The sequence below is a fragment of the Salvelinus fontinalis genome, chromosome 17 (assembly GCF_029448725.1).
Source record: "Salvelinus fontinalis isolate EN_2023a chromosome 17, ASM2944872v1, whole genome shotgun sequence".
Classification (NCBI taxonomy): domain Eukaryota; kingdom Metazoa; phylum Chordata; class Actinopteri; order Salmoniformes; family Salmonidae; genus Salvelinus; species Salvelinus fontinalis.
Window position 1 is genome coordinate 18126172 of NC_074681.1, and position 137025 is coordinate 18263196.

At 41.9% G+C, this 137025-nt stretch overlaps 5 protein-coding genes, 2 long non-coding RNA genes, 1 other non-coding gene and 1 pseudogene across 13 annotated transcripts in view; 4 read left to right on the plus strand and 5 right to left on the minus strand.

The window, feature by feature from the left end:
• Positions 1-7360: 7360 nt before the first annotated feature.
• LOC129813886 (protein lifeguard 3-like) lies at positions 7361-19999 on the minus strand. 2 transcript variants are annotated; one of them, XM_055866482.1, is made up of 12 exons: positions 19721-19999; positions 15615-15925; positions 15356-15423; positions 15205-15269; positions 15058-15111; positions 14886-14936; positions 14736-14775; positions 13302-13339; positions 13131-13218; positions 12846-12941; positions 11013-11066; positions 7361-10764 (listed from the first exon to the last, which is right to left on the minus strand). In XM_055866482.1, the coding sequence occupies exons 2-12, from the start codon at positions 15922-15924 to the stop codon at positions 10615-10617; spliced, it is 1014 nt and encodes a 337-aa protein (XP_055722457.1). In that variant the 5' UTR covers position 15925; positions 19721-19999; the 3' UTR covers positions 7361-10614. The 2 variants fall into 2 exon arrangements, with proteins under 2 accessions (XP_055722457.1, XP_055722456.1); XM_055866481.1 differs by having other exon boundaries at positions 15615-15929; positions 19721-19998.
• A 2668-nt stretch (positions 20000-22667) lies between these two features.
• Positions 22668-27302, plus strand: catip (ciliogenesis associated TTC17 interacting protein). 2 transcript variants are annotated; one of them, XM_055866484.1, is made up of 10 exons: positions 22668-22764; positions 22947-23045; positions 23174-23359; positions 23472-23527; positions 23795-23881; positions 24022-24189; positions 24376-24500; positions 24815-24891; positions 25251-25339; positions 25658-27302. In XM_055866484.1, the coding sequence occupies exons 2-10, from the start codon at positions 22967-22969 to the stop codon at positions 25844-25846; spliced, it is 1056 nt and encodes a 351-aa protein (XP_055722459.1). In that variant the 5' UTR covers positions 22668-22764; positions 22947-22966; the 3' UTR covers positions 25847-27302. The 2 variants fall into 2 exon arrangements, with proteins under 2 accessions (XP_055722459.1, XP_055722458.1); XM_055866483.1 differs by having other exon boundaries at positions 22668-23045; positions 25658-27301.
• Positions 27303-37984: 10682 nt separating this feature from the next.
• Positions 37985-48287, plus strand: LOC129814540 (caspase-8-like; annotated as a pseudogene).
• A 1215-nt stretch (positions 48288-49502) lies between these two features.
• Positions 49503-65416, minus strand: LOC129813889 (caspase-7-like). Its single transcript, XM_055866485.1, has 6 exons — positions 65310-65416; positions 52510-52807; positions 51825-51901; positions 51196-51298; positions 50455-51037; positions 49503-50348 (listed from the first exon to the last, which is right to left on the minus strand). The coding sequence occupies exons 2-6, from the start codon at positions 52796-52798 to the stop codon at positions 50162-50164; spliced, it is 1239 nt and encodes a 412-aa protein (XP_055722460.1). The 5' UTR covers positions 52799-52807; positions 65310-65416; the 3' UTR covers positions 49503-50161.
• Positions 65417-65934: 518 nt separating this feature from the next.
• Positions 65935-81602, minus strand: LOC129813891 (uncharacterized). The gene is made up of 4 exons (XR_008753202.1): positions 81501-81602; positions 78544-78884; positions 69207-69283; positions 65935-66780 (listed from the first exon to the last, which is right to left on the minus strand). It is a non-coding gene; the product is annotated as an uncharacterized LOC129813891 (long non-coding RNA).
• Positions 80955-94488, plus strand: LOC129813890 (uncharacterized). 3 transcript variants are annotated; one of them, XM_055866488.1, is made up of 11 exons: positions 80955-81039; positions 86327-86404; positions 88629-88711; positions 88796-88962; positions 89146-89227; positions 89313-89412; positions 89633-89999; positions 90102-90240; positions 90461-90572; positions 92634-92709; positions 92821-94487. In XM_055866488.1, the coding sequence occupies exons 3-11, from the start codon at positions 88636-88638 to the stop codon at positions 92908-92910; spliced, it is 1209 nt and encodes a 402-aa protein (XP_055722463.1). In that variant the 5' UTR covers positions 80955-81039; positions 86327-86404; positions 88629-88635; the 3' UTR covers positions 92911-94487. The 3 variants fall into 3 exon arrangements, with proteins under 3 accessions (XP_055722463.1, XP_055722462.1, XP_055722464.1); XM_055866487.1 differs by lacking the exon at positions 80955-81039 and having other exon boundaries at positions 86256-86404; XM_055866489.1 differs by lacking the exons at positions 80955-81039; positions 86327-86404 and having other exon boundaries at positions 92821-94488.
• trnae-cuc (transfer RNA glutamic acid (anticodon CUC)) lies at positions 81560-81631 on the plus strand. The gene has a single exon. It is a non-coding gene; the product is annotated as a tRNA-Glu (tRNA).
• Positions 94489-117748: 23260 nt separating the features above from the next.
• On the minus strand, positions 117749-121434 carry LOC129814580 (SH2 domain-containing protein 1A-like). 2 transcript variants are annotated; one of them, XM_055867757.1, is made up of 4 exons: positions 121137-121429; positions 120299-120359; positions 118678-118822; positions 117751-118601 (listed from the first exon to the last, which is right to left on the minus strand). In XM_055867757.1, the coding sequence occupies exons 1-4, from the start codon at positions 121340-121342 to the stop codon at positions 118579-118581; spliced, it is 435 nt and encodes a 144-aa protein (XP_055723732.1). In that variant the 5' UTR covers positions 121343-121429; the 3' UTR covers positions 117751-118578. The 2 variants fall into 2 exon arrangements, with proteins under 2 accessions (XP_055723731.1, XP_055723732.1); XM_055867756.1 differs by having other exon boundaries at positions 117749-118822; positions 121137-121434.
• An 11638-nt stretch (positions 121435-133072) lies between these two features.
• Positions 133073-137025, minus strand: part of LOC129813892 (uncharacterized) — a 7210-nt gene continuing 3257 nt past the window's right edge. Inside the window, exons 9-14 of the long non-coding RNA XR_008753203.1 lie at positions 136985-137025; positions 136725-136828; positions 135933-136157; positions 135631-135725; positions 135345-135478; positions 133073-135252 (exon numbers count right to left, since the gene is read on the minus strand). The exon at positions 136985-137025 is cut by the window's right edge and continues 342 nt beyond it. This is a non-coding gene — a long non-coding RNA (uncharacterized LOC129813892). The remainder of the gene's footprint in view (positions 135253-135344; positions 135479-135630; positions 135726-135932; positions 136158-136724; positions 136829-136984) is intronic.

Here is a 137025-nt window from a genome sequence, read left to right on the forward strand (position 1 = left end):
TATTTCTATGTATAGAATGTCCCAGTTAAAATATGCCCCACATGATGTGTATGTTCTGTATATAAAAAACAGTTGCGTCCTCCTGGATATTTATAATCTTATCAAATGTGATTTGAACTGTTTTGATTTGCACACAGATTCAATTACACACGTGGCAATAAAATATTTTATTTGATATGAAAATCAATATAGATGTGTCCATATTTTTCTCATTAGCATGCTCCTATAGACTTTGGCAAACTGTCCTCCAAGCTAGCACCAAACATTCCATGGTAACCACATTCTAATTAGTGATCTCAGTGGACTGTAATGATTGTAATCGTTACTGTCTGGACAGCAAGTTGGCGCCATAGGTTTCAGACATACATCTCAAAATGAGTCTAGAGATGCCCCTAAACTCAGTTATAGAATTAGCTCAACACACCCAGTTCCAACATCAACCACTATAAAATTGACCTTAGGTCAGCACTTAGGGGCAGTCTACCTGCACTTCCCTCATTACTCAACTCAAGGGTGTCAGCTAAGTAAGTACACCCTTTGAGGCGTGTTCCCTTTTGATTTAGCTCAACAATCAATAATTTAATCTCAATATAAAGTGGCTTCCTTTCTTCTCATTATGTAGAAAAAGAACATCAGATGTTAATGCTTTGATGTGTACATTTTGGACTGTTCTCAGCATAGTCACACAGTGGTGATGGTTCCAATAGTTTTCCCACCATTCATTTTTCCCATAGGGGATTTTAGAATCCATGCGGGTTGTGTTTCGTATAGGCTTACCATGGTGTGATGTTTTGATAACCATGTAAATCTCTCTCGGACAAGGTGACTTTTATTAATATATTCGTCTTTATTTACTCTCAAATTCGAAAATTCGAATTAGCATCAAAGCAGACCATGCAAAACTACAAATCACTGTAAGTTCCTGCATGTCATCTCTAGCTGACTGACACATTTGCTAACAGGTATTGTGTCAATTGAAAAAAGTTCACAGAATTGTGAATTGTTCATCGAATTTGGCAGTTTCGTCTAGATCATCATGGCATTTGTAGTTCTTTATGATTGCCACAATAGCAGCTAACTACCATTTCATTTTTGGGGGGTAAATACATGCAAATATATTGACAAAAGTCACCTTGTCCTAAAGAGATTTACACAGTCATCAAAATGTCATGCCAGGGTAAACCTACAAGAAAGACAGCCCTTATTAAGTAGTGATATTGTTTAATAAACGTGTTGCAATGTATATAGTTTAGTATGTTTAGTTAAATGGAAAATGTAGGTTTGTATAGGTAATTGCTTAATTAATTAGTGTTAATTGTTCTGAGGGGAGGGGCTAGCCCTACAAAGGAGCCTCTGTCAGTTCATGGAAAGGCATTTTGGATAGAGCTGTGGATGGGGCAGCATTGTTTTTAGCTGTCCCATAAGGTAGATGGTTGATGGCAGTACTGTTTTTTTTTCCTTCCCGGAATCACTTTGTAAATAACACCCTTGCACAGAAGAAGTTTTGCGGCTCCCCCATCTTTTTATTTTGATAGAGGTTAAGTTTTCCAGTTTAGCCTTCTGGCCTACTCTACGTGACTCATTGCAAGAGCTACTGAAGATTGACATTTTAAATATATATTTTTTTAAATACAAAAGAAAGTATGGATTGTTCTCCATCTACCACTGATTCAGAATATGCCATCTTTATAGTCATGGCATGCTTGGTTCAATAGCTTTATGCGAGAAAATCGAATGTCCACTGAATATCTAAAATAAAACAAATTTTACCTCGGTCTATACAGCATGATGAGGATAATCAACTTCTTATTCAACAGTAATACAGCTTTTAACTGTTGTCATGGGCAAGAACTTCGAAAACTTTAAAAAGCAGACAAATCTTACCGTTTTGTCCGCATTTTCTACTACTGAAACCATGTAGTCAATAGATGAGACACCACTGAAAGAATAGACAACTTTATTAGGCAAACCTAGTCAATACATTCACACAAATGTCACGACCATTGAGGTATAGATCACAACAGTCAAATATTACCAGGCTTTGCATCGTCTTCCTCTGATAAAGCTACCCAAAACTGATACTGGCTGTCAATTGTCCGCTAGTTAGTAGCAGAGGGCTGTAGAAAGCATGAAGAGCCTTGCACATACCCAAACCGACCACTTTTACACAGCAAGGATGGTGGCGCCCTGTAGGAAGGTTGTGAGTTCTGTGATTGTGAAAGGTACTGTATGTTTACTCTGAACTGGTACAAGTAAGCATTTCACTGTAAGGTCTACACCTGTTGTATTCGGCGCATGTAACAAATAACATTTGATTTGAACCGTCTTTATTTCAATACAACACATAAACAGAGGGTGAGAGCAGTTTTTGGGGCACTTATTTAATGGGTGTTCCTCTCCTTGTCTGCTCTTCATCTGGTACACAAGTCTGAAAACACAGGTCAGGTGAAAACAATATGGTGGCTAGTAATTGCTTTGACCTGACATATACTCTCACTGTTTCAGGTTTGTGTCAGATCCCAGGCCAGTCACTATGGACACAGCAGTGCCCAGTCAAGTTACAGGCTCTGTCGCTGAGGTGTGTTCCTCTCTGGTGTCTCACCCAACTCTACTGGCCACTGATCAGCACCAAAACAGAACAGCAGAGAACCGCTGATCAGCAGAAAGTGACTGACATGCAGAAAGATCAGAAGAAAGCGACAGGAAGAGGATGAGCGACCAGAGTACATCCCACACGAAAAAGTCCAAGAACCCCATGACAAATATCGCATATACCTGGTGAGACCCTCCCCTCTGTGCACACTGGTTGAATCAACATTGTCTCTACATCATTTCAATGAAACTATGTTGAACCAACGTGGAATAAAACTTGAATTGTAGACTGTGCCCAGTGGGTCTGTTCTCTAACATGGTTAATATTCAGATTTCGGTTGTAAAGAAACGGCTGAACATTTGATATTGTATTCAGTTGAATAACCTTGGTAAGTTCCCATTCTCTCTCACTTCCCCCTCTTTCTCTCTGCAGGATGATAGGTCCCCTTACAGGTATAATAGGGTTCATCCTGACGAAGAGAGAGGTGGATGAGAACCGCCTGAAGCAGCTGAGGACTCATCAACGGATGAACAGATCCAACGAGGGAGAGTACGAGGGCAGTCGCTACCGCAACAACAGACTGGACTGATACCAACTGAACTGAGAAGTTGTGTGAGCTTGAGAAACTGAGTGAATGTGTGTCTGCAGCATGTGTGTGTGTATGCACTGCCTCTGCTGGACTGAAAGAGACTAACTGATCAAATGAAAACAGTTAGTTTGAGAGACACTTATGCTCGCACCCACAAGAGTTTATTTGAATCAACTCTCCTTAGTCCATGATGAGCACACGCTCAGCCTCAAGAAGTTATATCTGACTGGATCAGTATAGGGCCCAGTCTTTCCTGAACAGACTGATGTCATGGCTTGCTACAGTATGTCACCTCTTCATTCAACAGATCCCATCTATCCAGATTTTCCAGACTTGTCTGTGGTCTTACCATCTTATGTGTTGATGAAATAGCTTGACTATCTCTTTAAAAGTCCATAGTAGAATTATAGATATACCATTATGTTCTATTTCTATGTATAGAATGTCCCAGTTAAAATATGCCCCACATGATGTGTATGTTCTGTATATAAAAAACAGTTGCGTCCTCCTGGATATTTATAATCTTATCAAATGTGATTTGAACTGTTTTGATTTGCACACAGATTCAATTACACACGTGGCAATAAAATATTTTATTTGATATGAAAATCAATATAGATGTGTCCATATTTTTCTCATTAGCATGCTCCTATAGACTTTGGCAAACTGTCCTCCAAGCTAGCACCAAACATTCCATGGTAACCACATTCTAATTAGTGATCTCAGTGGACTGTAATGATTGTAATCGTTACTGTCTGGACAGCAAGTTGGCGCCATAGGTTTCAGACATACATCTCAAAATGAGTCTAGAGATGCCCCTAAACTCAGTTATAGAATTAGCTCAACACACCCAGTTCCAACATCAACCACTATAAAATTGACCTTAGGTCAGCACTTAGGGGCAGTCTACCTGCACTTCCCTCATTACTCAACTCAAGGGTGTCAGCTAAGTAAGTACACCCTTTGAGGCGTGTTCCCTTTTGATTTAGCTCAACAATCAATAATTTAATCTCAATATAAAGTGGCTTCCTTTCTTCTCATTATGTAGAAAAAGAACATCAGATGTTAATGCTTTGATGTGTACATTTTGGACTGTTCTCAGCATAGTCACACAGTGGTGATGGTTCCAATAGTTTTCCCACCATTCATTTTTCCCATAGGGGATTTTAGAATCCATGCGGGTTGTGTTTCGTATAGGCTTACCATGGTGTGATGTTTTGATAACCATGTAAATCTCTCTCGGACAAGGTGACTTTTATTAATATATTCGTCTTTATTTACTCTCAAATTCGAAAATTCGAATTAGCATCAAAGCAGACCATGCAAAACTACAAATCACTGTAAGTTCCTGCATGTCATCTCTAGCTGACTGACACATTTGCTAACAGGTATTGTGTCAATTGAAAAAAGTTCACAGAATTGTGAATTGTTCATCGAATTTGGCAGTTTCGTCTAGATCATCATGGCATTTGTAGTTCTTTATGATTGCCACAATAGCAGCTAACTACCATTTCATTTTTGGGGGGTAAATACATGCAAATATATTGACAAAAGTCACCTTGTCCTAAAGAGATTTACACAGTCATCAAAATGTCATGCCAGGGTAAACCTACAAGAAAGACAGCCCTTATTAAGTAGTGATATTGTTTAATAAACGTGTTGCAATGTATATAGTTTAGTATGTTTAGTTAAATGGAAAATGTAGGTTTGTATAGGTAATTGCTTAATTAATTAGTGTTAATTGTTCTGAGGGGAGGGGCTAGCCCTACAAAGGAGCCTCTGTCAGTTCATGGAAAGGCATTTTGGATAGAGCTGTGGATGGGGCAGCATTGTTTTTAGCTGTCCCATAAGGTAGATGGTTGATGGCAGTACTGTTTTTTTTTCCTTCCCGGAATCACTTTGTAAATAACACCCTTGCACAGAAGAAGTTTTGCGGCTCCCCCATCTTTTTATTTTGATAGAGGTTAAGTTTTCCAGTTTAGCCTTCTGGCCTACTCTACGTGACTCATTGCAAGAGCTACTGAAGATTGACATTTTAAATATATATTTTTTTAAATACAAAAGAAAGTATGGATTGTTCTCCATCTACCACTGATTCAGAATATGCCATCTTTATAGTCATGGCATGCTTGGTTCAATAGCTTTATGCGAGAAAATCGAATGTCCACTGAATATCTAAAATAAAACTAATTTTACCTCGGTCTATACAGCATGATGAGGATAATCAACTTCTTATTCAACAGTAATACAGCTTTTAACTGTTGTCATGGGCAAGAACTTCGAAAACTTTAAAAAGCAGACAAATCTTACCGTTTTGTCCGCATTTTCTACTACTGAAACCATGTAGTCAATAGATGAGACACCACTGAAAGAATAGACAACTTTATTAGGCAAACCTAGTCAATACATTCACACAAATGTCACGACCATTGAGGTATAGATCACAACAGTCAAATATTACCAGGCTTTGCATCGTCTTCCTCTGATAAAGCTACCCAAAACTGATACTGGCTGTCAATTGTCCGCTAGTTAGTAGCAGAGGGCTGTAGAAAGCATGAAGAGCCTTGCACATACCCAAACCGACCACTTTTACACAGCAAGGATGGTGGCGCCCTGTAGGAAGGTTGTGAGTTCTGTGATTGTGAAAGGTACTGTATGTTTACTCTGAACTGGTACAAGTAAGCATTTCACTGTAAGGTCTACACCTGTTGTATTCGGCGCATGTAACAAATAACATTTGATTTGAACCGTCTTTATTTCAATACAACACATAAACAGAGGGTGAGAGCAGTTTTTGGGGCACTTATTTAATGGGTGTTCCTCTCCTTGTCTGCTCTTCATCTGGTACACAAGTCTGAAAACACAGGTCAGGTGAAAACAATATGGTGGCTAGTAATTGCTTTAACCTGACATATACTCTCACTGTTTCAGGTTTGTGTCAGATCCCAGGCCAGTCACTATGGACACAGCAGTGCCCAGTCAAGTTACAGGCTCTGTCGCTGAGGTGTGTTCCTCTCTGGTGTCTCACCCAACTCTACTGGCCACTGATCAGCACCAAAACAGAACAGCAGAGAACCGCTGATCAGCAGAAAGTGACTGACATGCAGAAAGATCAGAAGAAAGCGACAGGAAGAGGATGAGCGACCAGAGTACATCCCACACGAAAAAGTCCAAGAACCCCATGACAAATATCGCATATACCTGGTGAGACCCTCCCCTCTGTGCACACTGGTTGAATCAACATTGTCTCTACATCATTTCAATGAAACTATGTTGAACCAACGTGGAATAAAACTTGAATTGTAGACTGTGCCCAGTGGGTCTGTTCTCTAACATGGTTAATATTCAGATTTCGGTTGTAAAGAAACGGCTGAAAATTTGATATTGTATTCAGTTGAATAACCTTGGTAAGTTCCCATTCTCTCTCACTTCCCCCTCTTTCTCTCTGCAGGATGATAGGTCCCCTTACAGGTATAATAGGGTTCATCCTGACGAAGAGAGAGGTGGATGAGAACCGCCTGAAGCAGCTGAGGACTCATCAACGGATGAACAGATCCAACGAGGGAGAGTACGAGGGCAGTCGCTACCGCAACAACAGACTGGACTGATACCAACTGAACTGAGAAGTTGTGTGAGCTTGAGAAACTGAGTGAATGTGTGTCTGCAGCATGTGTGTGTGTATGCACTGCCTCTGCTGGACTGAAAGAGACTAACTGATCAAATGAAAACAGTTAGAGAGACACTTATGCTCGCACCCACAAGAGTTTATTTGAATCAACTCTCCTTAGTCCATGATGAGCACACGCTCAGCCTCAAGAAGTTATATCTGACTGGATCAGTATAGGGCCCAGTCTTTCCTGAACAGACTGATGTCATGGCTTGCTACAGTATGTCACCTCTTCATTCAACAGATCCCATCTATCCAGATTTTCCAGACTTGTCTGTGGTCTTACCATCTTATGTGTTGATGAAATAGCTTGACTATCTCTTTAAAAGTCCATAGTAGAATTATAGATATACCATTATGTTCTATTTCTATGTATAGAATGTCCCAGTTAAAATATGCCCCACATGATGTGTATGTTCTGTTTATAAAAAACAGTTGCGTCCTCCTGGATATTTATAATCTTATCAAATGTGATTTGAACTGTTTTGATTTGCACACAGATTCAATTACACACGTGGCAATAAAATATTTTATTTGATATGAAAATCAATATAGATGTGTCCATATTTTTCTCATTAGCATGCTCCTATAGACTTTGGCAAACTGTCCTCCAAGCTAGCACCAAACATTCCATGGTAACCTCATTCTAATTAGTGATCTCAGTGGACTGTAATGATTGTAATCGTTACTGTCTGGACAGCAAGTTGGCGCCATAGGTTTCAGACATACATCTCAAAATGAGTCTAGAGATGCCCCTAAACTCAGTTATAGAATTAGCTCAACACACCCAGTTCCAACATCAACCACTATAAAATTGACCTTAGGTCAGCACTTAGGGGCAGTCTACCTGCACTTCCCTCATTACTCAACTCAAGGGTGTCAGCTAAGTAAGTACACCCTTTGAGGCGTGTTCCCTTTTGATTTAGCTCAACAATCAATAATTTAATCTCAATATAAAGTGGCTTCCTTTCTTCTCATTATGTAGAAAAAGAACATCAGATGTTAATGCTTTGATGTGTACATTTTGGACTGTTCTCAGCATAGTCACACAGTGGTGATGGTTCCAATAGTTTTCCCACCATTCATTTTTCCCATAGGGGATTTTAGAATCCATGCGGGTTGTGTTTCGTATAGGCTTACCATGGTGTGATGTTTTGATAACCATGTAAATCTCTCTCGGACAAGGTGACTTTTATTAATATATTCGTCTTTATTTACTCTCAAATTCGAAAATTCGAATTAGCATCAAAGCAGACCATGCAAAACTACAAATCACTGTAAGTTCCTGCATGTCATCTCTAGCTGACTGACACATTTGCTAACAGGTATTGTGTCAATTGAAAAAAAGTTCACAGAATTGTGAATTGTTCATCGAATTTGGCAGTTTCGTCTAGATCATCATGGCATTTGTAGTTCTTTATGATTGCCACAATAGCAGCTAACTACCATTTCATTTTTGGGGGGTAAATACATGCAAATATATTGACAAAAGTCACCTTGTCCTAAAGAGATTTACACAGTTATCAAAATGTCATGCCAGGGTAAACCTACAAGAAACACAGCCCTTATTAAGTATTTAAGTGTTTCTAAAATCCCCTGTGGGAAAAATGAATGGTGAAAAAATGATTGGAACCATTTCCTTGTTTGACCGCTAGGTTTCATGGGTATTATGACTCATACTGTGGTACTCTATAGCCACGGAAAGTAGGGGTGCTGCACCCCCTGAAGAATCTGAATGTTACAATAGAAATTCTCACAAAAGTAGTGCACTGTGCATTTACTAGTCCTGTATTAGCCGATATAGCAGGTCTGTAGCGCCACTACCCCACCCGTCGGTGGAACAAGCACAGCTCCCCAACCCCCAAACAGCTTCCTGCGGCTATGGTTCTCAGTGTTCTACTCTAATATTTGGAGTTGGCAGCAGTTTGCCAAGTAATCAATTGAATGTTCTGTTCTGAGGGTTCTAAACACACATTTGAGCCTGGTATGTTCAAACCAGTACATAACAATACAGCTAACAGAATTTCACAATACTATATTAGGTATACTCCTATATGTGTTAACAAGTACATCAGAAACAGACATTGCATTTACATAAAAGCATATCTTAAAAATGGCATCACTATTGCTGCGTTTAGACAGGCAGTCAATTCTGATCTTTTGTCCACTAATCAGATCTTTTTCAGAGTGAAAAAATATATTAGAATTGGGCTGCCAGTCTAAATGCAGCCTTAGGTGACACTCGTTACCAAAAAGTGCATAAAAATCAAGCCAATCAGCACTGAGCTTTCGCTCATGATTACCCAATTACAAATGTTACGATCATAGAAACGCATCAGACATACAGAGTAAAAAAAAACATTTCCTTCCTCTGTGTCTCAGAGGAATACTGATATTGGGGGGTGTATTTATTGGTGCAAACCGTAGTTAAACGTTTCGCATTGCAACAAAACAAGAGTTTCTAGTGAACAATTTTAGGAATATCCCTCCACGTTTGGTTCCTGTTGCTTTTGTTTGCCTCCGTTTGGCTCCTAGTGAATACAACTCAGGGTTGCCTTCAGCAGGCACAAACCTATTGGACTAGTTCAGAAAGTATCTTGCTGCTCCCAGCTCATAACACACATTTTTACCTTCAACAAAAAATAGTTTAAAAAAAAAATCTTCATATAAAGATAGCTAGATTAAAGTTACAGCTTTGTATTCAGTGTGTCTATCAGTGGTGGGAAAAGTACCCAGTTGTCATACGTTGGTAAAAGTCAAGATCCTGTACCTTAATAGCAAATGACTCAAGTGAAAGTCACCAGTAAAATACTACTTGATTAAAAGTGTAAAAGTGTTTGGTTTAAAATATACTTAACTATCCAAAGGGGCTCCCGAGTGGTGCAGCGGTCTAAGGCACTGCATCTCAATGTAAGAGATGTCACTACAGTCCCTGGTTCAAATCCAGGCTGTATCACATCCAACTGTGATTGGGAGTCCCATAGGGTAGTGCACAGTTGGCCAGGGAGGCTGTCATTGTAAATAACAATTTGTTCTTAATTGACTTGCCTAGTTAAAAAAAGGTATAGTAAATGCTATGAGTCATTTAAAATTCCTTATATTAAGCAAAAGCACTATTTTCTTTTTTTTTTTTTTTTTTTACAGATAGCTATGGGCACACTCAAACACTCCAACATAATTTACAAACGAAGCATTTGTGTTTAGTGAGTCCGCCATATAAGAGGCAGTAGGGATGACCACGTGTTCTCTTTATAAGTGTGTGAATTGGAACATTTTCCTGTCCTGCTAAGCATTCGAAATGTAACAAGTACTCTTAGGTGTCAGGGAAAATGTACGGGAGTAAAACTTATATATTTTCTTTAGGAGTGTAGTGGAGTAAAAGTGAATGTTGTCAAAAATAGAAAAAGTAAAGTACAGATACCCCAAAAACTACTTAGGTAGTGCTTCAAAGTATTTTTACTTAGTTACTTTACACCACTGGTGTCTATACTGATATATTACTACATATGTCTTTTCAAGCAGATGCATTTTAGCAGAAAAGTAGACTTCATGAAAATTGCTAAATATGTGTGTTAGCGAAGTCAAATCCATAGAATTAGAATTAGTAGAAAGAACGTTCCCATTCAAAACAACGTTCTGTGGTAGGTACACCAGTATTTCCATTCTACTCATTCTAATTCTATAGTGAGTGCAGTTGCACTCTGGTGAGCTGAGTCAGCCTGTCTCGGGGGGGAGGGGATGGGAAGGAACGTTGTTTCCGGGGATTCATCTGTTGGCTGCACCAATAAGCTGCAGCAGGCACAGGAAGATCTGGACGATGTCGACGTAGATGGAGAGCGCTGCGAACACATACTCCTCTGGACTGATAGAGTTCTTCCCCTTGCCGATCAACAGCTGTGTGTGGTACGCCAGAAACTACACACAGAAATACACCAGCAAAATGTCAGAAAATATATGAGCAATATATTAGTAATGTACCAGCAATAAGTCAATGCAGACAAGAAAACAGTACATAGATAACACTAGCAACACAACTACAAAATGTGTCAGAATATCATCACTACAAAGCACAATATATTATACATATATGTTGTAGGAAGAAACAAATGTATACAGTGAAAGTGGTTCTGTCTGTACTACATCTACTTGTGTATTGTACTCACCAGTGTGTAGACTATTGCGCCAACGGCCGCATACACCATGTGAAGCCAAGGAATCTGGCCAGGAGGAGACGACACCATTAGAAAACACTGAACCATTACTGTAATACAATAGACATGGAAAACAAACATGACTATGTATGGCTAAAGGTGTGTGTGTGTTAGTGATGCGTGGGTTATATCCGAGGGGCCGACGGGTTTAGGGTAATTCAATATTGTGTGGATGAAGGGCAAGGGGGGTGGCGGGCGGGTTGAATAAAGACAAAACAATACCTTTTAAAAAATCCATGAATGTTTTATTCTTGTGCAATTTATATCTATTGTCTACATTAAGGTTTTTCTTTCATTATTTTGGGCTATCTGGCATTAGTGCATAAGCCTAAACTTTAGGGTTCAAATGTATGTGCCTACACGCTAATCACCAAATGCTTTTGGGAACGGGCAACCAAATGCTTTTGGGAACGGGCAGAATAAGTTTATGTCAATCCACGGAGGCAAAAAGTACGATGCGAGTTTAATTCAATAAGAGCGAAAGGACAGTAGAAAATAAAGAAAAGGGAGAGCCAGAAAAGTCATATTTGGGAAAGATTTGAAGTTATTTTGCCACTTCACCAAATATTTCCCAAAAATTACTTTTCTATGTTATGCGTGATGATTCTGAGGCGCTACACAAATCGGCGACTTCAAACAGGCCTACGGCGCGTCAACGGAACTGTAGCCTACTGTTCAGATGGGTTAAATGGAAACTGAAATTAGGACAATGACTGTAGGTCTATAACCTCTCACAGTAAAATTATACACCAAACTGGCCAGATCTCCATTGAAAAAGAGACTCTGGGTCTCAATGGGCTTTTCCTGGTTAAAAAAAATAATAAAAACTGTAGGCAACATTTTGACTTGGGAACAGGAGGAGAAATATGATTTATTTCTTTCAGCATCTTGAGAGAATGTGAATGCTTAGTTAGATACCATCTGTAGAGTTGCTGTCTTTATCAGCATCATAAAAGCTGATAGTATTTCAAACACACAAAATTTGCATCCAAGCCAAACTGAAAACTTAAGAAACATGTTTTCACAGCTTTCTATTTCCTTACTTCTTACTTCCTTATTTCCTGAAATTTAGCACAGAAAATCATTTTGTTATAGCATTTTTTCCCGGTTCCTAAACATCTGTGCTCCGTGAAAGAAGATGACAGGTAAAGTTCTCTGTTAACTACATTGAAGCATTCATTCGATCGAATTATGACATTATTCTGTTGAGCAAGGGTTTACTTAGTCTTCTAGGGCAACATATAATGACAAAAGAGAAGCTGCATGAATCAAATTATAGACAAGTTGACTAACAAATAGCCTTCCAAAGTGTTTTAAATTATACGCAGAAACATATCTAAAATCAGGCAAAAAAAATTGCTTTTACCCCTGTCAAAAAAATCGTTCTGCCGTCTTTGACTCTAGCCTATAGCGCATTTTCTATATTTTGGGGCGGCAGGTAGCCTAATGGTTAGAGTGTTGGGCCAGCAACCGAAAGGTTGGTGGATAGAATCCCCGAGCTGACAAGGTAAAAATCTGTCGTTCTGCCCCTGAACAAGGCAGTTACCCCACTGTTCCTAGGCCATCATTGTAAATAAGAATTTGTTCTTAACTGACTTGCCTGGTTAAATAAAGAAAAAGTACTTGCGGTGTGGGCCCCAGATTTTAACTTCATCACATATAGTCTGAAGGTTGTGGGTGGGTTATTAGCAATTGCGGGCGGGTGCGGGTGAACAAACAGCTGACCCGCGCACCACTAGCGTGTGAGTGTTTGTGTATGTGTGCGTGCGTAATATGCCAACTCACATATTTGAAGGAGAGCACAATGGCTGTGATGATGCCTGCCACCATGACAACGATCCCCAGGACACAGAATAGGCCTGTGCATGAAGTGAGGTCCACCTGAAGAGATACATTATGAAGTTTCAAACACTTGCTCACACACACACACACACACACACACACACACACACACACACACACACACACACACACACACACACACACACACACACACACACACACACACACACACACACACACACACACACACACACACACACACACACACACACGTCAGGTGTCTCTTACCTTGGTCTGGAAGCAGAAGACAGTGGTGATGATACACACAATGACGGTGATGCCCAGAGCCAGAAACACTGCCTTAGTATCATAGTAACTACAGAGCAGAGATACACAGAGAGACAGACATTACTACCACGCTCAGGTGTGTGTGTTTGTGTGTGTGTGTCTCTCTCTCACCTGGATATGGTGCCCGTCATGTAGGACATGGCCAGTGTCTGTAGAACACAGAATACACCGATCAATATAGACCACTGCAGGCCAGCACCAACCAATAAAGTTCCTCATAGAGAATGTATGACAGACTAGCGTGGCCCAGTGCAGGGGTAAAAAAAGATCACGTCTGTGCACTGACTTTCCCCACAGTCCTGTTAGAGTGATTTCTCCCCTTCTCAGCTGTCTATCACAACCCCCTGGTTTCCACCAATCAGTGTGCCCGAATGGACATTTCGACTGACCCCTCCCACTCCAGGTCAGTGTTTTCAGTTGTAAGATGAAGAAGCAAGTTGTGTTTAGGAAGATTGTGCGTGCATCCAAGAAGTGAGTTGTGGGGTTTATTGTCAGGAGGGATAATGATACATTATGATGATTGACTGCAAGCAATTACATTTAGGCCTAATTACCTTGTTACATATGTAGCTGTATAGTACTGCTGCAGCTTATGTAGTTTATTTCAGATACTCCATCTCCATGTCATTTCTAAGTGTCTGTATTGGGTTTAATGCATGAGTGTTGCGCAGTAGACGTTATTGTTTCAAGAAGGTTAATTCCTATAGTCTGTATGCACACTTTACCGCTGCGCTTTCATAGTTCACGCTACTGTTAAGCCATGGTGAGAGATTCTAGAAGTTTCAGAGATTATCGTCAGCGCTCCCGTACGAGCAGTAAGATTTGGTACCGGACACAGATCAGATAAGATCTCCACTAGTCCAGAGAGGGCCATAAATCGTGCCTGTCTATGTAATTCATTCTCTCTCTCTTCTGCAAGATGTTTAAACATACACTGTTGTTAATATGTGCTGTTATGTGAATATCCCTGTATAGATGCTATGCCATTCTTTCCTGTGTAGATATTCCTATTGCATAGCTTACAACATTTTATATTTAAGCAATAAGGCACGAGGGGGTGTGGTATATGGCCAATATACCACAGCTAACGGCTGTTCTTATGCAAGACGCAACGAGGAGTGCCTGGATACAGCTCTTAGCCATGGTATATTGGCCATATACCACTAACACCCGAGGTGCCTTATTGCTATTATAAACTGGTTACCAATATAATTAGAAGAGTAAAAATAAATGTTTTGTCATACCCGTGGTATATGGCTTTCAGCATTCAGAGCTCGAACAAGACAGTTTATAATTGTTCTTACCTTTCAGGTAAATCAGTGAAAAGTTTGTGTGTTCATACTATGTGTGTTGGTGACAAAGATAAATACAACTCTGCGTATGGACACATCTGCCTTGTTCTTGCTGGACAGCCTGTAGTGAGTCAGAACCTTAACAATCAGCATTAAGTAGTAGCAAGTGAGGGCATTCACAGCCGACTGCTCTGACGAGCTCCAACTAGACATTTTTTCAACAGATCTGTACAGACTAGTAATAGTTACTTACAAAGATGGCCAGCAGGATGATATTCCATGGGAATTTCCTCCTAAAGACAGGGGAGTGGCCACATTAGGACAGCACTTCAATACAATAAAACATTGTTGTCAACTATATTGTCATCATTTTCTAAAGGAATTCTTTAAGAAAGAGACTCACCTGGGTCCTTTACAGCAGACCAGCACAATGTGAGTGACGAAATACACAGCGCTGCAAAGACATAGGTCAACACAGCTGTCAATCAAACAGGACATGCAAAACATAGGCCAGTATAGCTGTCAATCCAACAGTACTGTAAACCCATAGGTCAGTAGTAAGGAATAGTACTTACAATGACGCCCAGTAGACAGCTGGGTTTGCGATCACAAACTTCTTGACAGGGTCACTGCAAAGAAGAGAAACTCAGTTATACAAACACACATTTGTGCAGGAACACAAAACCACTAATACACAGTCATAGTAACACACACACACTCACACAAATGTGAAGACGGCCACGATTGCGACAGTGACAAGTAGTTGAGATGCCAGGATCATATACACCTAAGAGAAAAATGGAGAGAGAGTATATTATACACTTCTTGTGTGTTTGTGTGTTAACTGTGTGTGTGTGCGTGCTGTGTTCTCACCTTTCTTATGAAGGAGTGTCGCACTTTCAGACTATCAAAGCTGCCTGCCGCAAACCCCTCTCCATCGCCTGTGACATCAGCAGAGACATCATTAGAGTCATATGTCAGTTCACATCAGAACACATGCCTGGTAATCAACTACTAAAGTAGAACCTATAGTATCAAGTATTTATTTTAACTGTGTGAAGGAGCTTATTCAGTAGTAACAGAACACTCAGAGTAAGCCGCAGACAGGTGAGAGAGGAGGGTTCAGGCTTACCGCTCAGTGCACTGCTAGGCATCGTAGGGGGGATTATAGGTGGCATGGGTGGCATCATAGGCTGGTTGTTGTACCCTGGACCCCCGGGGTGAGGCTGGCCTGGGTAGGGCCCAGCAGGGTATCCGGCAGGCTGGCCGGGATATGGAGGTCCATGGGGACCAGAGGGGTAGAAGGACGAGGGCTGGCCTGATGGGGGGCCTCCATTGGCAGGGAAGCCATAGGCAGGGGGAGGGGGGTAGTTACCACCTTGGGGGCCATAGAGGGGGGAATGAGAGTCATCGTAACCTAGGGGGAAGTCAGACCGAGACATACTGTCTGAGAGAGAGAGGATGAGAAAAGAGAGAGGATGAGAAAAGAGAGAGAGGATGAGAAAAGAGAGAGAGAGGGGAGGAGGGAGAGCGATAAGTAGTTATGGCCCATTCTACCCAGAACTAAGACAGAAGTCTAAAGGTGTCAACATGCTTCCCACCCCAAACAGTTCAGAACAGTATGTGAATATATTAGTTTTGATCTTTGGCAAGTGTTTTTGGTCTGTTCGTGCACACACACAAAAATCCTCGTGGTCAGCCGCCCCTTCGTCAGTCATTCGTCAACAGTAGAGATTCTTCAATTAAGTGTTTGTTGTCATTCAACGATAGATGACTCATTTTCATGCAAATGTTTTAACTTGAGAAATACTGCACTAAACATCTGACGTAAAATTGCACGACTAAGATCTCCTCTGCAAAAATATCAAAATGAATGACAGATTTATTGAGTTATGATAAATTAATTCAGAAAAATTTGAGGAAGTATTACTGGCCACAGCGTCTCAAGATGGACAAACAGTACTATAGCCGCTTTTTCTCGTTTTTCAAGCGAAGATCTATTAAGGGTACACTATTTTGTTAGCCGAGTTTGGCTAAGCGCCAGCCAAAGCCAAAGCCTTTATGAGTTAGGCTACTTTCCCTCTCTAAAACAAGGAATATTAAGTATACAAGGAGTTTAAAAACATCTCATTGTAAATTCTGAAATATTTAGCCTTTACTCTCACTGATTATACGCACACACACACTGAAATTGCTCTTGTAGTCAAGGGCTCTTAGGGGTTTATATTAGTTGTATCTCTAGAGGCAGATTAAGTTGAAGTGGAGTTTTTCCATATGTTTCTGCTTACAGTACAAGTCAAACATTTCTACACACCTACTCATTCAAGAGTTTTTCTTCATTAGTACTATTTTCTACATTGTAGAATAATATTGAAGACATCAAAACTATGAAATAACACATGGAATCATGTAGTAACCAAAAAAGTGTTAAACAAATCAAAATATATTTTATATTTGAGATTCTTCAAAGTAGCCACCCTTTGCCTTGATGAAAGCTTTGCACACTCTTGGAATTCTCTCAACCAGCTTCATGAGGTAGTCATCTGGAATGCATTTCAATTAACAGGTGTGCCTTGTTAAAAGGTCATTTATTTCCTTCTTAATGCGTTTGAGCCAATCAGCTGTGTTGTGACAAGGTATGGGTGGTATACAGAAGATAGCCCTATTTTGGTAAAATACCAAGGCCATATTATGACAAGAACAGCTCAAATAAGCAAAGAGAAACGACAGTCCATCATTACTTTAAGACATGAAGGTCAGTCAGTCTGGAAAATTTCAAGAACATTAAAAGTTTCTTCAAGCGCAGTCGCAAAAACCATCAAGCGTTATGATGAAACTGTCTCTCATGAGGACCGCCACAGGAAAGGAAGACCCAGAGTTACCTCTGCTACAGAGGATATGATGAAACTGTCTCTCATGAGAACCGCCACAGGAAAGGAAGACCCAGAGTTACCTCTGTTGCAGAGGATACGTTCATTAGAGTTACCAGCCTCAGAAATTGCAGCACAAATAAATGCTTCACAGAGGTCAAGTAACAGACACATCTCAACATCAACTGTTCTAAGGAGACTGCATGAATCAGGCCTTCATGGTCAAATTGCTGCAAAGAAACCACTACTAAAGGACACGAATAATAAGAGACTTGCTTGGGCCAAGAAACACGAGCAATGGACATTAGACCGGTGGAAATCTTTCCCTTGGTCTGATGAGTCCAAATTTTAGATTTTTGGTTCCAATCGTGTGTCTTTGTGAGACGCAGAGTAGGTGAACGGATGATATCTGCATGTGTGGTTCCCATCGTGAAGCATGGAGGAGGTGTGATGGTGCTTTTCTGATGACACTGTCAGTGATTTATTTAAAATTCAAGGCAAACTTAACCAGCATGGCTACAACAGCATTCTGCAGCGATACGCCATCCAATCTGGTTTGCGCTTAGTGGGACTCTCATTTGTTTTTCAACAGGACAATGACCCAAAACACACCTCCAGGCTGTGTAAGGGCTATTTGACCAAGAAGGAGAGTGATGGAGTGCTGCATCAGATGACCTGGACTCCATAATCCCCCGACCTCAACCCAATTGAGATGGTTTGGGATGAGTTGGATCGCAGAGTGAAGGAAAAGCAGCCAACAAGTGCTCAGGATATGTGGGAACTCCTTCAAGACTGTTGGAAAACCATTCCAGGTGAAGCTGGTTGAGAGAATGCCAAGAGTGTGCAAAGCTTTCATCAAGGCAAAGGGTGGCTACTTTGAAGAATATAAAATATATTTTGATGGCCTCCCGGGTGGCGCAGTGGTCTAGAGCACTGAATCGCAGCGCTAGCTGTGCCACCGGAGATTCTGGGTTCGTGCCCAGGCTCTGTTGCAGCTGGCCGCAACCGGGAGGTCCGTGGGGCGACGCACAATTGGCCTAGCGTCGTCCGGGTTTGGCCGGTAGGAATATCCTTGTCTCATCGCACTCCTGTGGCGGGCCGGGCGCAGTGCGCGCTAACCAAGGTCGCCAGGTGCACGGTGTTTCCTCCGACACATTGGTGCGGCTGGCTTCCGGGTTGGATGCGCGTTGTGTTAAGCAGTGTGGCTTGGTTGGGTTGTGTTTCAGAGGACGCATGACTTTCGACCTTCGTCTCTCCCGAGCCCATACGGGAGTTGTAGTGATGAGACAAGATAGTAACTACTAACAATTGGATACCACGAAATTGGGGAAAAAAGGGGGTAAAATTCAACAACAAAAAAAATATATATATATTTTGATTTGTTTAACACATTTTTTGTTAATACATGATGCCAAATGTGTTATTTCATAGTTTATGTCTTCACTATTATTCTACAATGTAGAAAATAGTCAAAATAAAGAAAAACCCTTGACTGTGTTTACAAACTTTGGACTGGTACTGTATATCTGTAGTTCACACACACACTGCAGCACAACCACACATCACAACCATGCTCCTGACAGATATTTCAATTTCTAATAACCACTATTATACTATTACATACACCACACATTATCACATACACTGAACACGAGCTTAAAGACAGAGATAGAGAGTTTAGAGAGTAGAGTTTATATATACAATTTAACTTGGAGTGATCATTATGGGAGTTCCCAGTTAGGGATTACGCCTCTAAACTTCCATAAACAGGGATAGTTTGGGTGTAGGCCTCCACCTTTACAACATGCCAGCCATTACGTCACATCTCCAGTACTAAGCAACAGTGAAAAATATCAGCTGGAAAAAATGCTTCAGCTGCTTGCCGCCCATAAAACAATCCCTGCGTGTGTGTTGGGTGTGTAGGGACACACAGGCTTATGACTAAACACTGTGTAACTTCTTCAGCCGTAAGTCATGGGAGAGTTTGAAGTGAGAATGTGGTTGTGTAACATTAACTGGTTGGGTAGGTTTCTAACCCAAGCAATCGGCACGATTCAAAACCGCTTTAGCCCACTGATCTAAGGCCCGTGTCCGTACAGCCCTACCAAAGTATCCATGTTTGGCCATAGCCAACACAAGCAAACACACGTGTTTAAGTTAAGTCGCAGGCAAAAGGTAGAATGACCAACTCCCCTCGCTCAATGGTGGTTTAGACAACCGCCTCACAAGGTAACGTGTACAATGGGCCTATTCAGGTGTAACCCAATGACTATCAACTTCAGCTCATATTCAATTCATATGCTTTTTTCTTTAAAACGATCACCGTGAGTGTATGGTGTGCCGGAAGTATAAAAATAGTTTGACTCACCACGCAATGAATCCAGGAAAAACAAGAACGCAAACAATGACAACAAGACAAAAAAACGATATAAAGGAGACCAGTCTTATAACACGGCTATAACCACCCAATCTCTAAACGACAGATGATCAAATTATTGAAGTTTGAAACTCTAATTCCGTCGAGTTTTGAAACTGTTAGCTTCTCTCTCTCTCTCTGGTCCCTTTTCACTCTTTCTGACCCAGCCTTGTTTCCTCCCGCAGCAGGCAGACAGATGTCAGCTCGAGCCGTAGAACATTTCCTGGAATTTTAGAAGAGTTGTTACTTGTTAGTGGGTGGAGTCAATGGAACTCATGGAGGTAAAATAAAGACATAAGTGTGCAACCATGTAAAGTATGATTTGTACATGTAAAATATGAGTTGCACCTGTATAATCAGCTTTATAGTCGCACAAAATATTTTCTAACATGTAATTTATTTTTAGAAAAAATGCAACAACACACGTGATGTGTGAATAAATGCAACACTTGCAAACATCTAACTTGATATGTGAATAAATTAAATAAGATTTTCAAGCATGCAACTCAATTTAAAAATGAATGCAAATCCTTTACCATAGAACAATGAGACAGATATTTCACTGGATGTATACATGTGACGCATCTGGTTGAATAGCAGTGGGAGAAGATGGAGCGAGATGGAGCAACATTTCTCATCTATGAAATGTTCACCTTCCAACAGGACAACGACCCTAAGCACATAGCCAAGACAACACAGGAGTGGGTTCGGGACAAGTCTCTGAATGTCCCTTGACATGTCCCTTGACAGAGCCAGAGCCAGGATTTGAACCCAATTGAACATCTCTGGAAATAGCTGTGCAGCAATGGTCCCCATCCAACCTGACAGAGCTTGAGAGGATCTGCAGAGAAGAATGGGAGACACTCTCGAAATGAAAACCTCACTGGTCTTTGTGGTTGAATCTGTGTTAAATATGTCTCAGAATGTTTCTATATTTATTTTAGAAGATGCAACAATTATTCATGAAGCAAACATTGGATGACTTGGTGAAGGTGTGGTCAAGAGAAGCTGTCTGTTTTCCTCTCTTCATCCATGGTGCTCGTTCAATATAGCATTAGGAGAGTCCTGTGAACATCAACCAGTGAAGGCTGCTGAGGGGAGGACGCCTCATGATAATGGCTGGAACGGAGCGAATGGAATGGCATCAAACACAAGGAAACCACGTGTTTGATGTATTTGATACCACTCTAGCCGTTACCATGAGCCTGTCCTCCCAAATTAAGGTACCACCATCCTCCTGTGACCTCAACAGTCATAAACTTGTCATTCTGAACAGCACCATCTTCCTAATTGATAACTTTGACATATTTGCATATTATGAAATCTGATGGGAAACAGCATCACCCCTGTAACCACCATTAAGACTGAAGAAAATTTTAAATATTTTTTTCACTCAAGCATGTTGCCATTATGTGTAGAAGTTGTTATTGACAAAATGTAATATGAATCATAAATACATAGAACACGTTGTTGTTCCATGTACAATAGATTGAGGAGGAGTGTTCATTAGAAAAGTGGTGGTAGATTGGGTGTGGGTGGTAGTCATTAGGTGGTAGTCATTAATAATGATGGATCTTAGTCATCCAAGCGAATACAAACGTAGTCCACTCCAGATCAGCTAAACGTTCACATTTGCAAAATAAGGATATACAGCCCCAACACAACACTCACTGTTCTTGTTAAAAATGCATGACTATTGTCTCACATGAGTCAGCACAGCCCTGATCAACAGTGACAAAGTGCCTTACAGATACCTAGCACAGTGACTACCTGGGTGAACTTGACCAGCAGGGTTCAGGGACAAGGTAGAACGCCAGCTGCAGCTGCAGTCGGAACGACAGCACGACCAGGGCCTCAGACCAGGCCCACAGGTCCTCTGGGAGTGAAGACTTGTTTTTTAAAACATGTGTCGCCTCATTCCGTAGGCTACCCTGACATTAGGTCTACTATAACGAAGGCTGGTTCAACAGCAATGCATAGTCTTTTTTTGCTGGCGATTTAATGATATCATTACATTTTATATGTTGTTTTTTCAACTGTTGTGGAAAAAAACGAACAGATTGCTTGTTTTTCGTATTTAAAAAAAAACGAACTTATTAGAATGATTAATTGTCCTGGTTTTATGGTGAGAACGTCAGTGGCACGTTTTTAGAATTATTCGCTCTTTTTTTAGGCTTTATCAATAATCAATGTAATATTGCTTATTGACAACATTTGGCATGTCCATGATCAGGCATAATGCAATTTACAGTAGGCCTAGCCACTAACGTTATATCAGTGCGAACGCTATGTATATATATTTTTATTTTATTTAACTAGGCAAGTCAGTTAACTTCAACATTTCCATATTGAAGCCATGCAATTACCTAGAACAATGTGGACTGCAAACAAGTTCAAGTTAACATATTTAACAAAGATGGGATAGGTCTACATTTTGTTATTTTGTTTCTGTAAGCTGTTTAACAAACTATAACGGACTAATAGTTGATTCCAAGGCAATACATAAAATACCGTAAATACACAACTTGAAGCAACCAGATATTTAGCCGTGGGGCACGTTCGACACACCCATAACTTGTTTATTCATCAAAACCAGTATTGTGAAGTCATTAAAAATACTTTAGTCCTATTTAAGTAGTTTTTTGGGTAGCTGTACTTAACTTTAATATTCATATTTTTGACAAATTTTACTCCACTACATTCCTAAAGAAAATAATGAACTTTTTACTCCATACATTTACCCTGACACCAAAAAGTACTATTAACATGTTGAATGCTTAACAGGACAGGAACATTTTCCAATTCACGCACTTGTCAAGAGAACATCCCTGGTCATCCCTACGCAAGAACCACCACATATTTTCTGCGCGTTTACAAGATATTTTTGTTGCCATGACAACCCATATTGTGAGGGGTTTTTATGCTCTTGAGACAGACAGACAGCAACAGCGAAAAAAGATCGGTCTAGCCTTCTGTCAGACTTCTAGCTAAATAAGGTGCGAGCTCACTGAATGATTCTATCAACATTTTCTTTATAGAATGATTTGCAATCACATGAACTTCAGCCAGCAAGCTCAGCATTAGTTTGCCAACTCTAGTCTGTGGTGTTGTTGGTTGATGTTGTTGTAGTAAGCTGCTTTGGCAAACTGCCCATATTCATTTTTCCGTGTATCTGAAGCTACAAACTGAAAGTCTGATATGGAGGAGACTGCTACAACGGAGGAAGCCGAGGAGTTAAAAGCCTCTAGCGAGGCCATCGCCTTTCTGTCCAGCATAAGTGAGTTAAGTAGAGCTAACGTTAGCTGTGTTGGCACCTGCACTCTCAAGTTCCTCTTTCATCGTAGCCCTGCTATAGCTGTGGCTTGTTTTCATTGTGTGTGTGTGTGTGTGTGTGTGTGTGTGTAGGGGCTGCGGAGATGCAGCGTTGTCTGTTTGAAGACTCTCTGGTGACAATGTCCGAGGGGGGCAGAGAGCTGGGAGAGTTTAAGGTGACTTTGGAGAGGACCATTTGCAGGGAGCAGCCTTGCCTGCTGCTGCACGCACACAGCCATGGATCTATTGACAACACTCCCTGTGGTACAGCCATCACTGGTAAGACAGGGGGGAGGAAAAGAGGAGGGAGGAGAAAGTGTGAGGTGGGGAGAGTGTGAGTGTTGGTCTTTCTCAGTCTGCGATTACTATCTCTGTCTCTATTTCCAATCAGCCTACCTTTCTTTGAACCTGGAGACCCTGGAGCAAAACCACCACGAGTATGTCAAGGTAAAACTGCCTGAAACTGGTCTACACAGGCTAGACCCATCTAGACCATTTTACAAAACCTTATAAGACTAAAACATAAAACTCTGCAATATAACATTCCCACCAATTCTCTGCTAACCTAACGTGGCAGGTGTAGGAATACGCCTGAGCAAGTTCACACTTCAGTTTTTCATGGAAAACAGAAGTCAGGTTGAAAACACAGTATCCCTGAAAACCAGACGTTAGCGTTTTCTGGCGACTCCACATAGGCTAATTCTCTGCTCTTAGCTTCAAGACCACCGATTGGACAGGAGGTGTCACATGGTCCAGCATGATGGACAGCTGGTGGTGAACAAAATCACCACTGTGGGAGAGGTGAGAGAGAAAAGGGGAAGGAGGTGAATGTATGTGTGAGGTAGGAGGGCAGAGTGTGTGTTTTCCATTGTGCTCTTTGAGAAGGATTTCTATCTGAGATTTCTAACCTGTTGTGTGTGTGGGTGGGTGTGTGTGTGTAGGAGATAAGGAGGCAGACCTTGTCGTACCCTCTGTCCTCTGTGAAGGGGTTAGTGTCCGAGGGCTCTAACCTGCTGCTGCTGAGGGTATTCGCTCTGAGGAAGAACGTCCCGGAAAACATGACCTTCCTGTCCTTCGACCAGGACACACACATATCCACCTCCACATACGTGAGTGTGTCCGTGCATGTGTGTGTGTGAGCCTACTTATACAGTAGCAATGAGTGTCTTCTTTGTGGAAAGTGTGCATGAGTTTGTTTACAGTACTATAACTTTTTATTTGTGTTCTCATTTTTGTTTGATTTGACCTTGTATTGGCCACAGTTTTTGGTTAATGAGTGGTCTATTTGTGGTCAGAGGGAGCTGGGGTGCAGGCAGCAGACGGTGGGAGAGGAGGTGGTGGAGGTGTTTGGGATGGAGAGGACGGTCAACTCGGTGGAGGACATCCCAGCCATGTGGCACTGCTACTTCCTGCCTGACGGGTAAGATGGCATCACTTCCAGCAGACCAAAGAGACACAGGACATACAGGGCACCACCCCAAAGATGGTGGATAAATGAAAATAGTTCACTCAGACTGTTTACTATTGAAAAAAATGATCAGTTCCTGTCTACTTAGGGGAGTGGCTCTCCCATAGACTCCAATGTGATAGCAGCTGGGTCTGGTGTACTTAGTTAATTGACTTCCATTGAAACACAAAAAAGGAGGGAGTGGGTTGTGTCGCTTCCTCTTCCGTCTCTGACTGCCTCTCTCATCACTTTCTACCTGTGTGATGTCATATCCTGCACCTGTTTAGGCATCTGGCTAGCCGAGTGCAGGTGGGCTCTCCTGTGACCATGAGGCTCTTGCTACTCCCGCTCCAAACACACACAGGTACATAAACACCAAAACACACATATGCACACATACGAACACAGTATTAGGAGTGTTCCCCTATTTAAATATAATTATATTTCAATTACAACAATTTTTTATTGCAACAATAATAACAACAGTACACATCAATACAGGGACATTCCTGTGAATACAATGAAAAAATTAAATAATAGAACACCAGGCGATTTAAAACAAATTATAATAATTCAGGACATCATTTATATGTGACAAGGCAATGAGACATTAACAGACATTCAGAGACATGACTTCTAATAATTGCATTTTGTCAAATCTTTTGTGCAAGAAATCATTGTTCCCCTATTTACATGTGTTTATGTATCTGTGTTTTGTCTCAGAGGTGAGGGATGATAAGCCTGTGTTTGAGAAGAGGTCTCTGGTCTGGGAGGAGGACATGCAGATGCACTCCATGTTCCTGGACAGAAAGGTGACATATTAGTATTTTCCTACCCCCTATCCCTCACTCCTACTCTCACCCTAGCCCAGCGTTTCCCAAACTCGGTCCTGGGGACCCCAATGGGTGCTTATTTCGTTTTTTTCCCGTAACACTACACAGCTGATTCAAATAATCAACTCAGCATCAGGCTTTGATTATTTGAATCAGCTGTGTAGTGCTAGGGCAAAAACCAAAATATGCACCCCTCGGGGTCCCCAGGACTGAGCTAGGGAAACACTGCCCAAGCCCCTTACTCTTAAACCACTGACCCCTAAGTTTCCAACATGACCTGACGTGTGTGTGTTACAGGAGGAGTTGAAGGCGGAGCATGCCTCGTACCTGCGGCAGCACCCGGAGCTCCGCACTATGATGGCCGACTTCCTGCAGTTTTTGTTACTACGGAAACCGAGCGACGTATTTGTGTTTGCCCGCGAGTACTTCTCCCCATTCGCCTCCCTCCAACCCCCGGGGAGCACCTTCAACACCTCCTCACCCTGAGGATGCACAGTTCAGATGGAGGAAAGGGAATGAAGAGAAGAAGCCTCTTTTGAGATTCAGCCCAGTTCTCTTTAATAGGTTCTGTCTTTCATCTTTTTTTTCTCTTTTTTTTTGCCCTTTTTCTCCCCAATTGGTAGTTACAGTCTTGTCCCATCCCTGCAACTCCCGTACAGACTCGGGAGAGGCGAAGGTCGAGAGCCATGTGTCCTCCGAAACACAACCCCGCAAAGCCGTACTGCTTCATGACACAATGCCCGCTTAACCTGCAAGCCAGCCGCACCAATGTGTCGGAGGAAACCACGTACACCTGGCGACAGTGTCAACGTACATGCGCCCAACCCGCCACAGGAGTCACTAAAGCGCGATGGTGACGCGATTGTGCACAGCTTCAAAGCCTTAGACCGCTGGGAGGCCCTCCGTCTTTCATCTCGAGGGACAACTGAACTATTTATTAGTGTTTTTTGCAATAAGGCAGAGCAGTGGTTATGAAGTAAATAAGATGAGGAAAGGGAGCACTTGTAGATTATAGGGAAATAGATAAGGAATTCTAGGAGCTCATTATCAGCTTCAGTGTGTGTGTGTGTGTTGTCATTTTAAATTTCAATAAAGCGTAATGTTTTATTTAAGCAAAATGTGCGTTGCGTTAATTAAATTGAACATAAAAAAGGCCCTATATTCTTTGTACCCGGAAGAGAGATGACTTGACAATTTGAGAGTACATTTTTTTCAATGGGTCATGTTACTGTAGAACTAATGAGCGTGCATTATAATGACATACTGATACTCCAATCTTCAAACCGAAAGAAAACAGGACAGCCCATCCAAGGAGTCCGGTGGCAGCAATATTTCGCCCCCCCAAAAAATATATAGCCTACATACGGTATATTGCGACAGTTGTGTGAATTGTGTAATAAATACCATTTTAAATAACACAAGCATATTGCTATTACATTGTTATAACTAACTTCTTTCTAAAACAAGGTTTTCTCACATACTCATAAGCAGAAACTGAGACCCACACACACCAGAGACAGATGGCTGACACAGAACATTCATAAACACTGATAAGGCAGGAAAGGCCTTGAGCAAGAGTGCTTGGGTCTGCATTTCACGAAATAATGAGACACACACATAACCAAGGACAGAGGGCTGACATAAACCTTTCATAAACACCGATTAAATAGGAACATCTGCGCACACACCTAATCTCCTGTTTTAGCTGAACATTTGGTAACAAAGAACTTTTGATGCAAGACTCAGAAGGATGACGCACAGCTCATCCGGACCAATCTGAGAAGACAACAACCTGATCAGGACCAACCAGAAAACCAGATCTACCAGACTCAACCTACTTTCTGTGCTGTATAAAATGACTATGTATTTCTGTTATCTGGGCTCTGTCTGCAGGTTCCTTACGAGCTGAATGAACGAGTCCAAGCACGCTTGTATCAGATATCTTTACCTCTGAATAAAACTGCTTTTTATTATACGAATATCCACCCTGTCCAGAGTCTCTATTTCGTCTCAGTTCTCCAGTAAACTTGTGTCATCAACAATTGTTTTCTTATTAGGTATGTTCTGTCAGTGTCTCATCTACTGACTAACGTACGTGGTGGTTTGTACATTAGTAGAAATCGACCCAAGGTGAGTTTTGTCCGCTCTTTTAAAATGTTATTTTATGTCACTTCTCATGACAACAGTCATGAGTGTCTCCTACGTGTCTCCTACTGTTGAATGACACGTATATTTGATTAAACATGCTGTAAACATTCTTTACGAATTACGATGTTGTCACTAAAAGTACAGACAGAGAGGAAGAGGCGAAGCGAGAGGTTTCCCTCCACAAGATATGTCCAAAATAATCCCAATGCGTTTTTAGAGGTTTATTTTGGACCTAAATTTGCCGCCTGCCTTACCGCCTTTGGGACAACGACTCACATTTTTAGTGCGGAGACGAGCATATCGTCATTATATACATATCTGACAGACACCGTACTTTCCAAGTTTGCGCTTTCCCGGTGCGGTGTTTGTCACTTATGTCATCATGAAATGTTGCTGCTTTGTTTCTCTGACAAAGTGGCGGTTGGTGCGGTTTAAGATGAGGGAGGACGATATTTCTTTTAATGAACATGGCCTTATTTATATTACAGCATATTAGATGACAGTCATTCATATTCAATTCACCCAGCTCAATGTAACGGATGGGTTTGGGCTACTACATGATACTCATATGTTCCCTATACCCATCATGAAGTTGCTACAACCTAGCCTATGAATGAAAGTTTACAACCTAGTTCGAAAGAAATTTAAGTAATCAAGGTGACAGACATTGTGTTATGCTGGTGAATGAGGACCCAAAAGCGACTTAACAAAAACAGAGTCTTTATTCCAGTCTTAAACAAAACGGTACTCCAGGATATATCTTAGATGACACCTGCTCACACGCAGCATCTGTTGAAGGCAAAAACACGACAGGGCGGAACCAGGACACAGAACAGCAAACCTCAAACAAAGATCCGACAAGGACAGAAGCGGAAAACAGAGGGAGAAATAGGAACTCTAATCAGAGGGCAAAATAGGGGACAGGTGTGAAAGATTAAATGAGGTAGTTAGGAAAATGAGGAACAGCTGGGAGCAGGAACGGAACGATAGAGAGAGAGCGAGAGAGGAAGAGAGGGAGGGGAAGAGAGAGGAATAGAAAGAGGGAAAGAACCTACTAAGACCAGCAGAGGGAGACAAATGGAAGGGAAGCACAGGGACAAGACATGATAATCAAATGACAAAACATGACAGTACCCCCCCACTCACCGAGCGCCTCCTGGCGCACTCGAGGAGGAACCCTGGCGGCAACGGAGGAAATCATCAATCAACGAACGGTCCAGAACGTCCCGAGATGGAACCCAACTCCTCTCCTCAGGACCGTAACCCTCCCAATCCACTAAGTACTGGTGACCACGTCCCCGAGAACGCATGTCCATGATCTTCCGTACCTTGTAAATAGGTGCGCCCTCGACAAGGACGGGAGGGGGGGAGGGAAGACGAACGGGAGCGCGAAGAAAAGGCTTGACACAAGAGACATGGAAGACAGGGTGGACGCGACGAAGATGTCGCGGAAGAAGCAGTCGCACAGCGACAGGATTGACGACCTGAGAGACACGGAACGGACCAATGAACCGCGGAGTCAACTTGCGAGAAGCTGTCGTAAGGGGAAGGTTACGAGTGGAAAGCCACACTCTCTGACCGCGACAATACCTAGGACTCTTAATCCTACGTTTATTGGCGGCTCTCACAGTCTGCGCCCTGTAACGGCAAAGTGCAGACCTGACCCTCCTCCAAGTGCGCTCACAACGTTGGACAAAAGCCTGAGCGGAGGGAACGCTGGACTCGGCGAGCTGGGACGAGAACAGAGGAGGCTGGTAACCAAGACTACTCTGAAACGGAGATAGCCCAGTAGCAGACGAAGGAAGCGAGTTGTGAGCATACTCAGCCCAGGGGAGCTGTTCTGCCCAAGACGCAGGGTTTCGAAACGAAAGGCTGCGTAAAATGCGACCAATCGACTGATTGGCCCTTTCTGCTTGACCGTTAGACTGGGGATGAAACCCGGAAGAGAGACTGACGGAAGCACCGATCAAACGACAGAACTCCCTCCAAAACTGTGACGTGAATTGCGGACCTCTGTCTGAAACGGCGTCTAACGGGAGGCCATGAATTCTGAACACATTCTCAATGATGATTTGTGCCGTCTCCTTAGCGGAAGGAAGCTTAGCGAGGGGAATGAAATGTGCCGCCTTAGAGAACCTATCGATAACCGTAAGAATCACAGTCTTCCCCGCAGACGAAGGCAGACCGGTAATAAAGTCTAAGGCGATGTGAGACCATGGTCGAGAAGGAATGGGAAGCGGTCTGAGACGACCGGCAGGAGGAGAGTTACCTGACTTAGTCTGCGCGCAGTCCGAACAAGCAGCCACGAAACGACGCGTGTCCCGCTCCTGAGTAGGCCACCAAAACCGCTGGCGAATAGAAGCAAGCGTACCCCGAACACCGGGGTGGCCAGCTAACTTGGCAGAATGAGCCCACTGAAGAACAGCCAGACGAGTAGAGACAGGAACAAACAGAAGGTTACTAGGACAAGCGCGCGGCGACGCAGTGTGAGTGAGCGCTTGCTTTACCTGTCTCTCAATTCCCCAGACAGTCAACCCGACAACACGCCCTTCAGGGAGAATCCCCTCGGGGTCGGTAGAAACCACAGAAGAACTAAAGAGACGGGATAAGGCATCAGGCTTGGTGTTCTTATTTCCCGGGCGATAGGAAATCACGAACTCAAAACGAGCGAAAAACAACGCCCAACGAGCTTGACGTGCATTAAGTCGTTTGGCAGAACGGATGTACTCAAGGTTCTTATGGTCAGTCCAAACGACAAAAGGAACGGTCGCCCCCTCCAACCACTGTCGCCATTCGCCTATGGCTAAGCGGATAGCGAGCAGTTCGCGGTTACCCACATCATAGTTGCGTTCCGATGGCGACAGGCGATGAGAAAAGTAAGCGCAAGGATGAACCTTATCGTCAGACTGGAAGCGCTGGGACAGAATGGCTCCCACGCCCACCTCTGAAGCGTCAACCTCGACAATAAATTGTTTAGTGACGTCAGGAGTAACAAGGATAGGAGCGGATGTAAAACGCTTCTTGAGGAGATCAAAAGCTCCCTGGGCGGAACCGGACCACTTAAAGCAAGACTTGACAGAAGTCAGAGCTGTGAGAGGGGCAGCCACTTGACCGAAATTACGAATGAAACGCCGATAGAAATTAGCGAAACCGAGAAAACGCTGCAACTCGACACGTGACTTAGGAACGGGCCAATCGCTGACAGCCTGGACCTTAGCGGGATCCATCTGAATGCCTTCAGCGGAAATAACAGAACCAAGAAAAGTGACAGAGGAGACATGAAAGGCGCACTTCTCAGCCTTCACGTAGAGACAATTCTCTAAAAGGCGCTGGAGTACACGTCGAACGTGCTGAACATGAATCTCGAGTGACGATGAAAAAATCAGGATATCGTCAAGGTAAACGAAAACAAAGATGTTCAGCATGTCTCTCAGTACATCATTAACTAATGCCTGAAAGACAGCTGGAGCATTAGAGAGACCGAACGGCAGAACCCGGTATTCAAAATGCCCTAACGGAGTGTTAAACGCCGTTTTCCACTCGTCCCCCTCTCTGATGCGTACGAGATGGTAAGCGTTACGAAGGTCCAACTTAGTAAAGAACCTGGCTCCCTGCAGCATCTCAAAGGCTGACGACATAAGGGGAAGCGGATAACGATTCTTAACCGTTATGTCATTCAGCCCTCGATAATCCACGCAGGGGCGCAGAGTACCGTCCTTCTTCTTAACAAAGAAAAACCCCGCTCCGGCGGGAGAGGAAGAAGGCACCACGGTACCGGCGTCGAGAGAAACAGACAGATAATCCTCGAAAGCCTTACGTTCGGGAGCCGACAGAGAGTATAGTCTACCCCGAGGGGGAGTGGTCCCCGGAAGGAGATCAATACAACAATCATACGACCGGTGAGGAGGAAGAGAGTTGGCTCTGGACCGACTGAAGACCGTGCGTAGATCATGATATTCCTCCGGCACTCCTGTCAAATCCCCAGGTTCCTCCTGAGTAGAGGGGACACAAGAAACAGGAGGGATAGCAGACATTAAACACTTCACATGACAAGAAACGTTCCAGGATAGGATAGAATTACTAGACCAATTAATAGAAGGATTATGACATACTAGCCAGGGATGACCCAAAACAACAGGTGTAAAAGGTGAACGAAAAATCAAAAAGGAAATGGTCTCACTGTGGTTACCAGATACTGTGAGGGTTAAAGGTAGTGTCTCACATCTGATACTGGGGAGAGAACTACCATCTAAGGCGAACATGGGCGTGGGCCTCCCTAACTGTCTGAGAGGAATGTCATGTTTCCGAGCCCATGCTTCGTCCATAAAACAACCCTCAGCCCCAGAGTCTATCAAGGCACTGCAGGAAGCAGCCGAACCGGTCCAGCGTAGATGGACCGACAAGGTAGTACAGGATCTTGATGGAGAGACCTGAGTAGTAGCGCTCACCAGTAGCCCTCCGCTTACTGATGAGCTCTGGCTTTTACTGGACATGACATGACAAAATGTCCAGCAGAACCGCAATAGAGACAAAGGCGGTTGGTGATTCTCCGTTCCCTCTCCTTAGTCGAGATGCGAATACCTCCCAGCTGCATGGGCTCAGTCTCTGAGCTGATGGGAGAAGATGGTTGAGATGCGGAGAGGGGAAACACCGTTAACGCGAGCTCTCCTCCACGAGCTCGGTGACGAAGATCTACCCGTCGTTCTATGCGGATGGCGAGTGCAATCAAAGAGTCCACGCTGGAAGGAACCTCCCGAGAGAGAATCTCATCCTTAACCTCAGCGTGAAGTCCCTCCAGAAAACGAGCGAGCAACGCCGGCTCGTTCCAGTCACTGGATGCAGCAAGAGTGCGAAACTCTATAGAGTAATCCGTTATGGATCGATCACCTTGACATAGGGAAGCCAGGACCCTGGAAGCCTCCTTCCCAAAAACTGAACGATCAAAAACCCGTATCATCTCCTCTTTAAAGTTCTGATATTCGTTAGTACACTCAGCCCTTGCCTCCCAGATAGCTGTGCCCCACTCCCGAGCCCGACCAGTAAGGAGTGATATGACGTAGGCGATCCGAGCTCTCTCTCGTGAGTATGTGTTGGGCTGGAGAGAAAACACAATATCACACTGGGTGAGAAAGGAGCGGCACTCAGTGGGTTGCCCAGAGTAACATGGTGGGTTATTAACCCTAGGTTCCGAAGACTCGGAAGACCAGGAAGTAACAGGTGGCACGAGACGAAGACTCTGAAACTGTCCTGAGAGGTTGGAAACCTGAGCGGCCAGGGTCTCAACGGCATGACGAGCAGCAGACAATTCCTGCTCGTGTCTGCCGAGCATTGCTCCCTGGATCTCGATGGCAGTGTTGCGAGAATCCGTAGTCGCTGGGTCCATTGTGGTCGGATCTTTCTGTTATGCTGGTGAATGAGGACCCAAAAGCGACTTAACCTGTCTAGGATCAGCGTGGCGCTAGCGGCACACCCCCCCCCCCCCCACTGAAAAACCAGTGCCGCGAAATTCAAAAAAAATATTTTTTTAAAATATTTAACTTTCACACATTAAAGTCCAATACAGCTAATGAAAGACACAGATCTTATGAATCCAGTCAACATTTCCGATTTTTAAAATGTTTTACAGGGAAGACACAATATGTAAAGATGTACATCTATTACCTAAAAACACATTAGCATATTCCACCATCTTTTATTTGTCCACCAACACCAGTAGCCATCACCAATTCGGCTAAACTAAGATATTTATAGCCCCTAACCAACAAAAAAACTCATTAGATGACAGTCTGATAACATATTTATGGTATGGGATAGGTTTTGTTAGAAAAAAGTGCATATTTCAGGTATATGGCATAGTTTACAATTGCACCCACCATCACAAATGGACTAGAATAATTACAATGAGCAACGTGTTTACCTAACTACTAATCATCAAACATTTCGTAAAAATACACAGCATACACGAATCGAAAGACACAGATCCTGTGAATACAGACAATATTTCAGATTTTCTAAGTGTCTTACAGCGAAAACACAATAAATCGTTATATTAGCTTAGCACATAGCAATTAGCAGCCCAGCATTGATTCTAGCCAAAGTGAGCGATAAAAGTCAACATCGCCAAAAGATATTAATTTTTTCACTAACCTTCTCAGAATTCTTCCGATGACACTCCTGTAACATCACATTACAACATGCATATACAGTTTGATCGAAAATGTTTATATTTAGCCACCAAAATCATGGTTAGACAATGTGAAATGTAACTCAGCTGGTCAGAATTTGTCCTTGCGCCACTTAGACAGTGATCTACTCTTATACATAAATACTCATAAACGTGACTAAAAAATATAGGGTGGACAGGGATTGATAGACAATTTAATTCTTAATACAATTGCGTTATTACATTTTTTAATTTATCCTTACTTTTCAATACAGTTTGCGCCAAGCGAAGCTACGTCAAAAAACATGGCGTCCTAAGCCACTAAAATGTTTCGACAGAAACACGATTTATCATAATAAAAATGTCCTACCTTGAGCTGTTCTTCCATCAGTATCTTGGGCAAAGGATCCTTTCTTGGGAGAAATCGTCTTTTGGTGGAAAGCTGTCCTCTTGCCATGTGGAAATGTCAACTACGTTCGGGATGAACTGAAAAGCGTTCCCAACTTTTCACATCGTTGCAAAAATAAATGTCCCAAAATCGCACTAAACGGATATAAATTGCTATAAAACGCTTTAAATTAACTACTTTGTGATGTTTGTAACTCCTATAACGAGTGAAAAGATGACCGGAGAAATATAACAGGCTAAACTAATGCTTGGAACAGGAGAGGGTCGGTGTCTTCCACGCGCGTTACGCAGCAAGAAAAGACTTGCTAGCTAAAGGTTTTTTTCATTTGTAGTGCCTGTGAACGAGCAATCGAGCCCGTTGGAATCGTCATCACGTAAAGGCATCCAGGGGAAGACGTAAGAAGTGTCCGTATAGTCATAGCAACGACAGTGCCCGTTTAAATGACTTCAGAAAAGTGGCCAACGTTTCTCAAATCTGACTCCATGTCAGGGAAATTGCTGTAGAATGGGCTCTGTTCCACTTAGAGACAAAATTTCAACTCCTATAGAAACTATAGACTGTTTTCTATCCAATAATAATAATAATATGCATATTGTACGATCAAGGATTTTGTGGGAAGCCGTTTAAAAAATTAGCCACATTAGCATAAATAGTCTAAACAGCGCCCCCATCCCCAACAGGTTAACAAAAACAGAGTCTTTATTCCAGTCTTAAACAAAACGGTACTCCAGGATATATCTTAGATGACACCTGCTCACACGCAGCATCTGTTGAAGGCAAAAACACGACAGGGCGGAACCAGGACACAGAACAGCAAACCTCAAACAAAGATCCGACAAGGACAGAAGCGGAAAACAGAGGGAGAAATAGGAACTCTAATCAGAGGGCAAAATAGGGGACAGGTGTGAAAGATTAAATGAGGTAGTTAGGAAAATGAGGAACAGCTGGGAGCAGGAACGGAACGATAGAGAGAGAGCGAGAGAGGAAGAGAGGGAGGGGAAGAGAGAGGAATAGAAAGAGGGAAAGAACCTACTAAGACCAGCAGAGGGAGACAAATGGAAGGGAAGCACAGGGACAAGACATGATAATCAAATGACAAAACATGACACATTGACACATTCAATACCGCCTTGCACAATCTTGCCTGCATCTAGCTTATCTAGGGTGTAATCAGTCCAACAGTTGCAAACAAGTTTCTGTTGGACAAATTCAGGTATTTTTCTCCACATTTTGTTCCGTTTGCTTCCGTTTAAGAAAAGTTTTTCAACAGAATCGGCGGACTGAATACACCCCTGATCACACACAAACACAGTTCACTTTCATAACAGCCACATATAAACATCATGATCCTTTTGATTGTTGGATAATTCCTTCTTGCATTTACGCGCTCTCCTCCTCTACCCTTTTCCCTTCGCTTGTGGACTTTAGTGCACAACACATCAGCTGTCTGACAAGAAGAAAATACCTTTCCAACCCAAACCTTCATATCGTAACCGCTAACCGCTACATACAGCCTACATTGTTGTCACCATATTAGCTAACTTCAAGTCAACATAGCTACTACAACTAACTCATTAGTAAATCCGCTACAATCATGCAGTACAGTGTACAGTTAGTAAGAAGTTTAGCAGTCACACCTGTGGGCCCAGGTGGCAATAAATTAATAAAACCAGAAGCTTACCTTGACTTGGAAGAGTTCCAGTGTTGGATAGCCATAGCTAGCTAGGTAGCATAGCATCCCTCTATGTTTGAGCTGGGTGTTTGAGTAGGCTAAACTAGATATCTGCATTTACTAACTAAAAGAAAAGAAAAGTAAAAAAATATATAAAATCTGTGGACTGTCATGTCCTGTCATGCAGAAGAGGGTACCTACTTGTCATAGTCTTATAGCCAGTGCTTAATTTGAGACTGACCCTGCCGGAACAGGATCTGGCACCTCTCAGTTTTGGACTGTTTCGTTCCGGAAACCATTTGCCAGGATCCGGTACCTTTTCTTGGCATGACCTTTTTTCTCTCACAGTTTACTTTTATTAGAATTCTTTACATTGCAATCAGAGTTAATTCAAGTTGCCTCCTCTGTAATTCTCCAGCCCCCTAAAAAGTTAATGGGAAAACTTGCCTGATGTTCTATATTAAGAATTGATTAGAGTTGGACCGGCCCGTGTTTATGGTTTGTGCAACATTGTAGCGCCTATAGGCCAATGCATGGCCATTGCTGTGGTGAGAGAGAGAAGTGTGCCTGTTTCTCTCACAGAACTAGAATGACATTCATTTTCTATGATCTCGTTCTCTCTCTCTGCTCTGATAGACATGAGCCTGCAACTGTCATCTATCCAGCGTTGCACTTCATCATTTGTTTCCTTATAGAATCATAGTCGCAGGAAGGGTGCTGGAGGTGCCGCAGCACCCCTGATAAATGTACAGTTGAAGTCGGAAGTTTACATACACTTAGGTTGGTGTCATTAAAACTTGTTTTTCAACCACTCCACAAATTTCTTGTTAACCAAACTATAGTTTTGGCAAGTCGGTTAGGACATCTACTTTGTGCATGACACAAGTAATTTTTCCAACAATTGTTTACAGACAGATTATTTCACTTATAATTCACAGTATCACAATTCCAGTGGGCTAGAAGTGTACATACACTAAGTTGACTGTACCTTTAAACAGCTTGGAAAATTCCAGAAATTATGTCATGGCTTTAGAAGCATCTGAAAGGCTAATTGACATAATTTGAGTCAAGTGGATGTGTACCTGTGGATGTATTTCAAGGCCAACCTTCAAACTCAGTGCCTCTTTGCTTGACATAATGGGAAAATGAAAAGAAATCAGCCAAGACCTCAGAAAGAAAATTGTAGACCTCCATAAGTCTGGTTCATCCTTGGGAGCAATTTCCAAATGCCTGAAGGTACCACGTTCATCTGTACAAACAATTGTACACAAGTGTAAACACCATGGGACCACGCAGCCGTCATACCGCTCAGGAAGGAGACCCTTTCTGTCTCCTAGAGATGAACGTACTTTGGTGCGAAAAGTGCAAATCAATCCCAGAAAAACAGCAAAGGACCTTGTGAGGATACTGGAGGAAACAGGTACAAAAGTATCTCTATCCACAGTAAAATGAGTCCTATATCGACATAACCTGAAAGGCCACTCAGCAAGGAAGAAGCCACTGCCATAAAATAGCCAGACTATGGTTTGTAACTGCACATGGGGACAAATATTGTACTTTTTGGAGAAATGTCCTCTGGTCTGATGAAATAAAAATAGAACTGTTTGGCCTTAATGACCATCGTTACCTTTGGAGGAAAAAGGGGGATGCTTGCAAGCCAAAGAACACCATCCCAACCGTGAAGCACGGGGGTGGTAGCATCATGTTGTGGGGGTGCTTTGCTGCAGGAGGGACTGGTGCACTTCACAAAAATATGGCATCATAAGGAACAAAAAGTATGTGGATATATTGAAGCAACATCTCAAGATATCAGTCAGGAAGTTAAAGCTGGGTGGTTAAAATGTTAAAATGGGTCTTCCAAATGGACAAAGACCCCAAGCATACTTCCAAAGTTGTGGCAAAATGGCTTAAGAACAACAAAGTCAAGGTATTGGAGTGGCCATCACAAAGCCTTGAAAACATTGGATGCTAGGTTTGGTATTAGTAATGTGGTAATAACTCCACCCGGCCCTCAGACAGGTTAGGGGTGGAGTAAGTTAACACCATATTGATGACCAATCCTTTCAGATGAGCCGAATGGAAAGGGGTGTAAGCTTGGGCTATAGGGAGTTGGGAGTTTCTATCATGTTTCATATCAGTCCATTCTTTTATATCAGTGTAAGTGCACACTTCATGAAGAAGGGTAGAGAATTGGAACCTAGTCCCTATCTAATCCTTGTGGTCTGACTCCAGATGAAGGATGGCTGTGGCCTGTTCCTGAGGCTGCAAGAGAAAGGCCTGCTGGATGACCACTACTTCCTGTCCCAGCTTCTCAGTGTCATTGGTCGAATGGACCTGCTCCACCTCCTGTAGCCGGAGTGAACGGCCTACACCCAGGCTGACGCAAGCCCTGCCCTTTCACAGTACAGGTGAGCACAGAGCTCTGTGGGGGTGTGTGTGTTTGTGTATTGTCACAGCAATAGGCCACATAGAACAGCAACAGTGATTTTTCTAGAATATTTTGTAATTCACTGATTGCATTACATCTCTCTCTCTCTCTCTCTCTCTCTCGTTCTCTTAGGAGGATGTTGTATAAGGTCTCGGTAGATGTAACTCAGGAGAATGTCACTAAGATGAAGTTTCTGCTGAGTGATAAACTGCCCAGAGGACGACTGGATCTCTGCACTGTAAGAAGTTTAACACTGGTGTGTGTGTGTGTTTATTTTGGCACTCTATTTTTAGATTTAGTCTAGTCTTAGTAATTTTGACTAAAATATATTAAGTCACATTTTTGTCATTTAAATAATGATTTCGAATAGTTGTTGTCAAAATTATCTAAACAGTTGTCCATTTTAGTCAACTAAATGCCATATAATTTTAGCCACATCACATTTGTATTGCCTCATTAACCTATAGTAACATAAATCACTGACTTCCATGTAATCACCAGATGGTTCATCAAAGTAGTATGGGTTGCACCTCCATCACCCAGTCACATCATTTCCATTGTTATCAACGTTCCAGACGCCACAACCACATTTATGTCCAAAAGTAGAATGGGGGCTAATGACTTTGACAGGGAGCTAAAGACTGTTTCGCCCACTGACATTGTCGACTGACTAAACCTTGAGTCCAAATCGAGTCCCAAGTTTGGGGCGGCAGGTAGCCTAGTAGATAGAGCCAGTAACCGAAAGGTTGCTGGATCGAATCCCTGAGCTGACAAGGTCAAAATCTGTCGTTCTGCCCCTGAACAAGGCAGTTAACCCACTGTTTACCAGTAGGCCGTCATTGTAAATAAGAATTTGTTCTTAACTGACTTTCCTAGTAAAAATGTTTTTAAATGTAAAAGTTCCCTGTGCTCGAAGTCCAAGTTACCAATCGTCCAGTCACGAGTCATAAGTCCCTATGGCTGAAGTCAGAGTCCCAGTGCTCAAGTCCTCGTCCAAGCTCTCAAGTCTGAGTCACTGGGTCCACATTAACTCAATCTAAAGTTATTTACCCAGTCAGATATAGTGGCAAGAGGAATTTAATCAATAAATTGTTTCCTCTCCCTTTCTTTTTGTGACACCAAATGTTTGCATACAGGCTACTGGTAATGTTACCAGGGCCACGTTCAGTTGCAAAACGTTTTATAATGTTGCAGATAGAAATTCCATGAATAGAGCCGACGTTATTCCTTATTTAACATGTCAGAGAGGCATGTCTGTTCTACATAGCATATTTATATCTGAACGTTCCAAAACATTGCGTCCTGCTGAACGTGTCCCAGGTTGTTAGCTATAGCTGGCTAATGAGGTAACATGACTGAACAAGGTGTATCCTAAACAAATGGTTAACGGAAGGGGTCCGCAAGTAGCCAAGTTTTTCTATACTTTATGAATGTAAAATGCAGCCTGCCAATGCACGATAGAAGGAGAAAAAACATACCACCGGTATTATGGATCGTTTAGTTATAGTTTTTTCTGGGTCCATTTAGTCAGTTATAGTCTTGTCAATTGCCACTGAAGAATAGGTGCTTGACGAATATTTTAGTCACTATTTTTGTTGACACACACTTTAATATGTTGTGAAATCTGTTGTGAATGTATTGTAATGTTATTATTTTTTTTATAACTGCCTTCAATTCAATTTGCTGGATCCCAGAAAGAGTAGCTGCTGATAAATACAATCACTCACTCACTCACTCACTCACTCACTCACTCACTCTCTCTGTCCTTTGTACACAGCCCTGGAGGTGCTGTGTGAGATGGAGAGGTAGGGGCTTCTGACAGAGGACAGACTGGACGAGTTACAGAGGACACTGGAGCAGTGTGACACACCGCTGACCCACATAGTACGCCAGCACAGAAGAGGTACATATTGATACACACACACCTCGCCAGCAGGTGCAAACCCCTCTCACTCTCTTCTCTTCTTTCTCTTACACACACACACTCTTTCACTCTGATTCATATTTCAGTATTAATGCAGTATGTTAAATTATCAATTGTTATTTTTAAATGGTTGTTGTTTTTTAGCAAAGGGCAATCTGTCACGGCAGAAGTCTTCTGTTCAGTCAATCAGCAACCAGAAACAGCAGCCCCCCCCCCCCCCCCCCCCCCGGTTCAGCTTGAACCAGAGGGCCTTCAGCCCCCCTCAGTCACTACAGAGCATGGCTATATTAGAAACACAGCCCAGCCATGTCACACACTCACACACTCACAGACGTGTAGCTGAAGTGTGATCTTGCCCCTTGTCCATAGGTGAGGATGGGTAAAGCGTGAGTTTGTACTCAGATGCAGACACGGCACCTCAGACTGGGTCTCGGCCTGACCAGGTAACCACTTCTACATTGCGCCTCTGGAACACCTCTAGGGATAGACAGTAGGGTGGACTATAGACATCAAACATAACATTTGGCATTTATTTTATTGTTGTCCATGGGGTTAGAGGTAACTGTGTGTGTGTTTGCCCAACAGATGGAGCGCTATCCTATGACCCTTAATACTCGGGGGACGTGCTTCATCATCAATAACCACCACTTCCTAGCAACTTCAGATCTGAGGGACAGACCAGGGACTGAGCAGGACGAGAGTAGGCATCCTTGCTCACCTTATTGGTTGATATTATGGGCATGATCTCATTCAGTGAAGCCCATTGGCCAATCTGGATGTAAAATTCTGTCATCTCTCTTTCTTTCTCTCTCTAGGGGATCTTTTTAGTGTGTATATTGGTCTCAGGGACCCTAGCACAGCTTCCTGTACCTTGACCCATCTCCCATCAGAGAGAGTGTGACATAGAGATAGTGTCACGTTCCTGACCTGTTTTCTGTTGTTTGGTATGTGTTTAATTGGTCAGGGCGTGAGTTGGGGTGGGTAGTCTATGTTATGTGTTTTCTATGTTGGGTTAATGGGTTGCCTGGTATGGCTCTCAATTAGAGGCAGGTGTTTGACGTTTCCTCTGATTGAGAGCCATATTAAGGTAGGTTGTTCTCACTGTTTGTTTGTGGGTGATTGTTCCTGTGTCTGTGTAATCCACATGGGACTGTTTCGTTTGTTCGTTCGTTTTAGGTAGTCTGTTCCTGTTCTTGCGTCCTTCGTCTATATGTAAGTTTGTTTGTTTCAGGTCTGTTGCCTTCGTTTATTGTTTTGTAGTTTGTTCTAGTGTTTTGTCAGTGTTTCGTCTGTTTGAAATAAATCGTTATGTATTCATCACCCGCTGCGCCTTGGTCCGTTCATACACCACCAGACGAACGTTACAGATAGAAAGAGGACTCATCCTTATATCTTTGCCATTATAGTGCCTGTGACAGCATGGGCAGCGCCATTGAGGCTACAACCCATATAAATCCCCACCTAGTTGACTACTTTAAAATGGTGGAAGCCCTCAATGGCATGCCTGTGGAAAAATACAGTATTTCAAAGTATAGTGCATGTAATGTTTAGCTAAGAACAATGTAATTACTAGTTGTTACACAGGATTTAGCTCATTAAAATGAAGTGTATCTTGAGGGGTACTTACTTGTAATTAATGTTTACCTATAGAGTACATTACTCTTCCTGACAAATTGGCCCTCATTTGAAAGGTTCTGGAAGTTTTACTTAATTTTACAATAAGGTACAGAACTTAAGTGAAACTTCCAGAACCTTTCAAATGAGGGCCAATTACAACATGTAACTGGTGGTAATTTCAGTCTGTAATTACAGAGGTGTCACAATGAATGCTTGTTACCGTGCTTGTTACAAATGGGCAGCTTTCCACTAAATTCACAAATGTAATGTTTTGTTTCTTCTCAGCTGCATCAGATTCAGTAACTGTCACAAAGGTTGTGACCCCTCATGGATGCGCTAGGTGTCCGAGAGATTATATTCAATCGGCTCTAATTACTTACCCATGCATGTGCACTGTTGAAAATATATCTCCACTCAATGTTATTTCTAGTTCTTGCCACCAAAATAAAGCGTACTATCTGGGTTAATTTGGTAATCCCAGACGACAAAAAACACACAATTTCAAGCATTATACACAATGTTTGCCTAGGTACAATGTAATTGCCAAGTGTTACGATTCATTTGAACGAGCTAAATCCTGTGTATCTTGAGGGGTACTTACTTGTAATTAATGTTTACTTATACAGTACATTACTCTTCCTGACAACCTGGCCCTCATTTGAAAGGTTCTGTAAGTTTCACTTAATTTTACAATAAGGTACAGAACTTAAGTGAAACTTCCAGAACCTTTCAAATGAGGGCCAGTTTGTCAGGAAGAGTAATGTACTGTACACTAATTACAAGTAAGTACCCCTCAAGATACACTTCATTATAATGAGCTAAATCCTGTGTAACAACTAGTAATGACATTGTTCTTAGCCAAACATTACATGCACTATACTTTGAAATACTGTATTTTCCCACATATGCCACCGATATTAGATTCCAGTCAGTGAGGTTGACCTACTGATCTGTTTTTACCAGCTCAACCAAGTTAACCCAGATGGTACACTTTATTTTGGGGGCAAGTGCTAGCAACAACACTGAGTGGAGATATCGTTTGAACAGTGCCATTGAGCATAGGCTATAATCTCTCAGACAGTTGATCACAACCTTTGTGACTTTATGCAGCTGAGAAGAAGCGAAACACTAAGTTGGTGAAGTTAGCGGAAACCTGCCCATTCGTATCAAATTACTACCAGTAACATGTTGCAATTACACTGTAATTAGTGGTTACAGTTAACTATAATACTTGTTACAGTGTAATTATACATGTAGTTATAGTTATACTGTAATAAGTGGTTACATTTAACTATAATACTTGTTACAGTGTAATTATACATGTAGTTACACTGTAATAATGACCCCTTAAAATTAAGTGTTACCAAATAAACTCATTAAAGTAAAGTAAATCAAGACAAAAGATCTGACCCATATTACCCAACAAGTTTATCTTCCATTTGTATCTTCTTAAGAAAGCAAAAGGCATAGCTTCTTCAGGAGATGCATGATCATAGCAATAAATTAATGACATATCTCTTGCATGTCATCATCAAAACCCTGACGTCTTTAAAGAGACAGTATACCATGTTCAATGTAATGCATCTCAATAGGAATATATTGCTTTTACACAATATAGAACCTAATATTCCACAAATGGAATTAGCTTGTATAATAAACAAATATCCAGAGGTAGCTAGAATTCTTATAGGCCCAATATAGGCTGTATCTCAATAAAAATTTTAAATCTAATTTCTGGTGCTCCTACATTTCAGTCTATGGCTAATATACCCTTGGCTAAGGGCTGTATCCAGGCACTCCGCATTGCATCGTGCTTAAGATCAGCCCTTAGCCGTGGTATATTGGCCATGTACCACACCCCCTCCGGCCTTAATGCTTAATTATACCATGGCATTGTTGAATACTTGTTTCTGATTGGCTTGAAGGGCATTCTAGAGCGTGCAATCCTCTCTGTTTGGAGGATATATTGGCACAGGTGTTGTTAAGCACGAGAAGATGTCGAGGGCTGGCAAACCGTGCCAATGTATCCTCCAAACACCGGCTTCCAGGGCATTATCACTTTTATACAACGGGTTACCAACATACTCAAATAATGATTGACATATTTTCATTAAAAACGTTATTTTAATATATTCATACTAATTCATCCTTCCACAAGATATAGTCCTGACACAGATCTAGGGATGCTAGCCAAGCCGGCTGGTCGTTCGTTCTATCGGTTCGGTTGCCAGAGATGCGACCCAGTCGTTCAGTCTTTTTGTTCTGTATCAATGAATGTGACCCAGTCGTTCATTCTAAATGTTCCATTGCCATACTGGCTGGCAACGTTCTTAACCCTTGGTTGATAGCTAGCCAACTACTGCTAACTTAGTCACGTCAGAGTAACTACAAAGTAGCTGCAATTGTATTTGTTTTAGCTGTTTTCTAGTGACATTTATTTGGATACATCCACAACAATGAGCTAATGATGCACGATTTTGCCTTGCAAAGAAAATGTGCTCTCTCGGCAGAACACTGTTGTTCAGAGGAGCTAGCCAACAACACAACTAACACAATCACTTCAAACTGAAGCTGGAAAGACAGCAAACTAGCTGCACTTTTGTTTTCTATTGATAGTTCTTTGTATATATCCAGATAAATGATGCTGATTCATGATTTTCGAATGGCTGAGAAAAGCTGCCTGGCTGTCGGTTCATTCCGACTCCCGACATGTTCATTACTATGGGACAGTTGGAGATCGAATTTGAATATTGAAACAATGACAGCAAGTTTTATACATATCTCTACTGTTGAAAACTAAATGTTAGTCTAATTTCATTTTATTTATTTAACCCGGTAAGTCGACTGAGAACACATTCTCATTCATAGCAACAACCTGGGGAATAGTTACAGGGGAGAGGAGGGATGAATGAGCTAATTGTAAACTGGGGATGATTACAGTAGGTGGCCAGATTGGGAATTTAGCCTGTACACCGGGGTTAACGCCCCTACTCTTGTGATAAGTGCCATGGGATCTTTAGTGACCACAGAGAGTCATGACACCCGTTTAACATCCCATCCAAAAGACAACACCATACACAGGCTGCAGACAGATAGGGGAAAGGGCAGACAGAGGGGCCCACCCCACACTGCTGAGACCTTGAAGGTTGGGAGCAGAGAGATAGGAGTGACACAGACTGGGTCACGGTTACTGAGGGGAGACAAATAGGGAATGAAAACTTAGTTGGTTTCAGGAACTAAGGGGCAGCACAGATGACTCTTAAAGTAGATAAGACACTTGACAGAGAATTGTTAGATTTGCGCCAGTATTGATACAAGGGCGGAGCCATGTATCAAAAGGGGGATGGATTAGGGCACTTTGTGGCCTATTAGTTACTAATAATAATAAATTATATATATATATATATATATATATATATATATATATATATATATATATATATATATATATATATATATATATATATATATATATATATAGCGTTCCCAACTTACTTGGCGGACACGAGTATGGTAACTGAAATATTAGGTCAAGATATTATCCCTAGAGTTGGTTTACTAGGATAATAATGGAGGACATTCTAGCTAATCAGATAGAACACATGAGAAAATGTTTGTTAACCAAACCCGTATGTCCAAGGTTTTGTGTCCAACAGGTGAATGACAGGAGAAGGTGATTCACTCAATCCAACCAGGAGACTAGGGGGGGATCCAGTCCCTGAGGAGAATAGACGGGAAACAGCCCGTTGGGAAGACCCATACCAGGTTATGTTAAACCACCGCCTTTGCGATTAGAATAGCTGAGAGAGTCACTTGGGTCCACGTTACCTACTGCAAGAAGGTATGTACCCATATAAGCACTGCTGATCACACATAGAGTTAGGAGAAGAACCGAGAACCAATAAGGTCCAGGGGTTACCTCCTTAAACGAAGATTTCCTACCCCGACAGTTCCATACTATGTGTGCTCCTAGAGGTGTGAGTATGGGATTGTACCTAGCAGACCAACTAAGGGCAGGAGAGGGTTGGCGGTTTTTGGGAAGAGTAGGGGCTCTGAGCTGCATCCTAGTCTTTGAAACCTTTCTGATAGATCCAAATCAACCACCTGGAGGTACTAATTATATGACACCATTGTCATTGATAAGAAGTAAAAGATATACTATATAATTCACTGATGAGTGACTAACAAAATAAGGAGTCAAAGAGGATCAAGATGTAGGATTTAAGGTCAACATTAAACAATTCCCTAGGAAAGCAAATAACTGTACAGGGATTGGGATGGCCAGATTGAAGTACTTGGCCAACCCACCTCAGTTCACTTTAACTTCTGATGAGTGCCAGTGTTAAAGATACAAGAATGGCACCGAGAACTTAGATGATTTGAATGGCTGAAAGGTAATCGTTAATGTGACTGACTTGGGTTTGGAAGTACAGGAGACAATTCTTAACCTCACAGCACCTATAACTGATGTAGGGTGGGCTCATACCAGCAAAGGACGCATACGACAGAAACTACCAGAACGGGTGGTCAGGAAATTGCAACCAGGGGTTATTCCTCAAACCAGTTCGAGTTAGTCATCAGAGGCCAGTTCTAGGAGGCTAAAGTAGGCACAGGAGGAGTTCTGACCAGGATGGGAGTAGCCTTGTCTAGATGGATGTTATTGGCATCCAAAGTTACAGATTAATACAAAGCTATGGATCAAATAGGTGAAGACTTAACCACTACATTATATTGGTGGTTGACAATAAATAACAATGTTGATTGGATTAATGACATCTATTATAAGCACCAGAGATTGGTGAATGAGACTGGAGATGCAGTAAAGGGGTTCTCTGACCAATTATCCGACACCTCCATCATGGCCTGGTAAAATAGACTGACTCTATATATGTAAATTGGCAGAAAATTGCGGCGTATGTAGAATGATTGGGATTCATTGCTGTATGTTTATTTTTTAAATAACACAGCTCCAGACGGATCAGTGACCAAGGCTCTGGCTGGTTTAACCACATGAGCTCTCGAATTGGCAGAGAACTCTGGGATAGATAATACTCTAACAAATTGGTTTGATAGTGTGTTTGGGAAGTGGAAAAATGTCATGATCACTGTGTTGTGGGCAACCTTCACCTGTGTGACTGTGTTAGTTTTGTGCGGATGTTGCGTGAGAGGTCTCATTTCCAGGACTCTGGAGAAATCGATGACGCAACAGATGGTGAGATACGGACCGGCTCCTTCACTTATGAGGAGCCTATGTGACATGAGAGCATTTTAAGGTATAGCTTTGTTCTTGTGTTGATTCTTAGGCTGTTTTTGATAAAGATTATCACAAAAATCCTGATAAGAAGAGTTATGATTCTGATGTAGGCCTAGAACAGTCATTGTAAATACATATATTGGTTTTGGTGTGGTTGCCTGGTTGGTTGAGTGGTTCCGTAAATACACTGCATTGGTGGCTACTGGATTTCTGACCCTAATTATTATGTTTCTTATATTAATGTGTTGTGCTGCATGTATTATCCCCTGTTTGAGGAAATATTTTACAGATGTTGCGCACGCCGCGGTTATGATGCCACTGCTTGCTCCCGGGGGGGATGCTGAGACTGCCTTGGCAGAGGATGATCCATGGTTTGCTATATTGAAAATAAAAATGGCTTATTTTTAGTTTAATTCATTGCTTTTTGTTTCACAATATAATCTTGTAATCTTTTACCCTGTATGTTGTCCTACCTTATGTCAAGGTTTACATTTCCTGGGTGGGAGGTAGCCAACCTAGTACCTGTTAGGTGTAGCAGGGTGGACTAGAGGGTTTTTATTCTTTATACAATAAAGGTGTGTTTCTTTTAATCTTTGTATTCTGAGTGTGACACCCTAAAAGGGTGTCAAAAGGGGGAGTCGAAATGCAGCTTAGCGTATATCATTTGTTGATTTTTCTTTGTTGATTTAAAAAACAAATAATTAAAAAAATAATTTAATTAATTAATAATAAACTTTTTATTATTTTCATTAAATACTATTAACATATTACTATGCTGTGACCGCTGAAATAAAGGATAATGAGTGACACCCTAGGGGTGTCAAAAGGGGGACTCCTAAAAACACCTATGTTATCGAATATGTTACTATGGTACTGAGAACGTATTCTGAATGGTCATTAAAGGTTTAAAGTTCCTGGGTTTATCAACAACCTGGTATGTATGTATCGATCATTGAACTTGATGGTTTCTGTTTTAATTTACACCTAATTTACACCCCTTAAAAAGGGGGATTGTGAGGATTGAAAATATGCTTGGCCTATAATGGGGGTCTGTGTGTGTGCTGGAAGTAACATTTTTCCCCAGATAGTGTGCTGAGAAGCTGTGGTTAACCTTGAGCGGGAACAGTATGTTTTCTATGCAGGTGCAAATAGCTCAACAATGTTGCAGAACTGTCTGACCTCAGTTTCTAGGGTGTGGGCGCGTAATCTACACAGCAACAGTGCCGGACATCTGGAGCGCTGTGGGGCTGGGACCAGCCTGGGCGCCACCGATAGGCTAGTGAGTCTAGACCACGCTCAGCCTCTACTCTGACAGGCCAACTAAAGTTGGAACTATCTCTGTCCTAGTATAAAAAAAAAACTCTGTTAAATTCAAGTTAGTTCTCTGCTTTACCCTGCGTGGTGATACAGTGAACCCGTATGTACGAAAATTGCATTTACAATTTATCGCTTGTGTTAAATAAAAATACTTAAAGTATATTTGGTGACTCTGAATCACATTTTATCCTGATACCAGATTCGATTGACGCAACCCTTAACAGTGGAACACACCTTCCACGTCATTCATTCTCTTCCATAGAACGCTCGTTGATAATCCCTTCCTTAACATTCTATAAGTTAATAGTGTAACATTCTAGTGAAAAGTGTAACAGTAACATTCTAGTGTACCATTCTAAAAACAGATTCTAGTGTAACAGTCTAGAAATTAACCACCATGGCTGTGCCATATGCACTCCAGGCCTGTAGTTTTTACATCTGAAAAATGAACGCGTGCCTAAACTAATATCCTTCATTTTAAGACATTACATTAGAGGCTATTTAATTACTGTAATTCAACAGTAATTAAAGGGTTTGTTTTTCTGGAATACTTGTATTGTTTCTTATTTTCGATTAATGAAAGTCAAACTCCACTATAGTCATAATTGCCGGCGATATCACAACAAAATAACGTTTTTTCCCTCTTTTAGTCTACTCAGTTTAGCCCTCAGTTTAGCCTCACTTTCGTTTGTGTCTAATGTAACACCTATAGGATACACATGTGAGCATTCAATGGAGTCACGTTTAATAGGCCGTTCTTGACCAATCGTCGACGCATGGAGATGCCATGTTGTTAATGGACAATATATACCTTATTCTGAGTGTGTAAATTAAAGTCAGTTTACGAGCAAACCTTCCATTGCCATCCCGCGTATACTGGCATCTGTCAACACTACATTTCTGCAAAGACCCGGAAAGTATTTTAGAAATCGCAGTAACCGTCCATCGAGCCCACAAAAGATATTAGTCAAATTATGTTCAAAGCAAATCCTATATGGAGTATTTTTTATTCCTTTCTGTAGACTGTGTCCTATCCATTAATCACGAAAAATACATTTTTTTTAAACTTTGTCTACATAAATATATATTCTAAACACAGGAGGAGGTCAGTAACATATGTGTGTATATTTTCTATTACATGTTTATCAAGTTAAACAGGATTGCTGAATAATTCAGAGGAATATGATATAAAACACTTCTGCAATCCAACTGTTGGCAAAAGATAAACATTTATTTATAAATGTATAAAATATTGAAATGTGACAAGAAAGGCAGGTAAGAAAACGTTATGGTAACGTTTGTAGATGGGATAACGTTAAAACATGTAATAAAGTAAGCTTGAAACTATGGGTTGAGATACCAATAAAATGGTATTCTTGCTATGAAACTCCACTTGATTACAAAACATGATGATTCAGTGTTCTATCTTCACATTTCAAATACATTGCTATTTTGGTTAAAGTAAATATAGCCTAGTTGTGTTGATTAAGCTGCAGCAATGTCACAGAACTTTTGGTATATCCCTGGTGATATTCAGCATCAATAACATAACATGGCACATGGCACATAACATGGCATATAAGCTGCCTTATATACCTTAAATGAAACTAAACAATATCAAATATCACATACATGTAAATATAGCAAACTGGTAAATAAAGACACCAACAGTAATGGTGGTTCCTGTCTCATCATTTTAAAAGTGATAAAATGAAAATGTCACCACTGGAATGTAGCTGGCGTCATATGATTAGGCCTATTCACAGCCTGTGTGGAAGCACCCTGTCATATCACAACCTTCATCTGACAGTAGAATTAGCAAATGGATGGTTGACAGATGAAGGGTTTCATTAACAAATCAAAAGTTCATTATGAAGTATAAGTGGTCTCAGCAGGAAAGATGAGTGTCTTGGTCAGGGTGTTTCTGGAATCTGGTGATTGCTTAACCTTCTCATAGCCAATATGTTTCCCATCATTATCCTTAACAGGAAGTTTGCCGTCCATCTTGCTCACTTCAGCATTGACCAGGGTGATGATCGCATGGATGTCTTTCTCTCTGTAGAAAACAGGAGACAAACACACACAACATAAAATAAGTCAACACAACCATTCCATGGAGACGATATGAATAAGATCTGCAGTGAATTTCAAGCTGATGTTACCCGGTGCAGCCTTTTCCCAGCTGGCCACACAGAGACTGGATGAACCAGGACCCCGTGTTCACGTTCCTGATAGAGACATACTGCTCTACGTTGGCCATGAAAACCAGGTAGTCGGAGTATAGTGGAAGTGTGTAGTCTTGGACTTGGCCGTTGTCTGTGTCCAGTTCCCTGTCCGTCCCTTCAACTTTAGGCTTCTTGTTCACCGGCACACCCCCCTGCACGTCTTTCCCTCGACAGGCTTGGATGAAGAACAGTTTGGGCTTTTCAACAAGGATGCTACAGTTTGTGCCGTTGAAAGGTGAGAGGATATCAATGGTGGGGACGACTGTTCCATCTGTGCCACAGACGCCCTCCTTTTCTCCGTGACTCAGAAGGCAGCAGACGAAGGCGTCACTATGTTTCGGAAGATCCTTTAGATCAGTGAACTGACCGCTGACCCACTCCTTCACACCGCACTGTTGCAGGTCAGATAACTGCTTCAGCTCAGAGAAGACCTTCAGCACAACGGGAATCTCCACTGCAGTCTTGTCCTTGCACATCACCACCCTGAACTTCAGCCAGCTGAACACTTTTGCTAGCGCCTCTGTAGGAAAATACAATAATCAACACTCAGACACTTCACATATCGTCCTTCTGCTGCTCCTCACTTCTCTTTTTCCTCATTCTATTTCAACAAACTAAACTACTGAAACAGCAAAAGAGCAAGCCGAATGTTCAACTGCTGACAAATAGAATATCTACCAGCATCAATGTCTGATCCCTTTCTCTTTTTAGTCCCAAAGTCCACATTGTTGATGATCACACAGACACCTCTGGACTCGCTGGCCATGCTATAAAAACCCTCCTGCAAAAAGTATAGTAGGTTGTCAGTTACACACAAACTCATTTCACATTGACATCACACGTCTGACCCAAAAATGTCCAAGGTTTATTGTGTGCTCATTGTCCAATTACCTAATTCCATTCAAACCGTGTTCTGCATGATTAAATGGTAACCATTATGTCTTGGTTTCTACCACTTCAAGGCTGCTATTAGTCACACCACGTGTTTTATTTTAACAAAGCCTATTTTACCTTATACCAACACATTTGCTTTACACAGAAAATCTCTAATCTTTCAGTTGTTTTCCATCCCTTGGATTGAATGGGGCTTCCTGTTATCATAAACCCAGAAACTGCCATAGCCTGGTTTAGTGTTAATATAGTCATCATTGTATTAAACTATCAAATGTCATTCTAATTCCAGAGCTACTATACTTTTTACTACTGTGTTTGATGTCGGAAAAATGTCACTGTCTTATACTAATATTTATTGTTCCAGAGGCCTGGTACTCTGAAAAAACTGTCGGGACAAACTTTGTGGTACCTACCTTTTCCAACTCTGCGGGTGTCTTCTTCTTGGGAGGCAGCCTTGACATGGAGCCATCGTGATCCTGGACAGGAACAGCTGAAAAACACAGAGAAAACCAGTCTCACTTTAACAGACGAATGAGTTAGCAGGTGAGCTTTCCTACTGGAGGGACAGACGGCATTGCGCCTCATATCTCATAACTACAGGGTCACTGGTTCAAGGCCCACGCTGTTCCCTCTTGGTAGCTACACTGGTGGCAGCAGTGGGATAATCTCTGCAGTTTTATGTTGTTTTTGGAAGTGTGTCACTGTACACCTTTGGATTTGTGTATGGGCTGCTTCTTGAGAAGGGGAATGAGTGGCCTCCCGGAGGCTAGTATTTTCAGTAGGAGATTGGGCCACATATAACCAGGTGGCATGCCATCAATATGTCCCTCAGTCTGCATACAAATTTGAAAAGTACCCCAAGGTAGATCATTAAGCCTTTACACCAGTTGGTAAGATGTTTAATGCTGGTTTCATGACTAGACACATTGGCATTTACTTACAAGAGGCTTAATTGCTTATTTTGTGTGTGTATGTCCTCCCTCTCAACAACAACTGAATAATTATTACCTGACCTTTCTATAATGCCAATTACTTCCATGGGACATTTTTATACATTTCCTAGAGTATAGGTTATGTAATGACAGCATTTTGTATTACCTGTAGTGAACTGCGGTACACTATCCTCCAACTTCCTGGCAAGATTGTTATTATTCATTTTGCGTAAAACGATCACTGCGACCTTCCGGGCTTCTTCAGGGCTTTCATATCTTGTGACCATCACATCCACAATGTCCTGACGGTCAGCGGTCACTGGCAGCTTGTTGTTTGAGATATTAGGAAAGCCATCCCTAGCCTCTGTCAGATTTTTTAGGTGCCACTTAAAACTCTTCAGATCTTTACAGTCCAGATCGTCTAGAGTGCCTTCCAGCAGCTTTTTCAAATCCATTGTGGGTTACTGCAATCACAGAATTTAAGAGAGAATAGAATAAGGAAGTTATGGCATGCAGAGTTGGCGTGTGTTTAAATTGCCTTGAATGTGATGTCTTGAAAATGAAGTATATTGGTTTAGGCAAGTGTTCTTTCTTCAGATGTAAAAACTACAGGCGGTGTCAGAGGAAGGCCCTAACAATTGTCAAAGACCCCAGCCACCCCAGTCATAGACTGTTCTCTCTACTACCGCATGGCAAGCGGTACCGGAGTGCCAAGTCTAGGACAAAAAGGCTTCTAAACAGTTTATACCCCCAGCCATAAGACTCCTGAACAGGTAATCAAATGGCTACCCGGACTATTTGCATTGTGTGCCCCCCCAACCCCTCTTTTACGCTGCTGCTACTCTCTGTTTATGTCACGCCCTGGCCTTAGTTATCTTTGTTTTCTTTATTATTTTAGTTAGGTCAGGGTGTGACATGGGGGATGTATGTGGTTTTTGTCTAGTCTAGGGTGTTTGTATTGTATAGGGGGTTTTGTAGAGTGTATGGGGTTGTGTTCAGTGTAGGTGTTTAGGAAAGTCTATAGTTGCCTGGTTTGGTTCTCAATCAGAGACAGCTGTCTATTGTTGTCTCTGATTGGGAGCCATATTTAAGGCAGCCATGTGCATTAGTCAGGTTGTGGGTAATTGTCTATGTCTAATGTTTGTAGCTTGTGTATGCACTTTCGTTTGTAGCTTCACGGTCGTTTGTTGTTTTTGTTTAGTGTGTATTAGTGTTCGTGTTCGTTTTCATCTTCATGTATTAAAGAGGATGTATTCATATCACGCTGCGCCTTGGTCCACTCTTTCACCTCAAGACGATCGTGACAGTGTATCATATATGCATAGTCACTTTAACTATACATTCTTGTATATACTACCTCAATTGGCCCGAACAACCAGTGCTCCCGCACATTGGCTAACCAGGCTATCTGCATTGTGTCCCGCCACCCACCAACCCCTCTTTTACACTACTGCTACTCTCTGTTCATCATATATGCATAGTCACTTTAACCATATCTACATGTACATACTACCTCAATGAGCCTGACTAACCGGTGTGTGTATGTAGCCTCGCTACTTTTATAGCCTCGCTAATGTGTATAGCCTCGTTACTGTCTTTTTACTGTTGTTTTTATTTCTTTACTTACATATTGTTCACCTTATACCTTTTTTCCACTATTGTTTAGAGCCTGTAAGTTAGCATTTCACTGTAAGGTCTACACCTGTTGTATTCACCGCACGTGACAAATAAACTTTGATTTGATCATTCCTAGAATGTTCCCAGGGCTCTAAAGGTTGCTTATGCAACAAAATGTTTTGCTTACCAGGAGTTTTATTTTGGAAGCACTGTGCAATTAGGAAAAATATCTCCCAGATAATAATTGTTGTAATGATAAGGCTTCGCTGTACCGTTGTTTGCGAGTGCCCTACAGAAGAAAGCGAGTACAGATTCGATAGTTCCATTACTACAGCGAAAACGGCTTGCTTCTAGCCCAACCAATCCCATGGCAGCAGATCCACAAGTTCTGCCATGAGAGGTGACTGTATAGTTCCCTTAAAGGTCCTGAACAGTCATTCTGAAAAGTACTTTTTCTCTCATGGCTAACTACCAGGAAGTTTGAAAAGACAGGCTGAGTGGGCGGAAGGCTTATATTCATGTATACATCTACTGTTTGGTATGTCTCTTGTGATGCGGTTCACAGCAGCACTGACGGATGTGTTGACTGAAAGTTGAGTGACCCTTCCCCCCCTTTTGTTCCATGCTGGCTGAAGACCTAGCTAGCCAGTAACTAGCTAACACCAGACACAGATGACACATAAGTATCTTTGCCCTAGATCAGGTATTCCCAAACTGGGGTACGCGCAATGCCGCCGGGGGTACGTCAAATAACAATGTGATTCACATTTAAAAATATACATATTTTAACATTTTTGTTTCTTCACATTTTCAAACAGTCCATTTATATTTTCCAACAGGGCTATACATTTGGGTGATGCTTTTTTCTCGCCTGAGTAGCCTCGTTTCACTGCCAAAATAAAATTAAACCATATAGTGTTCAGCGAAATAACAACACAATGTCAAATACAGGTAGCCTAGTCAAATAATTAACATCCAATCACATTAACCGAATTCCACTAATGGTCCGTATGTAGCCAAACGTAGCTGCTGCTCATGTTGGTATCTGTACTGATGGTGCAAAAGCCATGACAGGGAGACATAGTGGAGTGGTAACGAGTGTGCAAGCAGTTGCTCCTGACGCCACTTGGGTACACTGCAGCATCCACCGAGAGGCTCATGCTGCCAAGGGAATACCCGATAGCTTGAAAGACATTTTGAACACTACAGTGAAAATTGAAGTGAAAATGGTTAACTTTGCAAGGCCCCTGAACTCTTGTGTATTTTCTGCAGTATGCAATGATATGGGCAGCGACCATGTAACGCTTTTACAACATACCGAAGTGCGCTGGTTATCAAGGGGCAAAGTATTAACACGTTTTTTTAAAATTCAGAGACGAGCTTAGAGTTTTCTTTACTGACCATCATTTCACTTCTCTGACCACTTGCATGATGACGAGATTATCACACGACTGGCCTATCTGGGTGATGTTTTTTCTCTCCTGAATGATCTGAATCTAGGATTACAGGGACTCTCCGCAACTATATTCAATGTGCGGGGAAAAAATGAAGGTTATGATTAAGAAGTTGGAGCTCTTCTCTGGCTCCAGTAACAAGGACACAGGTATTTCTATCATTGTATGTTTTTTTGTCTGCAAATGAACTCAAGCTTACTGACAATGTCAAATGTGATATAGCGAAGCACCTGAGTGAATTGGGTACACAATTACGCTGGTACTTTCCCGAAACGGATGACACAAACAACTGGATTCGTTATCCCTTCATGCCCTGCCTCCAGTCCACTTACTGATATCTGAACAAGAGAGCTGCATCGAAATTGCAACAAGTGGTTCTGTGAAAATTAAATTGAATCAGAAGCCACTGCCAGATTTCTGGATTGGGCTGCGCTCAGAGTATCCTGCCTTGGCAAATTGCGCTGTTAAGACACTGATGCCCTTTGCAAACACGTACCTATGTGAGAGTGGCACAGAATGTGTGTTGAAAATTATTTGACTGAGACTCTCTCCAATACAACCCAACATTGCAGAGTTATGTGCATCCTTTCAAGCACACCCTTCTCATTAACCTGTGGTGAGTTATTCACAATTTTTGATAAACAAATAAGGGTTTATATGTAAGATGGTTAAATAAAGAACAAAATTATTAATTATTATTCGATTATTATTTGTGCAATGATCCTATAAGAGCTCTTTGCCATTTCCCATGAGCCGGGTTGTGACAAAAACTCACACTCATTCTTTTGTTTAATAAAAGTATCGTATAGAGTGTGTGTGGCAGGCTTACAATGATGGCAAAAAACTATATTTGAGTGCGCTGACCCTGGTGCTAGAGGGGGTACGCAGCTGGAGGTTGAACGTTTGAAGGGGTACGGGACTATAAAAAGTTTGGGAACCACTGCCTTAGATGAATAAGGTAAACTTTGAATTATATTTGCTGACACTAATGACAGTATTTGTTTTTGCACCAGTAGAATAGCCATCTAACTATATAAACCATGCCCCTCCTCAAAAATGCCTTCTCCGATGTTGATTACAAGGCGGTACTTACTTAAATTAGGTAAGAGAATATCATGTTACCATTGGTGTATTCAAATGGAAGTTAAGGTGATGTCACCTTGTCCTCTTAATAATGAATCAAGGTGTCTGACATGGGGGAGGGGACCAGTAACTTTATTACTAAACTTTATCAATGTAGAAGCAACAGACATTTTCATACTTTGGTCATCATACTTTGATCTGGTTTTCTTCAAATATCATCCCATTTCATGAAAAACATGATTTTGACTGTTCATTACCTTTAAGGAAAAGCACCTTAAGTCAAACTGCTTTCTCTATGAGAGCTTCCCATGTCTGGAACATATTGCAGTCAGACACACATAACTGCACCACCTATCGCACCTTCACAAAAAACATAAAGACATGGCTAAAGGACAATCAGACGCGTGAACATAATTCCTAGCTATGTATTGCCCCTTTCCATGTTTTCTGTTGTCTGTAGCTGGTGAGGTGTGCGAACACTGTTTGTTGCTTTTATGTATTTTGTTTTGTTGCTTTTTGTGCTACTGCTCTGTTTATCTATCTGCCTGCTTGCTACGTGTTACTTGTTCTATGTTTCTCTGTCTGCTTGCTACATTCTACTTGTTCTATGTTTTTCTATCTGCTTGCTACGTGTTACTTTTCCTATTTTGCTCTGTCTGCTTGCTATGTGTTACTTGTCCTATGTTGTTCCATCTGCTTGCTACGTGTTACTTGTCCTATGTGGTTCCATCTGCTTGCTACGTGTTACTTGTTCTATGTTTCTCTGTCTGCTTGCTACATTCTACTTGTTCTATGTTTTTCTATCTGCTTGCTACGTGTTACTTTTCCTATTTTGCTCTGTCTGCTTGCTACGTGTTACTTGTCCTATGTTGTTCCATCTGCTTGCTACGTGTTACTTGTCCTATGTTGTTCCATCTGCTTGCTACGTGTTACTTGTTCTATGTTTCTCTGTCTACTTGCTACATTCTACTTGTCCTATGTTTCTCTATCTGCTTGCTACGTGTTACTTGTCCTATGTTTCTCTGTCTGCTTGCTACGTGTTACTTATCCAATGTTTCTCTGTCTGCCTGCTACGTGTTACTTGTCCTATGTTTCTCTATCTGCTTGCTACATGTTACTGTATTGTTATTGTAACAGTTTTTAATAACCTGCCCAAAGACTGCGGTTGAAAATTAGCTGGCTGGCTAAAACCGGCACTTTTAATGAAACTTTGAATAATGTGCACTGTCCCTGTAAAAATAAATGGTAACACTTCATTTTAAGGGGTCCTTTTTACAGTGTTATTAGACTGCAACAAGTATTGTAGTTAACTGTAACAACCATTAGTTACACTGTAATAACAACATGTAACTGGTGGTAATTTCAGTCTGTAATTACAGAGGTGTCACAATGAATGCTTGTTACCGTGCTTGTTACAAATGGGCAGCTTTCCACTAAATTCACAAATGTAATGTTTTGTTTCTTCTCAGCTGCATCAGATTCAGTAACTGTCACAAAGGTTGTGACCCCTCATGGATGCGCTAGGTGTCCGAGAGATTATATTCAATCGGCTCTAATTACTTACCCATGCATGTGCACTGTTGAAAATATATCTCCACTCAATGTTATTTCTAGTTCTTGCCACCAAAATAAAGCGTACTATCTGGGTTAATTTGGTAATCCCAGATGACAAAAAACACACAATTTCAAGCATTATACACAATGTTTGCCTAGGTACAATATAATTGCCAAGTGTTACGATTCATTTGAACGAGCTAAATCCTGTGTATCTTGAGGGGTACTTACTTGTAATTAATGTTTACTTATACAGTACATTACTCTTCCTGACAACCTGGCCCTCATTTGAAAGGTTCTGTAAGTTTCACTTAATTTTACAATAAGGTACAGAACTTAAGTGAAACTTCCAGAACCTTTCAAATGAGGGCCAGTTTGTCAGGAAGAGTAATGTACTGTACACTAATTACAAGTAAGTACCCCTCAAGATACACTTCATTATAATGAGCTAAATCCTGTGTAACAACTAGTAATGACATTGTTCTTAGCCAAACATTACATGCACTATACTTTGAAATACTGTATTTTCCCACATATGCCACCGATATTAGATTCCAGTCAGTGAGGTTGACCTACTGATCTGTTTTTACCAGCTCAACCAAGTTAACCCAGATGGTACACTTTATTTTGGGGGCAAGTGCTAGCAACAACACTGAGTGGAGATATCGTTTGAACAGTGCCATTGAGCATAGGCTATAATCTCTCAGACAGTTGATCACAACCTTTGTGACTTTATGCAGCTGAGAAGAAGCGAAACACTAAGTTGGTGAAGTTAGCGGAAACCTGCCCATTCGTATCAAATTACTACCAGTAACATGTTGCAATTACACTGTAATTAGTGGTTACAGTTAACTATAATACTTGTTACAGTGTAATTATACATGTAGTTATTGTCACGTTCCTGACCTGGTTTCTGTTAGTTTTGTATGTGTTAGTTGGTCAGGACGTGAGTGTGGGTGGGCAGTCTATGTTTTCTGTTTCTATGTTGGTTTTGGGTGACCTGATATGGCTCTCAATTGGAGGCAGGTGTTTTTCATTTCCTCTGATTGAGAGTCATATTAAGGTAGGTTGTTCTCACTGTTTGTTTGTGGGTGATTGTCTTCCGTGTCTGTGTCTGCGCACCACACGGGACTGTTTTCGGTTTGTTTTGTACATCATTCTTTTGTGTAGTCTATTTTCCCTGTTCATGCGTTCTTCGTGTTATTTGTAAGTTCGTATTGTTCAGGTCTGTCTACACATTCGTTTTGTTATTTTGTAGTTTATTCAAGTATAGTTCGTGTCATTGTTTCGTCGTGTCTAATAAATCATTATGTATTCAACACCCGCTGCGTTTTGGTTCAATCCATGCTCCTCCTCATCCGAGGAGGAGGAATCTGATAACGATCGTTACAGTTATACTGTAATTAGTGGTTACATTTAACTATAATACTTGTTACAGTGTAATTATACATGTAGTTATACTGTATTAAGTGGTTACATTTAACTATAATACTTGTTACAGTGTAATTATACATGTAGTTATAGTTATACTGTAATACGTGGTTACATTTAACTAAAATACTTGTTACAGTGTAATTATACATGTAGTTACACGTACATGTAGTTACATGTAGTTACATTTAACTATAATACTTGTTACAGTGTAATTATCCATGTAGTTACACTGTATTAAGGACCCCTTAAAATTAATTGTTACCAAATAAACTCATTAAAGTAAAGTAAATCAAGACAAAAGATCTGGCCCATTTTGCCCAACATGTTTATCTTCCATTTGTATCTTCTTAAGAAAGCAAAAGGCATAGCTTCTTCAGGAGATGCATGATCAAAGCAATAAATGAATGACATATCTCTTGCATGTCATCATCAAAATCCTGACGTCTTTAAAGAGACAGTATACCATGTTCAATGTAATGCATCTCAATAGGAATATATTGCTTTTACAACAATGAAAAACCTAATATTCCACAAATGGAATTAGCTTGTATAATAAACAAATATCCAGAGGTAGCTAGAATTCCTATAGGCCCAATATAGGCTGTATCTCAATACATTTTTTAAATCTAATTTCTGGTGCTCCTACATTTCAGTCTATGGCTAATATACCCTTGGCTAAGGGCTGTATCCAGGCACTCCGCATTGCATCGTGCTTAAGATCAGCCCTTAGCCGTGGTATATTGGCCATGGACCACACCCCCTCCGGCCTTAATGCTTAATTATACCATGGCATTGTTGAATAGTTGTTTCTGATTGGCTTGAAGGGCATCTGGGGCATTCTAGAGCGTGCAATCCTCTCTGTTTGGAGGATATATTGGCACAGGTGTTGTTAAGCACGAGAAGATGTCGAGGGCTGGCAAACCGTGCCAATGTATCCTCCAAACACCGGCTTCCAGGGCATTATCACTTTTATACAACGGGTTACCAACATACTCAAATAATGATTGACATATTTTCATTAAAAACGTTATTTTGATTAATTTATTCATACTATTTCATCCTTCCACAAGATATAGTCCTGACACAGATCTAGGGATGCTAGCCAAGCCGGCTGGTCGTTCGTTCTATCGGTTCGGTTGCCAGAGATGCGACCCAGTCGTTCAGTCTTTTTGTTCTGTATCAATGAATGTGACCCAGTCGTTCATTCTAAATGTTCCATTGCCATACTAGCTGGAAACGTTCTTAAAACCTCTACCGACGCCCCCTCCCGGATCCGGGATCCTCCTCATCAGAAACGCTGACTAGCATAGCCTAGCCTAGCGCCACAGGGATATCATATAATATAATTTCATGAAATCACAAGTCCAATACAGCAAATGAAAGATAAACATCTTGTGAATCCAGCCAACATGTCCGATTTTTAAAATGTTTTACAGCGAAAACACAACATATATTTATGTTAGCTCACCACAATAGCCCAAAACACAATTCCATTTTTTCACCGTAAAGATAGCTTTCACAAAACCCACAAATAGAGATAAAATTAATCACTAACCTTTGAACAACTTCATCAGATGACAGTCTTATGACATCATGTTATACAATACATTCCTGTTTTGTTCGAAAATGTGCATATTTATAACTACAACTCGGGGTTTTACATTGCAGCCATGGTCACAAATAGCACCAAAATGTCCGGAGAAATTTTAGACAGCCACGTAATCTAACAGAAAAACTCATCATAAACTTTGCTGAAAAATACAAGTTGCATATATAATTACAGATACACTGGTTCTTAATGCAACCGCTGTGTTAGATTTAAAAAAATAGATTAGTACAAAGGACAGCATGCAATAATCTGAGACAGCGCTCAGCCATTCTCCGCCATGTTGGAGTCCAAAGAGTCCACAAAAATACGAAATAACATCATAAATATTCCCTTACCTTTGATGATCTTTCATCAGAATGCAGTGCCAGGAATCCTAGTTCCACAATAAATCGTTGTTTTGTTTTAGAATGTCCATTTCTTCTGTCGAATTAGCAACTTTGGCTAGCATGGTGTAACTCACGTGTCCATTAAGATTTTACGCATGAACGAAAAATTCAAAAAGTCATAATAATAGTCGAATAAACTGGTCAAACTCAGTTGATAATCCATCTTTAGGATGTTTTTCAGAAATATATCCAATAACGTCCCAGACGGAGCATTTCTTCGTGTCTACCTAACGCATTGCAGAAAACGATATGACAAACCCAAGTGCGTAGCCAGGTACTACCAATATGGCTGACCTCTCACTCCAACGAGTCCCACCCGGTCCCAGAAAAGGCTAGAGACTTCATTCCACGTTCTACTGCCTGTTGACATCTAGTAGAAGGCGTATGAAGTGCATACAGATCCATAAATACAAGGCAATTGAATAGGTCTCACAGAGACCCATTTCAGAATTTTAACTTCCTGTTTGGAAGTTTGCCTGCCAAATGAGTTCTGTTTTACTCACAGATATAATTCAAACAGTTCTAGACCCTTCAGAGTGTTTTCTATCCAATAGTAATAATAATATGCATATCATATGATCTAGGACAGAGTACGAGGCCGTTTAAATTGGGCACGATTTTATCCAGAAGTGAAAATGGCGCCCCCTATTTCCAAGAGGTTTTAACCCTTGGTTGATAGCTAGCCAACTACGGCTAACTTAATCACGTCAGAGTAACTACAAAGTAGCTGCAATTGTATTTGTTTTAGCTGTTTTCTAGTGACATTTAATTGGATACATCCACAACAATGAGCTGATGATGCACAATTTTGCCTTGCATAGAAAATGTGCTCTCTCGGCAGAACACTGTTGTTCAGAGGAGCTAGCCAACAACACAACTAACACAATCACTTCAAACTGAAGCTGGAAAGACAGCAAACTAGCTGCACTTCGTTTTATTTTACCTGTTTTCTATTGATAGTACTTTGTATATATCCAGATAAATGATGCTGATTCATGATTTTCGACTGGCTGAGAAAAGCTGCCTGGCTGTCGGTTCATTCCGACATGTTCATTACTATGGAACAGTGTAACGGCTTTCTTCTGTGGTGGACGAAGGAGAGGACCAAAGCGCGGTGTGGTTAGTGTTCATCATCTTTAATAACAACAAAAAACGTGAACACTACAAAATACAAAACGTGGAAAAACCGAAACAGTCCTATCTGGTGCATAGACACAAAGACAGAAGACAACCCCCCACAAAACCCCAACACTAAACAGGCTACCTAAATATGGTTCCCAATCAGAGACAATGACAAACACCTGCCTCTGATTGAGAACCATATCAGGCCAAACGACAATCCCCAAATAGAAACACAAAACATAGAATACCCATCCAACTCACGCCCTGACCACACTAAAACAAAGACAATACACAAGAACTATGGTCAGAACGTGACAGACAGCTGGAGATCGAATTTGAATATTGAAAGAATGACAGCAAGTTTTATACACATCTCCACTGTTGAAAATTAAATGTTAGTCTAATTTCATTTTATTTATTTAACCCGGTAAGTCGACTGAGAACACATTCTCATTCATAGCAACAACCTGGGGAATAGTTACAGGGGAGAGGAGGAGGGATGAATGAGCTAATTGTAAACTGGGGATGATTACAGTAGGTGGCCAGATTGGGAATTTAGCCTGGACACCGGGGTTAATGCCCCTACTCTTGTGATAAGTGCCATGGGATCTTTAGTGACCACAGAGAGTCATAACAGCCGTTTAACATCCCATCCAAAAGACAACACCATACACAGGGCAATGTCCACAATCACTGCCATGGGGAATTGGGATAGTTTTTTAGACCAGAGGAAAGGGTGCCGCATACTGGCCCTCCAACACCACTTCCAGCACCATCTGGTCTCCCAGCCAGGGACTGACCAGGACCAACCCTTCTTAGCTTCAGAAGCAAGCTAGCAGTGTGATGCAGGGTGGTATTCTGCTGGCTAAAAATAATTGTGAGATAATGTCTAGATGCTTTTAATAGTGGAGATGAGACATTGGACTCCGCAATCAGATGGAACAGAGTAAATAGGTATTTTTGTCATGCCCTGATCTGTTTCACCTGTCTTTGTGATTGTCTCCACCCACCTCCAGGTGTCACCTGTTTTCCCCATTAGTCCCCAGGGTATTTATCCCTGTGTTTCCTGTCTTTCTGTGCCAGTTTGTCTTGTTTTGCCAAGTCAACCAGTGGTTTTCCTAGCTCCTATTTCTCTGGTTTTTCCTAGCTCTCCTGGTTTTGACCCTTGCCTGTCCGGATGCGGAATCCACCTGCCTTACCACTCTGCCTGTTCTGACTTCCAGCCTGCCTATCCCTTTGTACTGTTTGGACTTGGACCTGATCACTAAACCCCTGCCTGTCCTGACCTCGAGCCTGCCTATCGCCTGGTACTGTTTGGACTTTGACCTGGTTTATGAACTCTCACCTGTCCCTGACCTGCCTTTTGCCTACCCCTTTTGTTATAATAAATATCGGAGCTCAACCATCTGCATCCTGTGTCTGCATTTGGGTCTGCCTTGTGCCCTTAATTTCAATCTCATAGATTTAGCCGGTGGTAATTTGTGGAATGCGCTTTTAACCAATCAGCATTCAGGATTAGACCCACCCATTGTATAACTCTATAATACAAGGTATGTTTGCCCTGCGTAATTCAATGGCTATAAAACATGTAAGAATGAACTATGTTTGAGCTGCTTTTGAAAGTAAAAGTTGAATTGAAAACATTAGTGGCATTGTGGAATTCTATTGTCATAATAGCAAGCTAGGACTGATTTGGTTAGCTAAACTAGTAAATCTGTTTGGGTTAACACGGCAACTACTGTAGATATCTATATAGGGTCTGTTGTTAATTCAATCCGGAGTGCCAGAGTGCGCTCTGGGCGTTTGTAAATTCAGATGATATGTTTGTAAATTCAGAGCGTTCGGGAACACACAATGGTGAAGAATTTAACAATTTAATTACGCTTTATTGCCGACGTTTACTGACACCAGCCATATTAGACAGGTGTTGAGCATTGGTGAATTCCTCAGTTATTTTGCGCTCTGCCTCTGGTACACAGCTCAGACGAGTCCTCTGAAATAGGAGTAGATCACCAGAGCGAATTTACGAACACATCCATAGTAAAGTTGCTAGCGACTTCAGTTGATGTTGAACATATTTCTACCGGCAAAATTAACACATTTCTAGCGGCAAATATGTTAAATTATAGACATGGTATAAAAGGGATAATTAACTCGGGGCTCTATGCATTCTCTGGAAAATAATTCAACTCAGTGGAAGATCAGTTCCACTCCGCTAGCGTGTCGTGGAACACACCTACCACGTCATTCATTCTCTTCCATAGAACGCTCGTTGATTATCCCTTAACATTCTATAAATTAATAGTGTAACATTCTAGTGAAAAGTGTAACAGTAACATTCTAGTGTACCATTCTAAAAACAGATTCTAGTGTAACAGTCTAGAAATTAACCACCATGGCTGTGCCATATGCACTCCAGGCCTGTAGTTTTTACATCTGAAAAATGAACGCGTGTCTAAACTAATATCCTTCATTTTAAGACATCACATTAGAGGCTATTTAATTACTGTAATTCAACAGTAATTAAAGGGTTTGTTTTTCTGGAATACTTGTATTGTTTCTTATTTTCGATTAATGAAAGTCAAACTCCACTATAGTCATAATTGCCGGCGATATCACAACAAAATAACGTTTTTTCCCTCTTTTAGTCTACTCAGTTTAGCCTACTCTACTATTTTTAGTCCTAGACCACGACAACCGTTCCTACCTTGGAGTAAAACGCGGTCTCAACTCAATTGATGCCTCTTGAATAGATAGCCTAGCCTGCTATACATCGTGTCACCCTGCTTGTTGTTTAATTTCACTTTCGTTTGTGTCTAATGTAACACCTATAGGATACACATGTGAGCATTCAATGGAGTCACGTTTAATAGGCCGTTCTTGGCCAATCGTCGACGCATTATTCCATGCCATGTTATTCATGGACAATATATACCTTATTCTGAGTGTGTAAATTAAAGTCAGTTTACGCGCAAACCTTCCATTGCCATCCCGCGTATACTGGCATCTGTCAACACTACATTTCTGCAAAGACCCGGAAAGTATTGTAGAAATCGCAGTAACCGTCCATCGAGCCCACAAAAGATATTAGTCAAATTATGTTCAAAGCAAATCCTATATGGAGTATTTTTTATTCCTCTCTGTAGACTGTGTCCTATCTATTAATCACGAAAAATACATTTTTTTAAAACTTTGTCTACATAAATATATATTCTAAACACAGGAGGAGGTCTAACATATGTGTGTATATTTTCTATTACATGTTTATCAAGTTAAACAGGATTGCTGAATAATTCAGAGGAATATGATATAAAACACTTCTGCAATCCAACTGTTGGCAAAAGATAAACATTTATTTATAAATGTATAAAATATTGAAATGTGACAAGAAAGGCAGGTAAGAAAACGTTATGGTAACGTTTGTAGATGGGATAACATTAAAACATGTAATAAAGTAAGCTTGAAACTATGGGTTGAGATACCAATAAAATGGTATTCTTGCTATGAAACTCCACTTGATTACAAAACATGATGATTCAGTGTTCTATCTTCACATTTCAAATACATTGCTATTTTGGTTAAAGTAAATATAGCCTAGTTGTGTTGATTAAGCTGCAGCAATGTCACAGAACTTTTGGTATATCCCTGGTGATATTCAGCATCAATAACATAACATGGCACATGGCACATAACATGGCATATAAGCTGCCTTATATACCTTAAATGAAACTAAACAATATCAAATATCACATACATGTAAATATAGCAAACTGGTAAATAAAGACACCAACAGTAATGGTGGTTCCTGTCTCATCATTTTAAAAGTGATAAAATGAAAATGTCACCACTGGAATGTAGCTGGCGTCATATGATTAGGCCTATTCACAGCCTGTGTGGAAGCACCCTGTCATATCACAACCTTCATCTGACAGTAGAATTAGCAAATGGATGGTTGACAGATGAAGGGTTTCATTAACAAATCAAAAGTTCATTATGAAGTATAAGTGGTCTCAGCAGGAAAGATGAGTGTCTTGGTCAGGGTGTTTCTGGAATCTGGTGATTGCTTAACCTTCTCATAGCCAATATGTTTCCCATCTTTATCCTAAACAGGAAGTTTGCCATCCATCTTGCTCACTTCAGCATTGACCAGGGTGATGATTGCATGGATGTCTTTCCCTCTGTAGAGAACAGGAGACAAACACACACACCATAATATAAGTCAACACAACCATTCCACAGATATTTTTAAGATGGCGCCGAAGAACATGGCTGACGTTTTACATTCTCCCAACCAATTGTGCCCCCAAAAAATGCGTTTTGTTAAACTTTTTAAAAACGTATTGTGTACATAATGTTGCTGCTACCGTCTCTTATGACCGAAAATAACTTCTGGACATCAGAAAAGTGATGACTCACCACAGACTGGAAGAAACCTTTTCCATTAACGAGTCCGACGAGAAGGATATCCTGCTTTCACTGGAATAGGCCCAGATCCACGCCTTTTGCGTGAAGAAAAGATGGCGGAAAAGGGGACGCAGATCGGGGATTCTTCTGAGAAGCCGGAGGCGAGCGAGTAAACTCCCAATGCCCTCCATTCTCCTTGCTAACGTGCAATCGTTAGAAAATAAAATTGATGACCTATTATTAAGATTATCCTACCAACGGGACATTAAAAACTGTAACATCCTATGTTTCACAGAGACATGGCTGAATGAAGAAACGGACAATATAGAGCTGGCGGGATTTTCCATGCACCGGCATGTGTCGTTTTGTCAATAACAGCTGGTGCGCGATGTCTAATATTAAAGAAGTCTCGAGGTATTGCTCGCCTGAGGTGGAGTACCTTATCATAAGTTGTCGACCACACTATCTACCAAGAGAGTTCTCATCTGTATTATTTGTAGCCGTCAAGCTAAAGCTATTTACCACCACAAAGCGAAGCTGGCACTAAGACCGCTCTCAACCAACTCTATAAGGCCATAAAGCAAGGAAGAAAATGCTCACCCAGAAGCGGCGCTCCTAGTGGCTGGGGACTTTAATGCAGGCAAACTTAAATCAGTTTTACCACATTTTTACCAGCATGTCACATGTGCAACAAGGGGGGAAAAATCCTAGACCACCTTTACTCCACACACAGAGATGCATAAAAAGCTCTCCCCTGCCCTCCATTTGGAAAATCTGACCACAATTCTGTCCTGTTGATTCCTGCTTACAAGCAAACACTAAAGCAGGAAGTACCTGTGACTTGCTCAATACGGAACTGGTCAGATGACGCGGATGCTACACTACAGGACTGTTTTGCTAGCACAGACTGGAATATTTTCCGAAATTCATCCAATGGCATTGAGGAATACACCACCTCAGTCATTGGATTCATCAATAAGTGCATCGACGACGTCGTCCCCTCAGTGACTGTACGTACATATCCCAACCAGAAGCCATGGATCACAGGCAACATCCGCATCAAGCTAAAGGCTAGAGCTGTCACTTTCAAGGAGCGGGAGACTAATCCGGACGCTTATAATAAATCCTGCTATGCCCTCAGATGAACCATCAAACAAGCAAAGTGTCAATACAGGATTAAGATTGAATCCTACTACACCGACTCTGACGCTCGTCGGCAGTGGCAGGGCTTGAAAACTGTTATGGACTACAAAGGGAAACTCAGACGCAAGCTGCCCAGTGACGCGAGCCTACCAGATGAGCTAAATGCCTTTTATGCTCACTTCGAGGCAAGCAACACTGAAGCATGCCCTAGAGCACCAACTGTTCTGGATGACTGTGTGATAACGCTCTCGGTAGCCGATGTGAACAAAACCTTTAAACAAGTCAACATTCACAAAGCTCTGGGCCAGATGGATTACCAGGACGTGTACTCAAAGCATGCGCGGACCAACTAGCAAGTGTCTTCACTGACATTTTCAACTTCTCCCTGACCGAGTCTGTAATACCTACATGTTTCAAGCAGACCACCATCGTCCCTGTCCCCAAGGAAGCGAAGGTAACCTGCCTAAATGATTCCCACCCCGTGGCACTCACGTCGGTAGCCATGAAGTGCTTTGAAAGGCTGGTCATGGCTCACATCAACAGCATCCTCCCGGACACCCTAGACCCACTGCAGTTCGCATACCGCTTTTCAACAAGGATGCTACAGTTTGTGCCGTTGAAAGGTGAGAGGATATCAATGGTGGGGACGACTGTTCCATTTGTGCCACAGACGCCCTCCTTTTTTCCGTGACTCAAAATGCATCAGACGAAGGCGTCGCCATGCTTAGGAAGATCCTTTAGATCAGTGAACAGACCGCTTTGCCTTATACCAACACATTTGATTTACACATCAAATCTCTAATCTTCCAGTTGTTTTCCATCCCTTGGATTGAATGGGGCTTCCTGTTATCATAAACCCAGACACTGCCATAGCCTGGTTTAGTGTTAATATAGTCATCATTGTATTAAACTATCAAATGTCATTCTAATTCCAGAGCTACTATACTTTTTACTACTGTGTTTGATGTCAGAAAAATGTCACCGTCTTATACTAATATTTATTTACAGAGGCCTGGTACTCTGAAAAAACTGTCGGGACAAACTTTGTGGTACCTACCTTTTCCAACTCTGCGGGTGTCTTCTTTTTGCGAGGCAGCTATGATATGTAGCCATCGTGATCCTGGACAGGAACAGCTGAAAAACACAGAGAAAACCAGTCTCACTTTAACAGACGAATGAGTTAGCAGGTGAGCTTTCCTACTGGAGGGACAGACGGCATTGCGCCTCATATCTCATAACCACAGGGTCACTGGTTCAAGGCCCACGCTGTTCCCTCTTGATAGCTACACTGGTGGCAGCAGTGGGATAATCTCTGCAGTTTTATGTTGTTTTTGGAAGTGTGTCACTGTACACCTTTGGATTTGTGTATGGGCTGCTTCTTGAGAAGGGGAATGAGTGGCCTCCCGGAGGCTAGTATTTTCAGTAGGAGATTGGGCCACATATAACCAGGTGGCATGCCATCAATATGTCCCTCAGTCTGCATACAAATTTGAAAAGTACCCCAAGGTAGATCATTAAGCCTTTACACCAGTTGGTAAGATGTTTAATGCTGGTTTCATGACTAGACACATTGGCATTTACTTACAAGAGGCTTAATTGCTTATTTTGTGTGTGTATGTCCTCCCTCTCAACAACAACTGAATAATTATTACCTGACCTTTCTATAATGCCAATTACTTCCATGGGACATTTTTATACATTTCCTAGAGTATAGGTTATGTAATGACAGCATTTTGTATTACCTGTAGTGAACTGCGGTACACTATCCTCCAACTTCCTGGCAAGATTGTTATTATTCATTTTGCGTAAAACAATCACTGCGACCTTCCGGGCTTCTTCAGGGCTTTTATATCTTGTGACCATCACATCCACAATGTCCTGTCTGTCAGCGGTCACTGGCAGCTTGTTGTTTGAGATATTAGGAAAGCCATCCACAGCCTCTGTCAGATTTTTTAGGTGCCACTTAAAACTCTTCAGATCCTCTTCAGATCAAATCCATTGTGGGTTACTGCGATCACAGAATTTAAGAGAGAATAGAATAAGGGAGTTATGGCATGCAGAGTTGGCGTGTGTTTAAATTGCCTCGAATGTGATGTCTTGAAAATTAAGTATATTGGTTTAGGCAAGTGTTCTTTCTTCAGATGTAAAAACTACAGGCGGTGTCAGAGGAAGGCCCTACAAATTGTGAAAGACCCCAGCCACCCCAGTCATTGACTGTTCTCTCTACTACCACATGGCAAGCGGTTCCGGAGTGCCAAGTTTAGGACAAAAAGGCTTCTCAACAGTTTTTACCCCCAAGCCATAAGACTCCTGAACAGGTAATCAAATGGCTACCCGGACTATTTGCATTGTGTGCCCCCCCAACCCCTCTTTTACGCTGCTGCTACTCTCTGTTTATCATATATGCATAGTCACTTTAACTATACATTCTTGTACATACTACCTCAATTGGCCCGAACAACCAGTGCTCCCGCACATTGGCTAACCAGGCTATCTGCATTGTGTCCCACCACCCACCAACCCCTCTTTTACACTACTGCTACTCTCTGTTCATCATATATGCATAGTCACTTTAACCATATCTACATGTACATACTACCTCAATCAGCCTGACTAACCGGTGCCTGTATGTAACCTCGCTACTGTTATATCCTCGCTACTGTTATTTTTCACTGTCTTTTTACTGTTGTTTTTATTTATTTTCTTACCTATTGTTCACCTAATACCTTTTTTGCACTGTTGGTTAGAGCCTGTAAGTAAACCTTTCACTGTAAGGTCTACACCTGTAGTATTCGGCGCATGTGACAAATAAACTTTGATTTGATTTGAAATCACGACAAAAGATCTGACCCATATTACCCAACAAGTTTATCTTCCATTTGTATCTTCTTAAGAAAGCAAAAGGCATAGCTTCTTCAGGAGATGCATGATCAAAGCAATAAATGAATGACATATCTCTTGCATGTCATCATCAAAACCCTGACGTCTTTAAAGAGACAGTATACCATGTTCAATGTAATGCATCTCAATAGGAATATATTGCTTATAGACAATATAGAACCTAATATTCCACAAATGGAATTAGCTTGTATAATAAACAAATGTCTAGAGGTATCTACAATAAAATTAAAAAAATTGGGGTAATTTGATGAATTTATTCATAGTATTTTATCCTTCCACAAGATATAGTCCCGACACAAATCTAGGGTTGCTATCCAAGCCGGCTGGTCGTTCGCTCAATCGGTTCGGTTGCCAGAGATGCGACCCAGTCGTTCATTCTAAATGTTCCATTGCCATACTGGCTGGCAACGTTCTTATCCATTGCTTGCTAGCTAGCCAACTACGGCTAACTTACAGTCACGACAAAGTTGACAGACAGAATAACAGCAAAGTAGCTGCATTTGCATTTGTTTAAGCTGTTTTCTAGTGACATTTACTTGGAAAGATCCATAACAATGAGCTGATGATGCATGTTTTCACCTGGCATAGAAAATGTGCTCTCTCGGCAGAACACTGTTGTTCAGAGAAGCTAGCCAACAACACAACTAACACAATCACTTCAAACTGAAGCTGGAAAGACAGCAAACTATCTGCACTTCGTGTCATTTGACCTGTTTTCTATTGATAGTTCTTTGTATATATCCAGATAAATGATGCTGATTCATGATTTCGACTGGCTGAGAAATGCTGCATGCCTGTCCAGACTCCCGACACGTTCATTCCTATGGAACAGCTGGAAATTGAATTTGAATATTGAAACAATGTTGCAAATGTCGGAGAGACAGGACAGCAAGGTTATTACAAATCTCCACTGTTGAAAACGAAATGTTAATCTAAAAGAAATGTGAGATAATGCCTACATGCTTTTTATAGTGGAGATCAAGTGTATAAATTGCCTGGCTGGGCTGAAGGACATTGGATTGCGCAGGTCAGTTGGAACAGAGTAAATAGGCATTTTAATGTTATAGATTTAGCTGGTGGTAACTTGTGGAATAGACACGGGCTGGAATGTGCTTTTAACCAATCAGTATTCAGGATTAGACCCACCCATTGTATAATTCCCTATAAAGCAAGGTATGTTTGCACTGTATAACTCAATGGCTATAGTTCATTCTTACATGTTCTATGTTTGAGCTGCTTTTGAAATCAAAATTCGAATTGAAAACATTGTTTGCATTGTTGAATTCTATTGTCATAATAGCAAGCAAGGACTGATGATTTGGTTAGTTAAACTAGCAAGTCTGTTTGTTTGGTTACCATGGCAACTACTGTAGATTTCGGGCTCCCGCAGGGGTCTAAGGCACTGCATCTCAGTGCTTGAGGCATCACTACTGACACCCTGGTTCGGATCTAGGCTGTATCACAACCGGCCGTGATTGGGCATCCCATTGGGCAGCGAACAATTGGCCCAGCGTCCTCCGGGTTTGGCTAGTGTAGGCCGTCATTGTAAATAAGAATTTGTTTCTAACCGACTTGCCTTTATTGTTAAATAAAGGTTAAATATATATATATTTTTAAATCAAAGATGTCCATGTAGGGTGTGTTCTAAGGGTGTGTTCGTAAATTCACTCTGCAGTGCCAGTGTGCGCTCAATGTGTGCTCTGGGCATTCGTAAATTCAGAGCATTGTAAGATTGTCTGTTCGTAAATTCAAAGTGTTTCGCTCTCAGAGCGTTTAGAACGCACACTGGACGCTCTGGCTGATGAGTAGGGATGATCCGAGCATTCAGACCTCACAATGGCAGTCAAGCACCCAAGCTAACAGGCTAACGTTGGCTAGCTTGCTAGCTCCTTCCAGACAAAAAAGAGAGAACACCTCACTCTGATCATTTTACTCGCCCTAGCAGAGCTGGTTAGGCTGTTTTCATGTTTTCCAGAGCGTTGGTGACTTTAACTGTGGTGCTCGGCAACAATTTCATTATGCTCTATTGCCGACGTTTAGTGACACCAGCCATATTCAATGGTTGTTGAGCATTCGTAAATTCCTCAGCTATTCTGCGCTCTGCCTCTGGCACACAGCTCAGACGAGTCCTCTGAATTCGGAGTAGATCACCAGAGCGAATTTAGGAACGCACCGATAGTTAGTAAAGTTGCTAGATATTTCAGTTGAAGTTGAACACATTTCTACCGCCAAAAGGAACACATTTATAGCGGCAAATGTGTTAAATTATAGCCATGGTATAAAAGGGGTACTTAACTCAGGGCTATATGCATTCTCTGGAAAATAATGCAACTCAGTGGAAAATCAGTTCCACTCCGCTAGCGTGTCGTGGAACACATCTTCAACATCATCCATGATCTTCCAAGGAACGCATAGCCCCTCGCTGATTATCCCTTACTTAACATTATTAATAGTGTAACATTCTAGTGAAAAGTGTAACATAGAGTAACATTCTAGTATATCATTCTAAAAACAGATTATTGTGTAACAGTCTAGAAATGAACCACCCATGGCTGTGCCATTTGCACTCCAGGTCTATAGTTTTTACATATGAAAAATGAACGCGTCTAACCGAATGTCCTTCGTTTAAGACATCACATTAGATGCTATTTAATTACTGTAATTCAACAGTAATTAAAGGGTTTGTTTTTCTGGAATACTTGTATCGTTTCTTATAAAATGCACAAGCCTTGATTTACAGAGGCGTAAAAAACGATATGTATCGTTTCTTTCGATTAATACAAGTCGAACTCGACTATAGTCATCATTGCCGGCGATATCACAAAAATATAGATTTCTTTTCTCCTTTAGGCTACTCAGTTCAGCCTACTTTTACTATTTAAGCCTGTAGATATTAGTCAAATTATGTTCAAAGCAAATCCTATACGCAATATGTTTTATTCCCCTCTCTCTGTAGACTGTGCCCTATCCAATAAACACGAAAAATACAATTCGTTTTACTTTGTCTACACAAATACTATTCTAAACACAGGAGAAGGTCAGTAAAATATGTGTAATTTTTCTATTACGTTTCACATTTTTTTAAGTTCAAAGAGATGCAGATTAATTATAAGGAGTATGATATAAAAACACTTCTGCAATTCAACTATTGGTAAAATATGAATTTTTATTTTCAGGTATAAAATATTTCAATGTGACAGGAAAGTCAGGTCAGAAAACATTATGGTAAAACATTCTGTTATAAGTAGATAGGATAACATAAAAACATGGAACAAAGTGAGCTTGAAACTATGGGTTGAGATACCAATAAAATGGTATTCTTGCTATTAAACTCCACTTGATTACAAAACATGATGATTCAGTGTTCTATCTTCACATTTCAAATCAAATCAAATTTTATTTGTCACATACACATGGTTAGCAGATGTTAATGCGAGTGTAGTGAAATGCTTGTGCTTCTAGTTCCGACAATGTAATAACCAACGAGTAATCTAACCTAACAATTTCACAACAACTACCTTATACACACAAGTGTAAAGGGATGAAGAATATGTACATAAAGATATATGAATGAGTGATGGTACAGAATGGCATAGGCAAGATGCAGTAGATGGTGTCGAGTACAGTATATACATATGAGATGAGTAATGTAGGGTATGTAAACATTATATTAAGTGGCATTGTTAAAAGTGGCTAGTGATACATTTTTTACATAAATTTTCCATTATTAAAGTGGCTGTAGTTGAGTCAGTATGTTGGCAGCAGCCACTCAATGTTAGTGGTGGCTGTTTAACAGTCTGATGGCCTTGATATAGAAGCTGTTTTTTAGTCTCTTGGTCCCTGCTTTGATGGACCTGTACTGACCTCGCCTTCTGGATGATAGCGGGGTGAACAGGCAGTGGCTCGGGTGGTTGTTGTCCTTGATGATCTTTATGGCATTCCTGTGACATCGGGTAGTGTAGGTGTCCTGGAGGGCAGGTAGTTTGCCCCCGGTGATGCGTTTTGCAGACCTCACTACCCTCTGGAGAGCCTTACGGTTGTTTGCGGAGCAGTTGCCGTACCAGGCGGTGATACAGCCCGACAGGATGCTCTCGATTGTGCATCTGTAAAAGTTTGTGAGTGCTTTTCGTGACAAGCCGAATTTCTTCAGTCTCCTGAGGTTGAAGAGGCGCTGCTGCGCCTTCTTCACCAGCTGTCTGTGTGGGTGGACCAATTCAGTTTGTCCGTGATGTGTACGCCGAGGAACTTAAAACTTACTACCCTCTCCACTACTGTCCCGTCGATGTGGATAGGGGGGTGCTCCCTCTGCTGTTTCCTGAAGTCTACGATCATCTCCTTTGTTTTGTTGACTTTGAGTGTGAGGTTACTTTCCTGAGGGCCCTCACCTCCTCGCTGTAGGCCGTCTCGTCGTTGTTGGTAATCAAGCCTACCACTGTAGTGTCGTCTGCAAACTTGATGATTTCAAATACATTGCTATTTTGGTTAAAGTAAATCTTGCCTAGTTGTGTTTATTAAGCTGCAGCAATGCCACTGCACTTTTGGTATATCCCTGGGGATATTCTGTATCAATAACATAAAATGGCACATCGTCCCAGCTGCCTTATACAGCCTACCTTACATAAATCATATAAAATATCACATACATGTAAATATAGCAAACTGGTAAATAAAGATACCAACAGTAATGGTGGTTCCTGTCTCATAATTGAAAAGTGATAAATTGAGAATGTCACCACTGGAATGTAGCTAGACTCATATGATTAGACCTATTCACGGCCTGTGTGGAACTATCCACCCCCATTTTCAAAGTGGAACTATCCACCCCCATTTTCAAAGAGTGCCACTTGTCATATTACCAAAGACACGAACGCTCCTACAAACTGTTAAATCCTTCTATAATGCCACATCAATGGCAGATTTCTTTGAGAATCTGTTACGCACATAGTCAACGATACAATTGATAGGAGCCTAGTAGTTTGTATTGACGTGCGAATGTTATGCGCAGACATTTGGGCCTAGGTGTGCACATAGTGCCATGGAACCATAGAAGCGATTTATGATATAAGGCTTCTGACCCAATCTTATTTAGTATCAGTGGAAATGCTATAGCCTATGTTTGACAATTTATTTCCATATTGAAGCAATACAATTAGAACAGTGTGGACCCCAAACATGTTCAACATATTTTTCAAATATGGGGCAGACAATTTAAGAACTAGGCTATAACGGACTAACATTCAAATTGGAGTTAAATACACAAAATGACCATAAATACACAAAAGGATGAAACCACAAATTCAGCCATGGAGCATTTTATGATTGGCCAGCCAGTGACGGGCCAAGCATCGACACACCCACAATGTATTTATTCATTAAAACCCAGCCCTTTCGCGCCACCCACCGCAACGGCACCATAACTGTGGTTGTGAAAATGTCATAAATATTCCTGACACCCCCCGAACCTATAGCGCTACCGTCAGCGTATAGATTGGCCATTGCGTTAGGTTGGTTAAAAGGATCCGCCCCCTTTTATTCTCAATTTTCGCCTAAAACGACATACCCAAATCTAACTGCCTGTAGCTTGGGACCTGAAGCAAGGATATGCATATTCTTGATACCATTTGAAAGGAAACACGTTGAAGTTTGTGGAAATGTTAAATTAATGTAGGAAAATCTAACACATTAGATCTGGTAAAAGATAATACAATGAAAAAAACATGTGTTTATTTTATTTTTAACCATCCTGTCACGTTCCTGACCTATTTTCTGTTGTTTGGTATGTGTTTAATTGGTCAGGGCGTGAGTTTTGGGTGGGTAGTCTATGTTATGTGTTTTCTATGTTGGGTTAATGGGTTGCCTGGTATGGCTCTCAATTAGAGGCAGGTGTTTGGCGTTTCCTCTAATTGAGAGTCATATTAAGGTAGGTTGTTTCACATTGTTTGTTGTGGGTGGTTGTCTTCCGTGTCTGTGTATGTTGCGCCACACGGGACTGTTTTGGTATGTTTGTTCGTTCGGTTTTTGTGTAGTCTGTTTTTCCCTGTTCGTGCGTTCTTCGTGTTACATGTAAGTTCTTAAGTTTAGGTCTGTTTAGTTTGTTTTGTTAGTTTGTAATCCTTCCAAGTGTTTGTTTTCGTGTTTCGTCGTTTGTTTTTAATAAATCATTATGTATTCACAACCCGCTGCACTTTGGTCTTCCGATCCCTCTCTCCTCTCCTCGTCCGAGGAGGAGGAAGAATATTACGACAATCGTTACACATCCTCTTTGAAATGCAAGAGAAGGGCCATAATGTATTATTTCAGCACAGGCGTAATTTAGATTTTGGCCACTAGATGGCAGCAGTGTATGTACAAAGTTTTAGACTGATCCAATGAACTATTGCATATCTGTTCAAAATGTTGTATCAAGACTACCCAAATGTGCCTAATTGGTTTATTAATACATTTTCAAGTTCATAACTGTGCACTCTCCTCAAACAATAGCATGGTATTCTTTCATTGTAACAGATACTGTAAATTGGACAGTGCAGTTAGATTAACAAGAATTTAAGCTTTCTGCCAATATCAGATATGTCTATGTCCTGGGAAATGTTATTGTTACTTACAACCTCATGCTAATCACATTAGGCTACGTTAGCTAAACTGTCTCGCGGGGAACCCACAGAAACCTGTAGAGGTTAAAATAGAGCCCTAATCGTAAAAATACAAACTTTTCATAGTATTAGGTTTGGCTTGAATGGAGGCTTCATTGACTGGTGAATAAGCGCTTTGTGTGTGTCAACAACAGTGTCAGCTGTGTGTGCTGAAGGAAAGTTGTGTTGCGATGAGAAGACAGGTTAAGTTTTGTTTCTGTGTATTATTGTATATTGTTGACTTGTGTATTTGCTCTGAACTATATGAGGTGTAATATATGTAGTTAATAAACACTTTAAATGTAGATAGAGGGGTTATCACCTCATCGCCACTAGTGACCCCTTTTTCCAGGTCAGAATTATCTAGAAAACACAGAAATACCTGACACCAGCTATCTAATACAGTAGAACAGTAGCACTGATGTCAGTTGATTGATCTGTAGCCACTTTAAACAATGCCACTTTATATAATGTTTACATACCCTACATTACTCATCTCATGTGTATATACTGTACTCTACACCATCTACAGCATCTTGCCTATGCCGTGCGGCCATCGCTCATTCATATATCTTTATGTACATATTCTAATATATTCCTTTACACTTGTGTGTATATAAGGTAGTTGTTGTGAAATTGTTAGATTACTTGTTAGATATTACTGCATGGTTGGAACTAGAAGCACAAGCATTTTGCTACACATTAACATCTGCTAACCATGTGTATGTGACAAATAGAATTTGATTTGATTTAAATGAGTGTTGTCATGTAGTGTGTTATATTACTGTCTGGTGGTTGTGTCAGTAAACAATGACAGAGTCGTGGTGCAAAGCTAGTAGTACTAGTAGTCAGTGTGTGTGGTACCTGTACAGGGAATTGGGATTGTTGGGGCTGGGTTGAAGGTGTGGTCACTGGGTTCTGTGTGGTTGTTGAATATTTCCTCCAGTCTAGGGTAGTTTTTTATAATATGTGGTTTCTGCAGCAGGTTCACGAGTTCACAGCATTTTGTGTCTCCTTTATTCATCACTTTATCCAGCAGGTTGATGACAGTCTTCTCATCGGACTGATTGGGGATGTTTAGGTTGTTGTAGTCACGATTAGTAACTATTTCCTCCTGCTGCACATGTTGAAGGATGTAGCTGGATTCCGCAGACAGGATCTCCGTTAACAAAGTCTTCTTCTATCTCAGCATCTGCATGATGGACCTTAGCGAGAGAAAGAGAAAAAGGAGAGTGTGTTCATTATATAAAACATATAATGCCACAGATGCATGTCCATGGCCAAGCCAAATGATGCTGATGTGACCTGGGTCTAGTCCAACCGGCCTCCAGATGGCGCAATAATTTCCTTACATAGTTTGTTTCTGCGTCACAGATAATCCATTATATTGACCAGATACTCTAGTGGCCGCTCTAAAAATCAAAATAAATGTATTAAAAAATGGAATGCAGTCGGGAGGAGGCAAGATCAGGTGAGACCATTCTAGTCAATGAGAGAGCAGATATGCATGTGAACAACAGGCACAACGGTTTCCACTAGTTAACACAACCACGTACAGTCAAAATTGGCTACATCGTAAAAAATCATGAAAACAAAAATATGCTTTTTGGTCTTAATTTAAAGTTAAGGTTAGGCATAATGTTAGCAGTGTGTTTAGGTTAAAAATCACATTTTAAGAATATACATTTTAGAAATAGACGGGGTTTCTGACTTTGTGGCTGTGGTAAATAATGACGACCAGGCACAACCCCGAAATAAAGTTTTTTTCTTCTGTTGCAGTGATGTCACGCGTCCTACTTATATCAGTACACTCTTAACATCCTAATCATTACGAAACATCTATTCAGTCAAATAAGCAACACATAGCAAATAAGGCATACATTTTTTGTGTTAACCAAATTAGACACTCATCAACCTCCATTCAAAAGTCCTCCCATGGTGAGTGAAAAAATAAAAAAAGCCACCTGCTAGAGAAGACAATATTCTGGGCCCAGTTATCCTTCTCGCTTTGTCTCTTCCTCTCTGTCTGCTTTCAACTGGAGTCTATGCAGCCGGCTATACACTCCTGTCATACCGGGTCGTACATACACTGAACAAAAATATAAACGCAACATGTAAAGTTTTGGTCCCACGTTTCATGAGCTGAAATAAACAATCACAGAAATGTTCCATACCCACAAAAGCTTATTTCTCTCAAATGTTGTGCACAAATTTGTTTACGTCCCTGTTAGTGAGCATTTTAGCCTTTGTCAAGATAATCCATCCACTTGACAGTTTTGCATATCAAGAAGCTGATTAAACAGCATGATCATTACACAGGTGCCCCTTGTGCTGGGGACAATAAAAGGCCTCTCTAGAATGTGCAGCGTTGTCATACAATACAATGCCACAGATGTCTCAAGTTTTGAGGGAGTGTGCAATTGTCATGATGACTGCAGGAATGTCCACCAGAGCTGTTGCCAGAGAATTCAATGTTAATTTCTCTACCATAAGCCACCTCAAACATCGTTTTAGAGAATTTGGCAGTACGTCCAACCGGGCCTCACAACTGCAGATCACATGTAACCACGCAACCCCTGGACCTCCACATCCGGCTTCTTCACCTCGTCTGAGGGAAGGGGGGGACAGGGTGCTGAGGAGTATTAATTCCCATTGGGTGGGCCTGTCTCCCCAGTGGGTGGGCCTATGGCCTAATTACTATATTTCAATTGACTGATTTCCTTATATGAACTGTAACTCAGCAAAATCTTTGAAATTGTCGCATATTGTGTTCATATTTTGTTCAGTAGAAAACATCATCCATTCAGGCTGCAAGGAAGTAGATTTCCTCCTTAGCTAGCTTTAATGTTGAGTCGCCCCCCCCCCCCCCCCTTCCCAAAATTGAAAAATATGTCTTAATAAAACACAATTTTCCACCGCCTGCTAGAGTGCATAGACTCCAGTTGGACGCAGATGACAAACAATGTAAAATTAATAATAATAATAATTTCTTCAATTTATATAGCGCTTTTCAAAGAATCTCAAAGAGCTTCAAAGGCACACAAAAAATACTAGTAATTTAGAAAAACAACATCATGAGATAGACAGTCATTTGAAAGTTAATGGCTTGACTGGTCATCTGAGGTAGGGTTCTTGTCAAGGTGTCTTGCTGTCTCTGGCTTTTCCGTAGTAGAACTGTCAGATGAAGTTTAAGCTATGCCATTGCAGTCCCATGGACTCCGTAGTAGGTGGAATAATAGCGCCATCAGCCGGCCAGTTGGGTTAACCTTAGTCGTATGCGCACTTCATAACTGCATTAATAAAACCTGTCCTGTTCCATCGACGTTTTAAAAAATTCCAAGAATGGGACAAGTTCCAAAGGTAATGACTAATACAAGTTATAGATAGCCTATTTGAGGATGATGGAGATTCTAACATACTGTACATCATGCATTCTAGTCTATGGGACGCCATTTGCAATTATTCAGACTCCCTTCAGGGGTCTTGCCCCACACTTCATTATTATCTCTCGAATACAATGTTACAAAGAGAAGGAAACACATAGCTAGGTCTCTTTGGTAACAATGTAACAAACTTTCTTCAAATACACAGTTCAACAATGAAGACTATCTAGTTAGCTACAACATGAACAATAATAATACGTTTAGGTAGCTAACGTTAGTGTAAAACGTACAGTATTAAGTAACGTTAGCGCGTGAAAGCATGGGGAGCAGCCTAGACCGATAGCTAAACGTTAGCTTTCGTAAGTTGACACAAGCAAGTGTCAACTCTAGTCTGTTCCCCTCGCCAAAGCCAAATATCGACTTTTGTCAGCTACTTACCAAACTTGACATAGAATTGGTGACCGACAAAATACATACTGTAGATTGTCTGAATGGATTCCCTGGTGGTCTAGTGGTTAGGATTCGGCGCTCTCACCGCCGCGGCCCGGGTTCGATTCCCGGTCAGGGAACATGAATTTTTCTATTTTATCCACTAGCCTGCGCACTCAATCAAAAGTACAGTATTTGCCTGCATGTAATAATTAAACAACACGTAGGCTTGCATTCCTCAACGTTGGGGAAAACTGATGGATACCTTTAGAAGGTTTGGTTACACCCCTTTGTTACAAATATTTTTTTCAGTGTTTTTCAGCATGTTATAGCCTAGGGTTTACGCTTAGAAAAAAATGGTTAATTGCGGAAGAACAGGGTTCTACCTAGAAACTTCAACATCCTAAGAACTGTTTTTTGGAAGAAAGGGTTCTTTGATGATTCTTTGGAAGGCAAGAAGGGTTCTTTAGAAGGCAAGAGGGCTGCTACACAGAACCATACGGAAGTTTACATACACCTTAGCCAAATACATTTAAACTCCATTTTTCACAATTCCTGACATTTAATCCTAGACAAATTCCCTGCCTTAGGTCAGTTAGGATCACCAATTGATTTTAAGAATGTGAAATGTCAGAACAATAGTAGAGAGAATGATTTATTTCAGCTTTTATTTCTTTCATCACATTCCCAGTGGGTCAGAAGTTTACATACACTCAATTAGTACTTGGTAGCATTGCCTTTAAATTGTTTAACTTGGGTCAAATGTTTAGGGTAGCCTTCCACAAGCTTCCCATAATAAATTGGGTGAATTGTGGCCCATTCCTCCTGACAGAGCTGGTGTAACTGAGTCAGGTTTGTAGGCCTCCTTGGTCGCACACGCCTTTTCAGTTCTGCCCACACATTTTCTATGGGATTGAGGCCAGGGCTTTGTGATGGTCACTCCAATACCTTGACTTTGTTGTCCTTAAGCCATTTTGCCACAACTTTGGAAGTATGCTTGGGGTCCATTTGGAAGACCCATTTGCGACCAAGCTTTAACTTCCTGACTGATGTCTTGAGATGTTGCGTCAATATATCCACGTTCCTCATGATTCCATCTATTTTGTGAAGTGCGCCAGTCCTTCCTGCAGCAAAGCACCCCCAACCCTGTGCTTCACGGTTAGGATGGTGTTCTTCGGCTTGCAAGCCTCCCCCTTTTTCCTCCAAACATAACGATGGTCATTATGGCCAAACAGTTCTATTTTTGTTTCATCAGACCAGGGAACATTTCTTCAAAAAGTACGATCTTTGTCCCCATGTGCAGTTGCAAACCGTAGTCCGTTTTTGGAGCAGTGGTTTTGGAGCAGTGGCTTCTTCCTTGCTGAGCTGCCTTTCAGGTTATGTCGATATATGACTCGTTTTACTGTGGATATAGATACTTTTGTACCTGTTTCCTCCAGCATCTTCACAAGGCCCTTTGCATTTGTTCTGGGATTGATTTGCACTTTCGCACCAAAGTACGTTCATCTCTAGGAGACAGAACGTGTCTCCTTCCTGAGCAGTATGACGGCTGCATGGTCCCATGGTGTTTATTCTTGCATACTATTGTTTATACAGATGAACGTGGTACCTTCAGGCGTTTGGAAATTGCTCCCAAGGATGAACCAGACTTGTGGAGGTCTCCAATTATTTTTCTGAGGTCTTGGTTGATTTATTTTGATTTTCTCAAGCAAAGAGGCACGAGTTTGAAGGTAGGCCTTGAAATACATCCACAGGTACACCCCCAATTGACTCAAATTATGTCAATTAGTCTATCAGAAGCTTCTGAAGCCATGACATAATTTTTTGGAATTTTCCAAGCTGTTTAAAGGCAAAGTCAATTTAGTGTATGTAAACTTCTGACCCACTGGAATTGTGATGCAGTGAATTATAAGTGAAATAATCTGTCTGTAAACAATTGTTGGAAAAATTACTTGTGTCATGCAAAAAGTAGATGTCCTAACCGACTTGCCAAAACTATAGTTTGTTAACAAGAAATTTGTGGAGTAGTTGAAAAACTAGTTTTAATGACTTCAACCTAAGTGTATATAAACTTCCGACTTCAACTGTGTATCAAGCAGTATTTACCAGCATGCTCTACTGCAGGGTGATTTTTAGAATTGTTTTAATATCTGGTTTTGCATATACATTGATTGGTTGATACATTTTATGCTACACAAAGATAAATAACATATATTTTTTAAACTAAACCAATCTGTTGGTAAATGCAGTAATTGCTTATTGGACTCGTTACTGAGATGGTTATTCTAGTTTAGATCATTGAGGTAGTCTTTGTAGTCAGACTAAAATAACCCTGATAAAATGGTTATTGGTAGAACTCTTCGTAGCTGATTCTAGGCACAGCCATTCATAGAGGGTCCTTATGTAAACTATATACAGGAGATAATATTAACTCTAGCATCAAAAAGGGTTCGCCTATTGGGACAAACCAAAAAAGTGGGACACTTTCTGCATTTATGTCTTCTGTAAACTCTTTCAACATCTATCCAACATATTAGGCCAACACATGATACATTTCTGAAATCCTCAAGATGTTTCCTAATCACACAACAAAAACATTTAATGTTGATATATTACAATCTGCATGACACACCCATTTGTATACAATGAGGCAACAACATATTTTCAGTTCGCATTTGGTAGACTGGGACAGTAGGTTGGATAAACTGGGACACCATTATTACCGGCTTAATTGTACCCCGATGACAATTAAATTACATTTTGTGTGATTAGGAAACATCTGAGGATTTCAGAAAAAAATATCATGTGTTGGGCTAATAAAGTGCATTCGGAAAGTATTCAGACCCTTTGACTTTTTCCACATTTTGTTACGTTATAGCCTTATTCTAAAATTGCTTAAATCGTTTTTTTCCCCCTTCATCAATCTACACACAATACGTCATAATGACAAAGCAAAAACAGGTTTATAGAAATGTTTGCAAATGTATTAAAAATAAAAATCTGAAATTACATTTACTTAAGTATTCAGACCCGTTACTCAGTCAGGTTGGATGATGGGGAGCGTTGCTGCACAGCTATTTTCAGGTCTCTCCAGAGACGTTTGATCGGGTTCAAGTCCGGACTCTGGCTGGCCCACTCAAGGACATTCAGACACTTGTCCTGAAGCCACTCCTGCGTTGTCTTGGCTGTGTGCTTAGGGTCGTTGCCCTGTTGGAAGGTGAACCTTTGCCCCAGTCTGAGGTCCTGAGCGCTCTGCAGCAGGTTTTCATCAAGGATCCCTCTGTACTTTGCTCCGTTCATCTTTGCCTCGATCCTGACTTGTCTCCCAGTCCCTACCGTTGAAAAACATCCCCACAGCATGATGCTGCCACCACCATGCTTCACCATAGGGATGGTGCCAGGTTTCCTCCAGACGTGACGCTTGGCATTCAAGCCAAAGAGTTCAATCTTGGTTTCTTCAGACCAGAGAATCTTGTTTCTCATGGTCTGAGTCTTTAGGTGCCTTTTGGCAAACTCTTGGTCACCTCCCTGACAAAGGCCCTTCTCCCCCGATTTGCTCAGTTTGGCCAGGTGGCCAGCTCTAGGAAGAGTCATGGTGGTTCCAAACTTCTCCCATTTAAGAATGATGGAGGCCAATGCATTCTTGGGGACCTTCAATGCTGAAGATATTTTTTGGTACCCTTCCCCAGATCTGTGACTCGACACAATCCTGTCTCGGAGCTCTTCGGACAATTCCTTCGACCTCATATGGCTTGGTTTTTTTCATTCTGACATGCACTGTCAACTGTGGTACCTGATATACACTACTGGTCAAAAGTTTTTGAACACCTACTCATTCAAAGGTTTTTCTTTCTACATTGTAGAATAATAGTGAATATATCAATACTATAAAATAATACATATGGAATCATGTAGTATTTTTTTTTTTAAACAAATCAGATTCTTATGGTGTGGGGGTGTTTTTCTGGTGACTGTCTGTGATTTATGGAAATAAGGTATTTCTGTTTTACATTTTTTTTACGTTTGCAAAAATGTCTAAAAACCTGTTTTCGCTTTGTCAAGTGTGGGGTATTGTGTGTAAATTGCTGAGAAAAAAGTTATATTTAATCAATTGTAGAATAAGGCTGTAACGTAACAAAATGTGGAAAAAGGGGTCTGAATACTTTCCGAAGGCACTGTATGTTGGATAGATGTCTGAAGAGGTTACAGAAGAAAGAAATGCAAAAAGTATCCCACTTTTTCTGAATTCACTCAAATAACAGTACTAATAACAGTACAAATAACAGTACTACAAGAAAAAAGGAACAGGATATAGTACTACAAGAACAAGGACTTAGTAACAATAGTTTAGGACCAATAGTTTTGATTTTCTCTTGTCAGACCAATAAAAGGCACATCACCCTACTTGTATTGAATTTTTAACAAGCATTGCTATTGATCATATCTGAGATCATATCCACCTGGCGGAATTCCCCTAAGGTCATTTTGCATCCTTCTTCCTCCCTTCCTTGAAGAAGCCATTAGCCACTGACCTGATATAGCTGGATAGGTGAAAGCAAAGGGCTACGTAGGCTACATTATGGATCTTGGTGAAAAAAGTATGAATTCCATAGGCCGAGGGTTAGGTTAAATGCAGAAGACACACTTTGGTTGAATGCATTCAGTTGTTTGCATTCAACTGACTAGGCATCCCCTTCCCCTTTCCTATCACGTCAGAGCAGTTAGTAGGCGTGGCCTACTTCAAGGAAAGGAAGAAAGGCCCTGAGTGGCTGCTGTAGTTTCCTGTGTGTCAGACTTCCAGTAATGATCCCTTTTAACTCCCCATGCCGTCACAGTGTGTGTCAACACGCTTTCTTCTGACACTTAACGGCATCAAGACCAAACCAAGGAGTATATTCAGCGAAACACAAGCGGTATGTTACTTTTATCCTGATATAATGAGACCAAAATGTTTAACCTCTTTCCTACCTCTTTATTAAAACTTAAGACGAACACATTTTTTGTGCTTTGAACTTTTGACGTGTTCAATGTTAAGGGGCCAATTTAATATTTGTGTTTCTCAACTATCTTAAACCCATGAGTATATAATCCAGTTACTCCTAAACACTGATCCAAGATCAGTCTGGTAGGTACCCCCCCTAATGGATATGGTGATTTGATGTTGTTAAGCTGGTCCTAGATGTATACCTCAGAAAACCTCTACTGCAGCTATAAAGCCCAGGGAATGACATGATTAAAAAACTACTCCAGGCTACATTAGAATGTCTAAAACCTGATGGAAAGTATGTAGAACAAAAAATACTAAATATGTGGCCCTCTGTTGAATTTCCTAATGTGTCTTGAGTTGTTGCCTATCCGTGATGTAGAAGGAGAGTTACATTTTTTTTTTCAATTTCTTTGGTCCAATTTTCACAATAATGTGATACATTTTCGCAACTCTTGGTACAAAATTCTAAACTTTAAGCACATTTTTAATTGACTAAGTACAACACACAAAATCATACATTCACCTTTTCACCAAAATGAATCAGTGTTTTATCTAAAAATATGTTTCACATTGCAATACATGTTCATATAAAGTAGTTGCCTTTCACAATGCAATGCTCAAATTCATTTGAATATGATTCTCTTCTCATTTGCTAAATACGTTTTACTGTTAGTTAATCTCACTGCTCTTAATTGATAAACACTTAAGGATTTGTTAAACCTATAGATTTTAAACTGCTTTTCCTACTAAAGATTTTGATAACTACATAATGAAAATGTATGTCTAAAGTAGAAACATATAAAGTATGATATATACTATAATGTACTATTATGATTATAACTATTATGATTTTACTTCACAGTAAAAAATATATAAAAATAATCTGATATTAAAAATAATATACTGTATGTAACAAATGCATCCCCTATACAGTAAACCTGCATCCAAAAGGAAGTTGCTGCGGTCTTTTTGATACAGTACTGTAATACCGTAGTATGTCCCATTCACATAGCAGACGCTTTTATACAAAGTCACATATATTTTCATATGTGACCCAAGTGGGAATCAAGTTTACAACTCTGGTGTTGCTAGTGCCATGCTCTTATGAACTGAGCCACATACAAGACCACTACAATACATAAGTACAATACAATACTGCAAGATATAATACAAGATTACAATAAAATACTGTCAAATACAATACATGGTTACAATACAGGTGAAGATGTATGATTGCCATCCTCATCAGGGCGGCAGTGTAGCCTAGTGGTTAGAGCGTTGGACTAGTAACCGAAAGGCAGTTAACAGGCAGTTAACCCACTGTTCCTAGGCTGTCATTGAAACTAAGAATTTCTTCTTAACTGACTTGCCTAGTTAAATAAAGGTTAAATAAAATTAGCATACTGCCCTCCTCCAGCTGTTTTTCCACCAGGTGTGTGAATAATGAGGACATTTAAAGCAATGTGGATGAGAACCTATGGCCAAAATCTCAAGATAGGCTTAATGCAAACTACTGCCTGCTAAACATTATGTTATTTAATTTGATTACAGTACACCTATGATGTAATTATATCTGAAAAATACATTTATTTTTTGCATCAATGATTGTGAAAAATGTCTTCAATGATCACACCTTTGCAAGGATGGAAATGTTATGTTCAGTCAATTGTAATGGGAAGTGCAAGTATATTGCCTAATGTGAAAACAGTGTAATGTATTGTCATTTCATGTATTGTAGCATATTGCGTTCAAAGGGATATTTTGAAACATGTATCGTGACTTTTTTTGCTATTGGATTAATTTGTTGTTAAAACAAGTACATTGAGAAGATATCATTATGTTGTGTTTTGGTGATTAAATCAATGTTTTCATGGTATTTCACAGTAAACTTATATTTTGGATCAATGGTTGTGTGATGAAAGAGGTCTTCAAAAAAAATGAATATGAGACTTGCTGCGTTACAAGTGTTACCCGTTTGGGGTTTTGCACTATGAGTTGTGAAAATTCACCTCACACTTGTGAAAATAGCACCAAACCAATAAAAAAACGAACTCTATGACCATATAAGCTCATCGGGTCTAAGTGAAACTGCTGAAGTGGTCATGTTTTTACCATGGTGTTATATCTGTGTGTCTGTGTTTTTCTCCCAGGTTTGCAATGGTGCAATGTCTGGTGTTCACACTGCTCTGGGTCTGTCCTGTGGCACTGCATGCCCTTGGGAGTACAGAGAGAGGTGATTGATGATTGTGTGTTTGATCAATATCTATCTTCAATGTGTTTACCCTGCCTAACTGAGTTCTGTGTCTGTGTATGACAGTATCTCAAACGACTGAGCCAAGTGTCTCTATGACAGCACCGACGGCTGAGACAGTTACTTTAGGACCAATTGAGACCCAAAGCCCTGATACACACACACACCAGAGCCTAGAAGAAGAACAAGAACCACTTCCCTCAGACCCCTGTCAGGATGACGATTTGGATAAGGTGAGAGCCTTATGATAATCTGAGGCCTGTCTTAAAACAGCTCAGATTTACAGATTCTCTCTTTCTTTCTTTTATTCTTTCTTTTATTCTTTCTTTCTTTCTTTCTTTCTTTCTTTCTTTCTTTCTTTCTTTCTTTCTTTCTTTCTTTCTTTCTTTCTTTCTTTCTTTCTTTCTTTCTTTCAGAGGGTGTACCAGAGGGATTCTGATGGTGTTATGCAGCTGGTTCAGGGAGAGGACTACAAAAACACTTGCAACCTAGCAGACAGTAAGACACATGCACAAAGACACAGAGACACACTCACACAGGTGCACATGGATACACACACACTGAATCCTGTCTGTTGCTCCAGGTGAACCGGCCCACTGTCTTATCTACCCTACCAATCAACTCAACTGCTCCTGGAATTTCCATGGTCTCCCTAACGACAGCCAATCCTATGCCTCCGTCTTGTAAGCCCTTCCAACAATATCCAAGAAAATAAAAGTATTAACAATAGTAATAGTACAATCTTGTCAATTCATAGGTCATTACTGTGTAATTACCATTTTACTGTATATACAATGCTAATCTCATTTTAGTACATGACACCAACATTCAATCAAGGTGTTTGCTTTAAGCGCTGCTGTGTGTGTTTGTATGTGTGTGGGTGTGTGTATGTTTGAATATCAGTGTGTGTAAGAAAACTGAGAGAATCTCCAGTGTGGACTGTGTCACTGAGGCCATAGGAGGCCAAGGAGCCCAGGGAGGGACTGGTAAGGCTGACCGTGTGGTTGGACATGTGTCTGCTGGGTGCCAAGGCAGTGTGGACAACAGCGCCACCTCTGTGATCCTGACTTTCAACGTGTCATGCTCTGACGTGTGGCGCATCTACACCCATAAATACCAGACCAATGATATTGATGTGCTATGCCCGCCCCCCAACATCAACCCATCCTGGGTCAGAGAGGGGGTTCTGCTGGTGAAGTGGGGTCTCCCGTCCAGCCGGTTACGCAGCAAAACCAGCTGTTTCCACTACCAGCTACAGATCAATGACCAGGTAATTCTACCAGAGAAAGAGAGATAGAGACAGTTGTGTGTGTGTGTGTGTTTAGCAGTGGCCCTATTTGTTAAGAGGCTGTGTGTATATGTGTATTGTAAGGTGAGGGAATTTAAGGGTGGACTGACATACAATGAGACCAACGCAGACCCCACACATTCACACGATGTGAAGATGAGGGTGAAGAAGAGTAATAGGTGCAGAGGATCTCAACACTGGAGCAGCTGGAGCAACACCACCAGTGAGTCTGCAGTCATCAATATTGTAATCATATCTGCTTGTCAAACTCAAAGTGCTAACTGAAGCAAAAACAATGACAGTAACATAGAAAATATCAAAATAATAAAATATGTGAGAACCACTGAATGCTTAACAGTGCTAAAAAACACATTTCACTGTCTTTTTCCATCTGCTTGTTATGTTTACACCATTGCGTGTGTGTGTGTGTGTGTGTGTGTCAGAGGTGGCCCCGTTTGAATCTCCCAATCAGCTGAACTCTCTGGTGGTCATTGGCATCGCTCTGGGAATACCCATGGTCCTCCTGTCTCTGCTGCTGCTGATTCGACTTCAGAGGTATTCTGTTGGGTTCATTAAATTTTATTCAGACGGCGGGAGAGAGAGAGAAATGGAGAGATGAAGAGAGCAGGAAATGGAGAGAGAGAGAGAAAGGGAGAGACCGAAGGTGAAACACTGAGAAATTGACAGAAGGAGTGAGAAGGATACAGAAATTGAAAGAGAAAGTGAGAGATGGAGAGAGAAGGAAATTGAGAGGGGATAGAACAGAGAGAAACACAGATACATTTACAAAAGAGAGAGAGAGAGAGAAAATAGAGAGAAACAGACAGACAGACAGAGAAACAGACATACAGACAGAGAAACAGACAAACAGAGAAAGATAAACAAAGAGGAAAGATTAAAAGATTAATAGAATGAGTATTCATGGAATAAGTGCTGATGTGTTTGGTTTTAGTCTCTGACCACAGACCACACACATTTTCACTCTGAAACTGAACTTCCTTCAAACGAAAGGCGGAAAACACCTTTTATTCTTAGAAAACGAGAGAAAGGGGAAAACATAAATGATTCAGTGATTGCACAGTAACTGGCACAATACCCTCACCCCAAAAAATGAAAGGTGAAAATGTATTTTCCGTATGTTGAAAATACATATTTTCCGGACGTTGAAAAATACATATTTTCCAGACATTGAAATCAGGTTAATTTTCGGTTCTGAATGAACATTGAAAATATTTACTTTCCAGATATTGAAAATATATATATTCTATATATAGACTGAAATATGTATCTTCCGGATGTTGAAATCAGGTGCATTTTTGGTTCTGAATGAAAGTTGAAAATATGTCATTTCTAGACGTCTATGTTTAGGCAAAATGAAGGCTGGTCCAGAACAGACAAAATCTGATTGATTTCAATGTCCTTGGATGTTGAAACCAAGGCCTGTCTGGAGCGCATCAATCTGAACCAATCTGAACCGTCGGCGTCGGTCCGTGCTTATTGAGGTGTAGCCTACAGTGTTGCCTGAAATATTATTTTATGAATGCCCATCTATGTGGTAAGCCTACCGTTTGTAAAACACCAAAGAAAGACGTCTGGACAGGACCAAAATAAGATGTCCAAAAGAATTTGACTCGTTCTTACTGAGGTGTAGCCTACCATGTCAGCCCCAATGGAATTGTATGAATGCCCATCCATGTGGTAGGCACACTGTTTGTAAAACAGGCCGTTGTATTGGCTTTATTAGTCCTGATTCCTGTGACTAATCAATTTGGCTATTTAAACTCTGAATATCAGCTACCCAACATTATCAGAGTTATCGTGAGCCTATTTGCAATGAATTTACATAGCGGGAAATGCAGAAGTATTTAATTTTTTCGCTATGATCAGCTTGTCAAAAATTGACGGATACACACTTGAAACCACCGATCATGACAATGGGGTGAAACTCCTGGACAACAGTTGTGATTGTCCATTCTATGCAGTCCATTGTACTTTGACCTGTCCTATTTTAAGGATATGTTGTTTGTTAACATGACAGCACATTTTTTTCTTTGATTGAGTGCCATTTAGGTTAGGTTATTTTATCGGAGAAACCTGCATGATGTAAAAAGTGTCCGTCTCATTACATTGTCATACATTTTATCTCCAGCCTGTAGGCTACAGAAAAGGCCACATACTCTTTCTACCATATCCCATATCTGCTAAATTATTTATGTTAGATCATTTTTTTGATGCAACGTTGGTAGAGCAAGACACCGATTTGTCTCTCCAACAGCACATTGGAGAGGCACGCTGGGAATGGACAAGCTAAACATTTTGCGCCCCTGCCTTTGACAAAGTGGGCACCGCTTATCACAGGGCGGCATCAGCGCTCACTTAAAAAGCCCATATGCCACTGGTTGAGAGAAATTGTCGTTTTCGGGCATAATTATGTGAGGTTTTAAGTGTTGTTGTTGGAGGTGTGTCTTGGTCAGTTTAGCTCCGAAAATGCTGCACTCGTCAACCTGCCGCCATAGAGAGTGAGCGGGCCGGCTGTGGCTATGGTATTAGTGGTGTTATTCCCTGGCTGCTGACTGACTGTGGTGTGTGTGTGCGACTGTGTGTCTGTGTTTTCAGGGAACGTCTGTTTCCCCACATCCCTGGTCCCCCACTGAAGATTAAACACCTCTTGGAGAGAGACGACCAGTTTCAGGTGAAAAAAACAAACCCACACACAGCGACAAAACATTTGTTATGTTTACTATCATATCATAACCCCGCTCGTGGAGCTAAAACAAAACTTTTCTCCCTTCGGTTTGTACAGTTTGTCCCTCAGGCCCTGCAGTCCAAATTTGTTGAGGAGATCACAGTGGTGGAGGAAGCTAAGGAAACACCTGTGAATTTGGCCAGTTAAACAAGATGGCCTGTTTAAAGCCCAATCATCATAAACTGTGTAAGAGCCGATCTGTAAGGAGGATCCCCTTAGCAGATGCAGTCATTACCATTTGTTAATACCTATCCAATCCTTTCAAGAGTGGATGCTACTTATTGACATGCATTGTTCTTACATGCTTATTAGTGTCTACTCAAAGAATTGTTCTAATGTGCTCAGCTTCCACCAGTGTTGTAGTACTTGAGACCAAGACCAGTCCAGTCTCGAGACCACATATTGGTCTTGTCTTGGTGTCAGCTACATTCGTACTCGGTCTTGACTCGGTCTCGGACAGTGAGGACTCGTAATTTCTTCCCTAGACCAGCGGAGTAAAAAAACTCAAACATATACACTCCTTTCTTGAAACATTATCTTACAACCTTTATCTTTTATAGACATGTTTACGTAGTGGTGAACCTATAGGACTTCAGTGTGTGACAGGTTCGTGATTCTGAAAGGACAGCAACCGTAATACCAGAGACTCATGTAGGAGGGTGCACTTTTAGTAAAACACAAAGGGACAGTGGTGTAGTGGAGTATACGCAGGTATAAACCGTATACTCATTTTTTTCAGTGGGCATTGCCTATACTCACTTAATCCCTATTGATGCGTATAAAAGTAGTGTAGTGGAGGCAGTGGCGACCCGTCATTAAGGGCAGTTTTTGAGTCGCACCTGTTTAGCAGGGGTGTGCCTGTTTTGCATGTTATTTTGTCATTAATATGTGTCACATATCAGTTTGAAAAAAATGATTGAGTTAATAAAGCTTCATACAAAAATGGTCTTTTATTGCTTTCTGGAATAAGGCAGCTCCAAAATGCAGATGTTTCAACTTAGCTCAGTGCTTTCTGTGGTGGTGGGGCAGCCAGCGGAAAATACTGAGCGTAGGGGTTGGTAATGTTCTCTTGTTGCGCCTTGAAAGTATGACTCAGTGTTCTGTCACTCATGGGGACACCACGTCACGGCAAAATTCAAGCCCCTTGGGTGCTGCCATAGAGTTACATTAGAAGTGCCCATCCAATAAGGCTCAAGGTCATTGGCCACAGATAAAATGATGTCAAATCATGTTATATCTACCATAGCTTTGATTGGATGGATCGTGTCAACATCATACTTTTTTAAATCTTAGCTAGCAAGCTAGCTGTCACGTTCTGACCTTAGTTCCTTTTTTATGTCTCTATTTTGGTTCGGTCAGGGCGTGAGTTGGGGTGGGCATTCTCTGTTTTGTTCTACGTTTTGTATTTCTGTGTTTGGCCTGGTATGGTTCCCAATCAGAGGCAGCTGTCAATTCGTTGTCTCTGATTGAGAACCATACTTAGGTAGCCTGTTCCCACCTGTGTTTGTGGGTAGTTGTTTCCTGTTTTGTGTTGTGTCACCTGATAGGACTGTTTCGTTTTTCGTTGTGTCACCTTTGTTATTTTGTATTTCAGTGTTCAGTTTAATAAATTTAACATGGACACGTACCACGCTGCATTTTGGTACGATCTTTCGTATTCCTCATCAGACGAGGACGAGATTCGTTACACAGTCATGATCATGAATCTAGTCGGCAATCTACAGGCAAATCCTTTTCAATCCTTGTCATGGGAAGAGAAATTATGAAGAGAAATTATAGATAAAACGTATCTAGTGCTCATCGGTCAAAGTGCTCATCAGTCATTGGACATAAACATACACAAGAAGTTGGAAATTGCAAATTCAACAATGAGTGGTTTGAAAGGTATCAGTGGCTAACTACAAGCATTGCAAAGCAATCACTGCCCTGCTATTCAGTGGAATGGGTTTAAGAGTCGCTTTTCCAAGCTTATTTGGTATTTGGTATTTTATTAGGATCCCCATTAGCTGTTGCAAAAGCAGCAGCTACTCTTCCTGGGGTCCACACTAAACATGAAACATAAAACAGAATGACATACAGTAAGACAGAACATCATTAGACAAGAACAGCTCAAGAACAGAACTACATACATTTTAAAAAGGCACACGTAGCCTACATATCAATGCATACACACAAACTATCTAGGTCAAATAGAGGAGAGGCGTTGTGCCGCGAGCTGACGCTTTATCTGTTTTTGGAAACCAAGTTTGCTGTTTGAGCAATATTAGATGGAAGGAAGTTCCATGCAATAAGGGCTCTATATAATGCTGTAAGTTTTCTTGAATTTGTTCTGGACTTGGGGACTATGAAAAGACCCCTGTTGGCATGTCTGGTGGGATAAGTGTGTGTGTCAGAGGTATAAGTTGACTATGCAAACAATTTGGGATTTCAACACATTAATGTTTCTTATAAAAAGAAGAAGTGATGCAGTCAGTCTCTCCTCAAGTCTTAGCCAAGAGAGACTGGCATGCATAGTATTAATACTAGCCCTCTAATTACAATTAAGAGCAAAACAAATGATCAATTAACCTACCAGGTACAACTCCAAATCCGTAAACACGGGCACATTCATAGATGTCATCCTAACTAACTCGCCCTCCAAATACACCTCTGCAGTTTTCAATCAAGATCTCAGCGATCACTGCCTTATGCCTGCATCGGTAATGGGTCTGCGACCAAACGACCACCCCTCACCACTGTCAAACGCTCACTAAAACACTTTCTAGCCTTTCTAATCGACCTGGCCGGGGTTTCCTGGAATGACATTGACCTCATCCCGTCAGTAGATGATGCCTGGCTATTCTTTAAAAGTGCCTTCCTCACCATCTTAAATAAGCATGCCCCATTCAAAAAATGTAGAACTAGGAATAGATATAGTGTAACGGCTTTCTTCCTGGGATGAAGGAGAGGACCAAAATGCAGCGAAGTTAGTGTTCAACATGTTTAATTTAACAATAAACGATGAACATTAACAACTAACAAAAATAACAAACGTGAAAGCCGAGACAGTCCTATCTGGTGCAGAACACAAACACAGAGACAGGAAACAATCACCCACAATCCCCAACACAAAACAAGCCACCTATGTATGATTCTCAATCAGGGACAACGAATGACAGCTGTCTCTGATTGAGAACCATATTAGGCTGAACACAGAAACAGACGAACTAGACACACAACATAGAATACCTACCCCAACTCACGCCCTGACCAACTAAACACATACAAAACAACAGAAAACAGGTCAGGAACGTGACATATAGTCCTTGGTTCACTCCAGACCTGTCTGCCCTTGACCAGCACAAAACCATCATGTGGCGTTCTGCATTAGCATCGAATAGCCCCCGTGATATGCAACTTTCAGGGAAGTTAGGAACAAATATACACAGGCAGTTTGGAAAGCTAAGGCTAGCTTTTTCAAACAGAAATTTGCATCCTGTAGTACTACCTCAAAAACGTTCCGGGACACTGTACAGTCCATGGAGAATAAGAGCGCCTCCTCTCAGCTGCCCACTGCTCTGAGGCTAGGAAACACTGTCACCACCGATAAATCCACTATAATTGAGAATTTAAACAAGCATTTCTCTATGGCTGGCCATGCATTCCACCTGGCTACCCCTACCCCGGTCAACTGCCCGGCACCCTCCACAGCAACCCGCCAAAGCCCCCACCATTTCTCCTTCACCCAAATCCAAAGCTGATGTTCTGAAAGAGCTGCAAAGTCTGGACCCCTACAAATCAGCCGGGCTAGACAATCTGGACCCTCTCTTTCTAAAATTATCTGCATAAATTGTTGCAACCCCTATTACTAGCCTGTTCAACCTCTCTTTCGTATCGTCTGAGATTCCCAAAGATTGGAAAGCTGCCGCGGTCATCCCCCTCTTCAAAGGGTGTGACACTCTAGACCCAAACTGCAACAGACCTATATCTATCCTACCCTGTCTTTCTAAGGTCTTCGAAAGATTACAGATCAACAGATTACTGACCATTTCGAATTCCACCGTACCTTCTCCGCTATGCAATCTGGTTTCAGAGCTGGTCATGGGTGCACCTCAGCCATGCTCAAGGACCTAAATGACATCATAACCGCCGTCGATGAGACATTACTGCGCAGCCGTATTCATCGACCTGGCCAAGGCTTTCGACTCTGTCAATCACCACATTCTTATTGGCAGACTCGACAGCCTTGGTTTCTCAAATGATTGCCTCGCCTGGAACACCAACTACTTCTCTGATAGAGTTCAGTGTGTCAAATTGGAGGGCCTGTTGTCCGGACCTCTGGCAGTCTCTATGGGGGTGCCACAGGGTTCAATCCTCGGGCCGACTCTCTTCTCTGTATACATCAATGATGTTGCTCTTGCTGTTGGTGATTCTCTGATACACCTCTACACAGACGACACCATGCTGTATACTTCTGGCCCCTCTTTGGACACTGTGTTAACTAACCTCCAGACGAGCTTCAATGCCATACAACTCTCCTTCCGTGGCCTCCAACTGCTCTTAAACGCAAGTAAAACTAAATGCATGCTATTCAACCGATCACTGCCCACACCTGCTCGCCCGTCCAGCATCACCACTCTGGGCGGCTCTGACTTAGAATACGTGGACAACTACAAATACCTAGGTGTCTGTCTGGTTAGACTGTAAACTCTCCTTCCAGACTCACATTAAGCATCTCCAATCCAAAATGAAATCTAGAATCGGCTTCCAATATAGGAACAAAGCATCCTTCACTCATGCAGCCAAACATACCCTCGTAAAACTGACCACCCTACCGATCCTCGACTTCGGTGATGTCATCTATAAAATAGCCTCCAACACTCTACTCAACAAACTGGATGCAGTCTATCACAGCGCCATCCGTTTTGTCACCAAAGCCCCATACACTACCCACCATTGCGACCTGTACGCTCTCGTTGGTTGGCCCTCGCTTCATACTCATCGCCAAACCCACTGGCTACAGGTTATCTACAAGTCTATGCTAGGTAAAGCCCCGCCTTATCTCAGCTCACTGTTCACCATAGCAGCACCCACTCGTAGCATGCGCTCCAGCAGGTATATCTCACTGGTCACCCCCAAAGCCAGTTCCTCCTTTGTTCGTCTTTCCTTCCAGTTCTATGCTGCCAATGACTGGAACGAACTGCAAAAATCTCAGAAGCTGGAAACACTTATCTCCCTCATTAGCTTTAAGCACCAGCTGTCAGAGCAGCTCACAGATTACTGCACCTGTACATAGCCCATCTATAATTTAGCCCAAACAACTACCTCCCCTACTGTATTTATTTATTTATTTTTCTCCTTTGCACCCCATTAATTCTATTTCTACTTTGCACATTCTTCCACTGCAAATCAACCATTCCAGTGTTTTACTTGCTATATTGTATTTACCTCGCCACCATGGCCTTTTTTTGCCTTTACCTCCCTTATCTCACCTCATTTGCTCACATTGTATATAGACTTATTTTTCTACTGTATTATTGACTGTATGTTTTGTTTATTCCATGTGTAACTCTGTGTTGTTGTATGTGTCGAATTGCTATGCTTTATCTTGGCCAGGTCGCAGTTGCAAATGAGAACTTGTTCTCAACTAGCCTACCTGGTTAAATAAAGGTTAAATAAATAAAAAAATACATTTTGCCGCTCTGTTCTGGGCCAGCTGAGTCTTTCCTTGCAGCACTGGACCACACGACTGGACAATAATCAAGATTAGATAAAACTAGAGCCTGCAGAACTTGCTTTTGGAGTGTGCTGTCAAAAAAGCAGAGCATCTCTTTATTATGGCTAGACCTCTCCCCATCTTTGCAATTAGGTGCGGGCTTAAGGGTTAAAAGGATAAACATTCAACATTGGCCATCCTGTCAATCCAGCATTACTTCTGCCGCTTTCAAATCAACTAGAAATTCGGAATTGGGAAATCTCAGACTTCAGTGACTTCAAGACAACTGGGAACTCGGAACTGAAAAAGTGCATTTTGAATGGTCATCCAACTTGTAATTCCAAGTCGGGCAATCTGGCCTCTTTCTAGAGCTCCGACCTGAAGATCACTGACGTCATGATTCAACCTTGTTTTTCTCAGAGTTCCTAGCTGTCTTCAAAGCACCATAAATCCAGAGAATGACAGACTGATGACAAAGTCTGATGACAAAATTTGCCCACGAAGGACCGCCTTGGTTCATGTGAGCACAGCACAACAAGGTGAGTCCAAAAATGTATTGTACGCTGCTGCATAAATTATGTATTATGCCAGGGAGATATGTATATTGTAGTTAAGAAAGAAATAGTAAGTGTATGTTGTGTAGTAAGCTGTTTGTAGCCCATGTGCCTCACACTTTTCCCTCATAACTTAGCATACTGTTCTGACCTGGTGGTGCACATTTAGCCTATAGCCTGTTTTAGAGAAATGCCATCATCGAATATTGTAAGAGCTTTCATTGTCTGCTTATATGCCCCCTTTATTTATCCTACAGTTCTGACTTGGTGTACAGGGAGAATACTGTAAGAACAGCCCATGCTCTGAATTCTGTCGCTGTACATTTCAAAAGTGCTGAACAAATAATTATATTGACTATGTCCGTCCTAGCTCGCTCATTATTGTCTTAATCGAAATTACGAATTGCCTCTTATTTGCTCGTTGTCCCCTTATGCCATAGTTTGTACATCTCAATTGTCAGTAGAAACCAAATTTGTTTAAGCAAGTCAGCCATATCAGGTATGTTTTTTTAAAAGGCAGTAAATGAGGCTGAAAGAACTGTTTCGCTTCCAGACAAAGCTCCGCTGATAGCCAGGTGTAGCAGTGTGAAATGTAGGGGAAGGGTTGTAGAGATTCAAAGGACCATGAATATAATAAGAAACATTAGGTGCTGGCTTAAGGCCTGTAGCGATGTCAGGTCAGAACAAGAATAAGGTGGATGTCCAGGTTAAGAGGAGTTTAATGGAAGAAGATATCCACATTCACACACACATCGCACACACATCTGACCACTCATGGTTCAGATAACTGAGAATCATGTCCAGTGTCATGACTGTCCTGTGAGGCTCCAAATAGATCAGGTTTGCAATGAATGACTTCAACCAGATCCCCTCTCACCCACAGAGGGTGAGGAGGAAAGGAACTGGTGGGGGTTAACAACTCATGCCCGTTTGTAAAACAAGGACAGAACATTCAGCTCTCCCTCTCCAATGTTCACCAGAGGAATGTACTTTGTTTCAACAGACCTCTTCCAGCTGAAACTCTAACACGCTCTAAAGTGAATTCTGGAACAATATTTCTAACATTCAACTTGGGGAATGCTCAGAGGCGATCTATAGAACACTAATGTAATTTACTTTGTTATTTTGTGATGTCATTAAAAATGTTGAAATTAAAAATGAATTTTTTAAAAAGTGCTTTTGAGAGGGACATGATTTTAGTAAAAGATGAGATAATTGTTTTACATAAACGTTGCACAGTGACAAGCTACGCCCCTAAGTGAGGTCAGAGTGCGTGTCAGCCTCATGGAACCATCCTTTAGAACAAACTGTATAAAAGAATGGGTTAAGAACTAACATATTAGACCAGAGAGCTGTAGAGCTGCAGCTTTACGTTTAAAATCTCAACACGAGGTAGAGACGATAAACTCACCTCCCGGAAAATCACTGGTGCGGCTGATTAGCTGTCCTAAGTAAAGTATCTTTGAAAGTGAATTTAAGTGGGACCATTCTACTATTCTGTTCAAACCATTGTATTACGCTACTCTCAACACCCCACTGGGAACCATCGACACGGCTGGCTAGCCTATCTTCAAAGAAGCATCTTCCAGAGCGAATGGAAGGAGAATAAGCTCTGTAGTTCTGTTCAGGACTACATGACAAGTCACTGGATACCGGACAACTGCAGAGAACAACAGTAGAAGACTTGTTGGAACCATTTTTGGACAATCAGAGCCTTACAAGCATGCCATGAAAAGGCCCAACCCCCTCTCCAAGGCGGCCCGGTTCCAAGAGAGATACACGGCAAGCGGGCGGCAGTTCGTTTGCAAAGTATAGGATTACTGTAATTTAGAGTATTTTCTAAATGTTCCAATGTTAATGTCTCTGTCCCTCTCTGTCCCTCTTCATGTTTGTTTGTAACAAGCAGCAATATTGTTGTCAGTCCGCTAGGGACCTGTTTTTAACGTATTAAGTGTGTATGCGTAACGGAAATGCTGGGAGTCAAGAAGCAAGGGCAGGGGGTGAGTTTAATAATACAATAAACATGGAATGATACAAAACGAGAGTAGTGTCTGGACATGAAACACCTAACTAATACTGCCTGGGGAATGAACCAAAGGGAGTGACAGATATAGGGGAGGTAATCAGTAAAGTGATGGAGTCCAGGTGAGTCTCATAATGAGGCACAGGTGTGCGTAACGATGGAGCCAGGTGTGCGTAATGATGGTTGACAGAGCAGGTGATCAGTAATCCGACGTCGAGCGCCGGAGAGGGGGAGCGGGAGTAGACGTGACAGTATGTTTATCCGATGTTACCATTTAATTAGCTAGAAAATAAATAATTAAACCAATTTGTGTAGTACTGAATCATAAGTAAGGCTCAGGTTTTTGCAGATGCAAGGAGGTTACAGCTGTTTAGAATGATGATATGATACAAGGTTATGATTAATAAGTTGACTGTTTATAGATGTGATAGGTAAAGATAGGTAAAGAAGGTAAAGACCTTCAGAGTTTAATTCGGGAAATGGTACCTCTTTAAAGGACCGTTCCCGTGGTGCCCCAGATCATAATTAGGTAATTGTTACATGATTAATTTAATCAGGTAACAATTAAACATATTCAGGTAATTAAATAAATAACCGTCTTCAGATTAAAGTCAAGTCACGACACCAGTTAGAGCTGACATTAACGATGGTTCTGAAAGGAAAGAGGAGAAAGGAAACTTAGGCTATAGCACTGCTATAATATGAATGACATTGCTGTATAAGCTAGCACAGGTAAGTATATAACAGCAAGGGCTATACACTACAGCAGGCATAAGGCCTAGTGACATGGCAATAGCATTGGTGTACAACACTTATGTAAAAATACTTTAAAATACTGTTTAAGTCATTTTGGGGGATATCTATACTTTACAATTTATATTTTTCACAACTTTTACTTTGCTCCACTGATTTCCTAAATAAAATAATGTACTTTTTACTCCATACATTTTCCCTGACACCCAAAAGTACTCGTTCAATTTTTTATGCTTAGCAGGACAGGAACAAGGTCCAATTCCTGCACTTATCAAGAGAACATCCCTGGTCATCCCTACTGGCTCTGATCTGGCGGACTCACTAAAGCAAATGCTTTGTTTGCTGGAGTGTGCCCCTGGCTATCCGTACATCTTAAAAACAAGAAAATGGTGCCGTCTGGTTTTCTTAATATATGAAATTTGAAATTATTTATACTTTTACGTTTGATAAGTATATTTTAGCAATTACATGTACCTTTGATACTTAAGTATATTTAAAACCAAATACTTTTAGACTTTTACTCAAGTATGTTTTTACTGGGTGACTTTCACTTTTACTTGAGGCATGTTCTTTAAGGGGTCTTTACTTTTACTCAAATATGACCATTGGGGATTTTTTCCACCACTGGGAAATAGACTAAACAGCCTGTTGGACTTGTACACATCAAACTCAGGCAAATGTGCTCAAATTAACATTAAAGTCATGTGGAAATGTATACATAATATAATTATAATGAGCATGCGTGATATATATAGAATAGAAAATAGCCTAGCACCATAAATGAGCAATGCTAATAAATGGCTAATAGCTAACAGTCATGCTAAATGGCTTATGCATTCCAATGCAAATACAATCAGTAGTGCTAACGTTGGCGGGAGGGCAAGCTAGCTAACAAGCTCAACACACGGTAATTATACATAATACCCAACAAAACTTAGATCCAAATAATATGACACAGATCTCAAGGCACTTAGGTTTAGATGCCCGCACAATTAAACATCAGACATACAGGGATTCAGTCCACTGGAGGAAAAGTTCAGCAGGAGGGAAAACTGTAGAAGTGCTCATCAGGATGGGGAAAGCACGTTTTTGACCACACAGCGTGCTGGGGTCATAGACTAACTGAAACTGAAGTCCCAGGAATCAAGGCCACTGATAGGCTGAAGTTGATTTGGTAATAAGTATTTGGTGTGACCTTGACTAATAAGACACTAACAAAAGTTGGGGTCCTCTGAATGGGAGATTAAACTGCCAGACTAGATCTAACCAGAAGGGGTGGCTAGAATCAGCTGACTTGAAGCTGGCCGTTTTAACATAATGGTAAGGTGTTGGGACTGCTGTTGAGACTCTTCTGTTGGGACAGCTTTATGTAGGCCCTGACAGTTTGTGGGCACCGTTTATCACCGTTATAGTGCAATTCATGTATTGTTTAGTGTTGTGTAGTGGCTTTGCTGACATGCAACAATATATATTTTTTAGTTTATAGGACTTATCAATTATGCAGTACAATAGAGAAATCATGCACAAAGTAGCCTACACAATCGCAAAGCACGTGAAATATATTAATGTGCGCTCCACACACAGCCTAGTTTCAGCAGAATATAATCTGCAGGCAGCAAGAGTGTGCAGCTCTCAAATGGTTTTAGCATGGAGCAGCTCACAGAAGAATGACATCTGTAGCCGGTAGGGTAGGAAAGACGTTTCAACTTATGATATCTACCGGTAAATGCTAACTAAGGCAACAATGGGTATGCAAACCAGGTATTTAAAAAGTTTATTCCGAGTGTTGGTTAGTAGGCTATTTGTGATGCGCAATTGTTATAATGGGCAGTTAGCATCAAGGGCGTTGACATGGACAGGCCTGGGTGTACAGAGGCCCACCCATTGGGGAGCCAGGTCCTGACAGGCCCACCCAATCAGATTGATGTGGTTTAAGCATTGTTGTGGACTTATACCATCACATTTTTGTATTTTTTCTATTTATAAAAAAAGTGATTTTGAGAGCAAGCGTCTGAAAAATCTATAGGAAAACACATTAAAAAACATACGAAAACAGGATTTTTCACACAAGTTGCCTTTCCTTCGCTAGGCTGGCCGTTTTGAATTTTTTTAGCAAAATTAAAAAAGTATACCCATTTCTCCAAGCACCACTACACCACTGCATAGGGCAGATGGAAAGACAGAAATCATACACAGCATGATGTTAAAGCAGTTTCCCAACCGGGGGTAAGCGTACCCCTAAGGGTACAAAAATGCATAACAAAAATATTGGGAAAAATATAAATATATTTAATTATATTTAATAACATTTTAATAGGCAGGAAAACATTTACTGAGGTCACTGGTGTGAATTCTGTAGTTATTTTATATTTATAGGCCTACTTTTTGACTTTACTGGCCTCTGCCTGCCCGCTTGTCAGCTCAATGTTTGATCCTCTGCTTGAGCCAAGTGCAAGTGCTCCATTGCTTCGCGCACTACAGTGCCTGCTGCTGTTTTCCTCACAGAAACTATGAATGATAAGACAGTAGCTGATGCACTGAACACTGTCAAATACCATGGTGGGCCATAGGATCTATGACATGGGCATGGATATTGTTAGTCAATTGGTAAAATAATTATAATAATTGGACGAATCAACTGATGTCAGTGGGGAATCCCAGTTGATTGTGTTTGTTCGATACAGAGACCTTTCGGAAGTGAATGAGCATATTTTGTTCTGCAAGAAGCTAACGTGGGGAACTAATCCTGTGTTCATGTGTGCATGGATCGTGCTGCATCAATGCCTGGGAGAGGTGAAATTATTACTTACCCACATAAAGAAGATAAATCCCACTTTATCATTCACAGAGAAGCATTGGCCAGCAAGATAATGAGTCCTGAGATACATGATGTTTTGAATGACGCAGTGAAAATGATTAACTTTATTAAGTCCAGGCCTTTGAATCACCGACTGTTTGAAAGGCTGTGGGTAGACAGTGGGACTGAGCACCAGCAGCTGCTGCTTCACACCGACATCTGTTTGCTATCCAGAGGGAAAGTAAGTGAAGAAAGGGATTTTCTGTCTGAGCACTCACACCCCCTTGTGGTTGTGTTCGAGGACAGATTGAGGAGCCCGCCTTGCCTATCTTGCTGATGTGTGCAGCAAACTGAACAACCTGAATCTAACTCTGCAAGGTAAAGACACACACATTCTAAACATGTACGACAAAGTGTGTGGAATCATGAAGAAGATCAAACTCTGGGAGGGGAAATGTGAAGATGGGGAAGGAAGTTGTTTCCAGCAGCTTGACACCTAACATTTTACAGTGCTCCGATGGTGCAAATAGTAATCAATTCAAATCAAAATCAAATCAAAGTTTATTTGTCACGTGCGCCGAATACAACAGGTACCTTATAGTGAAATGCTTACTTACAAGCCCTAACCAACAGAGCATTTCTTAAGTAAAAAATAAGTATTAGATAAACAATAGACGAGAAAAAAACAAAAAAATTATAAAATGAAAAGTAGCGAGGCTATATACAGGTGGTACCGGTACAGAGTCGGGGGGGCACCGGTTAGTCGGGCTAATTGAGGTAATATGAGGTAATTTGTACATGTAAGTATAGTTAAAGTGACTATGCATAGATGATAAGCAGAAAGTAACAGCAGCATAACATAGGGGTTGGCGGATGGGGTGGGGGGGGTGAGGAGGGGGGGGGGCAGTGGCGGGACACAATACAAATAGTCCGGCCATTTGATTACCTTAGTCTTATGGCTTGGGGGTAAAAGCTGTTGAGAAGCCTTTTGGTCCTAGACTTGGCGCTCCGGTACCGCTTGCCATGCGATAGCAGAGAGAACTATCTATGACTGGGGTGGCTGAAGTCTTAGACCATTTGTAGGGCCTTCCTCTGACACCGCCTGGTGTAGAGGTCCTGGATGGCAGGCAGCTTAGCCCCAGTGATGTACTACCCTCTGTAGTGCCTTGCGGTCGGAGGCCAAGCAGTTACCGTACCAGGCAGTGATGCAACCAGTCAGGATGCTCTCAATGTTGCAGCTGTAGAACCTTTTGAGGATCTGAGGACCCATGCCAAATCTTTTCAGTCTCCTGAGAGGGAATAGGTTTTTTCGTGTCCTCTTCACGACTGTCTTGGTGTGTTTGGACCATTCTAGTTTGTTGGTGATGTGGACATTAAGGAACTTGAGGCTCTCAACCTGCTCCACTACATCCACATTGATGAGAATGGGGGCGTGCTCGATCCTCCTTTTCCTGTAGTCCACAATCATCTCCTTTGTCCTGATTAGGTTGAGGGATAGGTTGTTATTCTGGCATCACCCGGCCAGGTCTGACCTTCCTAAAGGCTGTCTCATCGTTGTCGGTGATCAGGCCTACCACTGTTGTGTCGTCTGCAAACTTAATGATGATGTTGGAGTCGTGCCTGGCCATGCAGTCGTGGGTGAACAGGGAGTACAGGAGGGGACTGAGCACGCACCCCTGAGGGGCTCCAGGGTTGAGGGGCTCAAGTCAGGCAGTCCAGGATCAAGTTGCAGAGGCAGGTGTTTATTCCCAGGATCCTTAGCTTAGTGATGAGCTTTGAGGGCACTATGGTGTTGAACGCTGAGCTGTAGTCAATGAATAGCATTCTCCTGTAGATGTTCCTTTTGTCCAGGTGGGAAAGGGCAGTGTGGAGTGCAATAGAGATTGCATCATCTGTGGATCTGTTTGAGCGGTATGCAAATTGGAGTGGGTCTAGGGTTTCTGGGATAATGGTGTTAATGTGAGCCATGACCAGCCTTTTTTTGGGCTACGGACATGAGTGCTATGGGTCTGTAGTCATTTAGGCAGGTTACCTTAGTGCTCTTGGGCACAGGGACTATGGTGGTCTGCTTGAAGCATGTTGGTATTACAGACTCAATCAGGGACATGTTGAAAATATCAGTGAAGACACCTGCCAGTTGGTCAGCACATGCCCGGATCACACTTCCTGGTAATCCATCTGGCCCAGCGGCCTTGTGAATGTTGACCTGTTTAAAGGTCTTACTCACGTCGGCTACGGAGAGCATGATCACACAGTCGTCCGGAACAGCTGATGCTCTCATGCATGCCTCAGTGTTGCTTGCCTCGAAGCGAGCAGAGAAATGATTTAGCTCGTCTGGTAGGCTCGTGTCACTCGGCAGCCTGCGGCTGTCCTTTGTAGTCTGTAATAGTTTGCAAGCCCTGCCACATCCGACGAGCGTCGGAGCCGGTGTAGTACGATTCAATCTTCGTCCTGTATTGGCGTTTTGCCTGTTTGAATGTTTGTCGAAGGGCATTGCAGGATTTCTTATACGCTTCGAGGTTAGAGTCCTGAACCTTGAAAGCGGCACCCTTAGCTCAGTGCGAATGTTGCCTGTAATCCACGGCTTCTGGTTGGGGTATGTATGTACAGTCACTGTGGGGACGACGTCCTCGATGCACTTATTGATAAAGCCAGTGACCAATGTGGGGTACTCCTCAATACCATCGGAAGAATCCCGGAACATATTCCAGTCTGTGCTAGCAAAACATTCCTGTAGTTTTTCATCTGCTTCATCTGACCACTTTTTTATAGACCGAGTCACTAGTGCTTCCTGCTTTAATTTTTGCTTGTAATCAGGAATCAGGAGGATAGAATTATGGTCAGATTTGCCAAATGGAGGGCGAGGGAGAGCTTTGTACGCGTCTCTGTGTGTGGAGTAAAGGTGATCTAGAATTGTTTTCCCTCTGGTTGCACATTTAACATGCTGATAGAAATGAGGTAAAACTGATTTAAGTTTCCCTGCATTAAAGTCCACGGCCACTAGGTGAGCGGTTTCCTGTTTCATTATTTCCTTATACAGCTGACTCAGTACGATCTTAGTGCCAGCATTAGTCTGTGGTGGTAAATAAACAGTCATGAAAAAAATAGATGAAAACTCTCTTGGCAAATAGTGTGGTCTACAGCTTATCATGAGATACTCTACTTCAGACGAGCAAAATCTAGAGACATCCTTAGATTTTGTGGACCAGCTGTTGTTCACAAATATACACAGACCCCCCCCCCCCCCCCCTTGTCTTACCGGAGTGTGCTGTTTTGTCTAGCCGGTGCAGCGTATATCCCGCCAGCTGAATGTTTTCCATGTCGTCATTCAGCCACGATTTGGTGAAACATAAGATGTTAGTGCTTGATGTCGTGATCGTACCTCGTCTAATTTATTGTGCAATGATTGTACGTTGGCAAGTAATATTGATGCTAAGGGCAGATTTCCCACTCGCCGTCGGAGGATCCTTATGAGGCACCCCGCCCTGTGTCCTCTATACCTGCGTCTCTTTCTCTTGTCAATGACGGGGATTTCGGCCTTGTCTGGTGTCTGAAGTACATCCTGTGCGTCCAGCTTGTTGAAGAACAAATCTTTGTCTAATCCGAGGTGAGTGATCACTGTCCTGATATCCAGAAGCTCTTTTTTTGCCGTAAGTTACGGTGGCAGAAACATTATGTACAAATTAAGTTACAAATAACACAAGAAAAAACACATAATTGCACAATTGGTTAGGCGCTCGTAAAACAGCTGTCATTTCTTCCGGCGCCATGATATTTACATTTACCACATTTATCCAAACTCAACAGTGAGTTGAACTCCTACTTCCCTGACATTGAAAACAAGTCTGCTAATCTTGACTGGGTGCGTAAACAACATTTTTGCATATTTAATCTAGGAATCACGCCCGGTCGCACGCGCATGAGGGGGTACTTCAGGCAGGTCAATGTGTTTTAGTGGTACAGTACCCAAAGAAGGTTGGGAACCACTGTGTTAAAGGATAAGCAGTCAATTCACTCTGACATAATAAGCCAGTAGGACCCTATCATAAGAATAAAAAAACACAACCATTAAGACTTTCCCAATCGAAATGTACAACTATTACTTCCTATTGCAAATCGCATTTCATGTTTAGCACACAAAGTAACCTGTGACCTAAAGTTGGAATTGACAGCGTTTGCAGATATGAAACAAACAGACAATCATAATATCAGCCAAAAATATAAAATTCCCAGTTTATGCTACAAAACCAGCTTCATAAGAGTTTTTTTTAAAAAAAAGGTTATATTTGACTCAACATTCCATGATATACACAAAGGCATTGTTGGCAGAATAGATGGATGCAGTTCAATGCATGATTAATATAATTCACAATACATTACTTGGTAGTCCCAAAAATATTGCTATCAGGTAGTGAATCACAGCTGGCCTGGTATATTGTTTGCTGCCTCCATTCGGGATGCACTGTGTCAGTTTCAATGACTCAATATTCTGGACAAAAACGTCTGAATGTAACTAATGCTGGGAATGTCAATACAATCAAACTAGAAGGTCAATGATCACAAGTCAGTCATAACGTGGCTAATAGGCTAGCGTATATATTTATGTAGTAAGCTAAAAACATGGAGCCTAACATTAGGTAGATAGCTAGCTAGCTGCTAGGAGGATGTCATGTCATGCCATTGGAGGAGTGGGTGAGTGACTGATGTTTTCCCCTCATATCGTTTTTCAGTGGCTATACACAGCTAGAGATGCAGGTATCATTTGGTTAGCTAGAAAGAACTTGAACGACTGTTATCCAGTTAGCATATCTCTTGCGTTCGCAAATTCACTCTGGCTATCTACTCCGATTTCAGAGCGTGTGCCAGAGGGCAGAACAACTGATGAATTTACGAACGCGCAACACCCGCTGAATATGACCGGTGTCAGTAAAGTTATGCAAAAAAAGTAATAGTTAGTCAAGAACGCTCTAGATAACATGTAAACAGCCTAATCAGCTCTGCTACGGCAAGTAAAATGGTCAGAGTGAGGTGTTCTCTCGTTTGTGTCTGGAAGTAGCTAGCTAGCAAGCTAGACAACTTTAGCCAGTTAGTTTAGGTGCTTCATTGGGACAAGCATGCATTTTCAGGCAAGTTGCAAAAGGACGAGGAGGCTACAATTTCACATCATTTATTAGTGCAATTTTGATGGCCAACTAGCTGAAAAAAGTTTCAGAGGGTTTATTTAATGTTCCTTCGTTACATTTTAGCTCATCTTGCTCAGGCTAGCATTAGTTGTTGATCTTGTTGTTGTTGACGTGCATCACTGAGGGCGGGAGAGCCTACCTTTTCATGGTTGTTTGATCAATAGGACTGGAAAGTTCCCAAATGTAAGAGGACTCTCATGATGTTTACATATTTGCAGAAATACATTCAGGTGTATTTTGTGGCTTTTGGCGAATGAGTTCTCATGATCTAAAGTTGTGCTGTTGCAACTGTCTGTAATCACACAGTAAGGTTCAAAGTGAAAGATGGCAGGCCTGTGTGGCAATGGCTTGTTTGTATAAAGGCCTACTGTAGCTCTGATTGGCTAAAGCGCACCGGTCTGTGTAGACTCCGGTCCTGGACAAGACATGTTGTTTTTATTCTGTTTTATTTCCTGCAGTGTCTATTAATTGCACAGCCGCTTTCCCACTCTATATTGCTATAGAATTTTCACAAATGCCTTAGTATACGTAATTCCCAAACGTTCAAGGATTTATGAAAACGTGAAAATGACCAGCAATATTCCAAGATGGCTTAGCAGTTCAGACGTCATTTTTTTTCCTCGTACTGTCTTCTCCTGTATATATATATTTACACCTTCTTCGCATATCTTTTATATTTTATTTATTATCCAAGAACTCAACTACAAAAGCTTTCCTGCAACCCGCCTCACCAATTACAACAAAAAAAAGTATTATTTACCTCAAATCTGAAAATCCACAGTGGAAGCTAACCAGGGGCTAATCAGAAGTTAGCCAGAAAGCTAACCAGAAGTTAGCCGAAAGCTAGCCGAAAGCTAATCTGAAGCTTCCCAGAAGTTAGCCGGCTTGCTGGCTAGCTTTGGTGTTTCAGCTGCCCACGTTTTGTGGTCATCAGCTATTCCTTTAGCTCGATAATCTACCGGCACTTTTGTGCAACGCGACTCGGACCGGAGCATACCGGGCCTTTTTTTTCTCTCAGTTTCCCCGGATTTCAGCCGCAGGCTCTGGACATTTGCACCTTGATTTCGCAGCTAGCTAGCTGCAAACCGTGTGACTATTGGCTTACGTCGATCCCGGAGCAAACTTAAACTATTCCGGAGCTAGCCAGCTGAGGAGTTCCATCAGCCATTCCTGGGCTACAGTCACCTATCCGGACCCGTTTTTTTTTTGCTGCAGATACGGAGCCCCACCGGGCCTTCACGATTGACTGCCGACGTTATCTGCCCGAGGGAGTTATCCAACTGGCACCTCCGTCGCGACGTTACCTGAACGCTCATCTGGGGCCCGCTAATCGTTAGCTGTCTTATCGGCTGTTATCTTAATACGTATATCGGACATTTTTATTTATTTTTTTCTTGGGTCACTATATCTATTTTGCCAATTGGATTGATCCCCTCTACAAGACACGGAACCCCACTAATCTACCGACGGAAACGCACGAGGTGTCTAAAAATAGACCTCCATCCTATGCTATCTTGCTACCGATAGCCATCTACCCGGCCAGCTGTCTGGATCGCCGTGACCCCAACCAACCTCTACTCACTGGACCCTTATTGATCACTCGATTAAGCATGCCTCTCCTTAATGTAAATATGCCTTGTCCATTGCTGTTCTGGTTAGTGTTTATTGGCTTATTTCACTGTAGGGCCTCTAGCCCTGCTCACTATACCATATCCAACCATTCAGTTCCACCACCCACATATGCGATGACATCACCTGGTTTCAATGATGTTTCTAGAGACAATATCTCTCTCATCATCACTCAATACCTAGGTGTACCTACACCGTATTCAAATCCTACCATACCTTTGTCTGTACATTATTCCATAAAGCTATTTTATCGCCCCCAGAAACGTCCTTTTACTCTCTGTCCTAGACGTTCTAGACGACCAATTCTCATAGCTTTTAGCCGTACCCTTATCCTACTCCTCCTCTGTTCCTCTGGTGATGTAGAGGTGAATCCAGGCCCTGCAGTACCTAGCTCCACTCCTATTCCCCAGGCGCTCTCTTTTGATGACTTCTGTAACCGAAATAGCCTTGGTTTCATGCATGTTAACATTAGAAGCCTCCTCCCTAAGTTTGTTTTGTTCACTGCTTTAGCTCACTCTGCCAACCCGGATGTTTTAGCCGTGTCTGAATCCTGGCTTAGAAAGACCACCAAAAATTCTGACATTTTCATCCCCAACTACAAGATTTTCAGACAAGATAGAACGGCCAAAGGGGGCGGTGTCGCAATCTACTGCAAAGATTGCCTGCAGAGTTCTGTTTTACTATCCAGGTCTGTTCCCAAACAATTTGAACAATTTGAAAAATCCACCTCTCTAAAGACAAGTCTCTCACCGTTGCCGCCTGCTATAGACCACTCTCTGCCCCCAGCTGTGCTCTGGACACCATATGTGAACTGATTGCCCCCCATCTATCTTCAGAGCTCGTGCTGCTAGGCGACCTAAATTGGAACATGCTTAACACCCCAGCCATCCTACAATCTAAGCTTGATGCCCTCAATCTCACACAAATTATCAATGAACCTACCAGGTACCACCCCAATTCCGTAAACACGGGCACCCTCATAGATATCATCCTAACCAACTTGCCCTCCAAATACACCTCTGCTGTTTTCAACAAAGATCTCAGCGATCACTGCCTCATTGCCTGCATCCGTAATGGGTCAGCGGTCAAACGACCTCCACTCATCACTGTCAAACGCTCCCTGAAACACTTCAGCGAGCAGGCCTTTCTGATCGACCTGGCCGAGGTATCCTGGAAGGATATTGATCTCATCCCGTCAGTAGAGGATGCCTGGATATTTTTAAAAAATGCCTTCCTCACCATCTTGAATAAGCATGCCCCATTCAAGAAATTTAGAACCAGGAATAGATATAGCCCTTGGTTCTCTCCTGACCTGACTGCCCTTAACCAACAGAAAAACATCCTATGGCGTTCTGCATTAGCATCGAACAGCCCCCGTGATATGTAACTTTTTCAGGGAAGCTAGAAACCAATATACACAGGCAGTTAGAAAAGCCAAGGCTAGCTTTTTCAAGCAGAAATTTGCTTCCTGCAACACAAATTCAAAAAAGTTCTGGGACACTGTAAAGTCCATGGAGAATAAGAACACCTCCTCCCAGCTTCCAACTGCACTGAAGATAGGAAACACTGTCACCACCGACAAATCCACTATAATTGAGAATTTCAATAAGCATTTTTCTACGGCTGGCCATGCTTTCCACCTGGCTACCCCTACCCCGGTCAACAGCACTGCCCTCCCCTCTGCTACTCGCCCAAGCCTTCCCCATTTCTCTTTCTCCCAAATACAGTCAGCTGATGTTCTGAAAGAGCTACAAAATCTGGACCCTTACAAATCAGCCGGGCTAGATAATCTGGACCCTTTCTTTCTAAAACTATCTGCTGAAATTGTTGCCACCCCTATTACTAGCCTTTTCAACCTCTCTTTCGTGTCGTCTGAGATTCCCAAAGATTGGAAAGCAGCTGCGGTTATCCCCCTCTTCAAAGGGGGGGACACTCTTGACCCTAACAGCTACAGACCTATATCTATCCTACCCTGCCTTTCTAAGGTCTTCGAAAGCCAAGTCAAACAGATTACCGACCATTTCGAATCCCACCATACCTTCTCCACTATGCAATCTGGTTTCAGAGCTGGTCATGGGTGCACCTCAGCCACGCTCAAGGTCATAAACGATATCTTAACCGCCATCGATAGGAAACAATACTGTGCAGCCGTATTCATTGACCTGGCCAAGGCTTTTGACTCTGTCAATCACCACATCCTCATCGGCAGACTCGACAGCCTTGGTTTCTCTAATGATTGCCTCGCCTGGCTCACCAACTACTTCTCTGATCGAGTTCAGTGTGTCAAATCGGAGGGTCTGTTGTCCGGGCCTCTGGCAGTCTCTATGGGGGTGCCACAGGGTTCAATTCTTGGACCGACTCTCTTCTCTGTATACATCAATGATGTCGCTCTTGCTGCTGGTGATTCTCTGATCCATCTCTACGCAGACGACACTATTCTGTATACTTCTGGCCCTTCTTTTGACACTGTGTTAACAACCCTTCAGGCGAGCTTCAATGCCATACAACTCTCCTTCCGTGGCCTCCAACTGCTCTTAAATACAAGTAAAACTAAATGCATGCTCTTCAACCGATCGCTGCCTGCACCTGCCCGCCTGTCCAGCATCACTACTCTGGACGGCTCTGACTTAGAATATGTGGACAACTACAAGTACCTGGGTGTCTGGTTAGACTGTAGGCTCTCCTTCCAGGCTCACATCAAACATCTCCAATCCAAAGTTAAATCTAGAATTGGCTTCCTATTCCGCAACAAAGCATCCTTCACTCATGCTGCCAAACATACCCTTGTAAAACTGACCATCCTACCAATCCTCGACTTCGGTGATGTCATTTACAAAATAGCCTCCAAAACCCTACTCAACAAATTGGATGCAGTCTATCACAGTGCCATCCGTTTTGTCACCAAAGCCCCATATACTACCCACCACTGCGACCTGTACACTCTCGTTGGCTGGCCCTCGCTTCATACTCGTCGTCAAACCCACTGGCTCCAGGTCATCTACAAGACCCTGCTAGGTAAAGTCCCCCCTTATCTCAGCTCGCTGGTCACCATAGCAGCACCTACCTGTAGCACGCGCTCCAGCAGGTATATCTCTCTGGTCACCCCCAAAACCAATTCTTCCTTTGGCCGCCTCTCCTTCCAGTTCTCTGCTGCCAATGACTGGAACGAACTACAAAAATCTCTGAAACTGGAAACTTATCTCCCTCACTAGCTTATCTCCCTCACTAGCTTTAAGCACAAGCTGTCAGAGCAGCTCATAGATTACTGCACCTGTACATAGCCCATCTATAATTTAGCCCAAACAACTACCTCTTTACCTACTGTATTTATTTATTTATTTATTTTGCTCCTTTGCACCCCATTATTTCTATCTCTACTATCTCTACTTTTTTTCTTTTTTTATACTTGCTATATTGTATTTACTTCGCCAGCATGGCCTTTTTATATTTTTATTTATTTATATATATATTTTGTTTGCCTTCACCTCCCTTATCTCACCTCACTTGCTCATATTGTATATAGACTTATTTTTCACTGTATTATTGACTGTAAGTTTGTTTTACTCCATGTGTAACTATGTGTTGTTGTATGTGTCGAACTGCTTTGCTTTATCTTGGCCAGGTCGCAATTGTAAATGAGAACGTGTTCTCAATTTGCCTACCTGGTTAAATAAAGGTGAAATAAAAAATAAAATAAAAATGTTTAAGTGGTTGCTTGTCAGATTTTTTTTTGTGTGTGTCATATTCTTCCTGGGGGTGTACGTGAACAGATTTCATGTTGCTAAAATGCTGTCAGTTCCGCTTTAAATACAACAATGTTTCACACACATAAGTTATTTTCAAATAGATTGCTAACAATAGCAAGTGCACTGCAATAAAAAACACAGTTCCACTCACCAGATGATGATCATTTGAAACTTAACTTCTTGTTGAAAGTTATTCTTGAAAAGGGAGAAGCTAGCAATTAGCAACATCATCCTCTTTGATAACACCTGCTGCAGCTGCCGCTAACTAGCCGATAACAAAAGCTAGCTAGCTAGACCATGGGAAAACTATGGCTCGCCTATTGCGCAGTGACCTGTTGGCCTTCAAGAAGGCAGAAGTTTCCATACGTTTTTGTAAAGATGGTCCCACCCACCCATTGATTCCACTGTCACTCTACCAAATATTGCCCTAATACAGTTGAATGGCCTTTATCTAGCTTCCGATTTTATATTTTTTTCTCTTCAGTGTTAACCCTTTCCTTTCCCCAAAAAAACTGAAGAGATTAAATCAGAACATCATTGAAAATAATAATATAATGATAATTATTATTATAATAATTATTTTATAAATCCTTAGCCCTTCTCTGAAGGCGTAGAAGACCCATTGTTCCACACTGTGTATGGGTTAGTAATAATTTATAGAGTGGTTCTATTTTCCCTCAGCTGCATTTTTTCACTATTCTGAATGTCTAAAGAATCCATACGTTGTTCTGAAATATGAACACAGAAATAGTGGACATTTTTTACTCTTATTATGGTGGTCAATTGACCCCCCAAAAACAATGATGGCCTTCAATTGGACTTGCATTTTTCTGGTCGCGGTCTAGACTTGGTCTTGGACCCCCTCTAGTCTTGGTCTTGACTCGGAGTTGATTTTCTCCAGTCTTGGTCTTGAATCGGTCTCTCTTTAGATGGTCTTGAATACAACACTGAATTGTACAATAGAGCAGCCTCCTGTCACGAACGTGTACTGGAGAGACGGACCAAGATGCAGCGGAATAATGATACATCTTCTCTTTTTATTTAAAGAAGATGAACGAACACGACACACTTTAACAAACTATACAAAACAACAAACGACCGTGAAGCTAAATAACGTTGTGCACATACACATACAGGCTACAAACGTTCTACATAGACAATTACCCACATCACATGAAAGCCTATGGCTACCCTAAATATGGCTCCCAATCAGAGACAACAGAAATCAGCTGTCTCTAATTGGGAACTCATTCAGGCAACCATAGACTCTCCTAAACAACTAAACCAACATAGACAACGCTAGACACATGCACTACACACAAACCCATACAATACACCCAACACCCCCTTTACCATATAATCACCCAAAACCGACAAAACACAAACATTCCCCATGTCACACCCTGACCTAACCAAAATAATAAAGAAAACAAAGAATACTAAGGCCAGGGCGTGACACCTCCTCTCTGCTGCTGCCTAGCTGTCTGGTCCCCCAGTGGCTGTCATAATAACCACATGGCAAATTATGTGAACATTAGCCTACAACAAATGATGTGGACACAAAAAAAGTTACAGGTGAGGGGAAAGATTAAATATTTTATAGACCCCCTTAACAGTTGAAATGTGGACCATGGTGCTTGCCTACGGAGCTGTGAGGGGAACGGCACCTCCGTACCTTCAGGCTTTGATCAGGCCCTACACCCAAACAAGGGCACTGCGTTCATCCACCTCTGGCCTACTCGCCTCCCTACCTCCGAGGAAGTACAGTTCCCGCTCAGCCCAGTCAAAACTGTTCGCTGCTCTGGCACCCCAATGGTGGAACAAACTCCCTCACGACGCCAGGACAGCGGAGTCAATCACCACCTTCCGGAGACACCTGTAACCCCACCTCTTTAAGGAATACCTAGGATAGGATAAAGTAATCCTTCTGCCCCCCCCCCCCCCCCCCCCCCCCCCCTTAAAAGATTTAGATGCACTATTGTAAAGTGGCTGTTCCACTGGATATCTTAAGGTGAATGCACCAATTTGTAAGTCGCTCTGGATAAGAGCGTCTGCTAAATGACTTAAATGTAAATGTAAATGTTGTTTGTTTGTGACCTGCTTTGGCAATTACATGAATGTAAAGGTCAGGGGTTATGACTGTGACAACAGGTCAGCTATGTTACTGGTAGAAGTTGTTCACAGATTTAGGCACAGATCTAGGATCATCCCCCAATCCATTAGCTTTACCATTTACCAACAATGCAAAGACCTAACTCAGATCTGATCAGTGTCTAGGGGCAAATTCAAACTAGTCAGGGGGCCAAATCCCGAAATGACAGTGACTCCACCTTGTAGACAAAATAACAACAGCAAATTACACTCCTGTATTTACATTTGAGTAAATCTAATCCGTAGTAATTTACTGGAGCAATTCGGGTTGAGTGCCTTGCTCAAGTGCATATCGACAGACTTTTTACCTAGTCGGCTTGAACCAGCCACCTTTTAGTTACTGGCCCAACACTTTAACCACTAGGCTACCTGCTGACTTATGTGTATGCGACTACATGTGTATCCTTGTATACAGTGATATGTATATGATTTTGTATAGTCAAATACAAACAAGGAATGGATTAAGAAAGGAATATGCCTTTAATACCAAAGCAAATAAAAATTGACATTTTTTTATATTTGTATTTATTTAACCTTTATTTAACCAGGCAAGTCAATAAAGAAATTATCTCCCCAAAAAATCATGTCTATATTTGCATTTAAGCCTCTGTTTTGGATTTGTACACTTTTTTAACAGTGTTCCCTAAGTCAATGAAGAGCACATTCTTATTTGCAATGACAGCCTTATCACTCATACAATCTTCATCAGTAACATATCCGTTTAACATGAGTCATATAATGTACATTATACACAGAGAGAAAGACCATGGCAGATGAGAGAAAGACCATGGCAGATGGCAGTTTTAATGTCCTTGTGTGCACTTATGGCAGAACTGGTCCACATGTATGCACATAAACATGCAAACTCACGCACACGCACACACACACACACACACACACACACACACACACACACACACACACACACACACACACACACACACACACACACACACACACACACACACACACACACACACACACACACACACACACACACACACACACACACACACACACACGTCAAAGCATCTCTCCATGGGAAACCACATGCCTAGTTGTGGAACCACAGACATAAACAGGTGCACTTTTGTAAACAACAAAAGCATTGTCTCCTAAAGGTTGAATTGAATACACATGCGCGCACAAACACACACACACACACACACACACACACACACACACACACACACACACACACACACACACACACACACACACACACACACACACACACACACACACACACACACACACACACACACATGTACAAGTCGTCCCACTTCACATTTCCATATAGGCCGTCTCTGTTGAAAAAGATAAAAGCATTACTATATTACAAGCACTGTGTGAGTGATGTGTGTGTGTGTGTTGATGTCCTACCGCTCCGCAGCCTCTGGTCTCTCAGCTGTGTTTTGTCCAGGGGGTGTGTGAGAGGAGGTATGCTGTCAGCACCAACCCCCGCTCTGCAGCTCTCTATCAGCTTCTCCAGAGTCCCGAAACACTGCAGCATCTGCCCAGGGGATAACTACACACACACACACTCTGTTATGTTAGCAGTATTGTGTTGTATTGTAAGCTGCTACTTCATTGTCTACTTATTGATTGGTAATAAAGAGCAGTTATTCTCACATACAGCGCCTTCAGAAAGTATTCACACCCATTTACTTTTTCCACATTTTGTTGTGTTACAGTCTGAATTTAAAATGGTCTAAATTGAGATTTTGTGTCAATAAGTATTCAACCTCTGTTATGGCAAGCCTAAATAAGTTAAGGACTAAAAATGTACTTAACCAGTCACATAATAAGTTGCATGCACTCACTCTGTATCCAATAAAAGTGCTTAACATGATTTTTGAATGACTACCTCATCTCTGTACCACACATATACAATTATCTGTAAGGTCCCTCAGCCAAGAAGTGAATTTCAAATACAGATACAACAACAAAGAACAGGGAGGTTTTCCAATGCCTCGTAAAGAAGGGCACCTATTGGTAGATGGGTCAAAATAAACAAATATTGAATACCTTTGAGCATGGTGAAGTTATTATTACACTTCAAATTAAATCAGATCAAAGTTTATTTGTCACGTGCACCGAATACAACAGGTGAAGACTTTACAGTGAAATGCTTACTTACAGGCTCTAACCAACAGTGCAAAAATGGTATTAGATGAGCAATAGGTAAGTAAAGACATAAAACAACAGCAAAAAGACAGTGAAAAATAACAGTAGCAAGGCTATATACATGAGCGAGGCTATAACAGTAGCGAGGCTACATACAGGCACCGGTTAGTCGGGCTGATTGAGGTAGTATATACATGTATATATGGATGGTGTGTCAATACACCCAGTCACTACAAAGATACAGGCGTCCTTCCTAACTCAGTTGTCGGACAGGAAGGACACAGCTCAGGGATTTCCCCATGAGGCCAATGGTGAATTTAAAACAGCTACAGATTTGAATTGCTGGGATAGGAGAAAACTGAGGATGGAGCCACAACATTGTAGTTATTCCACCTAAATGACAGTGAAAAGAAGGAAGCCTGTGCAGAATACAAATATTCCCAAACATGCATCCTGTTTGCAATAAGGCACCTAAGTAAAACTTCAAAAAATGTTGCAAAGAAATAAACTTTACGTTCTGAATACAAAGCGTTAAAACTTTATGTCCTGAATATAATCTATTTAATCAATTTTGAATTCAGGCTGTAGCACAACAAACGTGGAATACGTCAAGTGATAGGCACTGTATTTATACAGCTCATTACAATGACTACAAGGCCTTGCATGGGTGGGCATAACATGGGAGGTATTAGTCACTCCAGCATGTACATGTGTGTGTCTGTGCGTGTGTGTGTGTGTGTGTGTGTGTGTGTGTGTGTGTGTGTGTGTGTGTGCAGTGAGCAGTAATAGTTCAAGTTTCAAGTTTTTTTTCCATGTGTAATGAATACTTTGGAAATCATATTCACTTGTGTTCTCACGATAATACCGAGCAACTCACCTGAAGTGTCCATCCTTCAGAGGAGTGGTGGATTCTGTAAGTGTGGACGTACGGTGTCTTTCTGAACCATAGAGAGAAAGGATTTACTCTCAGAATCAGGATATCCATTTTCACAACCTTATGTTAATTTAAACCAAAGGTAAAACAAACTGGCGACATTGAAACACACATTGAAAAAACGATCCACTCATTCTGAAAGTGCTCTTAGTTCTAATTACGTATTTCTACTCATCTCAGTACAAGACACCTTGTTTTGTCTCTAAACTTCTATGAGTACTTTTCAGCAAATTAATCGAACATTTCAATTTTCTGTTCAATTATTGTTATTTTTTCATGCTACAGCAATTGATAATGGTCCTAACAAACAATCTAGTTGAACTGAAATAATAATAAACCTTTGTAGCCGAGTGACAGACTAGAATTTAGATACAGAAAGTTTAATATTTATATTTAAGAAAATGTGTTTGCTTGCTTGAGCGCTCTAAAAGCTTTGTATAATAGCCTATGCCTACTCCATTTCTACATCCATATGATAGGATATTTAATATGACATTAAATAAAACGGTCTTTGATCAATCATATAATTTGTAGGCCTGAACCTCAATTAAAATACAATTCAAAGGGGCCAAATTGTGGATTTTGTCCTGTTAGAAATGACTACAACCTACTCTATAGTATCTAAAATGTCATGATAAACATGAACAGAAAGCTTACATAAAGCAAACATAAAAACAGAATCAAAACTCACATGGGCCTCTGGCAGTGTAAATCGGTCAAATTATTTCAAAAACTCACTCCACAAAAGAGTATAGGCTAGAGAGTGAGTTTATCAACTCACCTCACGCAGAGGCAATACATTCCTTGCAGACTCTCGCTGTCCCGCAGGAGAAAGCTCCCATCTCTACCATGCCTCTCCAGCAACCTTTCCGTTTTCCCCTTACCGATTTTACCGTAGTAAATAGACCGGACCAGCGCGCTCTCACTCTCCGGCTCCATGAGCGTGAAACTTTGGAGATGAGCACCACTGTCACCCTTGCGTGCCATGGAGCCCTGATGAGAGAGTGCGCAGAAAGACAGACTGTGGGAAAGGGCGCGAGGCAGGAACCGACAGCGTCTTGGTGTTTCACACCTTTTTTTAAATCGTGTCAACTGCAAAAAAATGGCACCTAGTGTTTTTTTTCTCAGCTTCAAGTGAAAACAAGGGCCTTTTGTCTGTGTGATTCAGACAGACAACAACATTCTCTGACAGACGGAAGTGTGTGTACATGTGGTTCTCTCTATCTTGATCTTTTGTCCATTGTCGTATATAGAGAGAAGTACTAAATTGAAAATTAGGCCTACAGAATTATAATTAATTAGATGTGAGCATGTGACACTTTGTGGCGTTTCCTTATGAAATTGTTTTAGATCTCACTCAAGCAAAACGGTTTAGGTTTCAATTGTGCATTAAATATAGGCTAGACAAATCAATAATCATAGCCTATAGGCTACTTGGTGTTTGCATAAAATATCACTAAATTAAACTATGAGTAAGAGGCAGACTGCATCCCAGCTAGCACATTTGGTTCCTTTGAAGTTGTGGGAACTAAGTTGTTGGTTTTGCATTGGTTCTGGGAACAAAGCCATACTTTTCCTTACCGGTAAAACTGAACGTTTTTAAATTGTTAAACGTTTCACCTGTTCTGGGAACATTCATTTTTAGGTTGCAGTGAGAACGTTTTACTATGGTTCCCTGAAAGTTTTTCTGGTAGGTTTTATTAACTTTCTGAGAAAGGGAAATTAGAGGTTATTTGGAGGTTGAATAAGTTCCTTAAAACTTTCACCGACTGTTTCAATAATACTTTTTTATAACACAGCTAGCTTAGGTTAACTGTTCTGACATCTAAGCACAAATAGAAATTAATTTGCTTAGGCATTAATCATGCAAACATGTTTATTTTTCATGTTTGCACGGCATTAGTGAGATTCAAACCTATGATCTTCTGTTCTCTATCCATGGAATTAGTCCACTGCATCACCACGATGGAGCTAGCATGCTATTTTTTTTTACTAATACTAAGCTGTTCCCTTTAGTCTATTCAAAAATACCCAATTTCGAAGGAAACCGGCACTCATTAAGGTCAGGTGTGGCCAATTAGTAGGCGAGACCAACACGCCTGAACACACTTAACAAGATAGAGGATAGAAAGAGTTTTGTTGACAATGAGAACGGAATGTATATGTTTTTCAATAACATTCATAGAACGTTCTTTGAACGTTACTAATGCTTTCTTGATGTTCTACGAACATGACTTTAAATAAAACCATGAGAAAACCTGCAGAAAATGTTATGCTGAAGTAATGAAATTCGCACAGAAGAACGATGTTTCTTAAAATTCTCTGAACATTCTGCGAACATGACTTTAAATAGAACCATGAGGAAACCTGGTGGAAAAGTTATGGTGAAGTATTTAAATTCCCAAAGGAAAATGTTGTTTCTTAACCTTCTCTGAACTATTTCAGAAAATTCCCAATGTCAAACCAGTTGGAAAGCGTTTCTAGAACATTACCAAAATTAAAATATATAATGTTTTAACTTTTAGGAAACATTCTGTTAAAGTAATGAAATAGCAAGAAAATAACATTATTTTGTCAAGTTCCTTAAATGTGCAGAGAATGTTAAAGCCAAGCAACTATCCTGCATCATTCCCAGAATGTTGTGGGAAAGTTGTCTGCAAAATAACCACAGGACAACCTGCGGCTCACCAAGCTCTAAGAAACATTTGGTTCTCAGAACGTTATGTGCTAGCTGGGATCGTTTTCGTCACCTGGCAGTTTCAATCATTTTGAGAGAGGATGTCAACAAAGTAGGCTAAAGCCAACTACAGTGCCGTGAAAAAGTATTTGCCCCCTTCCTGATTTCTTATTTTTTTGCACATTTGCCACACTTAAGTGTTTCAGATCATCAAAAAAAAAGGTAATATTACACAAAGATAATCCAAGTAAACACAAAATGCAGTTTTTAAGTGATAATTTTATTTATTAAGGGAAAAAAGCTATCCAAACCTTCATGGCCCTATCTGACAAAGTAATTTCCCCCCTTGTTACATCATGAATTTACTGTGGTTAATCACATTTTTTGGAAAGCTGAGTTCCATTTCACTAGCCACACCCAGGCCTGACTACTGACAGACTTGTTGAATCAAGACATCACTTAAATAGAACCTGTCTGACAAAGTGAAGTAGGCCAAAATATCTCAAAAAGCAAGACATCATGCCGCGAACTAAAGAAATTCAGGAACCGATGAGAAACAAATTAATTGACATCTATCAGTCTGTAAAGGGTTACAAAGCCATTTCTAAAGCTTTGGGACTCCAGCGAACCACAGTGAGAGCCATTATCCACAAATGGAGAAAATTTGGAACAGTGGTGAACCTTCCCAGGAGTGGCCGGCCTACCAAAATTACCCCAAGAGTGCAGCGACGACTCATCCAAGAGGTCACAAAAGAACCCACAACAACATCTAAAGAACTGCAGGCCTCACTTGCCTCAGTTAAGGTCAGTGTTCATGACTCAATCATAAGAAAGAGACTGGGCAAAAATGGTTCCAAGGCGAAAACCACTGCTGACCAAAAACAACATAAAGGCTCGTCTCACTTTTGGCAAACAAACATCTTGATGATCCCCAAGACTTTTGGGAAAATATTCTGTGGACTGACGAGACAAAAGTTGAACTTTTTGGAAGGTGTGCGTCCCGTTACATCTGGCTGAAAGTAACACAGCATTTCAGAAAAAGAACATCATACCAACAGTCAAATATGGTGGTGGTAGTGTGATGGTGGTAGTGGTGGTGGTGGTGGCGGTGGTGGTAGTGTGATGGTGGTAGTGGTGGTGGTGGTGGTAGTGGTGGTGGTAGTGGTGGTGGTGGTGGTGGTGGTGGTAGTGTGATGGTGGTAGTGGTGGTGGTGGTGGTAGTGGTGGTGGTAGTGTGATGGTGGTAGTGGTGGTGGTGGTGGTAGTGGTGGTGGTAGTGGTGGTGGTGGTGGTGGTGGTAGTGTGATGGTGGTAGTGGTGGTGGTGGTAGTGGTGGTGGTGGTGGTGGTGGTGGTGGTGGTGGTGGTGGTGGTGGTGGTGGTGGTGGTGGTGGTGTGATGGTGGTAGTGGTGGTGGTAGTGGTGGTGGTAGTGGTGGTGGTAGTGGTGATGGTGGTAGTGGTGGTGGTGGTGGTGGTGGTGGTGGTGGTGGTGGTGGTGGTGGTGGTGGTGGTAGTGTGATGGTGGTAGTGGTGGTGGTGGTGGTAGTGTTGGTGGTAGTGTGATGGTGGTAGTGGTGGTGATGGTGGTGGTAGTGTGATGGTGGTAGTGGTGGTGGTGGTGGTAGTGGTGGTGGTAGTGTGATGGTGGTAGTGGTGGTGGTGGTAGTGTGATGGTGGTAGTGGTGGTGGTGGTGTTAGTGGTGGTGGTAGTGTGATGGTCTGGGGCTGCTTTGCTGCTTCAGGACCTGGATGACTTGCTGTGGTTGATGGAACCATGAATTCTGCTCTCTACCAAAAAATCCTGAAGGAGAATGTCCGGCCATCAGTTCGTGACCTCAAGCTGAAGCACACTTGGGTTCTGCAGCAGGACAATGATCCAAAACACACCAGCAAGTCCGCCTCTGAATGGCTTAAAAAAGAAATTAAGGTTTTGGAGTGGCCTAGTCAAAGTCCGGACTTGAATCCGATTGAGATGCTGTGGCATGACTTTAGAAAGGCGGTTCATGCTTGAAAACCCTCCAATGTGGCTGAATTAAAACTATTCTGCAAAGAAGAGTGGGCCAAAAGACCTCCACAGCGATGTGAAAGACTCATTGCCAGTTATGTTATTGAAAAACATATACATTCCGTTCTCATCGGAAAACTCTTTCTATCCTCTATCTTGTTAAGTGTGTTCAGAAGTGTTGGTCTCGCCTACTAATTGGCCACACCTGACCTTAATGAGTGCCGGTTTCCTTCGAAATGGGGTCTTTTTGAATAGACTGAAGGGAACAGCTTAGTATTAGTGTGTGATTAACCACAGTAAATTCATGATTTAACAAGGGGGGGCAATTACTTTTTCACATAGGGCCTTGAAGGTTCGGATAGCGTTTTCCCATAAATAAAATCATCTCTTAAAAACTGCATTTTGGGTTTACTTGGGTTATCTTTGTGTAATATTAAAATTAGTTTGATCTGAAACATTTAAGTGTGACAAATGTGCAAAAAAATAAGAAATCAGGAAGGGGGCAAATACTTTTTCACAGCACTGTATATATTCTAAACAAAACAATGTCCTTGTTCATAACTTCTGTGCAGGGACATTCACATTGACATTCTCATTAATCAAATTTATTTAAATATGCAGTATTATATTTTAACTTCAATTTATTTAAATATGCAGTATTATATTTTAACTTCAATTTAAAACTATTTCAGTATGCTATTTCAAATTCTTGTTTATGCTTTTTTAGTAAACCCATCTTAGTTTTTTCCCCCTTCATCACACACACACACACACACACACACACACACACACACACACACACACACACACACACACACACACACACACACACACACACACACACACACACACACACACACACACACACACACACACACACACACACACACACACACACACCACAGCTTTATGGTGGGGGAGAAATTGCTCAGTGCACAATGCGTGGGAGGGAGCAGCGGCCGACCGACCGAAGAGCGATAGATAGGTGGTTTTGGAATGAGAAACAGATCCACTGCCAACAGTCCATCAGGTGAAATGTGAAATACTCATTTGAAAGAGACAGGCCTACCGTAGATCAAGCGTCTGTTTGGGGGTTGGGGATGTGTCAAATTTAGAGGTCTTTAGAGCCGAAAATGGCTGTCTGGTAGTAGACACATCTAGGCCCGCTACACAAATCACACTTGACTGGCTGTTTATAAGGGGAGAGGAGTTTTCTTTTAGCAATATAAGATTCATGATCTTATTTTACTAATTCTCTGTCAACCTTTGTGTGTGAAAATATAACTATGGTCATCTTGAACCTCCCTTCCCTCCCCATTTACCCCCAGATATATATCCACTTCACCCAATACACACTAATCTCTCACTTCTCTCACCCCTCCACCTCTTTCACTCTCTCTCTCTCTGTGGTGTGACAGTGAGGGTGAAGTGTCTGTGACTACACTAATGAAAGATCAAAGAAATGCTACCAAATCAAATCAAATTTATTTATAAAGCCCTTCATACATCAGCTGATGTATCAAAGTGCTGTACAGAAACCCAGCCTAAAACCCCAAACAGCAACCAATGCAGGTGTAGAAGCACGGTGGCTAGAAAAAACTCCCTAGAAAGGCCAAAATCTAGGAAGAAACCTAGAGAGGAACCAGGCTATGAGGGGGTGGCCAGTCCTCTTCTGGCTGTGCCAGGTGGAGATTATAACAGAACATGGCCAAGATGTTCAAATGTTCATAAATGACCAGCATGGTCAAATAATAATAATCACAGTAGTTGTCGAGGGTGCAACAAGTCAGCACCTCAGGAGTAAATGTCAGTTGGCTTTTCATAGCCGATCATTGAGAGTATCTCTACCGCTCCTGCTGTCTCTAGAGAGTTGAAAACAGCAGGTCTGGGACAGGTAGCACGTCCGGTGAACAGGTCAGGGTTCCATAGCCGCAGGCAGAACAGTTGAAACTGGAGCAGCAGCACAGTCAGGTGGACTGGGGACAGCAAGGAGTCATCATGCCAGGTAGCCCTGAGGCATGGTCTTAGGGCTCAGGTCCTCCGAGAGAGAGAAAGAAAGAGAGAAAGAAAGAATTAGAGACAGCATACTTGTGAATGCACCAATTTGTAAGTCGCTCTGGATAAGAGCGTCTGCTAAATGACTTAAATGTAATGTAAATGTAATACTTAAATTCACACAGGACACCGGATAAGACAGGAGAAATACTCCAGATATAACAGACTGACCCTAGCCCCCCGACACATAAACTACTGCAGCATAAATACTGGAGGGTGAGACAGGAGGGGTCAGGAGACACTGTGGCCCCATCCGATGATACCCCCGGAGAGGGCCAAACACGCAGGATATAACCCCACCCACTTTGCCAAAGCACAGCCCCCACACCACTAGAGGGATATCTTCAACCACCAACTTACCATCCTGAGACAAGGCCGAGTTTAGCCCACAAAGATCTCCGCCACGGCACAACCCAAGGGGGGGAGCGCCAACCAGTGTTTTTCTGGATCAAACGCGCCAAATAAATGGACATTTTGGAGATATAACGACGGAATTTATCGAACAAAAGAACCGTTTGTGATGTTTATGGGACATAAACAAAAGAAGATCTTCAAAGGCAAGGCATGAATTATATCGTTATTTCTGCATTTTGTGTCGCGCCTGGCGGGTTGAAATATGAATGTCATGTGTTTGTTTGGTGGGGAGCTATCCTCAGATAATCGCATGGTTTGCTTTCGCCGTAAAGCCTTTTTGAAATCTGACACGTTGGCTGGATTAACAACAAGTGTAGCTTTAATTTGGTGTATTGCATGTGCGATTTCATGAAAGTTTAATATTTATAGTAATTTAATTTGAAATTGGCGCTCTGCCATTTCACCGGATGTTGTCGAGGGGTTCCGCTAGCCGTAACAATTAATGGCCATCAGAAAAGAATCTGCATCGATGTTGGTCAGGAGGTCCAAGTGCACAGCCCTCGCGGTGAGACACTTGAAAATGATCCCAATCTCTTCTCGACACACTGCCCCAGTTTGACCTGGAAGGGCCCGAAGTAGTCCATGCCCGTGGAGTGGAAAGCTAGCTTGAAAAGGCACAGTCACAGCTGGAAGGTCAGCCATCTCGGGGACAGCAGGTCTGGATTTGCATCCACTGCTCAACATAGTCTACCACCAACTCGGCTGAGCTCTCCGAACTCATCAAGCTCCAGAGACAATGTAAATAGGTGACTGCTGGACGGGACAGGCTTACCAGCTTTCAGGAGATGCAGCTTATTTGGGAAACTCTCTTGCTGCCCTGTGTAGTGCTTGCATAGTGACACCTCCTCAGGATGTCCGTTTGGCTTAGCTGGTCACTCATCTGGACTTTGAAGGAAGAAAAGTGGTCCTTGGCTCCATCTGTTGGGCATCTTGTGATGCACAGAGGTCTGTAAAGTTCTTGAATCTCAGCCACCCTGGTGCCTATGAAAACTTTGAAGCTAGCAGGATTCTGACTGCAGCAACATCAGCATGGCTGTAGAATCTGTCCACAGGGTGGTCTGGTTGATCTCAATGTAAGCTCTTTCTCTAGCAGCTTGGCAAGCTGGGCTCCAATGACGGCTGCAAAAAGCTCTAGTCTTGGCATGTAATCTAGCCACTTAGGAGCAACTCTGGAACTGGCCATGAGGAAAGGCAGGGAGGTCTTGCCTTGACTATCTTCTGTTTTCAGTATGCAACGGAACTGTAGGCCTTCTCTGAAGAGTCGCAGAATACATGGACCTCTCTGGTGACACTCAATTGGTCGACATCTGCAGGTACATAGCACCTAGACAGGATGAAGTGTGGCAGGATCTGAGCTCTACTTCCCAATTGTTGCAAGCCTGGAGTAGCTCTTGAGGGAGAAGAGGGTTCAAATCAAATCAAACTTTATTTGTCATAGGTGCCGAATACAACATGTGTAGACCTTACCGTGAAATGCTTACTTACAAGAATGTGCAGTTCAAGAAAGAGTTAAGCAAATATTTACAAAATAAACTTAGGTAAAAAATAATAAAAAGTAACACAATTAAAAAAAACTATAGCGAAGCAATATACAGGGCGTACCGGTACCGAGTCAATGTGCGGGGGTACAGGTTAGTCGAGATAATTTGTACATGTACATGAAGTGACTATAATAGATAATAAACAGTGAGTATTGAACTATTTTGTTAATAGTTCAGCAGTCTTATGGCTTGGGGGTAGAAGCTGTTAAGGAGCCTTTTGGACCTAGACTTGGCGCTCCGGTACCGCTTGCCGTGCGGAAACAGAGAAAACAGTCTGTGACTTGGGTGACTGGAGTCTTTGACAATTTTATGGGATTTCCTCTGACACCGCCTATTATATATGTCCTGGATGGCAGGAAGCTTGGCCCCAGTGATGTACTGGGCCGTACATACTACCCTCTTTAGCGCCTTACGGTCAGATGCCGAGCAGTTACCATACCAAGTGGTGATGCAACCGGTCAGGATGCTCTCGATGGTGCAGCTGTATAACTTTTTGAGGATCTGAGGACCCATGCCAAATCTTTTCAGTCTCCTGAGAACAAAAAGGTGTTGTCGTGCCCTCTTCACGACTGTGTTGGGGTGTTTGGACCATTATAGTTTGTAGGAGATGTGGATACCAAGGAACTTGAAACTCTTGACCAGCTCCAATACAGCTCCGTCGATGTTAATGGTGTCTGTTCGGCCCTCCTTTTCCTGTAGTCCACGATCAGCTCCTTTGTCTTGCTCAGATTGAGGGAGAGGTTGTTGTCCTGGCACCACACTGCCAGGTCTCTGACCTCCTCCCAATAGGCTGTCTCATCATTGTTGGTGATCAGGCATACCACTGTTGTGTAGTCAGCAAACTTAATGATGGTGTTGGAGTCGTGTTTGGCCATGCAGTCGTGGGTGAATAGGGAGTACAGGAGATGACTGAGGCACACACCCCTGAGGGGCCCCTGTGTTGAGGATCAGTGTAGCAGACGTGTTATTGCCTACCCTTACCACCTGGGGGCGGCCCGTCAGGAAATCCAGAATCCAGTTGCAGAGGGAGGTGTTAAGTCCCAGGGTCCTTAGCTCAGGGATGAGCTTTGTGGGCACTATGGTGTTGAACGCTGAGCTGTAGTCATTCTCACATAGGTGTTCCTTTTTCCAGGTTGGAAAGGGCAGTGCGATTGAGATTGTATCATCTGTGGATCTGTTGGGGCGGTATGCGAATTGGAGTGGGTCTACTGTATCCGGGAGGATGCTGTTGATGTGAGCCATGACCAGCCTTTCAACGCACTTCATGGCTACCGACGTGAGTTCTACGGGGCGGTAATCATTTAGTAAGGTTACCTTCGATTCCTTGGGCACATGGACTATGGTGGTCTGCTTGAAACATGTAGGTATTACAGACTCGGTCAGGGAGAAGTTGAAAATGTCAGTGAAGACACATGCCAGTTGTTCCGCGCATGCTTTGAGTACACGTCCTGGTAATCTGTCTGTCCCGTGGCCTTGTGAATATTGACCTGTTTTAAGGTCTTGCTCACATAGGCTACCCAGAGCGTTATCACACAGTCATCCAGAACAGATGGTGCTCTCATGCATGCTTTTGTTTTGCTTGCTTCGAAGCGAGCATAAAAGGCATTTCGCTCAACTGGTAGGCTCACATCACTGGGCAGCTCATGTCTGTTTTTCCCTTTGTAGTCCGTAATAGTTTTCAAGCCCTGCCACATCCAATGAGCATCAGAGCTGGTGTAGTAAGATTCAATTCAAATCCTGTATTGGCGCTTGCTTGTTTGATGGTTCGTCGGAGGGCATAGTGGATTGCCTTATAAGCGTCCGGATTAGTATCCCGCTCCTTGAAAGCGGCAGCTCTAGCCTTTACCTCGATGCGGATGTTGCCTTCTGGTTGGGATATGTACGTACGGTCACTGTGGGGACAACATCGTTGATGTACTTGTTGATGAAGCCGATGATTGAGGTAATATACTCCTCAATGCCATTGGATGAGTCCCGGAACATTTTCCAGTCTCTACTAGCAAAACAGTCCTGTAGCGTAGCATCCGCGTCATCTGACCACTTCCGTACTGAGTGAGTCACTGGTACTTCCTGCTTTAGTTTTTGCTTGTAAGCCGGAATCAGAAGGATAGAATTATGGTCAGATTTGCCAAATGAAGGGCGGGGGAGAGCTTTGTATGCATATTTCTGTGTAGAGTAAACGTGGTCTAGAGTTTTATTTCCTCTGGTTGCACATGCTGGTAGAAATCAGGTCAAACGGATTTACGTTTGCCTGCATTAAAGTCCCCAGCCACTAGGAGCGCCGCTTTTGCCTCAGCCTGTCCTTATGCCTTTTGCTTGATGACTGGCCATCATAGTCTTGACACCAGGACTCGTACTATTAAAACTCTGAGAACTTGAGTAAGGACTGGACCTGTAGTGCAAACTTCTTGTAGGCAGCTGTATCTCCACGTTGTACATCGGGAGAGTACATGACACCAGCTATCTTCTTCAGGGTGACATGGTGTGGCTGTCCAAACTTCTCATTCAGGGCTGTCATGGTGTCTGAGTAAGGCATGGGGGAGTTGAGGTAGGAATCTGCCAGTAGGCAGGCTTATTCTAGCATTAAGTGATCAACCAGGATCTGATATTTGAAGAGCTCATCCCCATCAGCTGGCAGGAGGTTCTCTAGCGCGATCTTCAGCCAATTGAACTCGGGTGTCGGCTGATGAAGTTAAGGATGGTTGGCCTTGGCGGTGGTGAAGCCTCTAGGGGGCAGCCGGGGTTGAGGGTTTGGCCTAGGTATCCATGGAACCTGACATGGTTGTCGAGCTGGTGGGTGCTCTTGTTGCCTTTGGCTGGCAGCTATTCGTGGCTCACAGGCTGCTGCATGAGTGTGAGCCCTATGAGGAAGAGACTGCTGGGTCGCTGCACCGACATAACGCTGTGAACGTGCAGCACTGTCCTGGTGAGTAGGTTGGCGATAGTCCCCGTCAGGGTGATACTGTATCTTGACTCTCTGGGGCACGGCGAAGGTGCAGCCTCTCTTGGAGGGTGGCCTGGAGTCTTGACTACTAATGCTGGTCTACTCTGTTTAGCAGCAGAAGAAATTGCCTGATCCCTTATGACTTTGAGCTCACTCATCATCTTGTCCAGGTCTGCTACTTGTTCTTTCTCTGGCTGCTCTGATTCCTCTTCTGTAGGCCATGGTGGTGGATCAGGCCACTCACCATAGTCGTGTTCTTCTTTGTCATTATCATACTCTTGGCTGAACACTTCCTCTAGCTTCGGGGGGGGGGGGGGGGGGGGTTGGACTGGAAGGACCGACTTGAGCCAGATGGTTGTTGAGTAGACTTTGTTGGGGTGTAGCTGGCTGCAGTCGGGTCAAGGGGTGGCTGGAGATCGCTGACCTTTTCCAAAAACTTTTAATCTGTCAAGCTTGACGGATTCTCTCTGTACTGCTAGTTGAGACATACTCAGATTTTTGTTCTCTTTACGGATCTCTTCTCTCCTGTGTGCCCGGTAAGCGTTTTGCACACTCTTGGCATTCTCTCAACCAGCTTCACCTGGAATGCTTATCCAACAGTCTTGAAGGAGTTCCCACATATGCTGAGCACTTGTTTGCTGCTTTTCCTTCACTTTGTTGTCCAACTCATCCCAAACCATCTCAATTGGATTGAGGTTGGGTGATTGTGGAGGCCTGGTCATCTGATGCAGTACTCCATCACTCTCTCTTCAACCGGGGCCAGCCGTAAAATAACTTCCTCAGTGTCTTAGCTGCCTGCATCTCATGGGAAGTAGACTGTCAGCCTGAACAGCATGTAAACAAAACCAGATCAGAGTGTACCGTGCACCAGCTCTGGCATGACTGCGTTCATATGGTATGTGTAATAACACATTCATAGTCAATCACATCAAAAGGCGCTGGTGCAGAAACTCCAATAAATAGCAGCATGGCAGAATTGTAGCCCGACTCCAGACTCCATTGGCCTACTATCCAGGAGGCTAATCAAGCACCAATGTGCAGGTACCAGAGCTACAAGAGAGAAACAGAAACACCTCTTGCTGCAAAGAGTTCAAGTTTTTATTTCAGGATGTGGTACTGAGATACTGTCTGTCTGGCCATGCAATGTGTGTGAAAGTTGTTCCTGGCCTTGCATCTTCATTAATCGCGCGCGCGCGCACACACACACACACACACACACACACACACACACACACACACACACACACACACACACACACACACACACACACACACACACACACACACACACACACACACACACACACACACACACACACACACACAAATGTGGCAGTGTGGTTAAGAGGAGCTTTAGTGCTCTAGTATTTGATCAGTTTCAGCTCAAACCAATGTTAACACCCACTATCATGACTGTCTCTAGTTTAAACTCCAACAAGACAATACAGAGTTAAAAATTATTTAACTGATCTAGGTGACGTTTAGTTAAGCGGGAAAGAATGGAAGAAGAGCAATATAAAAGTAATGAGGATAAGGTGATTTATGCCATGATTGAAAATGTTTCTTGACAGGGAATCAGACAAACTCTTCACAAGATGTTGAGACCAATGACAGAGTACTTATATTTGGGCTAAAAGAAACCTTTCAACATGCTGGTGTAGAATGAACCAACCAACCCACACCAGGATTCCATACTATTCTCCCAACATTACTCACACTCTTAGCCAACCATACAAAAGACTAAGAGCAGGGATCATAGACTTACACCAGTGACGGTATGGTTACCCTGGTGGCAGTATGGTTTACACCAGTGATCCCCATTACCCCATGGTTACGCCAGTGTTCCCCATTACCCCATGGTTACGCCAGTGTTCCCCATTACCCCATAGTTACACTAGTGATCTCCATTACCCCATGGTTACACCAGTGATCCTCAATACCCCATGGTTACACCAGGGATCCCCATTACCCCATGGTTACACCAGTGATCCCCATTTCCCCATGGTTACACCAGTGTTCCCCATTACCCCTCTGGTTACACCGGCGATCTCCATTTCCCCATGGTTACACCAGTGATCCCCATTACCCCATGGTTACGCCAGTGTTCCCCATTACCCCATGGTTACACCAGTGATCTCCATTTCCCCATGGTTACACCAGTGATCCCCATTACCCCATGGTTACGCCAGTGTTCCCCATTACCCCATGGTTACACCAGTGATCCCCATTACCCCATGGTTACACCAGTGATCCTCATTACCCCATGGTTACACCAGTGATCCCCATTACCCCATGGTTACGCCAGTGTTCCCCATTACACCATGGTTACACCAGTGATCCCCATTACCCCATGGTTACACCAGTGTTCCCCATTACCCCATGGTTACACCAGTGATCCCCATTACCCCATGGTTACACCAGTGATCCCCATTACCCCATGGTTACGCCAGTGTTCCCCATTACCCCATGGTTACACCAGTGATCCCCATTACCCCATGGTTACACCAGTGTTCCCCATTACCCCTATGGTTACACCAGTGATCCCCATTACCCCATGGTTATACCAGTGATCCCCATTACCCCATGGTTATACCAGTGATCCCCATGGTTACTCCAGTAAGACACTTCAGTGACAGATAAGATAGACATGTACTGTACATCATTCAAGGTAGTGGAGGGTATTTTCATGATCAGAGAGAAGCCTTCTTATTTAGAGCTTAAGTACTTTGGTCATTATTACATGTTTGAAAAAGAGGACACCTGGGGTGAGTTTGAGGTCCCACAGGGGGACCAGTATGATGACTGAATGGCTAAAATGTAAAAGTGCATCCATTATGTTAGACTCTGCAAAACCTTCATAGAGTAAAATTATACAGCAAAGAGCTGCTCCCATTACCAGATCATTTAATATCAGGACCAAACCCTGTGGTAAAAATAGTGCATGCAAAGAGTGAATTACATGGCTATAGAACTGAATTACAGTTCTATAGCCATACTAATACAGACAAACATCTACCACCAACACCACAGGCCAGATGAAACCCAGAGAGGAGAAGAATGGGGGGAAACTCGGAGGAGAGATATCCAGGCTGGGAAATAGAGGACATGTTGTCGTTCCATGCTGGAGCCAAGTGTAAGTAAACTATCTTTATATTGGTCTTTGAGCTCTCAGTTGGTGCTTCCGTCAAACAGGTATTTGACCCGCCTCTGCAATTCTTCGACCAATCTCTTCTGAGCTTTCTCCTGGCTGGCCTGCCAATCTTCGGAGAGACAGAGAGAACAGCCAATCAGAAAATAACCTGACTGTGTGTGTGTGTGCTTTTGTGTGTGTATGTGAGTTTCAGAGGCCTACCTAGGAGCAGAGTAGAGGGTTGGAGAAGGTGACTTTGGTCCCAGAAGTGTTGTCCTCAAACCCAGGTTTCTCCAGACCTCTCTTCACAAATCACTCATCTAGAACTTTCCTCACTGAGGTACCACTGCTGGAGTCTGTGGAGGGTTCACAATACTGTATTGTAAGTGTGTGTTTGTGTTTGTGAAGTGGACATTATGTGTGTGTGTCAGTATTAAACAAGGTGAACCTTGTGCGACTGAGCTATCTCCAGCCCTAATAACAGTTTGTGTGTGTGTGTAGTACTGACCCATCTCGTCCTCCCCCAGTAGGCCCAGTAAGCGCTGGCTGACTTTGGCTCTAATGGTTTTCTTATTCCCCTGACCTCGAGTCTGCATACTATACCTGTCAATCACATCAGCTTTAAGGAACATCTCTGCCAACTAACAGTGAATTCAAGGCTTTTTGTGTGTCATGAGCACCTTAAAATAATAGTTCATTTAAAATACAGCACAAGTTAAGTGGTTTAAAAAAAAATGTAAACCACTTAAGAGGATGGATTATACCTTTAACTGACATACAGAAATGAGAGTTCAATAAATCAGTCTTTACCCAGAAAACCTCAGCTGGATGGAGCTTCTGTACCGAGTTCCTGTAAGGGCGGAGTTAGCAGATGTAAGGCAAGCCCCATCCAACAGAATCTGGAGCCAATGCACCGCCTCCTCAGTGCTGCTGGTTGGGGCCACAGTTGCCAATTAAAGTGCCAGTTGAGACAGCGCCCTCTGGCATGCCGACTGACAGGCTGCAGCCTCACTGGAACCTGTCAATCAAATCTGCCTGGGGAGAAAAGAGAGAGGAGAAGGGGAGAAACAGGGGGAGAGAGAGGGAGGGATAGGGAGGAAGGAGAGAGGAGGGGAGAAAAGGCGGAGATAGAGGGAGGGATAGGGAGAAAGGAGACAGGAGGAGAGAAAAGGGGGAGCGAAGTGAAAGAGGACGCTGAAATCGATATTATGTTGTCTGTTTTGACTGAACGTCCAAGTGTAGTGTAACTAGTCACTGAGTAGATTTTAAAATGTGAAATAATGATTTGTGGCTCAGCTCATCTGTATTTATGAGAAGCTTTATACATACAGTACCAGTCAAAAGTTTGGACACACCAACTTATTCAAGGGTTTTTCTTTACTTTGACTATTTTTTAATCAAACAAGTGTTAAACAAATCAAAATATATTTTATATTTGAGATTCTTCAAAGTAGCCACCCTTTGCCTTGATGACAGCTTTGCACACTCTTGGGAGGCCCAGCCCCCGCCCCCCCCCCCCCCCTCCCTCTGTCTGTGACGTCATAATCAGGGGTTGTCCAGAGGTGGGGTCTGGGCCTCCAACAGCTCTTTAAGGGCGCTTACGTAGTTTGCTCCCACCACTTCCTTACTGCCGAGGACCCCGGACAGCCGCTGGAGGGCCACTTTAGCTGCCTCCTGCTGCACCGGTTTCTTTTTTCTGGAACCCTCTGGAGTCAACCAGTCAAACAATCATATTTTAAACATTATACAATACCTATAGTATATATCTATATACATGATATACACACAGTATATTTACATGCAATACACCATAAAACATAACATTGTAAAGTATCCATTTGGCCTACTAAATGTGGCATTACCTGGGGCATAGAAGGTGATTGGTCCAGTGAATCGGAGGGTG

Bases quoted from the DNA above. Each gene is read 5' to 3' on its own strand.
- LOC129813886 (XM_055866482.1), bottom strand. From the start codon at position 15,924: ATGTCTCGGTCTGACTTCCCCCTAGGTTACGATGACTCTCATTCCCCC. The intron at 15,424-15,614 runs GTAAGCCTGAAC...CTGATGTCACAG, and splicing joins GCCTAGCAGTGCACTGAGCG to GCGATGGAGAGGGGTTTGCG. The intron at 10,765-11,012 runs GTGAGTACAATA...TTCTGTGTGTAG, and splicing joins GCGCAATAGTCTACACACTG to TTTCTGGCGTACCACACACA.
- catip (XM_055866484.1), top strand. From the start codon at position 22,967: ATGGAGGAGACTGCTACAACGGAGGAAGCCGAGGAGTTAAAAGCCTCT. The intron at 24,190-24,375 runs GTGAGTGTGTCC...ATTTGTGGTCAG, and splicing joins ACATATCCACCTCCACATAC to AGGGAGCTGGGGTGCAGGCA. The intron at 24,892-25,250 runs GTACATAAACAC...GTTTTGTCTCAG, and splicing joins CCCGCTCCAAACACACACAG to AGGTGAGGGATGATAAGCCT.
- LOC129813889 (XM_055866485.1), bottom strand. From the start codon at position 52,798: ATGGATTTGAAAAAGCTGCTGGAAGGCACTCTAGACGATCTGGACTGT. The intron at 51,902-52,509 runs GTAATACAAAAT...TGTGTTTTTCAG, and splicing joins TGTACCGCAGTTCACTACAG to CTGTTCCTGTCCAGGATCAC. The intron at 50,349-50,454 runs GTAACATCAGCT...TGTTTTCTACAG, and splicing joins CTGGGAAAAGGCTGCACCGG to AGAGAAAGACATCCATGCGA.
- LOC129813890 (XM_055866488.1), top strand. From the start codon at position 88,636: ATGGTGCAATGTCTGGTGTTCACACTGCTCTGGGTCTGTCCTGTGGCA. The intron at 89,413-89,632 runs GTAAGCCCTTCC...TTTGAATATCAG, and splicing joins CAATCCTATGCCTCCGTCTT to TGTGTGTAAGAAAACTGAGA. The intron at 90,241-90,460 runs GTGAGTCTGCAG...TGTGTGTGTCAG, and splicing joins CAGCTGGAGCAACACCACCA to AGGTGGCCCCGTTTGAATCT.
- LOC129814580 (XM_055867756.1), bottom strand. From the start codon at position 121,342: ATGGCACGCAAGGGTGACAGTGGTGCTCATCTCCAAAGTTTCACGCTC. The intron at 120,360-121,136 runs GTGAGTTGATAA...TCTATGGTTCAG, and splicing joins ATGTATTGCCTCTGCGTGAG to AAAGACACCGTACGTCCACA. The intron at 118,823-120,298 runs GTGAGTTGCTCG...GTGTGTGTGTAG, and splicing joins CTGAAGGATGGACACTTCAG to TTATCCCCTGGGCAGATGCT.